The following is a 123,946-nucleotide window of genomic DNA, read 5'->3' as shown; positions in this document are numbered from 1 at the left end:
TACACCTTATCACTGCCTGCACCCCTCCCCCCCTCACCTTATCACTGCCTGCACCCCTCCCCCCCTCACCTTATCACTGCCTGCATCGCCCCATACACCTTAACACTGCCTGCATCCCCCACACCTTATCACTGCCTGCATCCACCAATACACCTTATCACTGCCTGCACCCCTCCCCCCCTCACCTTATCACTGCCTGCACCCCCCCTCACCTTATCACTGCCTGCACCCCCCCCCCTCACCTTATCACTGCCTGCATCCCCCCATACACCTTATCATTGCCTGCACCCCCCCTCACCTTATCACTGCCTGCACCCCTCCCCCCCCTCACCTTATCACTGCCTGCACCCCCCCTCACCTTATCACTGCCTGCACCCCCCCATACACCTTATCACTGCCTGCACCCCCCCTCACCTTAACACTGCCTGCATCCCCTATACCTTATCACTGCCTGCATCCCCCCATACACCTTATCACTGCCTGCACCCCCCCTCACCTTATCACTGCCTGCACCCCTCCCCCCCTCACCTTATCACTGCCTGCACCCCCCCCTCACCTTATCACTGCCTGCATCCCCCATACACCTTATCACTGCCTGCACCCCCCCCTCACCTTATCACTGCCTGCACCCCCCCTCACCTTATCACTGCCTGCACCCCCCCCTCACCTTATCACTGATAAGGTGGCTCCCGATCTAGCACCCACTCCTTCACTTCCTGGGTACACCTGTGGTAGAACTGCTCCCTGCAGCTCAGGTCAATCAGTGTGTCCCATGTCGTGGCCTTTGATTCCTTCACCCACCAAGTACTGCCTCAACTGGGTGGCAAACTGCTCGTGGGTGCTGCCAGGATTCTTAGGCAAGTCCCGGAACTTTTTTCCTGTAGGACTCAGGAGTGATAAAAAACCGTTGGAGGAGGGCCTTGGCGACAACATCATAGTCCCCACAGTCCTCATTGGCCACTCCTCGATAGGCTCTCCAAGGCCTCTCCATGCAGGGTGGGCACAAGGTGTCTTACCCACTCCTGTTTGGGAAAATCATGGAGTTTACAAGTCCTCTCAAAAACTTGCAAATGTCCATCAATGTCCCCATCGCTGTCGCCAAACTTGTCAAATGAAATCCATCCCGCTCGGGGGGTAGCAGCATACAATGGCCCTTAGGGTACCACGGCCTGTGGTGCCCACTCCGCATGCCACATCCGAATGATGAGCATGCGTTCTTGTTCCGTTGCCTTTTCCCCTAGTTCCGCTAGCCGATCCGCTAGGCTATCCGCGCCGTCCACCCTGGGTCACTGGGATCCTGGCCCTGCTAGGGACTGCTGGGAAATGTGGCTGCTGCTAGAGGGGGCGGGGCTTGTGCATCTCACCGGGTCCAGATGAAGGTCCTCTGTGTGGTTGTCCTCTTGGACACGGTCACCATCAGCGAGCTGCACCTCCTCCTGACTCGACTCCTCCAAGCTCATGAGCGCCGTCCTTAATACGATTACAGTTGCTTTGGAAGGGATCTCCACACCCTTTTCCCGACACACGATCTCCAGGTCATCCTTCTACATTCCGCTGAAGTCCGCCATCTTACGCGTTCTCCTTGCAGCAGTTATTCCTCCCTGAGTAACTCGGCTTCTCCAATTGGGTGACCGAAAAGCCGACTGGTATATCTCACCGCTTGTCACCAATTCCTGTGACCGGACTCTGGCTACGCCCTTCGGGTCCACAGTTGGCGGTTCCTGGACGGGACCTGGCCAATAGGGGATTCCCTGTTACTATCAGTAACCGCCTGTTACTGACTCCGCCCACTACACAGTGGGCGGGGATATTGCTGCCACCACCAGGCTCTTACTAGGTGGTGCCCGGAAAAAACGTTACCTCCTCAGGCTCAAACTGGCACCTGAGTACTACCTGCTGGAGTGTGTGCGTCGACACGCTGCTGACACACCCCCATGAGTTGGTTCCCCACTGGTCACAGACCAGCCCTCTGCTTCGGTAGCTGGCAGAGTGGAAATCGGAGACGCTGGATGCTATACCCAGAACAGGCGGAGAACGGAATTAGTGCAGTAATTCTGTTGATCTCAAGAGGAAAGCGTCGTCTTGGGCAATAGATGTTTTATTTGTTCATAGATCTTAAAAAAATCTCTTCTCCTATCGCTAGGAGGCACAGCATACAGATGTCACAGCATTCAGATACAGGCAGATGTACAAACGCCAGGGCTCACATGCCCTCTTTATATAGACAGAAAACACACTGGCATGGTCAGATCCTTCCTTATACCTTTACAATTTGCATATCGATCAGACCATCTTACTTCCAGTGCATAACGAATCAAGATTACGTACCAAAAGGATGAATCCAATTTCCTTAGAATATATAACTGCTGGGGAAAGGTGGAGATCATTTGATTATCTCCTGGACATGTTTACATAAAGCAACACAAATGTCTGTGCATTACCAACACCTCGCACACAGGATGGCATGGATTTAGTGACACATCATATACACAAGTGATGTACTACTAACACCTTTACACAGGAACTACAGACACAAAGCCTGCTGCCTGCTGTGCAGTGGCCACTCACAGACTTTCTGTAAAAGGACTATTTAGCATCTCATTTCCTTGTCACAAAGATTGCTAAATTCCTCTCTCCAGAAATGTACAAAGTGCATTGTAAGTCCAGAATGCATTCCTCAATACAATATACAATATATAAAATATATGGTACAGTCCTAGCTCAGTGCTGCTCATACAGTTTAAAACAGGTCAAGTGCCCTTGTCTAAAATGGCGCCGCAGCACAGAGGGTTAACCCCTTCAGTGCTGTGGCTGCCATTAAGTGCCGGGCTCTCCGGCCACACATGTGCTGTGTAGCACAACGTATGGAACGCATGTGTGTTACACTCCTGTGTATGTTGTCCTGTAGGTGCTGGGAACGTTGGGTAATACATGGGCTGCTTAGCACAGCGTATGGTGAGTGTCCTGCATATATATTACACTCCTGGGTATGTTGTCCTGTAGGTGCTGGGAACGTTGTGTAATACATGGGCTGCATAGCACAGCGTATGGCGAGTGTCCTGCGTGTATGTTACACTCCTGCGTATGTTGTCCTGTCAGTGCTGGGAATGTTGGATAATACATGGGCTGCGTAGCACAGCGAATGGCCAGTGTCCTGCATGTATCTTACACTCCTGCGTATGTTGTCCTGTAGGTGCTGGGAATGTTGGGTAATACATGGGCTGCTTAGCACAGCGTATGGCGAGTGTCCTGCATATATTTTACACTCCTGCGTATGTTGTCCTGTAGGTGCTGGGAATGTTGGGTAATACATGGGCTGCTTAGCACAGCGTATGGTGAGTGTCCTGCATGTATCTTACACTCTTGTGTATGTTGTCCTGTAGGTGCTCCGAACGTTGTGTAATACATGGGCTGCATAGCACAACGTATGGCGAGTGTCCTGCGTGTATGTTACACTCCTGCGTATGTTGTCCTGTCAGTGCTGGGAATGTTGGATAATACATGGGCTGCGTAGCACAGCGTATGGCCAGTGTCCTGCATGTATCTTACACTCTTGTGTATGTTGTCCTGTAAGTGATCGGAACGTTGGGTAATACATGTGCTGCTAAGCACAACGTATGGCGAGTGTCCTGAGTGTATGTTACACTCCTGCATATGCTGTCCTGTAGGTGCTGGGAACGTTGGGTAATACATGGGCTGCGTAGCACAATGTATGGCGAGTGTCCTGCATGTACAGTATGTTACACTCCTGTGTATGTTGTCCTGTAGGCGAGTGTTCTGCATGTATTTTACACTCTTGTGTATGTTGTCCTGTAGGTGCTGTGGACGTTGTGTAATACATGGGCTGCGTAGCACAACGAATGGCGAGTGTCCTGCGTGTATGTTACACTCCTGTGTATGTTGTACTGTAGGCGAGTGTTCTGCATGTATTTTACACTCTTGTGTATGTTGTCCTGTAGGTGCTGTGGACATTGTGAAACGCATCGGCTTGAAGCTGAATTCGATGTCGGAACGCGCCAGGAGGTTTTTCAAGTCCTTGATCGACGGAGTGAAACACATAGGTGAGGAATCTGGATGGACTGGGAGCTCTGCTCTCACACAGGTAAGAGGGCCACAGTCATCCGTACTTGGAGATGTGGCCCCTGTGTAGTTCCAGAGACAGAATGGTCACACATGTCTCCATTCCTTGTCATAGTTACATACATAGTAGTTAAGGTTGAATAAAGACTCACATCCATCCAGTTCAACCTTGTGTAGCTTTCACATCACACTTTTAAAACGGTATATTGCCGTTTTTTTGCCTTTTAAAACGTTTAAGGCTGCAGTGTGAAAGTGTCATAGTTGAAATACCATTTAAAGTTAACTGGTATTTCAACACGTTTAAAAAGCAGAGTCCTACCCGTTTTAAAGCCAATTCAGAGACGTTTTTTGTGCTGTCTGAATGGCACTGAAATGGTATTTAGTAAAAAATAAAGGTTAGAGCACTGTGATAGGCTGTCCCTTGTCTTGTGTCCCTTCCCTGAACCAGGAAATAAGCTGTGGGTAGAAACGTGTTCAGAGGTTAAACGGCTTGACTGGTGATGTGAATGGTACTTAAACGGTATTTTTAAATGGTAATCTGCTGCAATATGAACACTAGACCCATTTAAAATACCATTTCCTTGTCAGGGTCCATGGGTCCCACAGGGGACATCGGGGTTGTAGGCGGATCCAGGGGGTCCGAGGCACCAATCAGCGAAGCTCTTAAAGGTTTTACCCAGCATGCCCGGGCCCTCTCCCCTACAACCCCGCCTCCAGGCTACTGCCGCCAGTTTTTAGTTGGTGCCTGCAGGAAGCAGACGCACCTGTAATCAGCAGGAATCACCTCTTTGAGGTGATTCCAGTAGAAGCTTTTCCATTTTTATTTTTATTTTTAAAACAGCTGCTACGGCGGCAGAAGCCGCCTTGCGGCAGAGTCGCTCCCTGCCGTCAGTGATTGACAGCGGAGTGAGCGTCTCCTTCACTCCTCCCGGCGCCGACCTCCTCAGAACAGCTTGAGGCAGACGGCGGAGGCGACGTCAGCGCCTAGCACCGCCGGACGTCGCCCTCCTGACAGCGTGGCCGGACCAGGAGCAGGTAAGGCTTCCTAAGGAAGCACTAATCGCTGTCCTGCCGCGGCGCGCTGGGAGACGCCCGCGGTGGCTGGCGTGGGCACTCGCTTCGGCCAGGGATCCCACTAGACCACCGGGGACAGAGCAGCAGGCTGGGCCTGGGGGGGGACCCATTTTTAAGTAGCTCTTATGCTCCGGTGGGGGAAGTCCAGCAAGGGGAGGTGGCGTTTGGCCTGCAGCCCCTCCCCCAGCTTTGGCGCCAATCTCCTCGAGGTCTGCCGTCCATTAGCTGTAACTGTTTGTGCCCGCCCCCCCTCTCTTGGACCAGCGCCATTACAGCAGCACGCAGGTCTCCAGAGGTCGGGCACATCTCTCTCCCCTGTGAAACCGGCTACAGGCTAAGTAGTGCTTTTCACAGCCACCCTCATTCCCCCTTTGCTCTATAGAGTACTGTGGTTGATCTAGGGTGTGTTAGCTCATCTATATTGCCTAATATAGTGTGTATGTGACTTTGTGCTAGTACTTTCTTTTCCTCTGTCAGTTTTTTTCTCAAACTGTCCACTTTATTCTAAGTGAGGTTTTTACCTCAGAGGTCACATACTGTCAGTGGATCACTCTAGGTTCTCTTTCACTGAATTACCTACTGTGCACTGTATCCCCCCTATTGGGAGTGTGTTCACTATGTCCAAACGGGGGCGCAGCCAGACAGAATCTCCCTTGCTCTTGTCCTGCAAGAGCTGCGCTGCAGGTCTGTCTGACATGGATGTCATCCAGGATGGGCTATGTGTCAATTGCTTTACCCCTCCTGACCATCCCCAGCCCTCAGGGGCACCTCAGCCACCATGGGCAGCCTTTCAACAGCTGTTGGGCACCCTGGTGGATCGTCTCCCTAATGCTATAGCACCCCCTGTAGTACAGCCCCCCCCTCCATGGGTGGATGCTTTGTCGACCACGGTGCAGACCTTGCAGCAGACTACGGCAACTATGCAGAAGCTACTGCCTCTCGCTGCACAACCCAGTAGATCATTGATAAATCCGTTGCTACCGGCAACCAGGGATGGGTCTGATGACACAGACGATGGCGGGGATGACCCCGATAATGCAGATCCTGATAATGGGGAGGACATCATACCTGATGACGATCAGGATGACCCTATGCCTACGGACCCTTCCGCTGCTCAGGCTGAAACCCCTGACATAGCAGGCCTTATTTATGCCATCCGGGAGGTTCTTCTGTCAGATGCAGACGAACCTGAACCCACTGCTAAGACCAGGGACGTCTTCAAAAAGCAGAAGGTAGTCAAAGCCCAGTTCCCTCATTCTGATCATTTATCAGAAATCAGGAGAGATCAATGGGAGGCCTTAGGAAAGAGAGCAAACATATCTAAAAAGATGTTGGCTAGATACCCGCTTCCTCCAGAGGATTGTACCCCTTGGGAAATCCCTCCCACAGTGGACGCGCACGTGTCCAGGCTGGTTAAACCATCCGTGCTCCCGGTAGCCTCAGGGTCAGCCCTGAAGGACCAGACAGACAGGCGTCTGGAAAACGCTCTCAAGGCAGCATTTTCATATGCAGGGGCAGTACAGAGGCCTACAATTGCAGCTACGTGGGCGGCAAAGGCCATTTCTCCTTGGTTGCAAGTGATAGAGGATGAGTTGGCCCCAGTCGCATCTGAGGATGCAAGGCTGTGTATGCAACACATCAAACATGCAGCAACATATATTATGGATGCTATGTCGGACGCCGGCACTCTAGCTGCCAGAGCCTCCGCCAGTTCAGTGCTGGCACGCCGGATTATCTGGCTTCGGTCATGGAAAGCGGACCTAGAATCCAAAAGGACTCTGGAACTCTTACCCTTTAAAGGGGAAAACCTGTTTGGGGAGGAGTTAAATAAAATTGTGGCCTCCTTGGCGTCAGCCAAGACAGCCTGCCTCCCTACGGCTCTACCTCAAAGGCCTAGAACCCAGTCCTTTCGGCCCTTTCGCCCTCAAGGCAAGGCCAGAGGCCAGTCCTATACCAGACCATCGCCCGCTCATAAAACTGGCAAACCCAAACCCAAGCAGCCTTGGGCCGCCAGACAGGCTCCCCCCAAGACCGACAAGCCTTCAGCATGACGGGGCCAGCCTCCCACAGACGGACCCCCAAGTGGGAGGCAGACTCCTGTACTTCGCTCACCAGTGGCTGTCCACCACAAAGGATGCCTGGGTGAGGGAGGTAGTGTCGCAGGGGTACGCCATATCTTTCTCAAAGCCTCCCCCAAGAAGGTTCTTTTGCACAGGTCTCCCCAGAGACCCATGCAAGGCAGAACACCTAAGGATCATCCTACAGACCTTACTTCGGTCGCGGGTCATTGTTCCAGTGCCAGGGCACCAGAGAGGCCTCGGCTTCTACTCAACCCTGTTTCTGGTGCCAAAACCAAATGGAACATTCCGTCCCATTTTAAACCTCAAAGCTCTGAACAAGGTGGTAAAAGTCACAAAGTTCAGGATGGAGACCTTGAGGACCATTATCCTGGCCCTAGAGGAGGGGGACTTCATGGTCTCTCTAGATATCAGAGACGCATACCTCCACATCCCCATCCTTCCGGCCCACCAGAAGTATTTGCGCTTCGCTATTCTGAAGAGTCACTACCAGTTTCAGGCCCTCCCATTCGGCCTTGCAACAGCGCCAAGGATCTTTAGTGATGGCTATAATGGCAGAAATCCTGCACAAGCAGGGGATCAGGGTCTTCCCCTACTTGGACGACCTGTTGATTGCAGCCAAGTCACCAGAGGTCCTGACATCCCACTTGCAGATAACAGTCTCCACATTACAGGATCACGGGTGGCTCCTCAACTGGGAGAAATCTTCCACGATCCCCTCCCAGAGAATGTTGCATCTGGGAGCTTTACTGGACACCAGAGCCCTGCGTCTGTTTCTTCCAAACGACAAGGCCAGGGACTTAATACAGAGAATCCAGATCTTTACTCAGAAACCAAGAGTCTCGGTTCACTGGGCCATGAAAATATTGGGGAGGATGGTGTCCACATTCGACATGGTCGAGTGGGCCCAGTTCCACTCCCGTCCGCTCCAGGGCCTGGTCCTGGCGAAATGGGATGGCCTACCACAACACGTCAAGTCGACGTTTCTCACTCTAACACAGGAGGTCAAAGACTCGCTCCTGTGGTGGGAACAGATGGACCACCTAAACCAGGGGAGACTATTCTGGTTCAGAGAATGGATAGTACTGACCTCAGACGCCAGCCTGCGAGGCTGGGGGGCAGTAGTAGGATCCCGGTCCTTGCAAGGCGTCTGGACCGAACCAGAATCTCGACTATCCATCAATGTCTTAGAGATTCGAGCAGCCTACAATGCCCTTCTTCAGTCTCAGGATCTGTTGCAGGGAAAACCTGTTCAGATCAGGTCAGACAACGCCACGGCGGTGGCATACATAAACCGCCAGGGAGGAACCCGAAGTGTTGCCGCCCTCCGGGAGGTCTCCAGGATTCTCACCTGGGGGGAAGAACATCTCCTAGCCCTGTCGGCAGTCTTCATCCCAGGAGTCCTGAACTGGGAGGCGGACTTTCTGAGCCGACAGGATATCCACCCGGGGGAGTGGTCTCTACACCCGGAAGTGTTTGTCAGTCTGACGCAAGTCTGGGGCACCCCAGATGTAGACCTCATGGCGTCCAGACACAATTTCAAAGTCTCATGCTTCGGAGCAAGGACCAGGGATCCGCAGGCCTACTTCACGGATGCCCTGTCCGTACCGTGGAAGTTTCATCTCCCATACGCGTTCCCTCCAATAAACATGATCCCCAGGGTGATCAGAAAATTCAGGCAGGAAGGAGGAACCCTTCTTCTCATCGCGCCAGACTGGCCACGCCGACACTGGTACGTAGACCTACAACAATTGTCACACCAGTCCCCCTGGCCATTGCCTCTTCGTCAAGATCTGTTGAGCCAGGGACCTTGTCTTCATCCAGACCCTCAGCGCCTGTCTTTGACGGCGTGGCTCTTGAAATTGCCTTATTAAAGGGCAAGGGTTTTTCTGACAAGGTGGCTATGACGATGATCCAGGCTCGCAAGCCAGCATCCTCAAAGATATACTACCGGACTTGGCATTCCTATTTTTCTTGGTGCAATTCTAATAAATATGATCCCAAGATTTTCAAAACAGCCAGGATATTGGCCTTCCTTCAAAATGGATTGGACTTAGGACTAAGATTGGCTTCTCTGAAGGTCCAAATCTCAGCCCTTTCAGTATGGTTTCAGAGAAAGATTGCATTCTTACCTGACATTCGCACATTTCTACAGGGAGTAGTACACATACAGCCTCCCTTTGTCCCTCCCACGAATCCTTGGGACTTATCTTTAGTGCTTCAAGCTTTAACCAAACCACCGTTTGAACCACTATCATCAGTGGAACTTAAATGGCTGACAGTCAAAACTGTCTTCCTCCTGGCCATTGCCTCCGCACGCAGGGTGTCGGATCTTTCCGCACTGTCGTGTAGATCACCCTTCCTGGTGTTCCACAGTGACAGGGCAGTGTTACGGACAAGATCTTCCCATCTGCCCAAGGTGGTGACAAAATTCCATGTCAACCAGGAAATCGTGGTACCTGCATTCACCTCAGATGACCTTTCCTCTGATGAAAAATTGCTCGATGTGGTCAGAGCTTTGACCGTCTATATCGACCGCACTAAATCGGTCAGGAAATCAGATTCCCTCTTTGTGTTATATGGCTTTCACAAGAAGGGCTGGCCAGCGGGTAAACAAACTATTGCCCGCTGGATCCGCATGGCTATACAACAGGCATATCTTCTGTCTAACAGGCCCATTCCGGTTGCTATCAGAGCACACTCTACTAGAGCGGTTGGGCCTTCATGGGCAGCGAGCAGGGGTGCTTCTGCCGAACAGCTGTGCAAGGCTGCAACGTGGTCATCCGTCCAGACATTCATTAAGTTCTACGCCTTTGACACGTTCGCCTCCCAGGATGCCTCCTTCGGTCGTCGGGTTCTGCTGACACCTCAGACAAATTCCCTCCCTTAATTACGGCTTGTGACATCCCCGATGTCCCCTGTGGGACCCATGGACCCTGACAAGGAAAAGGAGAGTTATGGTAGACTTACCTTTGTTAACTCCCTTTCCTTGAAGTCCATGGGAACCACAGGGCGCCCACCCTTTTAAATTTGCCACTGAGGTTCACCTTTACGTGATGTTCTGATACTGTGACCCGTTCTGACCATTCCATATTCATGCTATGTATGTATGAGTTCTGGGCATATGTGTTCTCTGTCCTCTTCTCTTCTCCGCTTCCTGCTCTCGGCTTGTTACCAAAAACTGGCGGCAGTAGCCTGGAGGCGGGGTTGTAGGGGAGAGGGCCCGGGCATGCTGGGTAAAACCTTTAAGAGCTTCGCTGATTGGTGCCTCGGACCCCCTGGATCCGCCTACAACCCCGATGTCCCCTGTGGTTCCCATGGACTTCAAGGAAAGGGAGTTAACAAAGGTAAGTCTACCATAACTCTCCTTTTAAAATTACAGTTTTTCAAAACGTTTCAAAATGTTTTATGTGATGTGAAAGCTACATTGGTGTATTAGCTTCATCCCTTGTTGTACGTAGTGTATTCTGATATCTTTAACACAGATTATGATTATTGCTTGTACCCCTGGATGTTTTTGACCAATAGATGTTTGTCCTTATTTTAAATGTATTTATTATCTCTGCCGACACACCTCTCCAGGAAGAGAGTTCCATAGTTTGGCTGCCCTGACCGTAAAAAAATGTTTTCTTCTAAGGGAACGAAATCTTCTTTCCTCTCATCTAAGCTCATGCCCACATGTCCTAGAGTCCTTCCTTACAGTAAAAAGGGTGCTTGACAGTTCCTTATATTAGCCCCTAATTTGTTCAATCTGTCCTCATAGGTTAAATGCTCCATTCCCTTTATTAGCTTTATTGCTCTTCTTTGGACTCTTTGGACTCTTTCCAGTTCTATGATGTCCTTTGTACTCCATAACCTAGATGTCGTCTAACCAATTGTCCCGATCCGATCACGTGATGGATCTAATAAAGCAGGCATGTCCAATGTTGGCCCTCCAGATGTTGTTAAACTACACATCCCAGCATGCTTTGCAATAGTTTTAGCATTCTCTAATAGCAAAACTGTGGCAAAGCATGCTGGGATGTGTAGTTTAACAACATCTGAAGGGCCAACGTTGGACATGCCTGTAATAAAGCATGCCTCCTGTTATTATTATGTGTGAGATGAATGTAGTTCTGGCATTGTTTGTAAAATCATGTTGTCTGCTATTGTTATGTGTGAGATCAGGGCATGTATTGTATTATGTGTGTAAAATTAATGTGACCTAAAGGGCTGCCTGCCATTTCCCCCTGCAGAGTGTAAGCACTGTGGACATCCTCAGAGTAACCATCTGTATATTTCTCTGAAGTTAGTATCAGAGACCCCTCATATATCAGACTGTGGGTTAGATCAGCATGGTCCAGAGCAGGCCAAAGGTGCTCCGCCCCCCTCCACTACAGATCTCTTATCAGACTTGGCTGTTGCATTCCACGCGTAAGGGATTTGTACAAATCACTTCAAAGCAGTGGACCAATCCTTCATGTAAGAGGATCAATTATTTAGGGACATTCATTAGTGTCCAGCAGGGAACTGGTCAAAATCACAAAGATGGGGGGAGGAATCTGCAGGTATAACTAAACGCTTCTCCCTATAGCTGATGGTACTTCTTAGGAGATCAGCAAGCTGGCGGGAAGCGACCCGGATGTTTCATGTGAAGTCCACTCAATACAGAATCAGTACTTGTGTGTAAGATACAGTTCTGTCATTTTTAAATTCCCTTTTATTTTTGAGTTGTATTTCTTCTGTGTGCACTTTTAAAATCTTTGTAACCATTTTTATCACTAAAGCTCTGAAGTATTTCCTGGAATAAATCATACATAATTCCAGTTCTAATTTTGTGTTCTGAGGACTTAAGCTATAGGAGAGCAGTTAACGTTACAACCTTTTTTATATATTGTATTGTGTGGTCAGGTGCGAGCAAGGCGTACCTTGCACAATTTCGAAGCGCTAAGTCAGGCTTTGCTGGTGGCGGCGTACCTCATAGAGGGGACTCGTGTGTGCAAAGTGAACCCCAGTCACGGCCGGAGCTGCTCAGATTGACGTATCTGGAGAAGCGACCGGTGGGTCCGTGACACCAATGCTTTGTACAGTGGCATAATTACATTTGAGTCCCTAGTCTCCATGCCCCTTTTTATGCATGCTAGTATCCTGTTGGCCTTACTTGTTGCTATATGACTTTAGGCACTATACCCCAATTTGTTATCTATTTGGACTCCTAGATCCTTTTCAAGTTCTGAATTACCCAGTGCCATCCCGCTTAGGTTATAGCTAGCACATTGGTTATGTCTCCCCAGGTGCATAATCTTGCATTTATCCACATTGAACCTCATCTTCCACTTTTTTGCCCTCTTATCTAATTTATTAAGATCGCTCTGAAGCGTGGAGACATCCTCAGTGGATCTAATTACTCTGCTCAGTTTTGTGTCATCAGTAAAGATGGGAACTTTGCTGAGTATTCCCATCCCAGTATCATTAATACATTTATTAAATAAAAGGGGCCCTAGCACCGACCCCTGTGGCACTCCACTTAGTTCTGGTATCATATCTGACACTGCTGCGTTCACAACCACTCTCTGTTACACAGCCAGTTCCCTACCCATCTACAAATTGGGTACTTGTGTATTATCACGGCACCCGGCTACACTACGCTGTCAGCATAGCCCAATGGCTGCCTAGCGTATTCAGCGTAGTGACTCCGTGGCAGCCCTGCGTAGTGTCCCTCAGACAGCTATTTACTGTACTGTCCCCGGGAGCTGCAGCTCTGTCCCTCGCAAGCCTAGTGAGTGCCTCAGACAGCGCTGGCGCCCGCATGATCCCCTCTCCGCTGGTGGACGCCGGCAGAGAGGGTATCATGCGGGGGCCGGCGGAGAGGCGCTCCATCTGTCTGAGACGCAGGAGCGTCTCAGTAAGTATTGCGGCAGTGTACGGCAACCCTGCCGACAGGGTTAGGGGTTCGGTAGGGCGTGCGTCTCCTGCACAAAGGGGGGCTGCATTTGCAAGTGCGTCTCATGCACAATAAAGGAGGCATTTGCCAGTGCTCCTTGTTACATACTGGCAAATGCCTCCATTTGAAACCTCCACTATCCAAGCCAGACCAAAGCGTGGCGAGCATAGCGAGCCCCACGAGGGGTCGCGTTGCGTGTCCTCCCAACCTTTTCATACCCCCACTATCCACCTCGGCTTCGTGTTAAAATGGCCAATGGTTCCCACACAATGTAGTAAGCGCTGACTGTCTACGCTAGCTGCGTAACGCTGTCTAACTACGTAAGCTCCGGCTGGCCGCGAATGGGCGGGAACACGATGCTGATACTAACAGGGACGCCTGACTGACTACGCTAACTATGTGCGCTCCGGCTATCCGCGAACGGGTGGGAACACTACACTACGCTGGCCGCGGGAACACTACGCCTATTCTGACAGGGACGCTACACTAGCTGCGTAACGGGCGCCGTGATAATACACAAGTACCACAAATTCTTACCCCTAGTCCCAGATCCTCCATTTTATTTATCAACCTCTTATGTGGCACTGTATCAAAAGCCTTAGCAAAATCTAGGAAGATCACATCTACTACATTTCCATTATCAAGGAAGAGGCTTCTGAATGTGCCATGCCGGGGGGAAAGGAAGAGGCTTCTGTATGTGCCATGCCGGGGGAAAGGAAGAGGCTTCTGAATGTGCCATGCCGGGGGGAAAGGAAGAGGCTTCTGAATGTACCATACCGGGGGGAAGGAGGAGGCTTCTGTATGTCCCCTGCTGGGGGTAGGAGGAGGCTTCTGTATGTGCCATGCCGGGGGGAAAGGAAGAGGCTTCTGTATGTGCCATGCCGGGGGGAAAGGAAGAGGCTTCTGTATGTGCCATGCCGGGGGAAAGGAAGAGGCTTCTGAATGTGCCATGCCGGGGGAAAGGAGGAGGCTTCTGTATGTCCCCTGCTGGGGGAAGGAGGAGGCTTCTGTATGTGCCATGCCGGGGGGAAAGGAAGAGGCTTCTGTATGTGCCATGCCGGGGGGAAGGAGGAGGCTTCTGTATGTGCCATGCCGGGGGGAAGGAGGAGGCTTCTGTATGTGCCATGCTGGGAGGATGGAGGAGGCTTCTGTATGTGCCATGCTGGGGGGAAGTAGGAGGCTTCTGTATGTGCCATGCCGGGGGGAAAGGAAGAGGCTTCTGTATGTGCCATGCCGGGGGGAAGGAGGAGGCTTCTGTATGTGCCATGCTGGGAGGATGGAGGAGGCTTCTGTATGTGCCATGCTGGGGGGAAGGAAGAGGCTTCTGTATGTGCCATGCCGGGGGGAAAGGAAGAGGCTTCTGAATGTGCCATGCCGGGGGGAAAGGAAGAGGCTTCTGAATGTGCCATGCCGGGGGGAAGGAGGAGGCTTCTGTATGTGCCATGCCGGGGGGAAAGGAAGAAGCTTCTGTATGTGCCATGTGGGGAGGAAAGGAAGAGGCTTCTGTATGTGCCATGCCGGGGGGAAAGGAAGAGGCTTCTGTATGTGCCATGCTGGGAGGAAAGGAAGAGGCTTCTGTATGTGCCATGCCAGGGGGAAAGGAAGAGGCTTCTGTATGTGCCATGCCGGGAGGAAAGGAAGAGGCTTCTGAATGTGCCATGCCGGGGGGGAAAGGAAGAGGCTTCGGCATGTGCCATGCCGGGGGGAAAGGAAGAGGCTTCTGAATGTGCCATGCCGGGGGGAAGGAGGAGGCTTCTGTATGTGCCATGCTGGGGGGGGGGGGGGGGGGGGGAGGGGAGAGGAGGCTTCTGTATGTGCCATGCTGGGGGAAAGGAAGAGGCTTCTCTATGTGCCATGCTGGGGGAAAGGAAGATGCTTCTGTATGTGCCCTGCTGGGGGGAAGGAGGAGGATTCTGTATGTGCCATGCTGGGGGGAAGGAGGAGGATTCTGTATGTGCCATGCTGGGGGGAAGGAGGAGGATTCTGTATGTGCCATACTGGGGGGGGGGGGGGGGGAGGATTCTGTATGTGCCATGCCGGGGGGAAGGAGGAGGCTTCTGTATGTGCCATGCTGGGATGGAGGGAAGGGGAGAGGAGGCTTCTGTATGTGCCATGCTGGGGGAAAGGAGAAGGCTTCTGTATGTGCCATGCCGGGGGGAAAGGAAGAGGCTTCTGTATGTGCCATGCTGGGAGGAAAGGAAGAGGCTTCTGTATGTGCCATGCCAGGGGGAAAGGAAGAGGCTTCTGTATGTGCCATGCCGGGAGGAAAGGAAGAGGCTTCTGAATGTGCCATGCCGGGGGGGAAAGGAAGAGGCTTCGGCATGTGCCATGCCGGGGGGAAAGGAAGAGGCTTCTGAATGTGCCATGCCGGGGGGAAGGAGGAGGCTTCTGTATGTGCCATGCTGGGGGGGGGGGGGGGGGGGGAGGGGAGAGGAGGCTTCTGTATGTGCCATGCTGGGGGAAAGGAAGAGGCTTCTCTATGTGCCATGCTGGGGGAAAGGAAGATGCTTCTGTATGTGCCCTGCTGGGGGGAAGGAGGAGGATTCTGTATGTGCCATGCTGGGGGGAAGGAGGAGGATTCTGTATGTGCCATGCTGGGGGGAAGGAGGAGGATTCTGTATGTGCCATACTGGGGGGGGGGGGGGGGGGGGGAGGATTCTGTATGTGCCATGCCGGGGGGAAGGAGGAGGCTTCTGTATGTGCCATGCTGGGATGGAGGGAAGGGGAGAGGAGGCTTCTGTATGTGCCATGCTGGGGGAAAGGAGAAGGCTTCTGTATGTGCCATGCTGGGGGAAAGGAAGAGGCTTCTGTATGTGCCGTGCTGGGGGGAAGGGGAGAGGAGGCTTTATTACATTGGGACCCAGAAAAGGTCAGGAAGGACCCCAATTTTTGTAAGTGCGGGGTCCCAGGGACACATTTTTTTTGTTGTTGAGTTTTCGTGATCATTGCCCCGGTGCCCAAATGAGCAAGAAGACAAGTACATCAGAGTTTCTAGTTTGAGAAATAGATGCCACGCAGGTCCTCAACTGGCAGCTTCATTTAACAATACCCACAAAATGGCAGTGTCAACGTCTACAGTGAAGAGGTGACTCTGGGATCCTGGTCTTCTAAGGCAGAGTGCAAAATGCCCTATCTGAGACTGGCCAATGAAAGGAAAAGGTTAATATGGGCACGAGAATACAGACATTGGACAGAGAAGATTGGAATAAAGTGTTACGGACGAATGGAGGTTTTGGGGAGATTGGATCACACAGAAGAACATTTGCGAGACACAAGGATGCTGGAAGAGTGCATGGTGGAGGTAAGGTGATGGTCTGGAGCTGCTTTGGTGCTGGTAAAGTTGGAGATTTGAACAAGGTAAATGAGATTATGAATAAGGAAGGCTATCACTCCATTTTGCGAGACCATGCCATACCCTGTGGACAGCGCTTGATTGGAGCCAATTTCCTCCTGCAACAGGACAGTGACACAAAGCACAATCACCAGATCTCACCCCCATTGACCTGTTGTGGGAGGAGCTTGACCGTATGGTATGCAAGGAATGCCGATCAAGCCAATCCAACTTGTGGGAGGAGCTTCAGGCAGCGTGGGGGGAAATTTCTTCCGATTACCTCAACAAATTACCAGCTAGAATGCCAAAGGCCGGCAGTGCTGTAATGGCTGCAAATGGAGCATTCTGTGACGAAAGCAAAGATTAAAGAAAAAAACCATGTGCACTACAGGTGGGGCAGATGTAACACGGGCAGAGAGAATTAGAGTTGGGTGGGGTTTTACTTCAAAGTGAGATCTATATTGCAGTGTAAAAATAAAGCAGCCAGTATTTACCCTGCACAGAAACAAAATAACTCAAAATAACCCAAATCTAAATATCTCTGCACATGTTACATCTGCCTCCTGCAGTGCACATGATTTTGTCCATCTAAGAAGGATTTTTGTCATTTAATAAATATAAGTCAGTTTTCAAGTAAAACACAAAATTGTCTGGGTGACCCCAAGCTTTTGAACGGTTGTTCTGGGCTTCTGTTCTCCATTGCTGGCTGACACGCGGACCATCCTGGTTACATGTGGTGTCACAGGACTGTACATTCCCCCTTACTGACTGACACGCGGACCATCCTGGTTACATGTGGTGTCACAGGACCGTACGTTCCCCCTTGCTGGCTGACACGCGGACCATCCTGGTTACATGTGGTGTCACAGGACTGTACATTCCCCCTTGCTGGCTGACACGCAGACCATCCTGGTTACATGTGGTGTCACAGGACCATGCATTCCCCCTTACTGACTGACACGCGGACCATCCTGGTTACATGTGGTGTCACAGGACCATGCATTCCCCCTTACTGACTGACACGCGGACCATCCTGGTTACATATGGTGTCACAGTACTGTACATTCCCCCTTGCTTGCTGACACACTGACCATCCTGGTTACATGTGGTGTCACAGGACCGTATGTTCCCCCTTACTGACTAACACGCGGACCGTCCTGGTTACATGTGGTGTCACAGGACCGTATGTTCCCCCTTACTGACTGACACGCGGACCGTCCTGGTTACATGTGGTGTCACAGGACCATGCATTCCCCCTTACTGACTGACACGCGGACCGTCCTGGTTACATGTAGTGTCACAGGACCGTATGTTCCCCCTTACTGACTGACACGCGGACCGTCCTGGTTACATGTGGTGTCACAGGACCGTATGTTCCCCCTTACTGACTGACACGCGGACCGTCCTGGTTACATGTGGTGTCCCAGGACCGTACGTTCCCCCTTACTGACTGACTCGCGGACAGTCCTGGTTACATGTAGTGTCACAGTACTGTACGTTCCCCCTTACTGACTGACAAGCGGACCGTCCTGGTTACATGTGGTGTCACAGGACCGTACGTTCCCCCTTACTGACTGACACGCAGACCATCCTGGTTACATGTGGTGTCACAGGACCGTACGTTCCCCCTTACTGGCTGACACACTGACCATCCTGGTTACATGTGGTGTCACAGGACTGTACGTTCCCCCTTACTGGCTGACACGCGGACCATCCTGGTTACATGTGGTGTCACAGGACCGTACGTTCCCCCTTGCTGGCTGACACGCGGACCATCCTGGTTACATGTGGTGTCACAGGACTGTACATTCCCCCTTGCTGGCTGACACGCAGACCATCCTGGTTACATGTGGTGTCACAGGACCATGCATTCCCCCTTACTGACTGACACGCGGACCATCCTGGTTACATGTGGTGTCACAGGACCATGCATTCCCCCTTACTGACTGACACGCGGACCATCCTGGTTACATATGGTGTCACAGTACTGTACATTCCCCCTTGCTTGCTGACACACTGACCATCCTGGTTACATGTGGTGTCACAGGACCGTATGTTCCCCCTTACTGACTAACACGCGGACCGTCCTGGTTACATGTGGTGTCACAGGACCGTATGTTCCCCCTTACTGACTGACACGCGGACCGTCCTGGTTACATGTGGTGTCACAGGACCATGCATTCCCCCTTACTGACTGACACGCGGACCGTCCTGGTTACATGTAGTGTCACAGGACCGTATGTTCCCCCTTACTGACTGACACGCGGACCGTCCTGGTTACATGTGGTGTCACAGGACCGTATGTTCCCCCTTACTGACTGACACGCGGACCGTCCTGGTTACATGTGGTGTCCCAGGACCGTACGTTCCCCCTTACTGACTGACTCGCGGACAGTCCTGGTTACATGTAGTGTCACAGTACTGTACGTTCCCCCTTACTGACTGACAAGCGGACCGTCCTGGTTACATGTGGTGTCACAGGACCGTACGTTCCCCCTTACTGACTGACACGCAGACCATCCTGGTTACATGTGGTGTCACAGGACCGTACGTTCCCCCTTACTGGCTGACACACTGACCATCCTGGTTACATGTGGTGTCACAGGACTGTACGTTCCCCCTTACTGGCTGACACGCGGACCATCCTGGTTACATGTAGTGTCACAGGACCGTACATTCCCCCTTACTGACTGACACGCGGACCGTCCTGGTTACATGTGGTGTCACAGGACCGTACGTTCCCCCTTGCTGGCTGACACGCGGACCATCCTGGTTACATGTGGTGTCACAGTACCGTACATTCCCCCTTGCTGGCTGACACGCGGACCATCCTGGTTACATGTGGTGTCACAGTACTGTACATTCCCCCTTACTGACTGACACGCAGACCATCCTGGTTACATGTGGTGTCACAGGACCATGCATTCCCCCTTGCTGGCTGACACGCAGACCATCCTGGTTACATGTGGTGTCACAGGACCGTACATTCCCCCTTACTGACTGACACGCAGACCATCCTGGTTACATGTGGTGTCACAGGACCGTACGTTCCCCCTTACTGACTGACACGCGGACCGTCCTTGTTACATGTGGTGTCACAGGACCGTACGTTCCCCCTTACTGACTGACACGCGGACCATCCTGGTTACATGTGGTGTCACAGGACCGTACGTTCCCCCTTACTGACTGACACGCGGACCATCCTGGTTACATGTGGTGTCACAGGACTGTACATTCCCCCTTACTGACTGACACGCAGACCATCCTGGTTACATGTGGTGTCACAGAACTGTACGTTCCCCCTTGCTTGCTGACACACTGACCATCCTGGTTACATGTGGTGTCACAGGACCGTACATTCCCCCTTACTGACTGACACGCAGACCATCCTGGTTACATGTGGTGTCACAGGACCGTACATTCCCCCTTGCTGTCTGACACGCGGACCGTCCTGGTTACATGTGGTGTCACAGGACTGTACATTCCCCCTTACTGACTGACACGCGGACCGTCCTGGTTACATGTGGTGTCACAGCACCGTACATTCCCCCTTGCTGGCTGACACGCGGACCATCCTGGTTACATGTGGTGTCACAGGACCGTACGTTCCCCCTTACTGACTGACACCCGGACCATCCTGGTTACATGTGGTGTTACAGGACCGTACGTTCCCCCTTACTGACTGACACACGGACCGTCCTGGTTACATGTGGTGTCACAGTACCGTACATTCCCCCTTGCTGGCTGACACGCGGACCGTCCTGGTTACATGTAGTGTCACAGTACTGTACATTCCCCCTTGCTTGCTGACACACTGACCATCCTAGTTACATGTGGTGTCACAGGACTGTACATTCCCCCTTGCTGGCTGACACGCGGACCATCCTGGTTACATGTGGTGTCACAGGACCGTACATTCCCCCTTGCTTGCTGACACACTGACCATCCTGGTTACATGTGGTGTCACAGGACCGTACGTTCCCCCTTACTGACTGACACGCGGACCGTCCTGGTTACATGTAGTGTCACAGTACTGTACGTTCCCCCTTACTGACTGACACGCGGATCGTCCTGGTTACATGTAGCGTCACAGTACTGTACATTCCCCCTTGCTTGCTGACACACTGACCATCCTAGTTACATGTAGTGTCACAGGACTGTACATTCCCCCTTACTGACTGACACGTGGACCATCCTGGTTACATGTGGTGTCACAGGACCGTACATTCCCCCTTGCTTGCTGACACACTGACCATCCTGGTTACATGTGGTGTCACAGGACCGTACGTTCCCCCTTACTGACTGACACGCGGACCGTCCTGGTTACATGTAGTGTCACAGTACTGTACGTTCCCCCTTACTGACTGACACGCGGACCGTCCTGGTTACATGTAGCGTCACAGTACTGTACATTCCCCCTTGCTTGCTGACACACTGACCATCCTAGTTACATGTAGTGTCACAGGACTGTACATTCCCCCTTACTGACTGACACGTGGACCATCCTGGTTACATGTAGTGTCACAGGACCGTACGTTCCCCCTTACTGACTGACACGCGGACCGTCCTGGTTACATGTGGTGTCACAGGACTGTACGATCCCCCTTACTGACTGACACGCGGACCATCCTGGTTACATGTGGTGTCACAGGACCGTACGTTCCCCCTTAATGACTGACACACGGACCGTCCTGGTTACATGTGGTGTCACAGGACTGTACATTCCCCCTTACTGGCTGACACGCGGACCATCCTGGTTACATGTAGTGTCACAGGACCGTACGTTCCCCCTTACTGACTGACACGCGGACCATCCTGGTTACATGTGGTGTCACAGGACTGTACGTTCCCCCTTACTGACTGACACGCGGACCATCCTGGTTACATGTGGTGTCACAGGACCATACTTTCCCCTTACTGACTGACACGCGGACCATCCTGGTTACATGTGGTGTCACAGTACTGTACATTCCCCCTTACTGACTAACACGCGAACCGTCCTGGTTACATGTGGTGTCACAGGACCGTACGTTCCCCCTTACTGACTGACACGCGGACCATCCTGGTTACATGTGGTGTCACAGGACTGTACGTTCCCCCTTACTGACTGACACGCGGACCGTCCTGGTTACATGTAGTGTCACAGGACTGTACGTTCCCCCTTACTGACTGACACGCGGACCATCCTGGTTACATGTGGTGTCACAGGACTGTACGTTCCCCCTTACTGACTGACACACGGACCATCCTGGTTACATGTGGTGTCACAGGACTGTACATTCCCCCTTACTGACTGACACACGGACCGTCCTGGTTACATGTGGTGTCACAGTACTGTACGTTCCCCCTTACTGACTGACACACTGACCATCCTGGTTACATGTGGTGTCACAGGACCGTATGTTCCCCCTTACTGACTGACACGCGGACCGTCCTGGTTACATGTGGTGTCACAGTACCGTACATTCCCCCTTGCTGGCTGACACGCGGACCATCCTGGTTACATGTGGTGTCACAGTACTGTACATTCCCCCTTGCTGGCTGACACACGGACCATCCTGGTTACATGTGGTGTCACAGGACCGTACATTCCCCCTTACTGACTGACACGCAGACCATCCTGGTTACATGTGGTGTCACAGGACTGTACATTCCCCCTTGCTGGCTGACATGCGGACCATCCTGGTTACATGTGGTGTCACAGGACCGTACATTCCCCCTTGCTGTCTGACACACGGACCATCCTTGTTACATGTGGTGTCACAGTACCGTACATTCCCCCTTGCTGGCTGACACGCGGACCATCCTGGTTAGATGTGGTGTCACAGGACCATGCATTCCCCCTTACTGACTGACACGCAGACCATCCTGGTTACATGTGGTGTCACAGGACCATGCATTCCCCCTTGCTGGCTGACACGCGGACCATCCTGGTTACATGTGGTGTCACAGGACTGTACATTCCCCCTTACTGACTGACACCCGGACCATCCTGGTTACATGTGGTGTCACAGGACCGTACGTTCCCCCTTACTGGCTGACACGTGGACCATCCTAGTTACATGTGGTGTCACAGTACTGTACATTCCCCCTTACTGACTGACACGCGGACCATCCGGGTTACATGTGGTGTCACAGGACTGTACATTCCCCCTTGCTGTCTGACACGCTGACCGTCCTGGTTGCATGTGGTGTCACAGGACTGTACGTTCCCCCTTACTGGCTGACACGCAGACCATCCTGGTTACATGTGGTGTCACAGGACTGTACGTTCCCCCTTACTGGCTGACACGCAGACCATCCTGGTTACATGTGGTGTCACAGGACTGTACATTCCCCCTTGCTGGCTGACACGCGGACCATCCTGGTTACATGTGGTGTCACAGGACCGTACGTTCCCCCTTGCTGGCTGACACACTGACCATCCTGGTTACATGTGGTGTCACAGGACTGTACGTTCCCCCTTACTGACTGACACGCGGACCGTCCTGGTTACATGTGGTGTCACAGGACTGTACGTTCCCCCTTACTGGCTGACATGCGGACCATCCTGGTTACATGTGGTGTCACAGGACCGTACGTTCCCCCTTGCTGGCTGGCACACTGACCATCCTGGTTACATGTGGTGTCACAGGACTGTACGTTCCCCCTTACTGACTGACACGCGGACCGTCCTGGTTACATGTGGTGTCACAGGACTGTACGTTCCCCCTTACTGGCTGACACGCAGACCATCCTGGTTACATGTGGTGTCACAGGACTGTACGTTCCCCCTTACTGGCTGACACGCGGACCATCCTGGTTACATGTGGTGTCACAGAACTGTACATTCCCCCTTACTGGCTGACACACGGACCGTCCTGGTTACATGTGGTGTCACAGGACTGTACGTTCCCCCTTACTGACTGACACACGGACCATCCTGGTTACATGTGGTGTCACAGGACTGTACATTCCCCCTTACTGGCTGACACGCGGACCTTCCTGGTTAGATGTGGTGTCACAGTACTGTACATTCCCCCTTACTGGCTGACACACGGACCGTCCTGGTTACATGTGGTGTCACAGGACTGTACGTTCCCCCTTACTGACTGACACACGGACCATCCTGGTTACATGTGGTGTCACAGGACCGTACGTTCCCCCTTACTGACTGACACGCGGACCGTCCTGGTTACATGTGGTGTCACAGGACTGTACGTTCCCCCTTACTGACTGACACACGGACCATCCTGGTTACATGTGGTGTCACAGGACTGTACATTCCCCCTTACTGGCTGACACGCGGACCTTCCTGGTTACATGTGGTGTCACAGGACTGTACGTTCCCCCTTACTGACTGACACACGGACCATCCTGGTTACATGTGGTGTCACAGGACCGTACGTTCCCCCTTACTGACTGACACGCGGACCGTCCTGGTTACATGTGGTGTCACAGGACTGTACGTTCCCCCTTACTGACTGACACACGGACCATCCTGGTTACATGTGGTGTCACAGGACTGTACATTCCCCCTTACTGGCTGACACGCGGACCTTCCTGGTTAGATGTGGTGTCACAGTACTGTACATTCCCTCTTGCTGGCTGACACACTGACCATCCTGGTTACATGTGGTGTCACAGGACTGTACATTCCCCCTTACTGGCTGACACGCGGACCTTCCTGGTTACATGTGGTGTCACAGGACTGTACATTCCCCCTTACTGGCTGGCACGCTGACCATCCTGGTTACATGTGGTGTCACAGGACCGTACGTTCCCCCTTGCTGGCTGACACGCGGACCGTCCTGGTTACATGTGGTGTCACAGTACTGTACGTTCCCCCTTACTGGCTGACACGCGGACCGTCCTGGTTACATGTGGTGTCACAGTACTGTACATTCCCCCTTACTGACTGACACCCGGACCATCCTGGTTACATGTGGTGTCACAGGACCGTACGTTCCCCCTTGCTGGCTGACACTCGGACCGTCCTGGTTACATGTGGTGTCACAGTACTGTACGTTCCCCCTTGCTGACTGACACGCGGACCATCCTGGTTAGATGTGGTGTCACAGGACTGTACATTCCCCCTTGCTGGCTGACACACTGACCATCCTGGTTACATGTGGTGTCACAGAACTGTACATTCCCCCTTACTGGCTGACACGCGGACCGTCCTGGTTACATGTGGTGTCACAGTACTGTACATTCCCCCTTGCTGGCTGACACACTGACCGTCCTGGTTAGATGTGGTGTCACAGGACTGTACGTTCCCCCTTGCTGGCTGACACACTGACCATCCTGGTTACATGTGGTGTCACAGTACTGTACATTCCCCCTTGCTGGCTGACACACGGACCATCCTGGTTACATGTGGTGTCACAGGACCGTGCACTTGGTTATTTGCAGCAGTACAGTGATGGGTGGAGAGGATTTAATATTAGGGGGCTCTTTGTATGGACATTTATGATTCTTGCATGTAGGGCATATGCAAACCTCCAACCTAGTGCCGTCTTCACATTAGTCATTATAGTATCTTCTGCTTCTGTATCCCTTACAGATAGGCTGCTGCGCAATGTCTGGGTATTTCTCAGCAACATGGGGGAGATCTGTAATGAAGAGCTGGAGGCCCCATATATAAAATGCATTGGGATCTTCAACAGAGGAAAAGAACAATGCTTCAAAGTACTGTCCGTGCTGGGATTCCTGTGCTACATTGTGGACGCCTTCCGGCCCCTGTGTGGCCTTGCCAAATGTAAGTCTAATAGTCAGTTGCCCACACCTGTCACACATACCTGCACACCTGTCACACCCACCTCCACACCTGTCACACCCACCTGCACACCTGTCACACCCACCTCCACACCTGTCATACCCACCGGCATACCTATTATAACCGCCTGCACACCTGCCACACCCGCCTGCACACCTATCATACCCGCAAGCACACCTATCATACCCACTTGCACAGCTATCATACCCACCTGCCCACCTATCATACCCAAATGGGAGAGAAAAGAGTACTCTTTTTTGGGGGGCAATCTTGGAATATGATACAAATAAAACTTAACTTTTATTAGTAGTGTTTAAAAAGGGAAATTGGACGATGTAGCCTGTAACCCAAAATCTAAGACCAGTCTCACAGTGAGCTTTTGAAAAAATGTGCTATGCGCTGGGGATTTTGGTTTTAGATATCTACTACCAGTTTTATGACAAGCTTAAGGTAGTGAGCTAGGCGGCTGGAAGGTTGGTTCCACCGTGGAACCAATTGGTACAGTATGTGATGTGTGCCTAGTGAGCCCTAAGGCTCTATTTTAACTAGGACTTGCTAGAGGCAAATTTTGGAAAATTATTTCTTATTTGACATGGTGTCATAAAGGGTTGAATTCCCTTGTTGTGTGAAGACTGCTAGATTGTATTTTTACTCCACTTAGTGCGTGCTAACTGCTCCAAGTCTCTGTTCAAATACAATCAAAAGAAGGAGTACATATCAGATTTACGGTCCTGACACAGCAAAGCAAGTTTTCCCGCTGTTGTTGACCAATCAATCACTCTGTATTTGTTGTAATCAAATGGCAATTTTTTCTTTTTACACAGTTGAAAATCTTTAACGTCACCAGGATATCACATTTATGATCCTTTGTGCCTAAAGTACCCTGGCACGATGAAGCAAGTATAAACCTCTGAGCGTCTGATGCTCCCGCCATACTTTTACCCTTAAAGAGACTAAGAAACCCAACCCCTTAAACATCCCCCTCCCCTTCCCTTTCCACCTGCTCCCCTTTTTCCTGAAATAACCAAACAGAGTCATTTATTTATGGCGAATTAAAGGTCACATTTATTAATCAGATTACAAATATAATCTTACTCGCTTAGGAGGCAAAGAAAGCACTGCGGTCCACCAGCCCTCGAACATAACTGACTCAAGCCGACCGTGGGGGGCCCCATGGACCCCTTCTCGCAACTGAAACTGGTAAACGACCTGGGTCCCCAACTTGCCGCCCCCCCCCAACGCCAGGCCTCTGGAGATCTGCACCCCCTTTATTGGGTGCCTCCGCTTCCTGGCACCACACTTTGGCTGGCCCGCAGGTAATTCCGCCAATGCAAGGTTCTCAGAACCGTAGCCCGCCACCTCACTGTGACCTTCCCTCACCCTTATGACTCAAACCTTCAACCTGCTTCGAATGCTGCGGTGGCTGCGCTAATTATAAACAAGTGCGTACCATACTCCTTTTCCTGCCAACCGTTAGCCTTCACACATCGCTTAAGCAGGATTTTAAATTGGTATAACGTGAGTGGGGACTCATCCGCGTGCACCAAAAAAGCCTTCCTTCCCGCAATGCCACCCATTTTCCTTTGCCTTGCTGGTCTGTCTTAGACCTGTGTGTGTTACCGTATAGGGGCCTCTTCTAGGCCAAAGATCACACGTAGATTGGGGGTCACACACTTATTAATCCAAACTTGTCAGTTCCTTCCACTTCCCTCAGAGATAAAAAAAATATAGAGGGGGAGAACTCATTGCGTAAAAAGTAAAATTGAATCAATAACACATACATAAACAAACGTCACTCTTAAAATAAAGCCTGGTACCGTTGAGACCGGGGTAGACCTCCTCACATAGTATCCACAAAGTAGTCCCAATGTCAGGTCCAGATAAGGATCCCAGGTACCTCCAAACTACCAACGCGTTTTGACTTTAAAAGTCTTCCACAGGGTGTATGGAGGTAGCCTGCTGGTGTCCATATTTATACTGTCCTTAGGTCAGCCCCCTAATTTCCTGTTCCTGTATGGGTGTGACCTAAATGTTCTATTTATACAGGTATAATACTTAATTCTTAATTATATCCTCATGCTTCCCAGAATCCAAATACATCCAATAATTTAAATCTGCAACAATATTCACATATAAAACAACAAAGACTTATAAATCCGTAAAGATTCCAAAAACCGGAAGTCATCATGTGTTCCATGCCTTTGGAATGCATGATACATCCGCCCACTTCAATAATATCTCCTCCTGTGCCCTGCTGCGGGGTTAGTATATTTCCCATTAACAGCCCGAGGCAGGGAGGGGGACATCGCCGTCATTGCCCTGTTACAAGCGATGTGTGCGCTGCACATACTTTTATGCATGGGCCGCCGTATCCCCCTGGACCGGAGATCACCCATGGAGTGGTATGAAATGAGCCATTTTTTAAAATCGGTCTACGACCACCCAAATAGTATTGTGGCTGTCTGATGGTGGGAGGTCGGTGATGAAGTCCATGGATATATGGGTCCAAAGACCCTGAGGAATGGAGAGTGGCATCAATGGACCTACCGGAGCTGAATGGGAGGCAATATACTCTTTGATATCTTTTTTCAAAGAAGGCCACCAGTACCTTCTGGAAAGGAATTCATAGGTCTTCTGGATCCCCGGATGGCCGGAGAATTTGGAGTCATGGGCCCATCGTAATATCGTAATATCCCTTTCCTCAAACCTGGTTTGACAAAGGTTTTACCTGGAGGAATTGAGGCTTGCAGAGTTGTTGTAGCAAAAGCGAGAGGATTAATAATAGGACTTCCTTCGTAGGATTTAGATTCCTCCTCTGTCTCCCATGATCTGGACAGGGCATCCGCTTTGCGGTTCTTTGCTCCTGGGCAGAAAGACAATTTGAAATTGAACCTGTAGAAGAACAAGGCTCATCTGGCATGTCGAGGATTGAGGCACTGGGCGTTCTTTAAATATAGCAAATTTTTATGATCAGTGATGACGTTTATGACGTGGACTGCCCCCTCGAGTAGATAACGCCACTCTTCTAGAGCCATCTTGATCGCTAATAGCTCCTGATCCCCGATGGCATAATTTTGTTCAGCTGGGGAAAACCTTTTAGAAAAGAACCCACGTGGATGCGGGTGTCCGTCAGGGCTCGTCTGGGAGAGAACTGCCCCCACGCCAATAGTGGAGGCGTCAACTTCCAAAGTGAAGGGTAGATTGACGTCAGGTTGGGCTAAGACTGGCGCTGAGATGAATTTCTTCTTGAGAAGATAAAAGGCTTAGAGGGCCGCTGGAGGCCAATTGGAGGGTTTGGCACCCTTGCAAGTGAGAACAGTTATGGGCGCTACTATAGCAGAGAATCCCTTGATGAATTTTCTATAGTAGTTAGCGAATCCGAGGAATCTCTGGACCCCTCGGAGAGTGTGTGGAAGAGGCCATGTCTGGTTTGCTTCGACTTTGGCTGGATCCATCTCCAGACCGGAGCCTGAAACAATATACCCCAGAAAGGGTATAGATGTGACTTCAAAGATGCACTTTTCCAATTTACAGAAGAGAAGATTTTCCCTGAGACGATAGAGTACTTCTTTGATGATCTCTCGATGTTTCTGTAGACTATTGGCATAGATCAGGATATCATCGAGGTATACCACGACATGTTGATAAAGAAGATCACGGAAGAGTTTGTTCATGTACGACTGGAACACTGCTGGCGCATTACTTAGGCCGAACGGCATGACAAGATATTCGTAATGTCCATCTCTGGTATTAAAAAGCGGTCTTCCACTCATCTCCTTTACGAATACGAATGAGGTTGTAAGCGCCCCAAAGGTCTAATTTGGAAATGATGGTCGCACCTTTGATTCTGTCAAACAGTTCTGTGATGAGAGGCAGCGGGTAACTATTTTTGACAGTGATCTCATTCAGTCCTCGATAATCGATGCAGGGCCGTAACCCCCCATCTTTCTTCTTAACCAAAAAGAAGCCGGCTCCAGCAGGAGAAGAAGAGGGGCGAATGAATCCCTTGGCTAAGTTTTCTTGTATGTATTCAGACATGGCCTGTGTTTCAGATAGAGACAATTGATAGGTACGTCCCCGAGGAGGGTTTTTCCCTGGAATCAAATCAATCAAACAATCCCAAGGACGATGGGGATAGTTTTTCTGTAGCTTTTTTACAGAAGACATCGGAGAATTCTTCATATTGAGGGGGTAGCCCCTCAAGGACTTGAGAGGAGAGCTGACGTGTCGGTGCCACTGACTTGAGGCATGACTTGGTGCAAGTTGCACCCCAGGCTTGGATCTGGGACGTTACCCAATCGTTTCTGGGATTATGGGCACGTAACCAGGGGAGACCCAATACGATTGGGTAGGAGGATTTAGGAATAACGAAGAACTGAATTTTTTTCAGAATGCAAAAGTCCAATCTGTAGGGTCAGTGGCTGAGTCTGAAGAGTAACCGTCTCTCCTAGAATACGGCTACCATCCACAGCGGTGAGGTAGACAGGGTGATGAAGAGGTACAGTGGGAAGGTGCCAATGCTTGACAACATCAGTAGTGATGAAGCTTTCTGCCGCCCCTGAATCTAGGAGAGCCGGCAGTTGTCTGAACTGATGTTTGACTTGCAGAGACACCTGGAGGATACAGTCTTTATTGTTTGGAGAGGTGACTACAACCCCTAACCTGCCCTCTCTCTTACAGGTATGGAAGTCGAGTTACACACACGCCATTTTAGGATAGTATGGCCGCCATTTTGGTTCGCAGAGTTGCGCAAATAAAGTTTACATACCCGAGTATGTGTGACAAAGTGGACCAGAAGAGTAGCCATACTATCACACATAAATTCATAATAACATACTGACACTAAATAAAATATAGTTAAAGGTTTAGAACGCCACACATAGCTTAGTTAGCCCTGCATACATCTGTCTGTATCGTGTTTAGTACCGTTCCGTTCAGTTTATTATGCGAAGTATTCCGGTCATTGCGAATATTCCGCAATATACACTGCCTGATAGTTATGGACATAATCCATATTCCAGAGACAGTTTCTGTTGAAAGTAGGTAACTAGATGAAACCAGTTCTTATCCCTGCTGACGCCGAAACCATCAAACAAAGGACTCTTAAAGTTCACTCCCCTGCACCTATTCAGACCAGGTGCAGCGTCTAACCCCCCAATCACAGCTGAACTGACATACGACCTCCGACCAATGAAAACGGCCTTTGACCTCCCCTTTCTGACCCTATAAGATAGGCGACCCAGAGCAGCCAGGGTCTCTTCGGCACATCCACCTTCCCATGACTTTTCTACCGGACTATAGTTCAGCCCTGAACGATAGTGAGCTCTGACCGGACTGCACTTCGCATATATGATGAGACGGGTAACGGTTGCATTAACGGTATTTATACTTATTGTATAGTTGGCTGGTTGTGTCTTGTATCTGTATTCTTTCTCCTTAGCAGAGCCTGTTTAGTATTCATTGTTAGCATATTGTATCACTTGTTAAACCTGTATCTTCTATTCCTGTAACCCCCTGTTGTCCATTAGGGACTTAAATACAACCTTTTTATGGAGTTCTTATCTCCTTACTTCTATACTGTGGTTTGTGTCTGTTATTCGCATTTTGCGATAAAGGTATATTACGGACACTGTCCATAAAGGTATATTCGCAGATTAGAGACAAATTACTGCGAAGGAATCTCTTATTAAGGTATTGGTTCTTGGTGTACAATATACAATACAAGGTACGCTACGCTGCGCTACGTTTTGTTCGCACGTAGTTAGGTATAAAGGGTACGCAGGTTGCGGACTTATTACGTAACCTGCGCTTTTCACTTATTGTCTCTCTGGTCATATTTAATCGCCATTAACAATTGGGGGCGCGTCCGTCCGCTCCACATTCCAGAACTCAGTACCAGGCGTGCGAACCGACCTATACCAGCAAAAGGGTGGAAGTATTATCCATTGCTGGATAGGCCGGGTCCGCGGCGGTGCGGGGTTCGGGAAGTGCTAGCGTTGAACCCGGAGCACAATAAGTGAAAGCCACGTGTTTAAAGCATATATTAAGTGTTTAGTAAACTGTACTTCTGCCTGCCACAAGTAGTTTAACGGGGTATAGTGTCTTGGGCTGCTTGTTTATTATAGTATATGTACCACGTGCGATAAGGTTCGCACACGTGGAGTTTGTGTTTATTATAGTACATAGAGGATCCCCTCTGTGCAAAACTATAACTGTTTATTGTTAGTTACTGCAAAACCAGAGACTCCGCCACGTGGCGACAAGCCCTGGGCCTTTTGTAGTAACGTAAAGCGTCTATTGTATATTACGCAAGGTGCGCGCGCACGTGCCCATATCGGGAAATTTTCGCATCTTTGTACGTGATTTACGGATTAAGTGCGGGATTTATTTCGCATCTTGATACGTAACTTTCGGACGGAGTTAAGGGATTTATTCCACATTTAGGCGCAATTACTGCGTATAGCGAAACCCGAGTGCAACCTTGCAAATATACTATAGAACACGTGGGTGGCCGATTCATCGGCGGCCTGTGAACAGCGCATGTACACACGTGGCTGTTCATTGGTACTGCACATGCAGCACACATAGGAACTCAAAGGTGAACAGTATTGAACCACTAGCTTTATTTAAACAGTATAGCAATATACTGTGGATAAGGTGGTGATTAAATAAAGAGAAAATAAGTTTTTTTTTTCTTTTTGTTCATTTTTCTCATAAGCAAGCAACTCAAGCATTATTTTAATAGATTCCTATAGTTTATTATAAGGGATTTATACCTGCATAAGTATCTAGTGACAAGCTACCAGCCTGGGAAGATTTTCTGTACAGAAATATTTAAAAAATAAGCATAAGACCAAGGTGTAACTAGCGCCCAGTGTGAAAAATAACTGAGGCGAACGGGTGTGTGACGACACGACTCAAGCGCAGTGTAGCCAGTGTAGGACAGTACAGTTAGGTCCGGGTTCACGTGACGACGTGCCCATAGGAACTGCCCCTTCCGTGGAACTACCTATTTTGATCCACTGGGAGGGTACAAGAGGCTAAATCGGAACCCAGTGATCCGATTAGCTACTTTAGAAATACCAGTTTTTGGGGGTACAGGAAAAACAAGTTTTGCTGTGCCCTGGAAAAACTGCCGCACCTTGCAAGTTGGCTAGCAGTTCGCTACTAGTTGAAAGACTTGGTGATTGAGTACATTACCTCGCATAGTGGGCTTCACGCTTGATTGCGGAATAGTGCCATTTTGTGGAGAAGGAGTGATTTGGGAGTGACTCACTGATAAACGGCCCTCCGGTTTCTGCTAGCTGTGAACGTTTATTCCTGTAATTATGGGTAATAACGGTTCACACAGGGATACCGAGTCAGTTAGGGAGGAATCTAGTCGACCCAAAGTGTCGGCGGCTTTCATTATGTGCAGGAAGCACGGTGAACTCGCAGTTGTTTACCAAAATAAATGGAGAAAAATGACACAAGGCAGCAAGTTAGAATTTCCCAGTGTTGGTAGCTTCGATCCAGAAATCTTATCGGCAGTAAAAGATGAAATATGCCTACTCTCCAGTCGTAAGGAGAGAGTGAAGCATATAGATATTCTTAAATTGTGGCAGAAGGAAGGACAGGAACAATGGGGAACCAGAGATCTGGCAATACTGGACACAATCAGCCACAAAAAAAATGCAACCGTTGCCAAAATAGAATCAGCTCCCCCACCCCCATATGTGCCGAAGGGGTTAATGACTTATAAGAAAGACATAAGTAAGAACGTATCAGTTGCTAACTTGTACCCTGTTTTATCCCCTTATAAGGAAACCCGAGAGGAAAACGAGCAGCTGTTGGCACTGGCCGTCTCCCATGCAATTAATATGATTAAGGGAAAAGCTCAACCCGCTGTTGAGGCTCTAGCACAGGAAGAGGAGACGGCTGATGCCAACAGCATAGTCTTGGACCCAGGTAAGAAGGCACTACACAGCACGGACACAGACGACTCCCAAGCAGGTCCCAGTAATGCGGATGTGGTACAAACATATCCTATGCGCACACTGGAAGTTCCCTATGGTAAGGCAGACAGAGAGGGTGTGATACCTACCAGAAAGATGACCATGCTAAACCCATGGACACGGTTAGAGCTGCGGTCCATCATTTCAGATTTCCCTGATCCTAGGAAAGATCTGACATTATGTCAGAAATTTGTAAGGGATCTGGGAAACTCTGATGAGCCCACCAACAAGGATTGGAGAATCATGTTGAGGGCCTGTCTCCCCACTCACATCGATATCCCGAAATTCATTCAGGATAGTGGATTGAAGGTGGACAAGGAGATAAATGATGAGATCAACCAGGAAAATATACGCCTAATCAACTTGCAGTTGGGAGTGTATTTTCCCGCAGCAGTGGAATATAGCAAGATATTCACTATCAAACAAAAAGATAGTGAATCAGCTAGCGAATATTTCAACCGGGGTTTGATGACGGTATCAAAACACACTGGTGTCGCCGATCTTAAGGGTAACCCACACCTGAGGGAGATGGTTGTCTCTGTGTTAGTGGAGGGGCTGAGAGAGAAATTGAAGAACAGGGTCCAAACATCGTTCCCAAATTGGCGAGGAATGACAGTAGATGCCCTACGGGAATCTGCCGTAGTCCATGACAAAAACATATCAAAGCACAGGGAACTGCAAACTGACAAACTGATGATGGTTAGCATCCAAGCCCTTACTAATGCCCCAAACAAAACTGCATACCAACGAAACACCAGGGACACAGGTAGAAAACCAATTATCTGTTACAACTGCAATGGGGAAGGTCACTACTCAGCTCATTGTAGGTTAGGAAACCCCAGGAATTATCAGACACATAAGCGAGAATGGGAATCTCACAAAGGTGAGACACGGAGATACCCAGCCCCTAGACAATGAGAGGAGACAGACAGGTCACGCAACATGCCTCCTCCCCATCTGATGGCTGACACTGCTAAGGGCAACCCAGGTCAGACAATAGGAAACAGGTCATACCTGTATCCTACAGCCAGTTAGATTAACTCAACACCTTAGAGAGGAACCTCAGGTGAAGGTTGATATAGCTGGAGTAAGGCAAACCTTTTTGGTTGATACAGGGGCGGCCAGATCTGTTCTCAACACTCCTCTTCATTTGGGTTTCACTAACCAATCAGTAGCAGCAATTGGGGTAACAGGAAAAATACAACATTACCCACTGACGAAACCAGCGGAGGTTACAATCGGGCCTCTGCATACCAAACACTCTTTCCTGTTGGCTGCAGCGGCCCCGACTAACCTCCTGGGTAGAGATTTACTATGTAAAATGGGATGTGTCATCTATTGCACCCCTGAAGGGGTATTTCTGGACACTCCTAGAAATCTTACACAAGAAGTGCAAGATATGCTGGACAGTCCTCAGAGGCTAATGTTGTATTCCACTGTCATAGAGTCAAATCCATCTAAGGTAGCTAAAAACTACAGCACAAATACCGAGTTCCCTTTGAACTAAAGATGGGAAGGACACAGGATCAATGGCAACCATAGCTTCAATAGAAACCCTGTTAAAAACCGAAAGTATAGCGCCCCAAAGTACAGCCTCACCATTCGAAATCTGAGGTTGAGCTGGAAAAATACCCAGTGAAATAACAAGGTTCCCAAAAGAGAACTTTTAGCTAAATACCCCTAGACACAGCCCATAGTCACAACCACACTGGGAAACAGAAAGAAAGGGAGGGCTTACAAATCAGAACAGGAGTTGAAAAGGGTAAGAACCAAATAGTTGAGAGCCAATTCCCCCATAGTGCTAAATCCTGGTGTCATCAAAATAAAAGAAAAATTTTCGGTTGAAAATAAATGTACACATTACTGTCATTAATATTTTCTACCCTTTTTGAGTTTTTCTCTCTCTTTTTCCAATTTTTTTTCCTTTCCCTACTTTTCTGTTCCAGAAACCTCAGAAAGCCACCAAGCCCCTCCCCCGGGTCTTGCAAGATCGCACACTGTCCTTACGGCCCACAAATGGGTAAATACCAATACAATGGGTTAATGATCTATTGTTATGTCCTTTCCTCATCCACAGCACCAGCAGTTGGCGATAGACAACTTCTGGTGTATCCTCCTGAGGCAGGACATAAGGTATCTCAGGACGGATTGCGGTTGCGCCTGAACAAGGGGGGGAGGGGGAGGGAAATCTGGGACACATTAGTAACCATAAACCCACAAATCATAGAAAAATAGTTCGAAAAATCTGTCGCACTCCCAGCAGAGAAAAATACCCATTGTGAATACGCGATACCCCATAAAGCGAGTAGTCACAATATATTTTTCAGTAAATCTTGAACAAAGTCCCAGTAACTTTAAGCATTACTCCTAATGTTACCAAGGGCAACCACAGCCACCATCTTGTGAAAAGCAGTCCAAGTAATGCACAAAGCATTCCCCTTCTACAAAGAATGAAAAGGGTTGTAAAATGCATTTACATATAAATAGGTGCAATCACAATACCCATGTCTTCACAGACAGATGTGGATAAAGAAGGAGAAACAGGCCTGATTATAGCTTTTGCCATGGGTAAAACTGACACAAGAGACCATGTGATTTAGAATATTAGACCTGCTGAGGGGGCGACAGATATAGTGACGTAAGAAACCTGGTGATGCCAGCCTGACCAATGTCGTACTGCAGTGTGCAATTAAACCCTATTATTTGAGCACTTCCTACTTGTCTACACAGTGTAGTTGCCATAGCACTACTGGTAAACAAAACTGAGAATGTGGTGTTGGGGTGTGTTTTAACTGTTTATGCTCCTCATATAGTCTGGACACTCCTAAAATTCTGCCTAAACATGTGAAAAATATTCATCAGCCAAGTTCACTAAATGGGAACTTGCATTGATGTTACCATGTAAAATGGGTAATATTGTAAACCCAGCAACACTCTTACCAGGTGTGCCCGCCAAAGGCACAAAGGGTGGATTGGTGCTGAGGTTGCTGGAATGGTGGAATTTAGTGGGAGCCGAGACGAATATGATTGCATGACATGTTTGAGTCAGACCTTTTGCAGCATGCCCCCAAAGGGTGGTAACAACCCATTGGAAGAGGTAATTCATTTTTTTTTCGTTCTTTCCACAACACCGAGAGGGAAAATTGTACACTGGCTATACCGTAATAGATGGAAAAGGCATAGTAGAGGCTGAACCCATTGGACGTCTCACTTAGCAACAGCAGTCTCATTAATAGTACTGCGAACTGAGAGAAAAACAGCCAATATTCATGCCGACTCCAAGTATGTTTGTTGGGGTAATACAGAAGATCTTAGGCCCTATGGCGCCTCAGATGTTTTGTTTCAGTAGCTGGCACTCCAGTGGCGCAAGCGTTGTAAGTTTAAAAGATTTCTGACAGTCACACAGCTGCCGGACAGAGTGGCTGTTATCAAGTGTAAAGGCCACATCTTCGATGAGGATTCAGTGTCACTTGATAATGAACATGCTGGCAAGGCAGCTGGGTGAGCCATGCGCTCTGCGGATAATGTTTGTGTCCCCCCTGTAAATGTCAGTACATTCACATAGAAATACAAGATTTGTGTCCCCTGCAGGAGAAGCAGTCTGGAAGCCGAAGGGATGTGGACAGGAATAGAAAGATGGACAAGGAAAACCAGTGACTCTGAGAACATGCCAAACTGTCAGGACAGAGATAGCCCATGGCCTGACTTGTCTTGACAGGGAAGGTATGTGGAAAAAAATTAGTCCGAAATTTCTGGCGTGCCCACAGACAGGTAAGACGACAGGATCATGCCTTACTTGTCTGGGGGGAAAGAAACTGCAACGGTTGTTCCCACAGAGCCATCTCCACATCCCTCCTCCAGCAGGATCCTCTGCAGGTAATACAAAATTGGCTTCGTACAGTCCACTCTAGAAGCATTTATTTATTTATTTATTTTTATATATATATATATATATATGTGTTGACGTTTGTGTGTATAGATATAGCAGCCCAGAAGCACCCTTGAGTATGCAAGTATATTTATATATATGAAAGGTTTAAGTCATGTATGAACCTTCAGGGACTGATGGTACACCCCATAATCTCTTTTGTAGTAGTAGAATCACTCTCAGAACTCCACCTCATTGGTCCCCATCGAAACATTGCTTGGCGGGCAGCCACAGGTTATGGTAATCCCACAAGGAGATCCTAGACCACAAATGCAAGTGATGTATCCACACCTGGAAAACTGCAGCAAAAGGACTTTGTTGACACCTGTTGTGAACTGTCATAACCATGAACCAGGAGATGTTGTTGTTGTTTCCCTTGCTTTGCCATATACAGGTTGCTTGATAGACCTTTGGAAAGGACCACCCCAGATCTTGTTGACCAGCACTACCTCAATAACAAAGTCGCAGAGAGAGAGATTCGGGTACGTTCGTCCTACTGCCAAAGGAACAGAAAACCAAAAGGTCCTTACACTCGAGGGCGAAAGAAAGAAATCGCTAAGAGGCACCATTTCGGGAGGACTGGAGAGCAGCTAAGGTCAAGCAACCTGTACAAGCTACAAAAGGGACTGTGACACACCCCACTGGTAACAGGTTGGAAGGATCACTAACCAAATTTTTCCTTTCTCAGTTTTCTCTATTGTTGTGGGTCCTATTCTTGTCTCCCCCCCACTATCCGTTATCTTCAAAATCAAGGATACCGCCGCCGCACTGCTGCCAGGCATTGGACGGACAATACAGAGTTCTGAGAGTGTGTTACCCATCCCAGTTTAGGTCAAGGTAGAATCTATAAACTTGATACATTACCCAGGACCGGATGTTTGATAGTGATAATACCATCATACTTAAAAGCATACCAAAAAAGAGAGACAACAAAGAGTTCAAGGGTCTGTTGTCACAAACAATACCTACCAAAGGATGCCATATCTGAAAAACGTGTATATGTTGTAACCACCCCTGTTTTTATTTTGATCCCAAAACTGTACATTATCCTTCGTGACCCTGAGTAGATTGTTCGATAAATGCGGCCCATCGTTTATCCGTGATCCCGGATCGGCCAAGAGCAGATGGTTTACTCCCCTTATATGTTTAATTCATGGATCCCAATTTCTTTGTTAGGATTATGAATTTCTGTATTATCGTGTGAAATGTTTTGTATTGTAACAGTTTTATATTTACTGTTAAAGGGTGGACTATGGAAGTCGAGTTACACACACGCCATTTTAGGATAGTATGGCCGCCATTTTGGTTCGCAGAGTTGCGCAAATAAAGTTTACATACCCGAGTATGTGTGACAAAGTGGACCAGAAGAGTAGCCATACTATCACACATAAATTCATAATAACATACTGACACTAAATAAAATATAGTTAAAGGTTTAGAACGCCACACATAGCTTAGTTAGCCCTGCATACATCTGTCTGTATCGTGTTTAGTACCGTTCCGTTCAGTTCATTATGCGAAGTATTCCGGTCATTGCGAATATTCCGCAATATACACTGCCTGATAGTTATGGACATAATCCATATTCCAGAGACAGTTTCTGTTGAAAGTAGGTAACAAAGGAAACTAGATGAAACCAGTTCTTATCCCTGCTGACGCCGAAACCATCAAACAAAGGACTCTTAAAGTTCACTCCCCTGCACCTATTCAGACCAGGTGCAGCGTCTAACCCCCCAATCACAGCTGAACTGACATACGACCTCCGACCAATGAAAACGGCCTTTGACCTCCCCTTTCTGACCCTATAAGATAGGCGACCCAGAGCAGCCAGGGTCTCTTCGGCACATCCACCTTCCCATGACTTTTCTACCGGACTATAGTTCAGCCCTGAACGATAGTGAGCTCTGACCGGACTGCACTTCGCATATATGATGAGACGGGTAACGGTTGCATTAACGGTATTTATACTTATTGTATAGTTGGCTGGTTGTGTCTTGTATCTGTATTCTTTCTCCTTAGCAGAGCCTGTTTAGTATTCATTGTTAGCATATTGTATCACTTGTTAAACCTGTATCTTCTATTCCTGTAACCCCCTGTTGTCCATTAGGGACTTAAATACAACCTTTTTATGGAGTTCTTATCTCCTTACTTCTATACTGTGGTTTGTGTCTGTTATTCGCATTTTGCGATAAAGGTATATTACGGACACTGTCCATAAAGGTATATTCGCAGATTAGAGACAAATTACTGCGAAGGAATCTCTTATTAAGGTATTGGTTCTTGGTGTACAATATACAATACAAGGTACGCTACGCTGCGCTACGTTTTGTTCGCACGTAGTTAGGTATAAAGGGTACGCAGGTTGCGGACTTATTACGTAACCTGCGCTTTTCACTTATTGTCTCTCTGGTCATATTTAATCGCCATTAACACAGGTTAGGTTCTGGCGTTTCCCGGTTGTTCGGTGCGACGACGCTTGTGTTCCTCGGGAGTCAACTTGAAGAGGTTAACTTGCATGGGTTCCTCCACTGGCGGAGGTGGTGGTTTGGGAGTACTCAAAGATGGTATGGTAGTAGCTCGACCCTTCTCCTCGACCCTTCTCCAGGCTGTAGCAGTAAGCTGCAGGAATTGCCAGAGATGCACAGCGAGATGCTATCTGATGGACAACATTGTACTGACTGCCGGTCTGGCCCGGCTAGTCAGTATTTATGGGCTGAGCTGCAAGGTGATTGGCCGCGGGAATGACATCACGACTGAAGCTGCGAAGTATAGGCTCTGGGAACCAACAAGATGGCCGCCGCCCGTATGGCGACACAATCCAGCCGGCGAGGAATACTACGCGGAGGCGATGCAGCCGGCGCTTCCCAACCTGAGGCCTAGTAGGACGCGGAGGCCATTATGGCGGATCTCGCCTCACGCTGCCCGGAGCCAGAACGCCAGGACACTGCGCACCAGAACTGACACCCAGAGAAGGAACACATGCCATGGCGGGTGACAGAGCGACAGAGCACTGCAGGTCGGCACCGGAACCAGGAGCGGAGGTGAGCGCCAAGGTGGAGGGTATAGCGCCAGGGCACTGTAGGTCAGAGACAGCACTGGGAGCGAAGGTAACTGCCATGGTGGTCGTGACACCGTTTTTTACAATAAAAACTTATCTAACTTTTATTTTAGTTTTATGCATTAGTATGTATGTTTAGTTTTAAATGATGGTCTGCCTCCTGCCCTATGATACTATTATTCAATATGTCGACATAATTGGATGATCTATGATGATTGATTGTTTGGTCATGTGACCTTTTCCTTAAGGTGTATATACCCACACATGCCCACAAGCACTATACCTTTGATAAAGCTGTCAGGAGCGGCAAAACGCGTCAGTAAGTCCCTGCCCACCATCCACCTACCGACTTGGGATTGTAGTCTGGACCAGCCCTAGAGGATTGAACTGCCTTGACCACCCTCTTCCATCTGGAAGGCCATTTCACCCTCTGGTGCACCAGGCATCTCTCCTCCTGCTGTATAAAGACCCACCATTTCTTCAAACTGCCAGTGGATACCGGTTATTTGTGCCAATCTTGGGCCGGCCACTTGGACTTATGGACGGTGTCTGCAGAAGTATTCCAGCATTTAACCAGGAGTGGTAACTATCCTATCCACAAAGGTTTGGGCCTAATAGGAACGGACTCTCCCTCTACTTCGCTGTTCAATTGTGGGTATGGGCATTGTTTGCTATTAACTGATTTTACCTTATACGATTTTAGAATATGTATTAACCTTGATGTGGTATTAATAAATATTTATAAAGATCATCCAATTTAATTTACTTGATCAAATCTCTGGGATAAAATCCCTAGAGCGCTGCTATCCTACCTCTTTTTGCATTTTCACCTATCACACCTGCCTGCACACCTATCACACCCACCTACACACCTGTCACACCCGCCTGCACACCTTTCACGCCCACCTGCACACCTGTAACACCTGCTTGCACACCTATCATGCACACCTATGACACCCGCCTGCATGCCTGTCACACCCGCCTGCATGCCTGTCACACCCGCTTGCACACCTGTCACACCCGCCTGGACACCTATGATACCCACCTGCACACCTGTCACACACGCTTGCACACCTTTCACACCCACCTACACACCTTTTACACCCACCTGCACAGCTCTCACACCTGCCTGCACACCTATCACACACACACCTGTACACCTGTCTCACCCGCCTGCACACCTGTCACACCCACCTACAGATGTCATACCCGCCTGCACAGCTATCAAATCCCACCTGCACACCTATCATACCCACCTACACACGTTTCACACCCGCCTGCACACCTGTCACACCCGCCTGCACACCTTTTATACCCACCTTCACACCTGTCCCACCCACCTGCACACCTATGATACGCACCTGCACACTTGTCACACCCGCTTGCAAAACTATCATACCCAACTGCACGTATTTCACACCCACCTGCATACGTATCATACTCGCCTGTACACCTGTCACACCCGCTTGCACACCTGTCACAACCACTCGTACACTTATCACACCCGCCTGCACATCTGTCACACCCACCTGCACACCTATCACACCCGCTTGCACACCTGTCACACCCGCCTGCACACCTATGTTCTTCGCTCCATATGGGACACAGGTCGGACAGTAGAACCGGGCACCAAATGGTTAAAACTTTTGCCTCTGGACAGCCCAGGCTCCTACTCCCCCTATGCCCCGACTTCAACCCAGGCAGCCAGTTGTTATTTGGTGCCAGTAGGAGCTGCAGCACCTTTTATAGCAGGGGCTTCCTTACGCGCTGGACACTGGTGACCACAGCCGGATGCCGTGGAGAAGGTAAGCGGCTCCCTTTCGTCCGCAGGGAAATTTCTTGGGCAGGTCTTTGCCAGATTTAAGCTTTAGGGCATCAGTCCAGGTCTTCCAGACCCTAAACCAGGGGCAGCCAACTCCAGTCCTCAAGAGCTACCAACAGTTAACATTTTCCAGGTCTCCTCACAGAATCACCAGTGAAGCATTGAGCTCCACCTGTGGATCTTTTAAAATGTGTGAGTGAGTAATGAGTGCACCTGTGTACCCACGAGGTGAGTTGGAAAATATGAACTGTTGGTAGCTCTCGAGGACTGGAGCTGGCTACCCCTGCCCTAAACCAACTGAAAAACCTACTGCTTGACAGGGAGGACGTCCACCCGGGGATCCCAGCGTAGGAGGTCGGCTGTTTCGTTTCTCGGCCATCTGGCAGAAAACCACAATGGATGCTTTGGTTTGTGACATGGTCTCCTGGGTCTATGCTCTCACCTTTCCCTGGCATCCCCCTGTCAGTTCTATTCCACCAGTTTGCCATTGGATCCAGAAAAAGCAGGGACTCTGCAGGATGATAAATGGTCTCTCCTGGTTTCTAGGGTTATTGTTCCAATTTCCACTGCTCAAACGGGTGCAGGTTTCAATACTAGCCCCTTCTTGGTTCAGAAACCCAACGGCGTATCGTCCCGTCCTCCGCATAAAGTGCCAGAACAGGTTCCTCTGGATCCTGAAGTTCTGCATGGAATCACTGTGTTTCATCGTTTTGTAGCTGGATATCTATGTGCCCATTCTCCCGGAAAACCCGCGTTTTCATTTTGCTGCGCACTTCCGTTTGGACTATACACAGTGGTCCATTGGACACGACCAGATCACCTCCCCAAAGTGGTCTCTAGATTCCAAATGAACCAGGAGATTATTGTTCTGGCCCTCTGGGATTCTCACTCCTCTCCTGGGGAGGCCTTTTTGGATGTAGTATGAGCCCTCTGGATTTATGTCACACGAAATTCTGCAAGTCAAATGCTCCATTTGTGCTCCATTGTTTTCACAAGCGACGTTTGCCGGCGTCCAAACAGAGGCTGGCCTGCTGGCTCCATTCTACTCTTCAACAGACTCATGTGGACTCTGCTGTTCCACTGACGGCCAAGTCTGTGAGTTCTTAGTGGGCTGTTTGCGGAGGTTCTTCGGCAGAACAGCTCTGCAGGGCGGTTACGTGGTCGTCTCAGCCTTCCAGCATTGCTCGGGATGTCCCAGTGTCAGCCCTGTGTCTCCTATGGAGCGAAGAATGAATGGAGATTTATGTTCTTACTTGTTAAATCTCTTTCTGTGAGATCCATAGGAGACACAGGGATCCCTCCCTAACACACCTGAATGTATGTTGTGTTCCTCTGGTGTCACTGTACCTTTTATGACTTGTGTGTCTAACATTCTTCCTTCCTCTTCTCACTCCTGCCTTGGGCTTGCTAACCTAACTGGCTCCCTGGGTTGGAGGCAGGGCATACCGGGAAGAGGAGCCGGGGCTGCCAAGTTTTAACTGTTTGGTGCCTGGTCCTACATCCAACCTAGGATAAGAACATCAATCTCATGTTATACGCCCACTGTAAAGTATCTATATAGCTGTCCCAGATCCAGCCAGTGTGATATTTGCCTGATAGCAGTATGTTTGTGTTGCAGCGGTCACCCTGTTCTGCATCATCCCATCCTACATTCAGACAGCGGTCAGAAAGCACCTGAGAAACCGTAAGTTATAGAATGTTTGTCAGTTTTTTATGTTCTGCTTTTGCTGTGGGCATTGTGGCTGTGCTGTCCTTTGCTGTGCTCTTATTCCCACTCTCCCCTGTGTGCAGATGCTGTGGGCATTGTGGCACTGCTGTCCTTTGCTGTGGGCTTATTCCCACTCTCCCCAGTGTGCAGATGCCGTGGTCATTGTGGCTCTTCTGTCCCTTGCTGCGGACTTATTCCCACTCTCCCCTCTGTGCAGATGCTGTGGTTATTGTGGCTCTGCTGTCCTTTGCTGTGGGCTTATTCCCACTCTCCCTTGTGTACAGATGCCGTGGTCATTGTGGCTCTGCTGTCCTTTGCTGTGGTATTATTCCCACTCTCCCCAGTGTGCAGATGCTGTGGTCATTGGGGCTCTTCTGTCCCTTGCTGCAGACTTATTCCCACTCTCCCCTGTGTGCAGATGCTGTGGTTATTGTGGCTGTGCTGTCCTTTGCTGTGGTCTTATTCCCACTCTCCCCAGTGTGCAGATGCTGTGGTCATTGTGGCTGTGCTGTCCTTTGCTGTGGTATTATTCCCACTCTCCCCTGTGTGCAGATGCTGTGGGCATTGTGGCACTGCTGTCCTTTGCTGTGGTATTATTCCCACTCTCCCCTGTGTGCAGATGCTGTGGTTATTGTGGCTGTGCTGTCCTTTGCTGTGGTCTTATTCCCACTCTCCCCTGTGTGCAGATGCTGTGGTCATTGTGGCTCTGCTGTCCTTTGCTGTGGTATTATTCCCACTCTCCCCTGTGTGCAGATGCTGTGGTTATTGTGGCTGTGCTGTTCTTTGCTGTGCCCTTATTCCCACTCTCCCCTCTGTGCAGATACTGTGGTCATTGTGGCACTGCTGTCCTTTGCTGTGGTCTTTTCCCCACTCTCCCCTGTGTGCAGATGCTGTGGTCATTGTGGCTGTGCTGTCCTTTGCTGTGCTCTTATTCCCACTCTCCCCTCTGTGCAGATACTGTGGTCATTGTGGCTCTGCTGTCCTTTGCTGTGCTCTTATTCCCACTCTCCCCTCTGTGCAGATACTGTGGTCATTGTGGCTCTGCTGTCCTTTGCTGTGGTCTTATTCCCACTCTCCCCTCTGTGCATATGCTGTGGGCATTGTGGCACTGCTGTCCTTTGCTGTGGTCTTTTCCCCACTCTCCCCTGTGTGCAGATGCTGTGGTCATTGTGGCTCTGCTGTCCCTTGCTGTGCTCTTATTCACACTCTCCCCTCTGTGCAGATACTGTGGTCATTGTGGCTCTGCTGTCCTTTGCTGTGGTCTTATTCCCACTCTCCCCTCTGTGCAGATGCTGTGGTCATTGTGGCTCTGCTGTCCCTTGCTGTGGTATTATTCCCACTCTCCCCTGTGTGCAGATGCTGTGGTCATTGTGGCTGTGCTGTCCTTTGCTGTGGTCTTATTCCCACTCTCCCCTCTGTGCAGATGCTGTGGTCATTGTGGCTCTGCTGTCCTTTGCTGTGGTCTTATTCCCACTCTCCCCTCTGTGCAGATGCTGTGGTCATTGTGGCTCTGCTGTCCCTTGCTGTGGTCTTATTCCCACTCTCCCCTCTGTGCAGATGCTGTGGTCATTGTGGCTCTGCTGTCCTTTGCTGTGGTCTTATTCCCACTCTCCCCTCTGTGCAGATGCTGTGGTCATTGTGGCTCTGCTGTCCCTTGCTGTGGTCTTATTCCCACTCTCCCCTGTGTGCAGATGTTGTGGTCATTGTGGCTCTGCTGTCCCTTGCTGTGGTCTTATTCCAACTCTCCCCTCTGTGCAGATGCTGTGGTCATTGTGGCTGTGCTGTCCTTTGCTGTGGTCTTTTCCCCACTCTCCCCTGTGTGCAGATGCTGTGGTCATTGTGGCTCTGCTGTCCCTTGCTGTGGTCTTTTCCCCACTCTCCCCTGTGTGCAGATGCTGTGGTCATTGTGGCTCTGCTGACCCTTGCTGTGCTCTTATTCCCACTCTCCCCTGTGTGCAGATGCTGTGGTCATTATGGCTCTGCTGTCCTTTGCTGTGGTCTTATTCCCACTCTCCCCTCTGTGCAGATGCTGTGGTCATTGTGGCTCTGCTGTCCTTTGCTGTGGTCTTATTCCCACTCTCCCCTCTGTGCAGATGCTGTGGTCATTGTGGCTCTGCTGTCCCTTGCTGTGGTCTTTTCCCCACTCTCCCCTGTGTGCAGAGGGATATGTGTACATGGGGACGGTTCTGTAGAATTACAGGTTGACTGATTCACAGTTGGACGCCATGACGCTATGTTGAGTGATTATCGGCAGGCTGTAACGAGTCCGATCGCACTGAGGATATAGGAAGGGACCTTGTGTGGGAGATGATGGGGAGTACATGTACAAGTATGGCCATTTATGGGATGTGTATATGCTGTGTAGGTGCAATCTTATATGACCTGCCGTCTGACCTATGGCTGTGTCTGTGCATCTGTATATGCACCCCACAGCCCCAGGGCAGGTGACCACGGAATCTCTCACCCTTTCCCCCCTCTCCTCCGCCAGCCTTGGGTCACAGTGTTATGTCCTCTCTCACCCTTTCCCCCTCTCCTCCGCCAGCCTTGGGTCACAGTGTTATGTCCTCTCTCACCCTTTCCCCCTCTCCTCCGCCAGCCTTGGGTCACAGTGTTATGTCCTCTCTCACCCTTTCCCCCCTCTCCTCTACCAGCCTTGGGTCACAGTGTTATGTCCTCTCTCACCCTTTCCCCCTCTCCTCCACCAGCCTTGGGTCACAGTGTTATGTCCTCTCTCACCCTTTCCCCCTCTCCTCCACCAGCCTTGGGTCACAGTGTTATGTCCTCTCTCACCCTTTCCTCCTCTCCTTCACCAGCCTTGGGTCACAGTGTTATGTCCTCTCTCACCCTTTCCCCCTCTCCTCCACCATCCTTGGGTCACAGTGTTATGTCCTCTCTCACCCTTTCCCCCCTCTCCTCTACCAGCCTTGGGTCACAGTGTTATGTCCTCTCTCACCCTTTCCCCCTCTCCTCCACCAGCCTTGGGTCACAGTGTTATGTCCTCTCTCACCCTTTCCCCCTCTCCTCCGCCAGCCTTGGGTCACAGTGTTATGTCCTCTCTCACCCTTTCCCCCCTCTCCTCCACCAGCCTTGGGTCACAGTGTTATGTCCTCTCTCACCCTTTCCCCCCTCTCCTCCACCAGCCTTGGGTCACAGAGTTATGTCATCTCTCACCCTTTCCCCCCTCTCCTCTACCAGCCTTGGGTCACAGTGTTATGTCCTCTCTCACCCTTTCCCCCCTCTCCTCTACCAGCCTTGGGTCACAGTGGTATGTCCTCTCTCACCCTTTCCCCCTCTCCTCCGCCAGCCTTGGGTCACAGTGTTATGTCCTCTCTTACCCTTTCCCCCTCTCCTCCACCAGCCTTGGGTCACAGTGTTATGTCCTCTCTTACCCTTTCCCCCTCTCCTCCACCAGCCTTGGGTCACAGTGTTATGTCCTCTCTCACCCTTTCCCCCTCTCCTTCACCAGCCTTGGGTCACAGTGTTATGTCCTCTCTCACCCTTTCTCCCCTCTCCTCCACCAGCCTTGGGTCACAGTGTTATGTCCTCTCTCACCCTTTCCCCCTCTCCTCTGCCAGCCTTGGGTCACAGTGTTATGTCCTCTCTCACCCTTTCCCCCTCTCCTCCACCAGCCTTGGGTCACAGTGTTATGTCCTCTCTCACCCTTTCCCCCTCTCCTCTGCCAGCCTTGGTTTCCGTGCTCAGATACACCAAAGACCAGTTCCAGTTTAATTTAACGGTGATCCACGCGTTTGAAGTTCAGGTGAATTCCAACAAGAGTATCCTGCAGGTGGCTGGCGCCATCATAGAGGAGATCCAGGAGAACATGAAGCCCTACATGGTGGTTCTCGGCTTCTTCACCTACTCCATGATCTTTGTCATTGGCTACATCTTCATAATGTAAGACACATGTATCCATGCACTTGTATGTAGCATGCCATCACATACATACCTCTTACTATCTATGTGTGGTCCTCTCCTCAGGGCCATGCGTTACCACCAGAAGTACCTGTACGATGACCACTTTGACAATGTCTACATTACACGGGAATTCATCCAGGTCGATGTTATGATGATAAGAAGCAATTTGCCGTCGTTACTCCCTCTCTCCTCCACAGAAGCCTATGACTACATCCGCCCCGGTATGGGGCAGGCGGGCATCATGGGTACATGTCTGGGCATGGCTGTGTCATACTATCAATAAACACAATTAACTCTTTATTCCCCTAACCCCAGGCTCCATCGTCCTGACCAGAAGTGAGAGGAAAGGCTACACATTCGCAATTATCAATGTCTTCCGGAATCTGCTCATCGTCTTCTTGTTTGTGTTATTCGATTATATCGTCTTCTGGCTCCTGGATATGGCGGCATACCATCTGAAGGCCGACGTGGTGGCCCAAGGTGGGTGAATCCCAGTGCTGCACCCCATGGCTCCTCCGCAAACTGAGACTAATACTTGTCTGTTCCTGCCACTGACCAATCACGCGCACACAGACCGTAGATGAACGGTGACCCCAGAAGTCAGGCACGCATGCGCACACACACACACACACATATATATATATATATATATATATATATATATATATATATATATATATATATGCAGGTGCGGTGCTTGGCACTCCAGGACTTAGTACAGCAAAACAAATGACACGGAGGTCTAGGCTTTTAGCAACGTTTCGAGCTTTATTCGCTCTTCTTCAGGCTCAACACAGAAATGTAAGAAAGAACTAACCTTTATAAGATGACCCTCCACCATGCTGGGGCTGCTGCGCTCCCGTCCCGTGGTCCGGTATCAGTGACGTCACACCTGCTGCGACGCGCGCCTTCCGGCGCCCTGGGACTGTTGGGTGGTTGCCAAGCAACCCCTACAAACAAAAAGTGCAACATACATGTTAAAAACTGACAAGAATAATAATCACATAAGTCACACATCGTATTCAATGTGGTGAGAGCAATACTATGCAAAATGGAAATATACAGGGCAAAAAACATTTGATCTACGCAAAAAGTCAAAGGGCTCTGACGACATGCCTGCACAAGTAGAAATGAATATGCGTATTGAACTTAAAGGCAGAGAAGTGGTACTTGAAACAAATTTATAAAAAGCAAGTCAGGCTACAGTATTCATTGAGGCCAGAAGGATGCACCGTATTTAACCGGTGTATCCATCTAGCCTCCCGTTGCAGCAATAATTTGCCGCGGTCACCACCTCTGATGCTGGCTGGTACTTGATCGATTATTTTGTAACGTAAAGTTGCCAGACTGTGGCCTTGTTCTCTGAAATGCCGGGGTACGGGCTGCTCTGTACCTGTCACTTTCATATCCCTCGAGGTTTTCGGATTAAGAACGCACCCACTATAGGTAAGAACAACCCTGAATTTTGCCGCAAGTGGGTTGCGATTCTTAATAAATGTAGTTTAGATCTCATTTTGTTGGTTATCTCCGAGGCCACGGTGGAATTAACTGCTGTCAAGGAGAAAATAGATATTCTAGAAAAAAGCAGCCTGCAACACTTGCAGGAAGATACTGCCAATAAGTGGATTGAAAAATTGTCTACACAACTCGACGAATATCGCCGAGAACTTATCAAGTTTAAGCGCAACAAGCTTGAAACGGTCCATAGAGACTATACTGAAAACAACGTCTATTTGTGGACACAAAATTCTGCATCAGGCTCTAAACAGAGAGAGCGCAGAAAACATTGGAGAACCAGGAAACCCTGGGGTGAAACCGATACCTCCAGTGGAGGCCATACCACCCAAAGTGAGTCAGACGAGAATCAGAAGTCTAAGAGACCCCCTTTAGGGGTAAGTACCCGGGCTCGGATAGCCGGGAAAAGCGCAAAACAATCCGACGGGGCGGCCAGTGCCTCAGGATCAGCAAAAAACAAGAAAAAAACAAAGACGTAAATAACCTGATTTTCAACTTATCGGACAAACAATTGACATCTACAGAAATGACCGTTTTAAGTAAAGGCCTCAATTTCGTGCCATCAGTGGGCCACGATGACTTCCAGTGGCAGGTGGAGTCCTTTAAATTTAACAGAAAACTTCGCCTTAAAGAATATTTCGATAAAAAACCAGCTGAGGCATTGATCCAACCCTCCATCAACAAGACACCTACCCTAAATATTAAGGGCACCCCTAAATTTGACCCTGTGACCAACAATCAGACTTTAAAATGCTTTAATAAAGTCTTGGACTTTAAAGCCAAAGAGATCGGTAAAAAAAAAACCTTTTCGGGCTAATCTGAGTAAGAACGAACTGACAGCACTTAAAAATCTCAGTACAGATGATACCATAGTAATCCGCCCTGCGGATAAAGGGGGAGGTATTGTTGTGCAAAATATCGATCAATACCGCACAGAACTCTTAAGACAATTGGAGGATGTTGATGTATACAGACTTCTACAACAGGACCCTACTGCACAGTTTAATGCTGAACTTTTCCGCATTCTGGAACGAGCCTATTTGGCAAACATCATCACAGCAGCCACGGCAAAACTACTGTATGAGGAACACCCGACTGCACCGGTACTCTACTCGATACCGAAGTTGCATAAAAATGCGGTTAACCCCCCAGGTCGGCCCATCATAGCCGCCAGGAACTCCATATACTACAAAATTTCGAAATATCTTGACTCTTATCTCCAACCGACCATTCAAGCCCAAACTACATACCTCAAGGACACTACTTCCCTACTGGTGAAATTACAAAATCTTCCTGAAATACCCAAGGACAGTTTCTTATGCACCCTGGACATTGTGTCTTTATATACTAATATCCCGCAAGAGGCGGGGGAAGAGGCAACCAGAAGATTACTTGCTGCTAGCCCGTTATACAATGGTCCTGATTTAACATTCTTCATTGAGTTGTTATCATTAACTTTGTCCAAAAATTATTTTTTATTTGATGGGAACTGGTATTTGCAGCGCCGGGGCTGCGCAATGGGTTCTTGCGTAGCTCCGGCGTTCGCAAATGCCTACATGTTTGATGTAGAACGTGATTTCTTTTTTAGCAATTCTGCTATTTGTGACAAGTGGTTCTTTTTTACCAGATATATAGATGATCTGCTCGTCATCTGGACTGGTGGCGAGCAGGAATTCATAGATTTGGTGGAATATGTGAACTCACTGGATAGTACCATTAAGTTTACATATGAAATCAGTGCTAGTACAGTGCATTATTTGGATGTGGTTCTTCATCTACAGAATGGTCATATAAAAACTTCGTTATATAAGAAACCGACGGATCGCAACACCATGCTGCATAGTTCCAGTTTACATCCTATTGCCACTGTGAGGGGTTTGCCCTACTCACAGTTCTTACGCGTAAGACGCATCTGTGATAACATCATAGAAGCAGAAACAGAAATTGATGTAATGATAAAAAAATTTTTGGTCCGCGGTTACAACCCAGTAGAGTTACAGAAGGCCAAATTAAAAGCCATGTCCATTCCGCGTGAAAAAACGCTTGAACCTAAGAACACTGAACCTAACTCTGCACTGGTCAAAATTCCTTTTGTACAAAAATACCATAATGCCAGCACTAATATAGTCAAAACAGCCAGGGATCTTTGGCCAATGGTCCAGAGAGATCCTGCCCTTAAATCTTTCAACAAAAGTTCTATATTACCCAGTTTCCAGAGACAGCGTAATCTAACCGATTGGTTAGTACGCAATGATATCACGGGGTTTAATAAACCTACTTCTACTCATTTCATGACGAAGAAACCGGGATGTTATCGGTGTATCAACTGCATCACATGCAGTTATCTAGAAACAGGCAGCTTCTTTTGTCACCCCCATACAGGAGTCAAAATCCCAATAAAACAGGTCCTCACATGCACGAGTATGTACATTGTATACATTATCAAATGCCCGTGTGGGCTTTGGTACGTGGGTAAGACCACTAGGACCCTAAAAGAGAGAATGGCGACACACAGGTCAACCATCAGGCACTCACTGGAGGGGAAAGTGACAGGTACAGAGCAGCCCGTACCCCAGCATTTCAGAGAACAAGGCCACAGTCTGGCAACTTTACGTTACAAAATAATCGATCAAGTACCAGCCAGCATCAGAGGTGGTGACCGCGGCAAATTATTGCTGCAACGGGAGGCTAGATGGATACACCGGTTAAATACGGTGCATCCTTCTGGCCTCAATGAATACTGTAGCCTGACTTGCTTTTTATAAATTTGTTTCAAGTACCACTTCTCTGCCTTTAAGTTCAATACGCATATTCATTTCTACTTGTGCAGGCATGTCGTCAGAGCCCTTTGACTTTTTGCGTAGATCAAATGTTTTTTGCCCTGTATATTTCCATTTTGCATAGTATTGCTCTCACCACATTGAATACGATGTGTGACTTATGTGATTATTATTCTTGTCAGTTTTTAACATGTATGTTGCACTTTTTGTTTGTAGGGGTTGCTTGGCAACCACCCAACAGTCCCAGGGCGCCGGAAGGCGCGCGTCGCAGCAGGTGTGACGTCACTGATACCGGACCACGGGACGGGAGCGCAGCAGCCCCAGCATGGTGGAGGGTCATCTTATAAAGGTTAGTTCTTTCTTACATTTCTGTGTTGAGCCTGAAGAAGAGCGAATAAAGCTCGAAACGTTGCTAAAAGCCTAGACCTCCGTGTCATTTGTTTTGCTGTACTAAGTCCTGGAGTGCCAAGCACCGCACCTCCATCCCTTTCTGCAAGCGCACCTGGGCATTTGTCTGCTGTTTATCATCCAAGGGAGTGCCTTTCTTCCACATCTTGCTATATATATATATATATATATATATATATATATATATATATATATATATATATACACACACACACCATATATCCTGTATGGCAGATGAACGGTGACCCCAGAAGTCAGGCACACACACACACAGACCGTATATCCTGTATGGCAGATGAACGATGACCCCAGAAGTCAGGCACATACACACACACCGTATATCCTGTATGGCAGATGAATGGTGACCCCAGAAGTCAGGCACACACACACACACACACACACACACCGTATATCCTGTATGGCAGATGAATGGTGACCCCAGAAGTCAGACACACACACACACACACACACAGACTGTATATCCGGTATGGCAGATGAATGGTGACCCCAGAAGTCAGACACACACACACACACACACAGACCGTATATCCTGTATGGCAGATGAACGGTGACCCCAGAAGTCAGACACACACACACACACAGACCGTATATCCTGTATGGCAGATGAACGGTGACCCCAGAAGTCAGACACACACACACACACAGACCGTATATCCTGTATGGCAGATGAACGGTGACCCCAGAATCCAGGCACGCACACACACACACACAGACAGTATATCCTGTATGGCAGATGAACGATGACCCCAGAATCCAGACACACACACACACAGACTGTATATCCTGTATGGCAAAAGAATGGTGACCCCAGAAGTCAGACACACACACACACACACACACACACACACACACACACACACAGACAGACCGTATATCCTGTATGGCAGATGAATGGTGACCCCAGAAGTCAGACACACACACACACAGACCGTATATCCTGTATGGCAGATGAACGGTGACCCCAGAATCCAGGCACACACACACACACACACACACACACAGACTGTATTCGTCCAATGTTGCTGCATGTAATGACGAGATCTCCGCCCACAGCTCCGGTGCTAGTGAAGCTGGCTACGACCGGGACCGGATTCTTCCATGAGATCTTCTCAGGGGTGGTCGAGGCATTTAATATCCTCCAGAATGCGAACATCACCATCTTTTCTAAGAAGTGCCTCATCCGTCCCTCACCACCAGAGGTCAGCGTGTACCTCCTGATCGGTACGTGGCCACAGCCTGGGCTACTACATTCATGATTCAGGGGTCTGCAGATTCTGGGGAGTATATGTGGTAAGCCCCCGCCCGCCGCAGTGGTGTCAAACTCATGGCCCTCCAGCTGTTGTGGAACTACATGTCCCAGCATGCCCTGCCACAGATTTTATATAATGAATTGCTAAAACTGTGGCAGGGCATGCTGGGACATGTAGTTCCACAACAGCTGGAGGGCCATGAGTTTGACACCAGTATGGTAAGGTATCAATAAGGATCTATTCTGGCGTTAATATGAGTATTGGCAGTGTCACCACTGGATGGCGCTCTTACTCCTTGCCCGGAACTTGGCATCCTGTCTCTGCAGTTATTGGGTGTGGTATGAGGGTCCGACAGTCGGGATCCCGACAGTCATTATCCCGACGTCGGGATCCCGAGTGGCTGGACCCAGACAGCATGGCGAGCGCAACAAAGCCCCTTGCGGGATCGCTGCGCTCGCCACTCTGCGGGCACGGGGGCTCGCTACGGGAGCCACCTATTTTATTCACCCTCTATGGGGGTCATGGACCCCCACGAGGGAAAATAGCAGGTGGCCGTCGGGTACCCGGCTATCGGTGTTTTGACAGTCGGATACCGACGTCGGGTAAATGCCTGTCGGGACCCCGTCCGGCACCCGTAGTTATTGTACAGTATTCCCTACCCTTGTACATCCCTAACTCTATGGGCCCAATTCAGACCTCATCGCTGGGGTGTGAGTTACGTGAATGCATCACAGCTTTTTAATGCAGGCTGGGAGGCTGCCAGGTGGTCGGGTTTGGGGGTGGCACCCGCCCATTTCCTGGGAGGACCTCTGACAGTGCTATTCGCAGCCTTGCACATGGGCGGTATTTCACTCTGGCGGGGCGGTGGCTAAATAATCTCAGGGCTCCGAAGGTCAGATCTGAATTGTCCCTGTGTGTCTGTCCATAATAGTGACTGTCCAGTGTCCTCTGCCCATACAGGAGCGCTGCACGGAGTGGCCTTCCTCATCAGCTTGTTTGGTATTTACATCCAGAGACTGCAGTGCGTCATCTGCGCATCCTACTATCCGACCCGTGAGCGGGTAAGATGGGCATATCGCTAATGGGGGTACTGAGCACTTACACCACTGCACAGCATCGCTCTGTCCCACCTAACCCCTGACAGGTACATAATGACATATCCTGCAGACTATTACATTACTGACCTCTCTAGTGACCTGCAGAACATCGCTCTGTCCCATCTACCCCCTGACAGGGACATAGTGATATATCCTGCAGATTATTACATTACTGACCTCTCTAGTGATCTGCAGAACATCGCTCTGTCCCATCTACCCCCTGACAGGGACATAGTGATATATCCTGCAGATTATTACATCACTGACTAGTGATCTGCAGAACATCGCTCTGTCCCCCTACCCCCTGACAGGTACATAGTGATATATCCTGCAGATTATGACATCACTGACCTCCCTAGTGACCTGCAGAACATCGCTCTGTCCCCCTACCCCCTGACAGGTACATAGTGATATATCCTGCAGATTATGACATCACTGACCTCCCTAGTGACCTGCAGAACATCGCTCTGTCCCCCTACCCCCTGACAGGTACATAGTGATATATCCTGCAGATTATGACATCACTGACCTCCCTAGTGACCTGCAGAACATCGCTCTGTCCCATCTACCCCCTGACAGGTACATAGTGATATATCCTGCAGATTATGACATCACTGACCTCCCTAGTGACCTGCAGAACATCGCTCTGTCCCATCTACCCCCTGACAGGTACATAGGGATATATCCTGCAGATTATTACATTACTGACCTCTCTAGTGATCTGCAGAACATCGCTCTGTCCCATCTACCCCCTGACAGGTACACCGTGATATATCCTGCAGATTATTACATTACTGACCTACCTAGTGATCTGCAGAACATCGCTCTGTCCCATCTACCCCCTGACAGGTACATAGTGATATATCCTGCAGATTATTACATTACTGACTAGTGATCTGCAGAACATCGCTCTGTCCCATCTACCCCCTGACAGGTAGATAGTGATATATCCTGCAAATTATTACATTACTGACCTCTCTAGTGACCTGCAGAACATCGCTCTGTCCCATCTACCCCCTGACAGGTGCATAGTGATATATCCTGCAGATTATTACATTACTGACCTGCAGAACATCACTCTGTCCCACCTACCCCCTGACAGGTACACAGTGATATATCCTGCAGATTATTACATTACTGACTAGTAACCTGCAGAACATCGCTCTGTCCCATCTACCCCCTGACAGGTCCATAGTGATATATCCTGCAGAACATCGCTCTGTCTCATCTACTCCTTGACAGGTACAAAGTGATATATCCTGCAGATTATTACATTACTTACCTCCCTAGTGACCTGCAGAACATCACTCTGTCCCATCTACCCCCTGATAGGTACATAGTGATATATCCTGCAGAGTATTACATTACTGACCTCTCTAGTGACCTGCAGAACCTCGCTCTGTCCAATCTACCCCCTGACAGAGACATAGTGATATATCCTGCAGATTATTACATTACTGACCTCCCTAGTGACCTGCAGAACATCGCTCTGTCCCATCTACCCGCTGACTGGTGCATAGTGATATATCCTGCAGATTATTACATTACTGTTATTACATTACAATGCAGAACATTTCATTTGTCAGATTTCGCCCTAAAAGCACAGATGACTTTAACCCCTTTAATTCTGAGATTTGCTAGTATATAATGTATCTGCATTGTTTTCCCCAGCACCTGCCCTGTTAGAACCTTTGTAGTAAATGTAGTGATGTAGTGAATGCAGCGATAATAGTAAATGTAGTGATGTAGTGAAGGCAGCGAATGTAGTGCGTCACGCCTGTGGTTAGATCTTGGCTGGAAATAACTACAGGCGTAGGGGCTGAATTTATTGACTATAGCAGATAAACAATTGGTAAGTTTGAGGAATGGTATCACAGAGGATCACAGGCTGTAATGAATAAGCATAAATGACAATAGTGAGATTGGTATTAGCTGCAGTGTGTGCACTGATGGAGTCCAATAACCTACAGCATAGATGGGAGGAAGCTGGTGCAGTGCTGAACACACTGATGGAGTCCAATAACATACAGCATAGATGGGAGGAAGCTGGCGCAGTGCTGAACGCACTGATGGAGTCCAATAACATACAGCATAGATGGGAGGAAGCTGGCGCAGTGCTGAACGCACTGATGGAGTCCAATAACATACAGCATAGATGGGAGGAAGCTGGCGCAGTGCTGAACGCACTGATGGAGTCCAATAACATACAGCATAGATGGGAGGAAGCTGGTGCAGTGCTGAACACACTGATGGAGTCCAATAACATACAGCATAGATGGGAGGAAGATGGCGCAGTGCTGAACGCACTGATGGAGTCCAATAACCTATAGCATAGATGGGAGGAAGCTGGTGCAGTGCTGAACGCACTGATGGAGTCCTATAACATATAGCATAGATGGGAGGAAGCTGGTGCAGTGCTGAACGCACTGATGGAGTCCAATAACATACAGCATAGATGGGAGGAAGATGGCGCAGTGCTGAACGCACTGATGGAGTCCAATAACATACAGCATAGATGGGAGGAAGCTGGTGCAGTGCTGAACACACTGATGGAGTCCAATATTATACAGCATAGATGGGGGGAAGCTGGCGCAGTGCTGAACGCACTGATGGAGTCCAATAACCTATAGCATAGATGGGAGGAAGCTGGTGCAGTGCTGAACGCACTGATGGAGTCCTATAACATATAGCATAGATGGGAGGAAGCTGGTGCAGTGCTGAACGCACTGATGGAGTCCAATAACCTATAGCATAGATGGGAGGAAGCTGGCGCAGTGCTGAACGCACTGATGGAGTCCAATAACATACAGCATAGATGGGGGGAAGCTGGCGCAGTGCTGAACGCACTGATGGAGTCCTATAACCTATAGCATAGATGGGGGGAAGCTGGCGCAGTGCTGAATGCACTGATGGAGTCCAATAACCTATAGCATAGATGGGAGGAAGCTGGTGCAGTGCTGAACGCACTGATGGAGTCCAATAACATACAGCATAGATGGGAGGAAGCTGGCGCAGTGCTGAACGCACTGATGGAGTCCAATAAGCTATAGCATAGATGGGAGGAAGCTGGTGCAGTGCTGAACGCACTAATGGAGTCCAATAACATACAGCATTGATGGGAGGAAGCTGGTGCAGTGCTGAACGCACTGATGGAGTCCTATAACATAGATGGGAGGAAGCTGGTGCAGTGCTGAACGCACTGATGGAGTCCAATAACATATAGCATAGATGGGAGGAAGCTGGTGCAGTGCTGAACACACTGATGGAGTCCAATAACCTATAGCATAGATGGGAGGAAGCTGGCGCAGTGCTGAACGCACTGATGGAGTCCAATAACATATAGCATAGATGGGAGGAAGCTGGTGCAGTGCTGAACACACTGATGGAGTCCAATAACCTATAGCATAGATGGGAGGAAGCTGGTGCAGTGCTGAACGCACTGATGGAGTCCTATAACATACAGCATAGATGGGAGGAAGCTGGCGCAGTGCTGAACGCACTGATGGAGTCCAATAACCTATAACATAGATGGGAGGAAGCTGGTGCAGTGCTGAACGCACTGATGGAGTCCTATAACATACAGCATAGATGGGAGGAAGCTGGTGCAGTGCTGAACGCACTGATGGAGTCCAATAACATACAGCATAGATGGGAGGAAGCTGGTGCAGTGCTGAACGCACTGATGGAGTCCAATAACATACAGCATAGATGGGGGGAAGCTGGTGCAGTGCTGAACACACTGATGGAGTCCTATAACCTATAGCATAGATGGGAGGAAGCTGGTGCAGTGCTGAACGCACTGATGGAGTCCAATAACATATAGCATAGATGGGAGGAAGCTGGTGCAGTGCTGAACGCACTGATGGAGTCCAATAACCTACAGCATAGATGGGAGGAAGCTGGTGCAGTGCTGAACGCACTGATGGAGTCCAATAACCTACAGCATAGATGGGAGGAAGCTGGCGCAGTGCTGAACGCACTGGAGTCCAATAACATATAGCATAGATGGGAGGAAGCTGGCGCAGTGCTGAACGCACTGATGGAGTCCAATAACCTATAGCATAGATGGGAGGAAGCTGGTGCAGTGCTGAACGCACTGATGGAGTCCAATAACATATAACATATAACATAGATGGGAGGAAGCTGGCGCAGTGCTGAACGCACTGATGGAGTCCAATAACATACAGCATAGATGGGAGAAAGCTGGCGCAGTGCTGAACGCACTGATGGAGTCCTATAGCATAGATGGGAGGAAGCTGGCGCAGTGCTGAACGCACTGATGGAGTCCAATAACATACAGAATAGATGGGAGAAAGCTGGCGCAGTGCTGAACGCACTGATGGAGTCCAATAACCTATAGCATAGATGGGAGGAAGCTGGTGCAGTGCTGAACGCACTGATGGAGTCCAATAACATACAGCATAGATGGGAGGAAGCTGGTGCAGTGCTGAACGCACTGATGGAGTCCTATAACATACAGCATAGATGGGAGGAAGCTGGTGCAGTGCTGAACACACTGATGGAGTCCAATAACATACAGCATAGATGGGAGGAAGCTGGTGCAGTGCTGAACACACTGATGGAGCCCTATAACATATAACATAGATGGGAGGAAGCTGGTGCAGTGCTGAACGCACTGATGGAGTCCAATAACATATAGCATAGATGGGAGGAAGCTGGTGCAGTGCTGAACGCACTGATGGAGTCCAATAACATACAGAATAGATGGGAGAAAGCTGGCGCAGTGCTGAACGCACTGATGGAGTCCAATAACCTATAGCATAGATGGGAGGAAGCTGGTGCAGTGCTGAACGCACTGATGGAGTCCAATAACCTATAGCATAGATGGGAGGAAGCTGGCACAGTGCTGAACGCACTGATGGAGTCCAATAACATATAACATAGATGGGAGGAAGCTGGCGCAGTGCTGAACGCACTGATGGAGTCCAATAACATATAGCATAGATGGGAGGAAGCTGGTGCAGTGCTGAACGCACTGATGGAGTCCAATAACATATAACATAGATGGGAGGAAGCTGGTGCAGTGCTGAACACACTGATGGAGTCCTATAACATATAACATAGATGGGAGGAAGCTGGTGCAGTGCTGAACGCACTGATGGAGTCCAATAACATATAACATAGATGGGAGGAAGCTGGCGCAGTGCTGAACGCACTGATGGAGTCCTATAGCATAGATGGGAGGAAGCTGGCGCAGTGCTGAACGCACTGATGGAGTCCTATAACCTATAGCATAGATGGGAGGAAGCTGGCGCAGTGCTGAACGCACTGATGGAGTCCAATAACATATAACATAGATGGGAGGAAGCTGGCGCAGTGCTGAACGCACTGATGGAGTCCAATAACATACAGCATAGATGGGAGGAAGCTGGCGCAGTGCTGAACGCACTGATGGAGTCCAATAACATACAGAATAGATGGGAGAAAGCTGGCGCAGTGCTGAACGCACTGATGGAGTCCAATAACATACAGAATAGATGGGAGAAAGCTGGCGCAGTGCTGAACGCACTGATGGAGTCCAATAACCTATAGCATAGATGGGAGGAAGCTGGCGCAGTGCTGAACGCACTGATGGAGTCCAATAACCTATAGCATAGATGGGAGGAAGCTGGTGCAGTGCTGAACGCACTGATGGAGTCCAATAACATATAGCATAGATGGGAGGAAGCTGGTGCAGTGCTGAACGCACTGATGGAGTCCAATAACATATAGCATAGATGGGAGGAAGCTGGCGCAGTGCTGAACGCACTGATGGAGTCCAATAACCTATAGCATAGATGGGAGAAAGCTGGCGCAGTGCTGAACGCACTGATGGAGTCCTATAGCATAGATGGGAGGAAGCTGGCACAGTGCTGAACGCACTGATGGAGTCCAATAACATACAGAATAGATGGGAGAAAGCTGGCGCAGTGCTGAACGCACTGATGGAGTCCAATAACATACAGCATAGATGGGAGGAAGCTGGTGCAGTGCTGAACGCACTGATGGAGTCCTATAACATACAGCATAGATGGGAGGAAGCTGGTGCAGTGCTGAACACACTGATGGAGCCCTATAACATATAGCATAGATGGGAGGAAGCTGGCGCAGTGCTGAACGCACTGATGGAGTCCAATAACATATAGCATAGATGGGAGGAAGCTGGTGCAGTGCTGAACGCACTGATGGAGTCCAATAACATATAACATAGATGGGAGGAAGCTGGTGCAGTGCTGAACACACTGATGGAGTCCTATAACATATAACATAGATGGGAGGAAGCTGGTGCAGTGCTGAACGCACTGATGGAGTCCAATAACATATAACATAGATGGGAGGAAGCTGGCGCAGTGCTGAACGCACTGATGGAGTCCTATAGCATAGATGGGAGGAAGCTGGCGCAGTGCTGAACGCACTGATGGAGTCCTATAACCTATAGCATAGATGGGAGGAAGCTGGCGCAGTGCTGAACGCACTGATGGAGTCCAATAACATACAGAATAGATGGGAGAAAGCTGGCGCAGTGCTGAACGCACTGATGGAGTCCAATAACCTATAGCATAGATGGGAGGAAGCTGGCGCAGTGCTGAACGCACTGATGGAGTCCAATAACATATAACATAGATGGGAGGAAGCTGGTGCAGTGCTGAACGCACTGATGGAGTCCAATAACATACAGAATAGATGGGAGAAAGCTGGCGCAGTGCTGAACGCACTGATGGAGTCCAATAACCTATAGCATAGATGGGAGGAAGCTGGTGCAGTGCTGAACGCACTGATGGAGTCCAATAACCTATAGCATAGATGGGAGGAAGCTGGCACAGTGCTGAACGCACTGATGGAGTCCAATAACATATAACATAGATGGGAGGAAGCTGGCACAGTGCTGAACGCACTGATGGAGTCCAATAACATATAGCATAGATGGGAGGAAGCTGGTGCAGTGCTGAACGCACTGATGGAGTCCAATAACATATAACATAGATGGGAGGAAGCTGGTGCAGTGCTGAACACACTGATGGAGTCCTATAACATATAACATAGATGGGAGGAAGCTGGTGCAGTGCTGAACGCACTGATGGAGTCCAATAACATATAACATAGATGGGAGGAAGCTGGTGCAGTGCTGAACACACTGATGGAGTCCTATAACATATAACATAGATGGGAGGAAGCTGGTGCAGTGCTGAACGCACTGATGGAGTCCAATAACATATAGCATAGATGGGAGGAAGCTGGTGCAGTGCTGAACACACTGATGGGGTCCTATAACATATAACATAGATGGGAGGAAGCTGGTGCAGTGCTGAACGCACTGATGGAGTCCAATAACATATAACATAGATGGGAGGAAGCTGGCACAGTGCTGAACGCACTGATGGAGTCCAATAACATATAGCATAGATGGGAGGAAGCTGGTGCAGTGCTGAACGCACTGATGGAGTCCAATAACATATAACATAGATGGGAGGAAGCTGGTGCAGTGCTGAACACACTGATGGAGTCCTATAACATATAACATAGATGGGAGGAAGCTGGTGCAGTGCTGAACGCACTGATGGAGTCCAATAACATACAGCATAGATGGGAGGAAGCTGGCGCAGTGCTGAACGCACTGATGGAGTCCAATAACATACAGAATAGATGGGAGAAAGCTGGCGCAGTGCTGAACGCACTGATGGAGTCCAATAACATACAGAATAGATGGGAGAAAGCTGGCGCAGTGCTGAACGCACTGATGGAGTCCAATAACCTATAGCATAGATGGGAGGAAGCTGGCGCAGTGCTGAACGCACTGATGGAGTCCAATAACCTATAGCATAGATGGGAGGAAGCTGGTGCAGTGCTGAACGCACTGATGGAGTCCAATAACATATAGCATAGATGGGAGGAAGCTGGCGCAGTGCTGAACGCACTGATGGAGTCCAATAACCTATAGCATAGATGGGAGGAAGCTGGTGCAGTGCTGAACGCACTGATGGAGTCCAATAACCTATAGCATAGATGGGAGGAAGCTGGTGCAGTGCTGAACGCACTGATGGAGTCCAATAACCTATAGCATAGATGGGAGGAAGCTGGCGCAGTACTGAACGCACTGATGGAGTCCAATAACATACAGCATAGATGGGAGGAAGCTGGTGCAGTGCTGAACGCACTGATGGAGTCCAATAACCTATAGCATAGATGGGGGGAAGCTGGCGCAGTGCTGAACGCACTGATGGAGTCCTATAACCTATAGCATAGATGGGAGGAAGCTGGTGCAGTGCTGAACGCACTGATGGAGTCCAATAACCTATAGCATAGATGGGAGGAAGCTGGTGCAGTGCTGAACGCACTGATGGAGTCCTATAACCTATAGCATAGATGGGAGGAAGCTGGTGCAGTGCTGAACGCACTGATGGAGTCCAATAACCTATAGCATAGATGGGAGGAAGCTGGTGCAGTGCTGAACACACTGATGGAGTCCTATAACATATAACATAGATGGGGGGGAAGCTGGTGCAGTGCTGAACGCACTGATGGAGTGCTATAACATATAGCATAGATGGGGGGAAGCTGGTGCAGTGCTGAACGCACTGATGGAGTCCTATAACATATAGCATAGATGGGAGGAAGCTGGTGCAGTGCTGAACGCACTGATGGAGTCCTATAACATATAGCATAGATGGGAGGAAGCTGGTGCAGTGCTGAACGCACTGATGGAGTCCTATAACATATAGCATAGATGGGAGGAAGCTGGCGCAGTGCTGAACGCACTGATGGAGTCCAATAACATATAGCATAGATGGGAGGAAGCTGGCGCAGTGCTGAACGCACTGATGGAGTATATATGAGGAGCTGTGTAAGAACACAGTATAATATGCCATGCAGATGGTAATGAATACGGACCACTGAGCAGCTGGATACAAAGGAGAATGGTCGCGGGATGAAGGTAGTGGGCACTTCTCAGACAGTCACTGGGAAGAACAGAGAGTCACTGATGCGACATAGACGATGGCAGTAATCAATGTGGTGGATATCGATGTAGAGGGCACCTGTGTGATCAGCTGTGATGGGAGAACAGCGATGGTGACGTGGAAGGATGAAGAGCCCACTGATGAAGTTGGTGTTGCGATGACTGTGCACCGATGATGACAGGGAACGATGACGGGGCACCGATGTCGCAGAGGAACGATGACGGGGCACCGATGTCGCAGAGGAACGATGACGGGGCACCGATGTCGCAGAGGAACGATGACGGGGCACCGATGTCGCAGAGGAACGATGACGGGGCACCGATGTCGCAGAGGAACGATGACGGGGCACCGATGTCGCAGAGGAACGATGACGGGGCACCGATGTCGCAGAGGAACGATGACGGGGCACCGATGTCGCAGAGGAACGATGACAGGCACCGAAGTCGCAGAGCAACGATGACGGAGCACCGATGTTGAAGCCAGGTGCCTGCTTGCAGGAGATGACCCAACCTGGAAGGAGTGGAATCCTCAGGGACTGGAACCTGTAACACAGCTTGGCGACAGAACACACCAACAGGTATAACCTCAGGATGAGATCAGTAGCTCTGAGTTCACCCAGCCTATTTATAGGGAGCAGTGGACCTGGAAAGGCGGGGCACTGAGCCTGACTGAGGGATTGCCAGGATTGGCTGAGACTGGAACGTGTGACAGGAAAGACATGGCTCCTCCCATGTCTGGGTAAGGCGGGAAGCCTTGTTTGGCACATGGTCTGAGCTACTGTAATGGCGACGGCATGGAAGCCGCAGGACGCTGAAGCTGAACCTCGGGAGTGATCGGCAGGGAGTGAAGCGCAAGCTAAAAAAAATAATTGCAGATGCTGTACAGTGCAGGCAGCGTGGACACAGCGCAAGTGGAAACCATGTCTGGAGCGCAGCGCATGTCTTCTCAGGCATCTGGATGGTAAATAGGTTTGTTGTGATACCCGGATCGTGACACAGTGATTGCAGTGATTGTAGTAATTGTTCTGAATGCAGTGATTGTGGTGAATGCAGTGATTGTGGTGAATGCATTGATTGTAGTGAATGCAGTGATTGTGATGAATGCAGTTATTGTAGTGAATGCAGTGATTGTAGTAATTGTTCTGAATGCAGTGATTGTAGTGAATGCAGTGATTGTAGTGAATGCTGTGATTGTAGTGAATGCAGTGATTGTAGTAATTGTTCTGAATGCAGTGATTGTAGTGAATGCTGTGATTGTAGTGAATGCAGTGATTGTAGTAATTGTTCTGAATGCAGTGATTGTAGTAAATGCCGTGATTGTAATGAATGCAGTGATTGTAGTGATTGTAGTGAATGCAGTGATTGTAATGAATGCAGTGATTGTAGTGAATGCAGTGATTGTAGTGAATGCAGTGATTAGTATACAGAGGAAGTCACTTTATTCTCACTAGGAACGGATCATTTTCCTGTACAAACATCTCCTGATGAAGCGCAAGAACGCCATAAGCACCATGTTGGGAAACATAAGGCGGAATGCAGCGGACATGGAACACGCCAGCCTATTCCTCAACTTTATTGATAGGTATGTTCCCCCCCCCCCCCATACATATATACCTGTATGTAGATGTATACACACCTACTACCACTCTGTTAGCGGTGTGGATGACATTTCTTCACTTAAGTTTGGGTGTCCTGACCAGCATACAGTGCACAAGGGGTAGATGTATGAAGCAGTGATAACGGAGGACAAGTGATAAAGTGTCTAATACTTTGGTGCGATCTTGGCAGAATATTACCGCCCAGGATCGCATTGTAAAATGCGATCATATCGGGGGGATGTATCAATTTTAAGGACGCAGGGACAGGGCTCCGATAGGAGCCCATCCCTGCGAAGCCCTAACCCGGAAGCCGGGGAGTCAGCACATGCACGGTTATGCGCTGACCCCCGCCGTCCCCTCTTACCGCACTGCCCGAGCAGTAGGTTACAATGGGCTATTGCCATCCCAGAATGGCAATAGCCCAGGGCTGCGATGCCAGGCTGCCCGATGTTGATACATCGGCCAGCTTCGCGCTGCAGGGAGGATCGCAGCAGGGATCGGAGATTCTTGCTGCGGTCCCCCTATCATACATTTAGGAAATAGTTAATATTTGCGGCTATTTAGCCTCAAATATGGTTTGATAAATGGGCCCCTTTATCACCAGCCAATCAGCTGGTGATAAACTGTAACTTATACCCCTTTTACACCAACGAATAACCCAGGTTGGACCCAGGTCTAGTAACACTGGTCTCCTACCCAGGTCCTGACCAGGGTTGAACACTGGTTGGACCTGGGTCGTGGGCGGTGTAAATGGTCCTAACCCAGGTTGGGACATCCGTGTAGTGCTGAAAGGATACCAGAAGTGCTGGACGCCTTTCCACAGTGCGCTGCAGTGGCAAAAGACAGCAGCCAGGAAGGATACGGGCAGTGCACATAGAAATCATAATTGGATGCAGTATAATTTATATATATATTTTTTTTTTGGGGGGGGGGGGGACTGGGGGAGCACATGGGAGATTCGGTCTGCTGCTGCAGGGAAAGGGGCTGGGGAGAGCACATGGGTGATGATGCACTCTTATACCGCTATGTAGGCTTGAGCACTGAATAAAACGGTACTTTTGTAGTTTCACGGCGCCGCCGTGCGCACAGTCTGTCTCAGAAACTTGGCAGCTTGCCAGACGCTCTGTTAACTGTGCGCGTGCCGCTCTAGCTGTTCTCAGCGAAGCGCGTGGCTGCTTCCCATATGTAAAGCTACGTTATCAGCGTAGTGCCTGGCAGCAGCTGCCCAGCGCTGACAGGTCACTGTGGTACTTGTAGTTCCACAGTGAAATAGGCAGTCCTGCGCACCGCTGACAAAGGGGGTGTCCGAAATGTACACGCTACAATTTAGACGCTTAAGCGTCTGAATCCCGAGTCCTTGCAAGCCGCTGAGAAGGGGGGTATCTGGATTCAGACGCTAATGCCTCTGAATTTGGTAGGGTGTAGGGGTACATAGGAGTGCACTGTGAAAAACACTCCTAAACCTGTTCACAATGACACTAGTTGACGTAACAGCTGTCGACCTTGTTAATTCCACTATCCACGCCAACCCGAAGTGTGGCGAGCCCCGTGTGCGGGGCGGCGGTACGCTTCCTACGACCTTTTCATACCCCCATTATCCATGTCGGCGTGGAGTTGAGAATAGAAAGTGTGGCGAGCGCAGCGAGCCACTGAGCCCGAAGCGTGGCGAGCGGACGCGGATACCTTCACAGGTATCCGCGTCCCCTCGCGGGCTTCACAGGTATCCGCGTCCCCTCGCGGGCTTCACAGGTATCCGCGTCCCCTCGCGGGCTTCACAGGTATCCGCGTCCTCCCGCGGGGCTCGCTGCGCTCGCCACACTTTCTATTCTCAACTCCACGCCGACGTGGATAGTGGGGGTATGAAAAGGTCGTAGGACGCGTACCGCCGCCCCTCTCGGGGCTCGCTGCGCTCACCACGCTTCTTAGTGGCTTGCAAGGACTCGGGATTCAGATGCTAAAGCGTCTCAATTGTAGCGTGTACATTACGCTACGCTGATAACGTAGCGCTGCGCTGAGAACAGCTAGAGCGGCACGCGCACAGAGTCTGGCAAGCTGACAAGTTTCTAACAGACTGTGCGCGCGGTGGCGCCGTGAAACTACACAAGTACCAATAAAACCTTTTGAAAAATATTTTACAAAAGAAACAAACCAACATTCTTCAATGCTAACTTGTCATGTCTTTTAATTTTTATTTTAAATCATTGAGGGAAGGTTGGCTGGCAGTTTATCAGTCCTAAAATGGACATTTTTAATGTCATCCATAGTGAAAAGCAGTGCTGACCCAGGTTCAGTGTAAACGGTGCAGACCTGGGTCCGACCTGGGTCACAGTGCTGTGTAAATGGGGTATGAAGCTGGGTCCAACCCTGGAAACTCCTGTGTTCAAAGACCAGGGATTTTGGTGTAAAAGGGGTATTAACAGTCAGGAGCTGATTGGCCGGTGATAAAGTACCAGGCACTTTAGCACTTCTCCTTCCTTTATCACTGCTTCATACATCCTACATCAACAGGTGTCCAGGATTTCGCCAGATTGCAGAGTTTCTGGGTCTCAACAAAAAGTACTGTGCAGCTTGTGCCAGGGTGTCCACCAGTGCCGAGGGCCAGGATTTCCTGCCCTGCATAACCAGCAACTGCAAAGGTATACCCTATGTTCACTTGTCACCTCTATACACCTACCTGTATCACCCCTCCCCCAATATATGTCACTGCCCCCTCACCTCTCCCCACTATACACCTACCTGTATCACACCTCCCCCCAATATATGTCACTGCCCCCTCACCTATCCCCACTATACACCTACCTGTATCACTCCTCCCCCCAATATATGTCACTGCCCCCTCACCTGTCACCAATATACACCTACCTGCATCACCCCTTCCCCAATATATGTCACTGCCCCCTCACCTGTCCCCACTATACACCTACCTGTATCACTCCTCCCCCCCATATATGTCACTGCCCCCTCACCTGTCCCTACTATACACCTACCTGTATCACACCTCCCCCCCAATATATGTCACTGCCCCCTCACCTGTCCCTACTATACACCTACCTGCATCACCCTTCCCCCATATATGTCACTGCCCCCTCACCTGTCCCTACTATACACCTACCTGTATCACACCTCCCCCCCAATATATGTCACTGCCCCCTCACCTGTCCCTACTATACACCTACCTGCATCACCCTTCCCCCATATATGTCACTGCCCCCTCACCTGTCCCTACGATACACCTACATGCATCACCCCTCCCCCAATATATGTCACTGCCCCCTCACCTGTCCCCACTATACACCTACCTGTATCACTCCTCCCCCCAATATATGTCACTGCCCCCTCACCTGTCCCCACTATACACCTACCTGCATCACCCCTTCCCCAATATATGTCACTGCCCCCTCACCTGTCCCCACTATACACCTACCTGTATCACCCCTCCCCCAATATATGTCACTGCCCCCTCACCTGTCCCCACTATACACCTACCTGCATCACCCCTTCCCCAATATATATCACTGCCCCATCACCTGTCCCCACTATACACCTACCTGTATCACTCCTCCCCAATATGTCACTTCCCCCTCACCTGTCACCAATATACACCTACCTGTATCACTCCTCCCCAATATATGTCACTGCCCCCTCACCTGTCACCAATATACACCTACCTGTATCACTCCTCCCCCCAATATATGTCACTGCCCCCTCACCTGTCCCCACTATACACCTACCTGCATCACCCCTTCCCCAATATATGTCACTGCCCCCTCACCTGTCCCCACTATACACCTACCTGTATCACCCCTCCCCCAATATATGTCACTGCCCCCTCACCTGTCCCCACTATACACCTACCTGCATCACCCCTTCCCCAATATATATCACTGCCCCATCACCTGTCCCCACTATACACCTACCTGTATCACTCCTCCCCAATATGTCACTTCCCCCTCACCTGTCACCAATATACACCTACCTGTATCACTCCTCCCAGATATATGTCACTGCCCCCTCACCTGTCACCAATATACACCTACCTGTATCACTCCTCCCCCAATATATGTCACTGCCCCCTCACCTGTCCCCACTATACACCTACCTGTATCACCCTTCCCCCAATATATGTCACTGCCCCCTCACTTGTCCCTACTATACACCTACCTGCATCACCCCTCCCCCAATATATGTCACTGCCCCCTCACCTGTCCCCACTATACACCTACCTGTATCACTCCTCCCCCAATATATGTCACTTCCCCCTCACCTGTCACCAATATACACCTACCTGTATCACCCCTCCCCCAATATATGTCACTGCCCCCTCACCTGTCCCTACTATACACCTACCTGTATCACTCCTCCCCCAATATATGTCACTGCACCCTCACCTGTCCCCACTATACACCTACCTGTATCACTCCTCCCCCAATATATGTCACTTCCCCCTCACCTGTACCCATTATACACCTACCTGTTACACCCCTCCCCCATATATGTCACTGCCCCCTCACCTGTCCCCACTATACACCTACATGTATCACACCTCCCCCCAATATATGTCACTGCCCCCTCACCTGTCCCCACTATACACCTACCTGTATCACTCCTCCCCCAATATATGTCACTGCCCCTCACCTGTCCCCACTATACACCTACCTGTATCACCCCTCCCCCAATATATGTCACTGCCCCCTCACCTGTCACCAATATACACCTACCTATATCACCCCTCCGCCAATATATGTCACTTCCCCCTCACCTCTCCCCACTATACACCTACCTGTATCACTCCCCCCCCCAATATATGTCACTGCCCCCATACCTGTCACCAATATACACCTACCTGCATCACCCCTTCCCCAATATATGTCACTGCCCCCTCACCTGTCCCTACTATACACCTACCTGCATCACCCTCCCCCCAATATATGTCACTGTTACCACTATACACCTACCTGTACCTATCTGTCCTGGCACTGTCATTCTTCTCTGTATGACACTTACTGACCACTGGCTGCTGTGATTGTGTCCTCCCTGTTACAGGTTTCTACTGCCATGACTGCTTCCGGTTACTGGATGAAATCTGTCCATTCTGCATGGCACCTCTGATGGATGAGGAGGATGAGGAGGTGTATGTATCATTATAGTGTAATTCCCAGTTGTAACGTGTGTATCACATGTACCCAGGAAGACCCTCCTGTTCCATTCAGTCGAAATCCGTGTACACAGAGAGGGAGTAATGCCACTGTACCGCACACACTGAGTGGGAGTGATGTCACTGTTATGTGTACACTGATAGGGAGTGATGTCACTACCGTGTACACAGAGAGGGAGCAATGTCATTGTTATATGTACACTGTGTATGCGGTACAGTGACATCGCTCCCTCTCAGTGTACATATAACAATGACATTGCTCCCTCTCTGTGTACGTAGTACAGTGACATCGCTCCCTCTCAGTGTACACATAACAGTGACATTGCTCCCTCTCTGTGTATGCGGTACAGTGACATCGCTCCCTCTCAGAGAGGGAGCAATGTCACTGTACCGTGTACACAGAGAGTAAGTGATGTCACTGTACTGTGTACACAGAGAGGGAGTAATGTCACTGTACCGCATACACATAGAGGGAGTGATGTCACTGTACCGTGTACACTGAGAGGGAGTGATGTCACTGTTATGTGTACAGTGAGAGGAAGTGATGTCACTGTACTGCATACACTGAGAGGGAGCGATGTCACTGTTATGTGTACACTGAGAGGGAGCGATGTCACTGTTATGTGTACACTGAGAGGGAGCGATGTCACTGTTATGTGTACACTGAGAGGGAGCGATGTCACTGTTATGTGTACACTGAGAGGGAGCGATGTCACTGTTATGTGTACAGTGAGAGGAAGTGATGTCACTGTACTGCGTACACTGAGAGGGAGCGATGTCACTGTTATGTGTACACTGAGAGGGAGCGATGTCACTGTTATGTGTACACTGAGAGGGAGCGATGTCACTGTTTTGTGTACACTGAGAGGGAGCGATATCACTGTTATGTGTACACTGAGAGGGAGCGATATCACTGTTATGTGTACACTGAGAGGGAGCGATGTCACTGTTATGTGTACACTGAGAGGGAGCGATGTCACTGTTATGTGTACACTGAGAGGGAGCGATGTCACTGTTATGTGTACACAGAGAGGGAGCGATGTCACTGTTATGTGTACACCGAGAGGGAGTGATGTCACTGTACTGCGTACACCGAGAGGGAGAGATGTCACTGTTATGTGTACACTGAGAGGGAGTGATGTCACTGTTATGTGTACAGTGAGAGGAAGTGATGTCACTGTACTGCGTACACTGAGAGGGAGTGAGGTCATTGTAATGTGTACACTGAGAGGGAGCGATGTCACTGTACTGTGTACACCGAGAGGGAGCGATGTCACTGTACTGTGTACACCGAGAGGGAGCGATGTCACTGTACTGTGTACACCGAGAGGGAGCGATGTCACTGTTATGTGTACACTGAGAGGGAGTGATGTCACTGTACTGCGTACACCGAGAGGGAGTGATGTCACTGTACTGCGTACACCGAGAGGGAGCGATGTCACTGTTATGTGTACACTGAGAGGGAGTGATGTCACTGTACTGCGTACACCGAGAGTAAGTGATGTCACTGTACTGCGTACACCGAGAGGGAGAGATGTCACTGTTATGTGTACACTGAGAGGGAGCGATGTCACTGTTATGTGTACACTGAGAGGGAGCGATGTCACTGTTATGTGTACACTGAGAGGGAGCGATGTCACTGTTATGTGTACAGTGAGAGGAAGTGATGTCACTGTACTGCGTACACTGAGAGGGAGTGATGTCACTGTTATGTGTACACTGAGAGGGAGCGATGTCACTGTTATGTGTACACTGAGAGGGAGCGATGTCACTGTTATGTGTACACTGAGAGGGAGCGATGTCACTGTTATGTGTACACTGAGAGGGAGCAATGTCACTGTTATGTGTACACTGAGAGGGAGCAATGTCACTGTTATGTGTACAATGAGAGGGAGCGATGTCACTGTTATGTGTACAATGAGAGGGAGCGATGTCACTGTTATGTGTACACTGAGAGGGAGCGATGTCACTGTACCATCTACACAGAGAGGGAGTGATGTCACTGTTATGTGTACACCGAGATTAAGTGATGTCACTGTTATGTGTACACTGAGAGGGAGCGATGTCACTGTACCATCTACACAGAGAGGGAGTGATGTCAATGTACCGCATACACAGGGAATGGTGTCAATGTACCGTGTACATGAATGGTAAGGTATCTAGCATTACAGTATGGACCTATTGGGTGAACTCTCTTACTCTCCCCAGGGACTCCAGTGATGAGGATAGAGTTTTTCTTCTTGGAGAAGCTCTTAAAAGAATGCAGGACCATGAAGAGGAAAGGAGGGAGAGGATCAAAAAGGTGATAAAGGCGCGAGTAAAGGCAATTGCCAGGAGGAGGAAGGCGGGTGACCTGCTGCGTTATATGGACTCTGGAGAGGAGAGCCGCGGATCTAGTGATGAGGATTCTGGGTAAGTGGTACAGTACACTCAATCTATCTGTGTGTATGAGATGCAGATGTTACCCTGGTGTGTGTCATATTGTCTCTGTCATTGCCTTACAGACCTACAGACTATGACTACATAGATCACTCTGATCCCAGTGATCTCTCTGACTAGGACCGTCCCAAGCCAACGCAGCGCCCATAAGATGCCCTCTTCCTCCGCACGTGTTACTGTTATGGGGGAAGGGTGGGATATTTATTCTGTTACAGAGACGTTATAATAAACAGTTTGGACAAAAACAAAGATTTCTCTTTTCTGTCCAACTGCGGCGTCACAGAAGTAGCGCATGTCGGCGTACAGGACACCGGCCGTCTGAATACAGACACCAGAAGTAGCGCATGTCGGCGTACAGGACACCGGCCGTCTGAATACAAACACCAGAAGTAGCGCATGTCGGCGTACAGGACACCGGCCGTCTGAATACAGACACCAGAAGTAGCGCATGTCGGCGTACAGGACACCGGCCGTCTGAATACAGACACCAGAAGTAGCGCATGTCGGCGTACAGGACACCGGCCGTCAGAATACAGACACCAGAAGTAGCGCATGTCGGCATACAGGATGCCGGCCGTCAGAATACAGACACCAGAAGTAGCGCATGTCGGCGTACAGGATGCCGGCCGTCAGAATACAGACACCAGAAGTAGCGCATGTCGGCGTACAGGATGCAGGCCGTCAGAATACAGACACCAGAAGTAGCGCATGTCGGCGTACAGGACACCGGCCGTCAGAATACAGACACCAGAAGTAGCGCATGTCGGCATACAGGATGCCGGCCGTCAGAATACAGACACCAGAAGTAGCGCATGTCGGCGTACAGGATGCCGGCCGTCAGAATACAGACACCAGAAGTAGCGCATGTCGGCGTACAGGATGCAGGCCGTCAGAATACAGACACCAGAAGTAGCGCATGTCGGCGTACAGGACACCGGCCGTCAGAATACAGACACCAGAAGTAGCGCATGTCGGCGTACAGGACACCGGCCGTCAGAATACAGACACCAGAAGTAGCGCATGTCGGCGTACAGGACACCGGCCATCGGAATACAGACACCAGAAGTAGCGCATGTCGGCGTACAGGACACCGGCCGTCTGAATACAGACACCAGAAGTAGCGCATGTCGGCATACAGGACGCCGGCCGTCAGAATACAGACACCAGAAGTAGCGCATGTCGGCGTACAGGATGCCGGCCGTCAGAATACAGACACCAGAAGTAGCGCATGTCGGCGTACAGGATGCAGGCCGTCAGAATACAGACACCAGAAGTAGCGCATGTCGGCGTACAGGACACCGGCCGTCAGAATACAGACACCAGAAGTAGCGCATGTCGGCGTACAGGACACCGGCCGTCAGAATACAGACACCAGAAGTAGCGCATGTCGGCGTACAGGATGCCGGCCGTCAGAATACAGACACCAGAAGTAGCGCATGTCGGTGCACAGGACACCGGCCGTCTGAATACAGACACCAGAAGTATTGCATGTCGGCGTACAGGATGCCGGCCATCTGAATACAGTAACCAGAAGTAGCGCATGTCGGCGTACAGGACACCGGCCGTCTGAATACAGACACCAGAAGTAGCGCATGTCGGCGTACAGGACACCGGCCATCGGAATACAGACACCAGAAGTAGCGCATGTCGGCGTACAGGACACCGGCCGTCTGAATACAGACACCAGAAGTAGCGCATGTCGGTGTACAGGACACCGGCCATCGAAATACAGACACCAGAAGTAGCGCATGTCGGCGTACAGGACACCGGCCGTCTGAATACAGACACCAGAAGTAGCGCATGTCGGCGCACAGGACACCGGCCGTCAGAATACTGACACCAGAAGTAGCGCATGTCGGCGTACAGGACACCGGCCGTCAGAATACTGACACCAGAAGTAGCGCATGTCGGCGCACAGGATGCCGGCCGTCAGAATACAGACACCAGAAGTAGCGCATGTCGGCGTACAGGACACCGGCCGTCAGAATACTGACACCAGAAGTAGCGCATGTCGGCGTACAGGACACCGGCCGTCAGAATACAGACACCAGAAGTAGCGCATGTCGGCGTACAGGACGCCGGCCGTCAGAATACAGACACCAGAAGTAGCGCATGTCGGCGTACAGGACACCGGCCGTCAGAATACTGACACCAGAAGTAGCGCATGTCGGCGTACAGGACACCGGCCGTCAGCATACTGACACCAGAAGTAGCACATGTCGGCGTACAGGACACCGGCCGTCAGAATACTGACACCAGAAGTAGCGCATGTCGGCGTACAGGACACCGGCCGTCTGAATACTGACACCAGAAGTAGCGCATGTCGGCGTACAGGACACCGGCTGTCAGAATACTGACACCAGAAGTAGCGCATGTCGGCGTACAGGACACCGGCCGTCAGAATACTGACACCAGAAGTAGCGCATGTCGTGCTATCACCGTCCTCAGGAGCATAAGTGACCTTCCTGCTAGACCGGATATATATAGTGTATGAAAAGATTGCAAATACCTTACACCTGTGTGACATCACATTAACACCTGAGCCCACAGAGATTGTCAGCGTGTGTGACATCTAATCAGTGCAACACAAGAGTGTATCAGCGCTATTTCCGGCAAAGGCCGTACGCAGCGCCGTCTCCTGGGGGGTGATTTCCCCCATCTACAAGAAACGTGGAAATTATACAGTTCGGTACGTCACTATTGTGGTAATAACAGCGTATGTTAAATACCGTTGAAACCTGTTCTTCCTCATTCACCTGTTCTTTCTTATCCGTGTAAACTCTCTTTTCATCAGGTGATGCACTTTGTCGACTTAGCCAGTCATATTATAACAATGATTGTTCAAAAGTGAAAGTCCATTGATTTGTTATTATAATTGTAAAATCATATGAATTGTCACTACTTCTTTTTAAAGTACATATGTTTATGTTTGTAGCAAACCCCTGATGAAGTCCCTTACGGGGACGAAACGCGTTGGGAACGTCTGTTTGCTTATCTGAAATGAACTTTTATATGGTCTGGAAAATATATCACTACTGTGTGGTCTCAGAGACTTTTTAAATAAATATTGAGAAATTTTGGACTTTTCTTTTGGACTTTACTATCATTTGATTTGAAGGTTATTAAAGGCTAATAGAGACCTAATCACTAAAGGTCTGTGAAAGGGCGCCAACTCACAACTGCTATCCATCTATATATATATATATATATATATATATATATATATTTAGTGTCGCACTGGGCTTCCCAGCTTATGATGGTTTTTGGGTGCCGCACCCTGCACCTAGATATAGCGCTAGGGACCCCCAATATACAGAGAAGTCTTGACGCGGCATGGGGGCATAGCATACACCTGCGCAGGTATATGTAACCAATATCTCTAAATTCTATTATCATGCAGTGTTCTAGATTGGTTACTAACATTACTCAGTGTGCTGAGGGAAAAAATGTCTTGTTTTACTTACCAAGCAGTAATTTCCCCTGTCCTGTTTCAGTATGAACGGGTGTTAGTGAAATTCCCGGGTGTAATGCCCCGGGAATTACACACAGGTTTTTTTGCAGGGATTTTTCTGGGTAATACACGGGTGTGTGGCAGTGTGAAGCGGCTAGAGCCGGGTTTTTCTCACAAGATGCTGAAAGATTCCGGAATGTGACCTTTCTCTAGAGCACGCAGTTATCTCAGAGCCTTGGAAATGACTGTCCGACAGGGTCTCTTTCAAACAGGTTTATTCACACCAACTCCTTAGCTCGTTGGACACATACTTATACCATGAAACACAAATGATTCCTCCCCCTTATGGGAGGGGATATTACCAAATACATATATGTTTACATGCGACACTCCCCTAGTGTGGAGTTACAAAGTCTATAACTGGTTTGAGTAATTTTACTATGCCATCTCCGATGACATGGAAGAGTGTATTTCCCCATATGGGTATCATTAGCAACTTTGACTTATTTACAGAACCTGAAACTCAGAAGGAATAGATTTTAACCCATTCAGCTTCCTGTACACAAGATAATTATAATGCTAGTACATATGGGTCTTTATAATACTTTGTACTGACAAGAATTATGCTATGGTATAAGTAACATAATGTTGATTAAGATAAACTCTATCATTAACTCCCTCCTTTTTATAATAATTAAACATTACAATTGAGATTACATTGTTTACATACAGTAGTAAACAAAGTCAAAAATACAAAAAAATTATTATAAATATAAGAAAACTCATAGTGGTCGGACATCTTACAATTCAAACTGCCTAACCATGCTAAGGATTAGTCACATCAGATGGTTCTAGTGGGTTATGGCCCTGAGGACAAGGTAGCTTCTCCCTGCCGTCAGAGAGCAATTGGCTGTTCGCTCACATCCATCGGAATAGACTGATTCTCTGCTTTCTGTGTCCTTCCAGATATGAGTTTTTTGAACTTGGTTGTAGTTGCAGCGGATTGACACTGTTTCAGACAAATAGAGAAAACACACATCAATACCTTGAAAGCAATATAAGCAAGTATACATAGTCCTATAATTTTTAGGCCAAACATGAGAATTCCCATAACCCATCCACCGATTCCTGAAAACCATGTAGATGGATTTAGAAAAGACAGCCAGCCCCAATCACCTCCTAGAGTGTCAGGTGTATTATGCTTAGTGGCATAGATCTTTTTTTCTTCTTCTATCTCTTGTACATGTTTTTCTATTGTCTCTTGTGCATTGTCAGTCTCATTAGTAATGAATGTACAACACAATATTCCTGTCTGGGTATATAATGTCATACAATAACCTCCTGTCTGTGCCGTTAAGTGATCCAGAACTAATCTGTGTTGTAACTGTTCTTTTTTTACCTCTTGAATTTCTCTACCTACATATCTAAAGGTGTTATCATATATCTCAGTAATGTTATCTAATAACATTGCAAGTGATTCAACTCTATAATATGATTTTGAGCCAAATAAATCTAAAAATCCCATTCTCTCATGCCAGGGTGTGTAAATTAGCTTTCTTGCCTTTTTTCCTGCTTCCTTTATTTCCCTTCTGTCCCTGTGTATGGGATTATACTTCCTTACTTGGCCTTTTATTATATTTTTTAGATCTTCATGATTTATCACTTGTGCTGCAGGTACTATGCGTCCTAGGGTGCAATTCCCATAGTCGCCATAAACAAGCCACTTGTAGGCGTATTTCCCACATAAATAATATAGATTCTTTGGGAGAATTGGAGGAATGTTGTCCCACATTCTCCTTAAGGTTTCCAATCCTCTTTCTGTTGTTAGACTATCAATTACAAACTCGTTGGAATTGCTTCCTGTATCATTCAAAAAATCAGGGAATCCTGGCCCTGGCCATACTCCAACATTTATCATTTTCCATGGCACAGGGTCCCTCTGAGTTGGTGCTGAAAATACTTGAAATGGAGGTACTCCTGGTGTGGGATTATAAGGGATAGAACCAACTCGGAAAGGAGCCTTTGTGCAAGGGTAAAATGTTCCCAGGTAGGTGTTTGATGGGAGATATGTTTCACCATGATCAGTTATGGTTTAACTTTTTCTTTTCTTAAACTCAATGCAAAAAGATACATTTGGGGTAACTAGGTGTGCTAGCAACTTAGGTGGTGTTTTGCGTAAGTATTGGTTTACTGATGCCTTGAATGGGACATCATCTGTACGGTTATCATAAAATTCTGTCCATTCATCAAATGTGATGGGGACGAATGTCCACTCTCCTCCCCCTCCTGAAGTAGGACCATGTGAACAGATCCAACAATTCGTAGTATTAAGGGCATTCCCTACCAAATTATGCAATTGCAACAACATGTTTTGGTTTTCTCCAGTAGGGGCCTTACACCATTCTATGCATGTTTCCTCAGGTGGCTGTCCACAATACTCACAAATACACCTTGTGATGAGTGGTGAATTCCTACATTCATGGTTAGGGTTTACTACTTCCCTTTTTCTCACATAATGTGGTTTGGGATAGACTATAGAGGTAACTTGTACTGTACTGTTGTTATTAATATAATCTGGTGCCTCTAGTATTGTACATAACCATATTATTGCCACTATTGTGGTTGCCAAACATAGAATGCATCCCCATAAACTTTTATCGGGTTTGGGCCCCAATAACATCTCAGCAAACTGCATCTTCAAACTTAACTTGTAATCGTTTACAATGGGAGGCATGAATCCATGTGTCCCTCCCCTGTAGCTTTACTGATGTTGGTGTAGTCAGTAGGACCTGAAATGGACCATCATATCTGGGCTCAAGCGATTTCCGTACGTGTCTTTTGAGATACACCCAATCTCCTGGCTGGAGATGATGCGGATTGTTTTCTGCTGTAGAATCTGGAAGTGAAGCATAAGCTGCGACATGAAGTTCAGTTAGTCTTTTAGTAAGTTCTTTTACATAACAGGTTAGATCTGCATGTTTATGCACAAGTTCTTGTGGGTAGTAACATCCTATCCTAGGTATGCTACCAAATAGGACCTCATATGGAGAGTATCCTGACTTTTTATGAGGAATGGTCCTCATACTAAAAAGTGCTAGAGGTAAACATTCTACCCATGTTCTACCTGTGTCCTTCATTGCCTTCATAATCTTGGACTTCAAAGTATAATTCGTTCTCTCCACCAAACCAGAGGCCTCAGGCCTGTGAGCCGAGTGGAAAGCCTGTTGTATACCCAAATCCTGCATTATGTGTCTCATTACTTCACCTGTAAAGTGTGTCCCCCTATCTGACTCAATGACATCTGGGACACCATATCTACAGACAATTTCTGAGAGGATTTTCTTAGCTGTATTCCTTGCTGTGGCCTTTGCTACAGCGAAAGCCTCAACCCATTTTGATAGAATGTCCACTATTACAAGTGCATATTCATACACTCCACACTTGGGCATCTGAATGTAGTCAATCTGCAGTCTCTGAAAAGGAGCTGTTGCTTTTGGTATTGCCCCTTGTGGAGTTTTTACTCTTATCCCTGGATTGCTTGTTCCACAGATCCAGCATGCTTGTGTATGAAGTGTTGCTGCTGATTGGAATCCTGGAGCAATCCATCTCTCTTTAGTAATGGCAGTCATTTGATCTTTCCCAAGGTGGGTCTGTCCATGAGTGACTTGGCACATGGCTGGGTATAGTACTCTGGGTAGACATAACAGTTCATCTTTTTTCCAGAGCTCTGTTTCTTCATCTTTTGCTGCACCTTTCCTTTGCCATTCTGCTTTTTCCACTGGACCTGCTTGGTCTTGGAACTTCTTTAATTGCTGCATCTCTGCCATGTGTTGTGGTTCTTCCGTTTCCGTCACAACCATGTAGTGTCTTCCTTCTACTGGCTGGGCTTTTGCTGCTCTCTTAGCTTCTGCATCTGCAAGATTGTTTCCTCTTGTTTCTTTTGTTTGATTCTTTGTGTGTGCTTGAATCTTGATGATGGCAACTTTGTGTGGCTTCATTAATGCTTGAAAAAGTTTTTTAATGAGGTCAGCGTGCTGTATCTGTTTACCTGTAACTGTTTTAAAGTCTCTGCTTTTCCAGATCAAACCATAGTCCATTGTCACTCCCCAGCTGTATCTGGAATCTGTATAAATGTTCGCTGTTGTATGCTCTGTGTGCTCCAATGCTTTAGTAAGGGCGACAAGTTCAGCTGCTTGTGCTGATAAGTGTGCTGGTAGGGCTCCAGAAGTTACTACTTCAGTGTCAGTAGTGACGGCATATCCAGTGTAGGGCTTGCCATCTTCATAGTATCTGGACCCATCAACATATAGTTCGTAATGAGCATTGGGTATGGGCATATCTTGGACGTGTGGCAATGTCTGGGTTTCTTGTTCCATCAAAGCAAGACAGTCATGGGAAAAATTTTGAGTATTAGTATTTTCCTTTTCTTCCTCACTTTCAGCTTCTGTATCGACTTCCATTCTCTGGGCTGTTGTAGATGATACTGTGCTGACAGAAGGCGATTGTCCCCTTATTCTCCCTCCTTTTGAACATTGATGTTCATAATCCTTTTGTTCCGGCAACAGAGCTGGTAAGAGTGTGGCAGGATTGAGGGTAGTGCACCTCTTGATTGTCACGTTGGTTGCACTCAATAGGGACACTTCGTACTTGGTGAGTCTTGCTGATGAAAGGTGTTTGGTTCTTGCTTGTTGTAGGATTTCTGTAACGGCATGTGGTACTTGTATAGTTAGTTCATGATTAAGAACAATGTCTGTGCACTTGTCCTTCAATACAGCAGCCGCTGCAACAGCTTTAATACAAGTAGGTGATCCTTGGATGATATTGTCAAGCCTGCTGGAATAGTAAGCAAGAGGTCTTTGTTTTGCTCCGTGGATCTGTGTTAACACTCCCAAAGCATGTCCTCTTTCCTCATGACAATATAAGGTGAAAAGTTTAGAATAGTCTGGTAGGCCTAAAGCAGGTGAAGAAGCAATGGCCAACTTTAGTTGCTGAATTGCTTGAGCCATGTCTTCATCTGTTGGATGTGGACCCTCTGTTTTGATGGCATTGTATAATGTCTGCATGTAAACTGATGCATGAGGTATCCAGTCTCTGCAATAGCCCACCAGGCCCAGGAATGACCTGACTTGTTTCACAGTCTTTGGTACTTTGGTTTGCAGTATTAGCTGCTTTCTGTCTTCTGTCAGGTGTTTGATGCCTTGAGAGATACAATGTCCAAGAAAGATGACTTTTTGCTTACAGAGCTGTAGTTTTTCTTTTGAAGCTCTGCAGTCTTGTTCTTCCAAGAACTTGAGCAGGGACACTGTTTCTTGTTGGCATTTGTCTTGAGTTGTAGTAGTTAACAAGAGGTCATCGACATACTGGATAAGCTGAGTCTCTTCTGAGAAAAAGGGTCTCCAAGCCTGGAGAACCAGTGACATGGCTTCAGAGTAGTCACTGGGACTATTAGCAGCCCCCTGGGGTAATCGTGTCCAGCAGTATTGTTTGCCATCATGTGTAAAAGCTAACAGTTCTTGAGAGTCTTTAGTGATAGGCACCGAAAAATAAGCATTCGCCAGATCGATCACCGTAAACCAGGCCCCTGATGGTGGGATCTGATTCAGCAAGGTGTGTGGATTAGGCACAATGGGACAATTGATTAACAGTCTCTTGTTGACCTCCCTAAGGTCATGAACCATTCTGTATTGGGTCTCTTCGGAACCGGTGACATTCCTTTTTTTCACAGGAAACAACGGCGTTGACCATGGGGATCTACATTGAACAAGGATGCCGGACTGTAGATAAGCTTGCAGTTGCTTGGTGATGGCGGCTCTTTGATCAGGATTCAGTGGATATTGCTTTACGGATACTGGTACTGTTCCTGGCTTTAGTTGCAGTTGGACAGGTTGCACGTTCAGCTTGCCAGTGTCCATCTTCCCCTTAGACCACAGCTTGTCCGGTACTTGGGATGTGATCCAATCTGGGAGGATAACTTCAGCAGAATCTGTAATAGATGATTGGGAGAGAAAAACATACACAGCGGCCTCTATTTGAGGTAGTGAGTCTTTGGGTATATTGGATTTGTATTTGATGCCAGTCTCTGTATATTCAATTGATGCTTGCATTAGTTGCAGAATGTCAGCTCCCAGCAAGTTTACTGGACATGTAGATGAAGTAAGAAATTCAATAGGTATTGGTGTGCATTCATCATTGACAAGTAAAGAGGTTGGCTTACTTTTCCTAAGTGGGAGCGGCTGTCCACCCAACCCTGTACCTTGTATGGTGTTTCTGGACAGTAGCTCACTTGGAACCTCTTCTTCTCTCAGTACAGTGAGAGTGGCACCTGTATCAATTAGACATTCAAGTTTGTGTCCTGTGGGAAGAGTGAGAGAGACAGTACCTTTTGGAGAGTTCATTTTTTCTTCAAAGTAGAATGCTGCTACACCTTTTGGAGACGGAAATTGTCATGCCTGTTTTTTGTAAGGCAAGCCATCTGTCAGATTCTTGTTTTGCAGCCATTTTTGATATTTGTGACAACTTTGTTTAAAATGTCCCAAAGATTTACAAAAATAACATCTCCTTGCCATATCATTCCCTTCAGAATCACGTTGTACTGGTCTTACCATTGATGGTTTGGTACCTGCCATCTTTGGACCGTTAGTAGGGTCTTTTTTGTTCCAGGGTTGAACGACATTAACCTGAACAATTGGTGTTTTATTGCTCTTCTTCTCCTTTCTCTCTCTCTCCGTATCTTCCAGAATCTGTAAGATTGCACTTATATCCATAAAGTTAACTTCAGGTCGTATAATAAGCAATTGGGCTCTCAATTCAGGACGAAGCCCATACAAAAACTTAGTTTTAAACAGTCTTTCATTGGCTGGATTGTCAAGTGGGTAACCTTCATTCTCTTGTCTAGTAACGACTTTATCATGATACTCTTTTACTGACATTTGCTTTTGTTGTATGTCCGGCTGTGCTGGCGCCTGAGCTGCCAATCTATGACATCTGTGAGTTACTCTGTCTCCCAACTGCACCCCACTCTCTGTTGTGTATTTATTTTGTGGTATATCCACTATGGCTGGTAACCCAGGGTGGAGGGGATCAATGGCAACATTTGGCAAGGTTTGTATTATATTCCATTCCCCTGTACCTGCGGTTGCTCTTACAACCTGTTCTAAATCTACCCAACATGGTCTGTGTATGATAATAGCTTGTCTGACTTTTTTATCATACTCTAATGAGTTCTTTCTTATATCAGGTAAATCATTTACAACTTTCATTTGATCAGATGCAAACCATGGGATATAGTTCTGTCTCTCAACTAATTGCTGTACCTGGTGGCCTGCTGCATCTGTGATCATTTGAGGGTGATAGGTAACTCTAACGGGGTACATAGAAGGATCTGATTGTGATGCTGACACACTACTGCGTGGAAGACTATATATTTGGACTGGGTACTGTCCAGGCCTGTCACTAGGAACTGGATTGCCATAGAATTCTGTTTGCTTGCGTGTCCTAGCCTCAGATAACCCTTCTCTGGGTGGACTTTGATTGTAATCTTTTAGTCTTATTACAGATCTTACTTCTGGGTCACATGGTAAAACCTCTGACCCCACCCAATTTCCACAATTTGGACATTTTGCGTCTCCCTCTGGTATACAAAACACACATATTGGACACTTCCTTTTTGGGTAATAATTTCCAATTTTAAGGGATTGTAATTCTGAGGTTGGGTACAGTTCTTCAGTTCCCATGCCTGACCTGGGTATACCAGTAGTACTTCTCCCCACTGTTGTGATTGTAGTTGTGGTGCCCCCTGCTGTGAGCACATCTAATTGTTCTATGTTCTGTCCCCCAACTGCCTCGGGTTGTTCAATTACCTGTGGCAGTTGGTGTACAAGTGGTGCATTATCTACCTGATTATCTGCTTGTGGTGGTGCATTAGGTCTTGGTAAGTGGTATGGTGGTGGACTTTCAAATGACAACTCCTGTTTCTGTTTCTTTTCATCTTCTATTTCTTGTGAAACTGTAAGCCATATATTAACTGTATCAATAAGATTATGTTTCTGTAACCAATGTGCGTTTGTCGCTTGGAATCGCCTCCAAGCGTCAGGATCTAATGTCCCTGTTTTTGGAAAATTAGCCCTTTGTAAGATTAAACCGATTGACTTGATCGATTTTCTTCCTTCTCGTAATGCCACAACCTGCAGTGGAGATTGCTCCATACCCTTAGTACTGTTCCCTCCCATAGGTCAATTACCTCCTATGGGTGTGGCCTTTATCCACTTGCGGGAAGCAGTGTATAATGTTGCGCAAATGAGAAAAACCTGTGCACTTATTGGTTGAGGTTTAATATATATATGCGGCCTTCAGTTCCCTGTTTTTAAATTTAAGCCAAAAGAAATCATAACCACTTATCAGGACAATAATATGATACCACTTTTTTAACCTGGGCAGACACCCTATTCTGAATACTTTAAAAAAAAATGTAAAACAGTGCGTGTTGTATCCTTAATGCCAAAATACTTATGTGTTTTCTTTCTGTTTAAGTACTTCCTTTACACTGCTTATAACTATTGCTGAAGTGTGGGTTTGTATGCCCACAAAATGCCACTTGTGTGTGTGTGTCAGTTCAGAGAAAACAATTTGGGTAATGATCTTCAATTAAATGCTGAAGGATTCTTACTTCAAATATAACACCCAACTCTTAAAGTCTAATCTGAGCTTATCAGGCTAAATTCTTCCACTTATCAATTTAAAATGTATTACTGCAAGCTATTCTGTTATATGCACCTTACGCTTGCTGCTATTTAAATGACAATTAGACAGATGATCAATCACTCACACCCCAACATATACGTAAACACTTCTAGTTTTATAAGGGCTGTATCCTAATTGGTTCAAAATGGCTTCCAGGGGCCTTCTTTGTAATAAGGCAGGTCCAGCCTATAACAGCATATTCCAAATGAAAGTCTTTGAAGCTTTTTGAACTTTATTCACACCTTATAACTTATTTGTGTTTACAAGACAAACAACAAAATACGCTTTTAGAGCACTTTGTCCGGCGTTAACCAGAAGTAATACCGGACTCAGATCGCTCCACTTACAAGCCTCGTTAAGATGGCCAATTCATACAACATGAAACATGTGCATACAAAATTCTGACAAAACAATCAAAAACTCCAAAAAAAAAATAATAAAATAAATAAATAAAAAATAAAAAATGAATAAAAAATAATAAATAAAAAAAAAAAAAAAAAAAAAAACAACACAACTTATGCAGTCATATCCAAAGCTGTGCGATATCCAAATGCTCTATATATGGGTTTTTTATATGAGGTTTGCAAGAAAAATGCAAGTGTATATTTATGCTCTGCCTTTTAAAACAGGGATTCTGAGAGAGTAAAATATATACATATATTTATATATATATATTTTTTAAAAAGAGATTCCACTCACCTCAGATCCCTCTGTAAATAGCAGACACAAATGTACGCATTCTTTCTTGCTTCTGTCATCGAGGACGAGCCCGCACTGAAAGATTCCGGAATGTGACCTTTCTCTAGAGCACGCAGTTATCTCAGAGCCTTGGAAATGACTGTCCGACAGGGTCTCTTTCAAACAGGTTTATTCACACCAACTCCTTAGCTCGTTGGACACATACTTATACCATGAAACACAAATGATTCCTCCCCCTTATGGGAGGGGATATTACCAAATACATATATGTTTACATGCGACACTCCCCTAGTGTGGAGTTACAAAGTCTATAACTGGTTTGAGTAATTTTACTATGCCATCTCCGATGACATGGAAGAGTGTATTTCCCCATATGGGTATCATTAGCAACTTTGACTTATTTACAGAACCTGAAACTCAGAAGGAATAGATTTTAACCCATTCAGCTTCCTGTACACAAGATAATTATAATGCTAGTACATATGGGTCTTTATAATACTTTGTACTGACAAGAATTATGCTTTGGTATAAGTAACATAATGTTGATTAAGATAAACTCTATCAATGCAAAAAAGCAAGTTCATTGCATTGCTCAAAGCGGCTTTTTAAACAGCCAATCTAAGATACTTTTTCAACAGCCAATAAAAGCTGCTCTTGTTGGCAGATAGACCAGGGGAAGCAATGTAAACGGAGTAAACACAGGAATTTCCCGGGTCTAAGGTACAGTATGAATGGGGTATGTACTACAGACACCAGAAGTAGCGCATGTCGGTGTACAGGACACCGGCCGTCTGCCTATGAGGCATGATAGGGGTATGTGGGCAACACAGCATCATTGACTCCCCAGTGGTGGAAGTTACGGTTCAGGAGAGCAGGAAGCTGGGTAGTGATAGGGGTGTGTGGACATACAGGGGACTAAAGTGGAGGGTGGGGGACACTGTGCAGATTCTGCCAGTGGGTGAGGGTCCAGCATGGGAGTACAGGACGGTGCCCCTGAGTCAGTGTCTCCTCCTACTGTGTGGGAGTTAGGGTGCATGAGAGCAGGAGGCTGGGTAGTAAGGCATGATAGGGGAATGTGGGCAACACAGGGTGAGCGGGTCCCCACTGGCGGAAGTTACGGGGCAGGAGAACAGGAGGCAGGGCAGTGATAGAGGTGTGTGGGCATGAGGGGTAGTAAAGGTTTTTGGCTGTTGCAGAGTAGGGATGGGCATTGGTGCAGACACCATCAATGGTTGGCATTGATGGCGATTTTGCACCCTGCCATCGATAGTAGTAACATATTACTTGGATAACCATCGATTGTTGTAGCTATCGATGGTCATCCATTATATCTGACTGAATAGGCCATGGGTCAATCAGAACTCGGTGGCGGGACTTCCGGATGTGGTGGGGGGGGGGGGAGCTATGCTCCGTGTCCCAGGGGTGCCGTGAATCGCGGGAGGGGGTTAGGGTTCGCAAATCGCGGGAGGGGTGCGCGGCGAATTACGGGAGGGGGGCCGCGGGGGTGCCGTGAATCGTGGGACCCCCTCCCGCGATTCGCGGGCCCCCCGCACGCCCTCCCTGTTGTGGGGGGTCGCAAATCGCGGGAGGGGGGCCGCAAATCGCAGGAGGGGGGTGCCGTAAATCGCGGGAGGGGGTTGGGGTTCGCAAATCGCGGGAGGGGTGCGTGGCAAATCGCCGGAGGGGGGCGCAGCGAATCACGGGAGGGGGGCCGCGGGGGTGCCGTGAATCGCGTGAGGGAGCTTGGGTCCGCAAATCGCAGGGGGGAGCGAGAATCGCGGGAGGGGGGGTCGCTGGGGGTGCAGCTAAACGCAGGAGGGGGGGGTTGCGGGGGGGCCTGCGAATCGCGGGAGGGGGGGTCGTGGGTGTCTGGTGGGGGGGGGGTAGTAATGGTGGATGGTGGGCGTGTACTGTAGCCCTGGCTGAGCGGGGGGAGGTGATGTCAAGGGGGTGGGGTGTGAAGAACACTGGTCTTTTCCTTAGGGGGGGGCGGGTTTGTGTATAACGCTGGGCGGGAACGTTATATACACATAGAACACTGGTCTTTTCCCTAGGGGGGTGGGAACGTTATATGCACAGGGGATGAGTGACAGATCTGGCTAAATATATAAGAGATATATATATTTACTCCATTGGACGGCAGCACCTGGGTTTCTGCCACCCTGATAATTGCATCACTTTCCTCTGATATCCGTACTCACCATGTACCAGTCCTACATTGCCTTGTGCTGTAAGTCGTTCTTTTCTTATTTTTCTCATAATGTATTGCAAGGCGCTGCGGAACCCTAGTGGCGCCATATAAATAAGATTCACGTATATTTAATCCTAATGTTTGTGGAATATAAATAAAGGAACCGGTGTTACCCATTGAAAATGTATCTACATATATAGATTGTAAGCTTGCGAGCAGGGCCCTCCTACATTTTGACTGTCTGTAAATACCCTGTTTTGTTGTATCACTGTCTGCTATTGTAAAGCGCAACTGAATATGCTGCGCTATATAAGAAACTGTTAATAAATAATAAATAAATATATAAAAGGCCAACTACTCCTCACCTCTATGAGGTGAAGTACCACCAGTGACCATTAGATGCCACTCGACTCACCGAAATACTCTTTGAACACTGATCTGTTTCAAACTTGCTGGATTTGGAGAGAGGGCGCTGTGCAGACAGATTGGAGGTAGGAACAGATACGGGGTGGGGTGAGGAGGTTGTTGGCTAAAAACTGTCACAGCTCAAATTGAAAGTACATTGCAGAAGCCGTCATTTCAACAGGAATAAACTAGTTATGTAATAAGATCTAATCTTCCACGTATGGCTTTGTCTCCATTTATTATACAGAGAGACGCAGCTTTGTCTGTATTAGCACGTGCCACATGGGGTTGGGATCATTTGGTCTATTGCATTATGGTAGAAAGTCATTAGGTCGAATCCATTAGGTCGACATGCTAAAAGGTCGACATGATTCTAGGTCGACATGGGAAAAGGTCGACATGATTCTAGGTCGAAAGGTCATTAGTTCGACAGGTCATTAGTTCGACAAGGTCATTAGTTCGACATTGTCCATGTCGACATTCACAAGGTCGACATGGGGTTTTTCACTGTTTTTTTACCTGAATGTCAACACAGTCGACATGGACACAGTTTAAAGTGCACTGCATCCCCTCGCATCGCTCGCTGCGCTCGCATTGCGTCGGGCACGGTGCCTCGCTACGCTCGGCACACTATTTTATTCTCCCACCACGCCCTAGTGGATGGTAGGGCATGAAATACCGCCTGTCGGCACATGTTGGCTCAAAAAACAGTGAAAAACTCCATGTCGACCTTGTGAATGTCGACATAGACAATGTCGAACTAATGACCTTGTCGAACTAATGACCTTTCGATCTAGAATCATGTCAACCTTTTCCCATGTCGACCTAGAGTCATGTCGGCCTTTTAGCATGTCGACCTAATGGATTCGACCTAATGACTTTCTACCATAATGCAGTAGACCAAATGACCGCATCCCGCCACATGTGACCGTTATTGTCAGGTATATATATATCATAAAAATGCACTTAAATCAGCAATTAAGGACAGTGGAAACAATGTATGCACATTTATACTTATGGCCGATCCCGCTTGTTCCTATTACTGCTCTCCACAGTTTTAGTTAGATACAGTGAGTCACAAGAGTGCTGGGTGTCCATAAGCCTTGTTGTATGCCTGGTGGTGGTGTCCCAGAATATACAGTCCAAATGGTGCCTGGAGAGCTGGTCCAAGTGAGTCCAATACAAAGTGCAGCTTGTTCTGACTCTTTTCGTCGTCCACAGACAACTTTCTCAAAGGTATCATTAAATAATTATCTCAGGGTTGCCGACCCTCCCGGAATTTCCGGGAGTCTCCCAAAAATCGGGACCCCCTCCCGGCCCCCCGGAAGGGTGGGCAACCCTCCCGGATTCAGGGGGGACCCCCGCTGTCCCCCCGGATCGCGGCATTAAAATGCCGCAATCCTCGGGTCTCAGAGGAGGGGGCGGAGCTAAAACGGCACAATCGCGTCATTTTAGCCCCGCCCCCTCCACTGAGATCCGTGAATTCTGTGTTCTACCATCATGGGGCGGGGCTTCATGATGTCACTCTTAAGCCCCGCCCCCTGAGCGGCTGCTGAAACTCTCCTCTCCGGGCTTCTCCCGGAGAGGAGAATAATAAAGTCGGCAACCCTGAATTATCTCCACCTGTGAATTTTTTAAAATGTGTCAGTCAGTAACGAGTGCACCTGTGCACCTGCTGGGTGACCTGGAAACTGTGAAGCGAATTTGAGAACCACTGCCTTATAATATATGTGCATGATAATGTATATCGGCTAAGAGAACCACTGTTATATATCAGAGCAATATTGAAGAGTGTGACAGGATACTAGCCCTAGTAATTACTGCCACCAGCCTGAACGTATCTGGACAATTGTCCACCTATTACATGTGTGCATATATTGATGATGATTGGATCATTAATCTTCCATATTTTGCATGTAGGGAACATAACTCTCTGGCAGTGATTCTCAAACTCGGTCCTCAGGACCCCACACAGGTCACTGGGCAGGTGCACTCATTAGCAACTGACACATTTTTAAAGATCCACAGGTGTTGCTAATCTTTTCAATTGATTCTGTGAGGAGACCTGCAAATCATGCACTGTGTGGGGTCCTGAAGACCGCAATTGAGAACCTGTGCTCTTAATGCAGACACGATTCATATTTCTGTAATCCTGGCATTCCTTACCTATATGTAACAATGGATCATTCACAGTGGACTGCCGCCAGAACGTTGCAATGCCCCTTACACGACTGCGCACGCATCACACAGAGAGCCCGATCTATTTGCCAACACAGAACCATTGCAGTTTTTCTCATCTGTGCCATTCTGGGGCTTTTACTGATCTCAGGAACCAGGCTGGAAGCGGTTGTCGCAGACTTCAGAGACCTACCCAAAAACCGCCTGGGCACACCTGTGTCATCACACACACACAGAAAATGCTATGCGTACGGATATTTATTTACTAATGGCGTGCGGGCATGCGCATGGTCACCTCTGCGCTGTTGTTTGATGATTTATACTGCACATTTTCCGTGTATTTAAATGACATATGTGGACCATATAAGATAGGGTCAGTACTTCTACTAATGTATTACTACTATTATACTTTATTATACTACTATATATAGATAGATCAGCCCAATACATACACAGTGACACACAATATTGAATCAATTTTCTATTTTATTTCATGTTTCAACAATACTTTATAGATATATATATATATACTAGGTGATTCATCGCGCCCTACGGGCGTTCTTCACACCATCGTAAGGGGCTGGGCACCCTTAACATGTGACCACCTTTAGTGTGTGAAATCTGGTTTGTATTATATGGAGGATTACCTGTATTGGTACTATACAGATGAATCAGCCTGGTGGCCACCGCACAGGGCCACCGGGGACAGCACCAGGCTTCAGCCTGGTCAGGTTAGTCCTGGAGGGGGGACCCCTTTATGGGGGGGGGGGTCCCCCAGGGCCCCTGCTGGCTGGTTTGGCCTGGGGCTGGTTCTTGAAAAACGGGGGACCCCCTACTCATTTTGTCCCCCGTATTTTGGGAACCAGCCCTGGGGCTGGTTTTAAAAATTCGGGGAACCCCTATTTGTCGGGTCCCCTGATTTGTAATTACCGGCCCCGGCTCTTTCAGCCTGGTGCTGGTTACAGCTGTGGGGGGGACCCCACGCTGTTTTTTATTTATTTTTTTCTCTATTTTTTAACACTGAAGCCTGCACGGATCTGACTGATCCGTGCAGGCTTCTGCCAAATACGACAGGAAAATAAAGTTATTTTGCTGCTGTATATTCGTGGCAGTTTTACACTAATTAGCGGCCATATTATCAATACGGCTGCTTAGTAAATCAGGAACCACCATTCTTTTGAATGGTGATTTCTGCCGTATTCTTTTGAATGGTGTATTCATTTGTATTTGTAAATACGGCAAGCGGTCATCTATTAGAATGAACTTAGGTCTACAGTCATTAGGTCGACTGGCAGGAAGGTCGACCTGACTTAAGGTCGACATGGGCCAAGGTCGACATGACTTAAGGTCGAATTTGCATAAAGGTCGACATGAGGAAGGTCGACTGGTCATAAGGTCGACATGGGTTTTTCACTGTTTTTTGAGCCGACATGTGCCGACAGGCGGTATTTCATGCCCTACCATCCACTAGGGCGTGGTGGGAGAATCAAATAGTGTGCCGAGCGCAGCGAGGCACCGTGCCCGAAGCATTGCGAGCGTCCGATTCTCATTGCCAACTGTGTCCATGTCGACTGTGTCGACATTCGGATCAAAAAACAGTGAAAAACCCATGTCGACCTTATGACCAGTCGACCTTCCTCATGTCGACCTTTATGCAAATTCGACCTTAAGTCAGGTAGACCTTCCTGCCAGTCGACCTAGTGGGGTCGACCTAATGACTGTAGACCTAAGTTCATTCTGACAGATGTACCGCTTCCGTAAATACAAATACGAATGTCCCATCATTAAGAATACAAAAATACGTTTTTTTGGCATAGTAAATGCAAAAAATACGTATACACCAAAAAAAATTGTATTTTCGTATGAAAATACGATTTTTTTTCCACAAATTTTTTTTAGTAAATTTCCCCCATAGTGTTTGCGAGGCCTGGAGTCTGTGACTGTGTGTATAACTCTGCCCAGCATGATACACACAGTCACAGACTGACAGTTCTGGCTAAATATATAAGATAATGCCCAGGTGCCTCCGGGATGATGATTAGAAACTGTACTCAATCCTTTGAAATATACGTACTTAAAAAGACCCTTTGAGCGCCGCAGTCTATCTGTACTCTGTGTATATATATAATAAAAGATATATTTTAATTGTATCATTTAAAGTGCACCAACAAAGAGACTGTTCTCACCTCTGTGTTGGCCAGGCAGCCACTAGAGGGCGCCTGATGAAGCTCCGTTTGGGTGGGGACACATACCCTGAGGCAGATGATCCGCTCCCTGCATTTTGTTCGTGTTCCTTATTTATCACTCAGTATGTGTGGCCGTTGTGAGTGGAAGCTGTAGGCCTGCTTACTGTGTGTACAAGGACTTACTGTAAAGGGGTGCACACACGGAGCGATCCTACAAAGCGATTTTGACTATATAGTCAAAATTGCTTAGAAGGTTAGTAAAGATCTCTGTGAAGTTTCCACAAATCGCCCTCTAATATCGCCTAGTAAATAAGAGTTGCCAGGCTGGAATATTTTCACTAGATCGCTGGCTGTTTAGTCAGGATCGCTGGTATTCACTGCTGAGGGAGATAGTCACTGACTAGGCGATCTGCAATGAGTACCAAGTATGTTAATTCTAGTATAGTCAAAATCGCCCATAGACAAAATCACTTTGTCAAAGTCGCTCATTAGCAAAAATCGCTCGGTGTGTACATCCCTTAAGGCTCCACAGTCTGATCAAAGCCTGCGGTGCTATACCGGCCTTCTCTGTGTGCCGTGCCTGACTGAGCATTGCCAGATTTTTCCCAGCCGATGTTTTACCAAATTGTCATAGAAGTGTCTAGTCCTATGGGGCAGATTTATTAAGTTCGGTGAAGTGATAAAGTGTCTGGTTTTTATCACCGGCCAATCAGCTCCTACCTGTGAAGTTACAGGCTTGGTGTGAAAATTGACAGGTAGCAGCTGATTGGCCGGTGATAAAAACCAGACCCACTTCACCAAGCTTAATAAATCTACCCCTCAATGTGGTGTGGGAGATAAGTGATAATAGCAACATTAAGGTATCCAGTGTTTGAGGCAATGTTCTTATTAATTTCTCTTTAGTTCTGTGAAACACACATAAACTACCATCGGCTGCGTAGCTCAGTGGTTAGTCTCTGTACTGGGAATGATGGTCAGTCCCCCGGTTCAAACCACATGTGGATTGCTATTTAGTTCTGTGGATTTTGGCTCCATGATATCAATAAGAAAGGAACACGCTAGTCTAATGCTGGCCACACATCAGACCAACTTTCCTCCAACCATAAAACTAGTTGCTTGGATGGAATAAAAATATGGTACTGGATGGGAGCAAATGTAATATTTACTTCAGAAATCTGGTAAAGGCCAAAAACCTTCACTCAGACACATTACTGCTGTTGAACCTGTTTGATTTAAACAATATGACTGAATGTTTTTGTCCATTTTCCTGTGTTTGTGAGCACATTTCTGTTTGTCCTTTGCTCCCATACAGTAAAGCAACTTGTTGGAGGAAAGTAGGTCTGATGTCCGTCCAGTATCAGTCGGCTGCGTAGCCCAGTGGTAAGGTACCTGCTCTCGGTATTGGCAATGATAGTGAGGCCCCTGGTTTGATTCCCATTTAGGTCACTATTTAGTTCTGTGGATTTTACACCGACCTAGACAATAACATTTAAAAACCAAGTCGTTAGTGTCAGTCGGCTGCGTAGCCCAGTGGTTAAGTACCTGCTCTCGTTACTGGCAATGATGGTGAGTCCCCCGGTTTGAATCCCATTTAGGTTACTATTTAGTTCTGTGGATTTTACATCGGCCTAGACAATAACATTTAGAAACCAAGTCAGTAGTATCAGTCGGCTGCGTAGCCCAGTGGTTAAGTACCTGCTCTCGTTACTGGCAATGATGGTGGGTCCCCCGGTTCGAATCCCGTGTATGTTACTATTTAGTTCTGTGGATTTTACACCGGCCTAGACAATTACATTTAGAAACGAAGACTTGAGTATCAGTCGGCTGAGTAGCCCAGTGGTAAGGTACCTGCTCTCGGTACTGGCAATGCTGGTGAGTCCCCCGGTTCGAATCCCTTGTATGTTACTATTTAGTTCTGTGGATTTTACTCTGGCCTAGACAATAACATTTAGAAACGAAGACTTGAGTATCAGTCGGCTGCGTAGCCCAGTGGTAAAGTATCTGCTCTCGTTACTGGCAATGATGGTGAGTCCCCCGGTTCGAATCCCTCTAGTACAGGCCTGGCCTGCCTGTGGCTCTCCAGCTGCTGTGTAACCACAAGTCTCAGCATGCTGGGACTTGTGGTTTCGCAGCGGCTGGAGAGTCACAGGTGGGCCAGACCTGCTTTAGCACCCGGATAATGATCCCGCTGGATGATGGACAATCGCTGTGCTTCTGGGAGGATGACGTAAGATGTCGGACCACAAGCACAGCCCCTTCCCTGACAGCTCTATGGTGAATCCCAATAGTTAGGTGTGTAGCTAGAGATGTGTGCCAGGGCACCGCCATCATTGCCAGTAGAGAGGGGTAGGTACAGGGCAAGATACGCAGCCGAATTTTGATGAACCTTACAAAATCATTTAAATAAAAATCCTTTATAACCTACCATGGGATTCGAACCGTGGTCTCCATATCATCACAGCACAGGTTACCTGCCGATATAACCACTGAGCTATGGAAGAGCTTATAGTAACATGGTGCTAGGTCTCATTGATATCAATTCACCTCAGTGCAATGGCCGACATGGGATTCAAATCCCACAGTACCAGTAACTAGTCATTAAGAACACGAATGCTATGGCAGGACTTGCATATTCTCATTGCTATAAATTATAACTATGTACAGTAAAACTAGCCACCACAGTCTCCAATTCTATACCATACCTACCAACATATAGACTAAGCCAGGGGCAGCCAACTCCAGTCCCCGAGAGCTACTCCTCTAAATCTACCCAACATGGTCTGTGTATGATAATAGCTTGTCTGACTTTTTTATCATACTCTAATGAGTTCTTTCTTATATCAGGTAAATCATTTACAACTTTCATTTGATCAGATGCAAACCATGGGATATAGTTCTGTCTCTCAACTAATTGCTGTACCTGGTGGCCTGCTGCATCTGTGATCATTTGAGGGTGATAGGTAACTCTAACGGGGTACATAGAAGGATCTGATTGTGATGCTGACACACTACTGCGTGGAAGACTATATATTTGGACTGGGTACTGTCCAGGCCTGTCACTAGGAACTGGATTGCCATAGAATTCTGTTTGCTTGCGTGTCCTAGCCTCAGATAACCCTTCTCTGGGTGGACTTTGATTGTAATCTTTTAGTCTTATTACAGATCTTACTTCTGGGTCACATGGTAAAACCTCTGACCCCACCCAATTTCCACAATTTGGACATTTTGCGTCTCCCTCTGGTATACAAAACACACATATTGGACACTTCCTTTTTGGGTAATAATTTCCAATTTTAAGGGATTGTAATTCTGAGGTTGGGTACAGTTCTTCAGTTCCCATGCCTGACCTGGGTATACCAGTAGTACTTCTCCCCACTGTTGTGATTGTAGTTGTGGTGCCCCCTGCTGTGAGCACATCTAATTGTTCTATGTTCTGTCCCCCAACTGCCTCGGGTTGTTCAATTACCTGTGGCAGTTGGTGTACAAGTGGTGCATTATCTACCTGATTATCTGCTTGTGGTGGTGCATTAGGTCTTGGTAAGTGGTATGGTGGTGGACTTTCAAATGACAACTCCTGTTTCTGTTTCTTTTCATCTTCTATTTCTTGTGAAACTGTAAGCCATATATTAACTGTATCAATAAGATTATGTTTCTGTAACCAATGTGCGTTTGTCGCTTGGAATCGCCTCCAAGCGTCAGGATCTAATGTCCCTGTTTTTGGAAAATTAGCCCTTTGTAAGATTAAACCGATTGACTTGATCGATTTTCTTCCTTCTCGTAATGCCACAACCTGCAGTGGAGATTGCTCCATACCCTTAGTACTGTTCCCTCCCATAGGTCAATTACCTCCTATGGGTGTGGCCTTTATCCACTTGCGGGAAGCAGTGTATAATGTTGCGCAAATGAGAAAAACCTGTGCACTTATTGGTTGAGGTTTAATATATATATGCGGCCTTCAGTTCCCTGTTTTTAAATTTAAGCCAAAAGAAATCATAACCACTTATCAGGACAATAATATGATACCACTTTTTTAACCTGGGCAGACACCCTATTCTGAATACTTTAAAAAAAAATGTAAAACAGTGCGTGTTGTATCCTTAATGCCAAAATACTTATGTGTTTTCTTTCTGTTTAAGTACTTCCTTTACACTGCTTATAACTATTGCTGAAGTGTGGGTTTGTATGCCCACAAAATGCCACTTGTGTGTGTGTGTCAGTTCAGAGAAAACAATTTGGGTAATGATCTTCAATTAAATGCTGAAGGATTCTTACTTCAAATATAACACCCAACTCTTAAAGTCTAATCTGAGCTTATCAGGCTAAATTCTTCCACTTATCAATTTAAAATGTATTACTGCAAGCTATTCTGTTATATGCACCTTACGCTTGCTGCTATTTAAATGACAATTAGACAGATGATCAATCACTCACACCCCAACATATACGTAAACACTTCTAGTTTTATAAGGGCTGTATCCTAATTGGTTCAAAATGGCTTCCAGGGGCCTTCTTTGTAATAAGGCAGGTCCAGCCTATAACAGCATATTCCAAATGAAAGTCTTTGAAGCTTTTTGAACTTTATTCACACCTTATAACTTATTTGTGTTTACAAGACAAACAACAAAATACGCTTTTAGAGCACTTTGTCCGGCGTTAACCAGAAGTAATACCGGACTCAGATCGCTCCACTTACAAGCCTCGTTAAGATGGCCAATTCATACAACATGAAACATGTGCATACAAAATTCTGACAAAACAATCAAAAACTCCAAAAAAAAAATAATAAAATAAATAAATAAAAAATAAAAAATGAATAAAAAATAATAAATAAAAAAAAAAAAAAAAAAAAAAAACAACACAACTTATGCAGTCATATCCAAAGCTGTGCGATATCCAAATGCTCTATATATGGGTTTTTTATATGAGGTTTGCAAGAAAAATGCAAGTGTATATTTATGCTCTGCCTTTTAAAACAGGGATTCTGAGAGAGTAAAATATATACATATATTTATATATATATATTTTTTAAAAAGAGATTCCACTCACCTCAGATCCCTCTGTAAATAGCAGACACAAATGTACGCATTCTTTCTTGCTTCTGTCATCGAGGACGAGCCCGCACTGAAAGATTCCGGAATGTGACCTTTCTCTAGAGCACGCAGTTATCTCAGAGCCTTGGAAATGACTGTCCGACAGGGTCTCTTTCAAACAGGTTTATTCACACCAACTCCTTAGCTCGTTGGACACATACTTATACCATGAAACACAAATGATTCCTCCCCCTTATGGGAGGGGATATTACCAAATACATATATGTTTACATGCGACACTCCCCTAGTGTGGAGTTACAAAGTCTATAACTGGTTTGAGTAATTTTACTATGCCATCTCCGATGACATGGAAGAGTGTATTTCCCCATATGGGTATCATTAGCAACTTTGACTTATTTACAGAACCTGAAACTCAGAAGGAATAGATTTTAACCCATTCAGCTTCCTGTACACAAGATAATTATAATGCTAGTACATATGGGTCTTTATAATACTTTGTACTGACAAGAATTATGCTTTGGTATAAGTAACATAATGTTGATTAAGATAAACTCTATCAATGCAAAAAAGCAAGTTCATTGCATTGCTCAAAGCGGCTTTTTAAACAGCCAATCTAAGATACTTTTTCAACAGCCAATAAAAGCTGCTCTTGTTGGCAGATAGACCAGGGGAAGCAATGTAAACGGAGTAAACACAGGAATTTCCCGGGTCTAAGGTACAGTATGAATGGGGTATGTACTACAGACACCAGAAGTAGCGCATGTCGGTGTACAGGACACCGGCCGTCTGCCTATGAGGCATGATAGGGGTATGTGGGCAACACAGCATCATTGACTCCCCAGTGGTGGAAGTTACGGTTCAGGAGAGCAGGAAGCTGGGTAGTGATAGGGGTGTGTGGACATACAGGGGACTAAAGTGGAGGGTGGGGGACACTGTGCAGATTCTGCCAGTGGGTGAGGGTCCAGCATGGGAGTACAGGACGGTGCCCCTGAGTCAGTGTCTCCTCCTACTGTGTGGGAGTTAGGGTGCATGAGAGCAGGAGGCTGGGTAGTAAGGCATGATAGGGGAATGTGGGCAACACAGGGTGAGCGGGTCCCCACTGGCGGAAGTTACGGGGCAGGAGAACAGGAGGCAGGGCAGTGATAGAGGTGTGTGGGCATGAGGGGTAGTAAAGGTTTTTGGCTGTTGCAGAGTAGGGATGGGCATTGGTGCAGACACCATCAATGGTTGGCATTGATGGCGATTTTGCACCCTGCCATCGATAGTAGTAACATATTACTTGGATAACCATCGATTGTTGTAGCTATCGATGGTCATCCATTATATCTGACTGAATAGGCCATGGGTCAATCAGAACTCGGTGGCGGGACTTCCGGATGTGGTGGGGGGGGGGGGGAGCTATGCTCCGTGTCCCAGGGGTGCCGTGAATCGCGGGAGGGGGTTAGGGTTCGCAAATCGCGGGAGGGGTGCGCGGCGAATTACGGGAGGGGGGCCGCGGGGGTGCCGTGAATCGTGGGACCCCCTCCCGCGATTCGCGGGCCCCCCGCACGCCCTCCCTGTTGTGGGGGGTCGCAAATCGCGGGAGGGGGGCCGCAAATCGCAGGAGGGGGGTGCCGTAAATCGCGGGAGGGGGTTGGGGTTCGCAAATCGCGGGAGGGGTGCGTGGCAAATCGCCGGAGGGGGGCGCAGCGAATCACGGGAGGGGGGCCGCGGGGGTGCCGTGAATCGCGTGAGGGAGCTTGGGTCCGCAAATCGCAGGGGGGAGCGAGAATCGCGGGAGGGGGGGTCGCTGGGGGTGCAGCTAAACGCAGGGAGGGGGGGTTGCGGGGGGGCCTGCGAATCGCGGGAGGGGGGGTCGTGGGTGTCTGGTGGGGGGGGGGTAGTAATGGTGGATGGTGGGCGTGTACTGTAGCCCTGGCTGAGCGGGGGGAGGTGATGTCAAGGGGGTGGGGTGTGAAGAACACTGGTCTTTTCCTTAGGGGGGGGCGGGTTTGTGTATAACGCTGGGCGGGAACGTTATATACACATAGAACACTGGTCTTTTCCCTAGGGGGGTGGGAACGTTATATGCACAGGGGATGAGTGACAGATCTGGCTAAATATATAAGAGATATATATATTTACTCCATTGGACGGCAGCACCTGGGTTTCTGCCACCCTGATAATTGCATCACTTTCCTCTGATATCCGTACTCACCATGTACCAGTCCTACATTGCCTTGTGCTGTAAGTCGTTCTTTTCTTATTTTTCTCATAATGTATTGCAAGGCGCTGCGGAACCCTAGTGGCGCCATATAAATAAGATTCACGTATATTTAATCCTAATGTTTGTGGAATATAAATAAAGGAACCGGTGTTACCCATTGAAAATGTATCTACATATATAGATTGTAAGCTTGCGAGCAGGGCCCTCCTACATTTTGACTGTCTGTAAATACCCTGTTTTGTTGTATCACTGTCTGCTATTGTAAAGCGCAACTGAATATGCTGCGCTATATAAGAAACTGTTAATAAATAATAAATAAATATATAAAAGGCCAACTACTCCTCACCTCTATGAGGTGAAGTACCACCAGTGACCATTAGATGCCACTCGACTCACCGAAATACTCTTTGAACACTGATCTGTTTCAAACTTGCTGGATTTGGAGAGAGGGCGCTGTGCAGACAGATTGGAGGTAGGAACAGATACGGGGTGGGGTGAGGAGGTTGTTGGCTAAAAACTGTCACAGCTCAAATTGAAAGTACATTGCAGAAGCCGTCATTTCAACAGGAATAAACTAGTTATGTAATAAGATCTAATCTTCCACGTATGGCTTTGTCTCCATTTATTATACAGAGAGACGCAGCTTTGTCTGTATTAGCACGTGCCACATGGGGTTGGGATCATTTGGTCTATTGCATTATGGTAGAAAGTCATTAGGTCGAATCCATTAGGTCGACATGCTAAAAGGTCGACATGATTCTAGGTCGACATGGGAAAAGGTCGACATGATTCTAGGTCGAAAGGTCATTAGTTCGACAGGTCATTAGTTCGACAAGGTCATTAGTTCGACATTGTCCATGTCGACATTCACAAGGTCGACATGGGGTTTTTCACTGTTTTTTTACCTGAATGTCAACACAGTCGACATGGACACAGTTTAAAGTGCACTGCATCCCCTCGCATCGCTCGCTGCGCTCGCATTGCGTCGGGCACGGTGCCTCGCTACGCTCGGCACACTATTTTATTCTCCCACCACGCCCTAGTGGATGGTAGGGCATGAAATACCGCCTGTCGGCACATGTTGGCTCAAAAAACAGTGAAAAACTCCATGTCGACCTTGTGAATGTCGACATAGACAATGTCGAACTAATGACCTTGTCGAACTAATGACCTTTCGATCTAGAATCATGTCAACCTTTTCCCATGTCGACCTAGAGTCATGTCGGCCTTTTAGCATGTCGACCTAATGGATTCGACCTAATGACTTTCTACCATAATGCAGTAGACCAAATGACCGCATCCCGCCACATGTGACCGTTATTGTCAGGTATATATATATCATAAAAATGCACTTAAATCAGCAATTAAGGACAGTGGAAACAATGTATGCACATTTATACTTATGGCCGATCCCGCTTGTTCCTATTACTGCTCTCCACAGTTTTAGTTAGATACAGTGAGTCACAAGAGTGCTGGGTGTCCATAAGCCTTGTTGTATGCCTGGTGGTGGTGTCCCAGAATATACAGTCCAAATGGTGCCAGGAGAGCTGGTCCAAGTGAGTCCAATACAAAGTGCAGCTTGTTCTGACTCTTTTCGTCGTCCACAGACAACTTTCTCAAAGGTATCATTAAATAATTATCTCAGGGTTGCCGACCCTCCCGGAATTTCCGGGAGTCTCCCAAAAATCGGGACCCCCTCCCGGCCCCCCGGAAGGGTGGGCAACCCTCCCGGATTCAGGGGGGACCCCCGCTGTCCCCCCGGATCGCGGCATTAAAATGCCGCAATCCTCGGGTCTCAGAGGAGGGGGCGGAGCTAAAACGGCACAATCGCGTCATTTTAGCCCCGCCCCCTCCACTGAGATCCGTGAATTCTGTGTTCTACCATCATGGGGCGGGGCTTCATGATGTCACTCTTAAGCCCCGCCCCCTGAGCGGCTGCTGAAACTCTCCTCTCCGGGCTTCTCCCGGAGAGGAGAATAATAAAGTCGGCAACCCTGAATTATCTCCACCTGTGAATTTTTTAAAATGTGTCAGTCAGTAACGAGTGCACCTGTGCACCTGCTGGGTGACCTGGAAACTGTGAAGCGAATTTGAGAACCACTGCCTTATAATATATGTGCATGATAATGTATATCGGCTAAGAGAACCACTGTTATATATCAGAGCAATATTGAAGAGTGTGACAGGATACTAGCCCTAGTAATTACTGCCACCAGCCTGAACGTATCTGGACAATTGTCCACCTATTACATGTGTGCATATATTGATGATGATTGGATCATTAATCTTCCATATTTTGCATGTAGGGAACATAACTCTCTGGCAGTGATTCTCAAACTCGGTCCTCAGGACCCCACACAGGTCACTGGGCAGGTGCACTCATTAGCAACTGACACATTTTTAAAGATCCACAGGTGTTGCTAATCTTTTCAATTGATTCTGTGAGGAGACCTGCAAATCATGCACTGTGTGGGGTCCTGAAGACCGCAATTGAGAACCTGTGCTCTTAATGCAGACACGATTCATATTTCTGTAATCCTGGCATTCCTTACCTATATGTAACAATGGATCATTCACAGTGGACTGCCGCCAGAACGTTGCAATGCCCCTTACACGACTGCGCACGCATCACACAGAGAGCCCGATCTATTTGCCAACACAGAACCATTGCAGTTTTTCTCATCTGTGCCATTCTGGGGCTTTTACTGATCTCAGGAACCAGGCTGGAAGCGGTTGTCGCAGACTTCAGAGACCTACCCAAAAACCGCCTGGGCACACCTGTGTCATCACACACACACAGAAAATGCTATGCGTACGGATATTTATTTACTAATGGCGTGCGGGCATGCGCATGGTCACCTCTGCGCTGTTGTTTGATGATTTATACTGCACATTTTCCGTGTATTTAAATGACATATGTGGACCATATAAGATAGGGTCAGTACTTCTACTAATGTATTACTACTATTATACTTTATTATACTACTATATATAGATAGATCAGCCCAATACATACACAGTGACACACAATATTGAATCAATTTTCTATTTTATTTCATGTTTCAACAATACTTTATAGATATATATATATATACTAGGTGATTCATCGCGCCCTACGGGCGTTCTTCACACCATCGTAAGGGGCTGGGCACCCTTAACATGTGACCACCTTTAGTGTGTGAAATCTGGTTTGTATTATATGGAGGATTACCTGTATTGGTACTATACAGATGAATCAGCCTGGTGGCCACCGCACAGGGCCACCGGGGACAGCACCAGGCTTCAGCCTGGTCAGGTTAGTCCTGGAGGGGGGACCCCTTTATGGGGGGGGGGGTCCCCCAGGGCCCCTGCTGGCTGGTTTGGCCTGGGGCTGGTTCTTGAAAAACGGGGGACCCCCTACTCATTTTGTCCCCCGTATTTTGGGAACCAGCCCTGGGGCTGGTTTTAAAAATTCGGGGAACCCCTATTTGTCGGGTCCCCTGATTTGTAATTACCGGCCCCGGCTCTTTCAGCCTGGTGCTGGTTACAGCTGTGGGGGGGACCCCACGCTGTTTTTTATTTATTTTTTTCTCTATTTTTTAACACTGAAGCCTGCACGGATCTGACTGATCCGTGCAGGCTTCTGCCAAATACGACAGGAAAATAAAGTTATTTTGCTGCTGTATATTCGTGGCAGTTTTACACTAATTAGCGGCCATATTATCAATACGGCTGCTTAGTAAATCAGGAACCACCATTCTTTTGAATGGTGATTTCTGCCGTATTCTTTTGAATGGTGTATTCATTTGTATTTGTAAATACGGCAAGCGGTCATCTATTAGAATGAACTTAGGTCTACAGTCATTAGGTCGACTGGCAGGAAGGTCGACCTGACTTAAGGTCGACATGGGCCAAGGTCGACATGACTTAAGGTCGAATTTGCATAAAGGTCGACATGAGGAAGGTCGACTGGTCATAAGGTCGACATGGGTTTTTCACTGTTTTTTGAGCCGACATGTGCCGACAGGCGGTATTTCATGCCCTACCATCCACTAGGGCGTGGTGGGAGAATCAAATAGTGTGCCGAGCGCAGCGAGGCACCGTGCCCGAAGCATTGCGAGCGTCCGATTCTCATTGCCAACTGTGTCCATGTCGACTGTGTCGACATTCGGATCAAAAAACAGTGAAAAACCCATGTCGACCTTATGACCAGTCGACCTTCCTCATGTCGACCTTTATGCAAATTCGACCTTAAGTCAGGTAGACCTTCCTGCCAGTCGACCTAGTGGGGTCGACCTAATGACTGTAGACCTAAGTTCATTCTGACAGATGTACCGCTTCCGTAAATACAAATACGAATGTCCCATCATTAAGAATACAAAAATACGTTTTTTTGGCATAGTAAATGCAAAAAATACGTATACACCAAAAAAAATTGTATTTTCGTATGAAAATACGATTTTTTTTCCACAAATTTTTTTTAGTAAATTTCCCCCATAGTGTTTGCGAGGCCTGGAGTCTGTGACTGTGTGTATAACTCTGCCCAGCATGATACACACAGTCACAGACTGACAGTTCTGGCTAAATATATAAGATAATGCCCAGGTGCCTCCGGGATGATGATTAGAAACTGTACTCAATCCTTTGAAATATACGTACTTAAAAAGACCCTTTGAGCGCCGCAGTCTATCTGTACTCTGTGTATATATATAATAAAAGATATATTTTAATTGTATCATTTAAAGTGCACCAACAAAGAGACTGTTCTCACCTCTGTGTTGGCCAGGCAGCCACTAGAGGGCGCCTGATGAAGCTCCGTTTGGGTGGGGACACATACCCTGAGGCAGATGATCCGCTCCCTGCATTTTGTTCGTGTTCCTTATTTATCACTCAGTATGTGTGGCCGTTGTGAGTGGAAGCTGTAGGCCTGCTTACTGTGTGTACAAGGACTTACTGTAAAGGGGTGCACACACGGAGCGATCCTACAAAGCGATTTTGACTATATAGTCAAAATTGCTTAGAAGGTTAGTAAAGATCTCTGTGAAGTTTCCACAAATCGCCCTCTAATATCGCCTAGTAAATAAGAGTTGCCAGGCTGGAATATTTTCACTAGATCGCTGGCTGTTTAGTCAGGATCGCTGGTATTCACTGCTGAGGGAGATAGTCACTGACTAGGCGATCTGCAATGAGTACCAAGTATGTTAATTCTAGTATAGTCAAAATCGCCCATAGACAAAATCACTTTGTCAAAGTCGCTCATTAGCAAAAATCGCTCGGTGTGTACATCCCTTAAGGCTCCACAGTCTGATCAAAGCCTGCGGTGCTATACCGGCCTTCTCTGTGTGCCGTGCCTGACTGAGCATTGCCAGATTTTTCCCAGCCGATGTTTTACCAAATTGTCATAGAAGTGTCTAGTCCTATGGGGCAGATTTATTAAGTTCGGTGAAGTGATAAAGTGTCTGGTTTTTATCACCGGCCAATCAGCTCCTACCTGTGAAGTTACAGGCTTGGTGTGAAAATTGACAGGTAGCAGCTGATTGGCCGGTGATAAAAACCAGACCCACTTCACCAAGCTTAATAAATCTACCCCTCAATGTGGTGTGGGAGATAAGTGATAATAGCAACATTAAGGTATCCAGTGTTTGAGGCAATGTTCTTATTAATTTCTCTTTAGTTCTGTGAAACACACATAAACTACCATCGGCTGCGTAGCTCAGTGGTTAGTCTCTGTACTGGGAATGATGGTCAGTCCCCCGGTTCAAACCACATGTGGATTGCTATTTAGTTCTGTGGATTTTGGCTCCATGATATCAATAAGAAAGGAACACGCTAGTCTAATGCTGGCCACACATCAGACCAACTTTCCTCCAACCATAAAACTAGTTGCTTGGATGGAATAAAAATATGGTACTGGATGGGAGCAAATGTAATATTTACTTCAGAAATCTGGTAAAGGCCAAAAACCTTCACTCAGACACATTACTGCTGTTGAACCTGTTTGATTTAAACAATATGACTGAATGTTTTTGTCCATTTTCCTGTGTTTGTGAGCACATTTCTGTTTGTCCTTTGCTCCCATACAGTAAAGCAACTTGTTGGAGGAAAGTAGGTCTGATGTCCGTCCAGTATCAGTCGGCTGCGTAGCCCAGTGGTAAGGTACCTGCTCTCGGTATTGGCAATGATAGTGAGGCCCCTGGTTTGATTCCCATTTAGGTCACTATTTAGTTCTGTGGATTTTACACCGACCTAGACAATAACATTTAAAAACCAAGTCGTTAGTGTCAGTCGGCTGCGTAGCCCAGTGGTTAAGTACCTGCTCTCGTTACTGGCAATGATGGTGAGTCCCCCGGTTTGAATCCCATTTAGGTTACTATTTAGTTCTGTGGATTTTACATCGGCCTAGACAATAACATTTAGAAACCAAGTCAGTAGTATCAGTCGGCTGCGTAGCCCAGTGGTTAAGTACCTGCTCTCGTTACTGGCAATGATGGTGGGTCCCCCGGTTCGAATCCCGTGTATGTTACTATTTAGTTCTGTGGATTTTACACCGGCCTAGACAATTACATTTAGAAACGAAGACTTGAGTATCAGTCGGCTGAGTAGCCCAGTGGTAAGGTACCTGCTCTCGGTACTGGCAATGCTGGTGAGTCCCCCGGTTCGAATCCCTTGTATGTTACTATTTAGTTCTGTGGATTTTACTCTGGCCTAGACAATAACATTTAGAAACGAAGACTTGAGTATCAGTCGGCTGCGTAGCCCAGTGGTAAAGTATCTGCTCTCGTTACTGGCAATGATGGTGAGTCCCCCGGTTCGAATCCCTCTAGTACAGGCCTGGCCTGCCTGTGGCTCTCCAGCTGCTGTGTAACCACAAGTCTCAGCATGCTGGGACTTGTGGTTTCGCAGCGGCTGGAGAGTCACAGGTGGGCCAGACCTGCTTTAGCACCCGGATAATGATCCCGCTGGATGATGGACAATCGCTGTGCTTCTGGGAGGATGACGTAAGATGTCGGACCACAAGCACAGCCCCTTCCCTGACAGCTCTATGGTGAATCCCAATAGTTAGGTGTGTAGCTAGAGATGTGTGCCAGGGCACCGCCATCATTGCCAGTAGAGAGGGGTAGGTACAGGGCAAGATACGCAGCCGAATTTTGATGAACCTTACAAAATCATTTAAATAAAAATCCTTTATAACCTACCATGGGATTCGAACCGTGGTCTCCATATCATCACAGCACAGGTTACCTGCCGATATAACCACTGAGCTATGGAAGAGCTTATAGTAACATGGTGCTAGGTCTCATTGATATCAATTCACCTCAGTGCAATGGCCGACATGGGATTCAAATCCCACAGTACCAGTAACTAGTCATTAAGAACACGAATGCTATGGCAGGACTTGCATATTCTCATTGCTATAAATTATAACTATGTACAGTAAAACTAGCCACCACAGTCTCCAATTCTATACCATACCTACCAACATATAGACTAAGCCAGGGGCAGCCAACTCCAGTCCCCGAGAGCTACCAACAGTCAATGTTTTCCAGATCTCATCACAAATTCATCGATAGCTCTGGAGGTGGTTACACCTGGACTAAGCTATGGCAGGGTATGTACTAACGAGATTGTTACCAATTAGTAATATATAAACAAGGTCACCGTGTGACTAATGGTGGTGAGATGTGTGCTAGGTGCCTATACAGTGTGGTTTGAACTACATTAGATTTTGACCACTACAATGGCGAGCGATTTAGTACAGACATACCGGCAGGCACATACTAGTCTGCCATGCGATATGGACTACGTTGGAGTGCGGTGTGCGCATCACAAGACAATCTTAGCCGTGAGATATGAGATAAAAAGATCAAATTGCACCATCACAGCTCATTGTGCCATATAACGGCTGAGGCAGAGGGGGCAATCAGGCCTGGAGCAGAGCGGGCACTCAGGCCCCAGAGCAGTGTCAGGCCTGGAGCAGAGCGGGCACTCAGGCCCCAGAGCAGTGTCAGGCCTGGAGCAGAGAGCACTCATGACGGCATGCAGCATACACGTGTGACCAGATGGGCCCTCACTGCCAAGGCCAAGTGAGTATAGGCTGGATTTGGGTCTCATAGTTAGTAACTGCCTGTTATTCACTCCACCCTTTATACAGTGTGCGGTTATGGTGCCAATGTACCAGTGAGACTTACATAATACCCCCATAGAAAGTTGCTGCCATCTGTTATATGATGGGCACAATGTGTCCCTGTCCATATCAGTGCTGCTATCTACAGGATAACAAACCACCACAAAGGGGGGGGGGGGGATTTTTATTTTTTATTGATTTTCGTTTAGAAAAAAATTAAACAAAAATAAAGAAAAAACCCAACATAAGCATTAATATAACGACAAATAACATGAAGAGTGGACCAATAACAGTCAGCGAGGTGCATGGTCAGTAAGGATATGCAGCAGTTATGGAAAGGACAATAATGTTCTCACAGAATAATAGTAACTCCTCCTCCCCTCCCCCCCCCCGTATAGCCTACCCCCCGACCCAAGTATACCTGGATCCCACAAACTGTACCCAAAGCAACCCTCCACTCATGTAACACACCGGGGTCATAGACGTGGGGAGGGTGTAAACGTGGGGTGCCCCAACTATGATAAATACACTCCCAGTGTACCTGATGCCGCCGTGGGACTGAAGACGCACGACGCACAGTACAATGCACGACGTACTCCTGCAGCGCCGGGAAACCGGTTGTGCTGCGTGCTGACGCCTCCCTCTGATGACGACAGCAGTCACATGGAAGTGACGTCATCAAACCTCCTTTCCACGAAGGGAATCTAGCCGCTACCATTGGGTGACGAGTTCCCCGGAGAAGCAGGAAGTGGAGCTCCGAGTCTGGAGAACAGCTGTGGGGTGTAACGGCACACCAGGAAAAAACGAGCCACACCGGTGGCGGAAGCCCGTTGCCACACCGGGCCCGGAGGTTAGTGGGGGAGGGTCCAGCTCTTTCCGCGCCAGACACAGAAAATGTAAACAAATGATAGGTGTGAGGGACGGTCATGAGAGGAGGGGCGTTCACAGAGACGGTTAGTACAGGAGTCCCTCATGGGAGGGGCCTGGCACAGAGACGGTTGTTATAGAGGTCCCTCATGGGGGGGGCCTGGCACAGAGACGGTTGTTATAGCGGTCCCTCATGGGAGGGGCCTGGCACAGAGACGGTTATTACAGGAGTCCCTCATGGGAGGGGCCTGGCACAGAGACGGTTGTTATAGCGGTCCCTCATGGGAGGGGCCTGGCACAGAGACGGTTGTTATAGCGGTCCCTCATGGGAGGGGCCTGGCACAGAGACAATTACAGAGGTCCCTAAGTGACCCAATTCAATGCTACATTATAGTAAGGGGTAGATAGGCTGTCTATTGGTGAGTGTCCAGCAGCTGTAATACATCCTATGCCATGTTGCTGTATTTATTATCATAGAACATTTTCCCCTGTGCAGCTGTGAAAATGAAGATCATGGACATTACCCCCCCCCCCCCACACACACACACACAAATTGGGGTGTCTCTGTCCCTGATATTCCTCAGACCCCCATGTAAAGCCTAGGCAACAATCGATATATGTGTGTGTGTATACATATATATATATGTGCATGTATATGTGTGTGTGTGTATATATATATATATATATATATATATATATATATATATATATAACACACACATGCACACATGCACCCACACTACAAGGGCAGAAGATGACAACTGAGTCAACCAATCACATCAATCTTTCCCTATAAATAATAAGTATTGCTATAGAAGTCACTGTCTGAGAGCACACTGGAGACAGGTATAGTGTAGGGGTGGATGCCCTGCTTGTCACCTTATACACCAGGGATGGGGAAACTTTGGCCCTCCAGCTGTTGTTGAACTACAAATCCCAGCATGCCTGTACAGTTTTGCTATTTGCCCATGCTAAAACTGTTTCAGGGCATGCTGGGATGTGTAGTTCAACAACAGCTGGAGGGCCTAAGGTTCCCCATCCCTGCTATACACTAAAAGACAATGCACATTACTTTTAAGCAACAAGGCAATATAATAGGGCCTTCATGAATCCCGATAGGCCAGTGTCGGGGTCTCCGTGCAGTCTGGTAGGCCAGTGTCGGGGTCACCGCGCAGTCTGGTAGGCCAGTGTCGGGGTCACCGCGCAGTCTGGTAGGCCAGTGTCGGGGTCACCGCGCAGTCTGGTAGGCCAGTGTCGGGGTCACCGCGCAGTCTGGTAGGCCAGTGTCTGGGTCAACGCGCAGTCTGGTAGGCCAGTGTTGGGGTCACCGCACTGTCTGGTAGGCCAGTGTCGGGGTCACCGTACTATCTGGTAGGCCGGTGTTGGGATCACCATGCAGTCTGGTAGGCCAGTGTCGGGGTCTCCGTGCAGTCTCGCAGGGCAGTGTTGAGGTCTTCATGTCCCTGTGCAGTCTGGGGAGCCACTGTAGGTGGTCTCTGTGTGGCCTGATGGGCCACTATAGGTGGTCTCTGTGCAGCCTGATGGGCCACTGTAGGGGGTCTCTGGGCGGCCTGATGGGCCACTGTAGGGGGGTCTCTGTGCGGCCTGATGGGCCACTGTAGGGGGCTCTGGGCGGCCTGATGGGCCACTGTAGGGGGTCTCTGGGCGGCCTGATGGGCCACTGTAGGGGGTCTCTGTGAAGCCTGATGGGCCACTGTAGGGGGGCTCTGGGCGGCCTGATGGGCCACTGTAGGGGGTCTCTGTGAAGCCTGATGGGCCACTGTAGGGGGGCTCTGGGCTGCCTGATGGGCCACTGTAGGGGGTCTCTGGTCGGTCTGATGGGCCACTGTAGGGGGGCTCTGATCGGCCTGATGGGCCACTGTAGGGGTCTCTGTGAAGCCTGATGGGCCACTGTAGGGGGTCTCTGGGCGGCCTGATGGGCCACTGTAGGGGTCTCTGTGAGGCCTGATGGGCCACTGTAGGGGGTCTCTGTGCAGTCTCTCTGTGTGTGTGTACATGGAATGATGTGAGATATTGTGTGCACATCTGGCCTGTTTAGCACTGGTATCCCCCATTCTTGTACATAAGCAGAGGCCTGTCACTATGGTGCCGCCGTGCGCTTATGACGTTACAATGCAGCTGCCTGGGATTGCTGGATATTATTTATGGCTAGTGTAACTGAGCACAATACTGTATAACATGAGAGGCAATACAATTACCCGATCCCATGGAACGGAAGCAGCAAGTGATTGGAATCAGTGAAAGTGGGACAGTATACCTGGTTGTGGCTGCTGTGCCTGCGGGGGGAGATCAGCACCTACCTGTCTCACTTATTGTCCCCACAGGGACGCTACAGTCTGCAGATGGACATGCCGTACTTGGATTCCTCTTCCTTTTTGCTTACGGCATGTTTGCCTGGTGCGTCTATGATCGTGGTGTTGGCAAAATGTTGCAGTGATTGTGTCTACATGTATGATGCAGGCGTGTACTCTAATGTCCATGGTAGTGTTGACACTCGGCCTCCTGCAGGGGTTTGAGCTGACTATGGTGTAAGCCAGGCATGTCCAAACTGTGGCCCTCCAGCTGTTGTGAAACTACACATCCCAGCATGCTTTGCCATAGTTTTAGCATTCCCTATTAGCAAAACAGTGGCAAGACATGATGGGACTTGTAGTTTCACAACAGCTGGGGGCATAGTTTGGACATGCCTGGTGGAAGTAGTTAGTGATGACGGTGATTGGTCGCACCTGCGAGACATGCGCATTTACTGCAATGAATGAAAAGGCAGGAGATGTGCCGAAGATCCTGTACACTAATTTTGTACTGTTCCTTCTCGTACCAACCATCTTTGGAAACCCATGCAGTTCCTTTTCCCTGCGTGGGGTGTCGCTGTCTGCTGTGGTGTTTCTAGCACATGTCTGGTGTGCATAACAGTACTGATATACAGACCACACTGTGCTAGAAGCACTGCAGCAGAGAGCGACTCCTCAGGCAGAGAACAGTAACTGCATGGGTTTCCAACGATGGCGGGTGCTAGAATGAACACTACATTACAGAGATGTTATATGCATTCACAATGTAACAAATCTATCTCTTATTATTGGGGCCTGATGGGATGTTTAACATTTCCTGTTACATCCTTGAAGCCACGCCTCCAGTCATACCCCAGTCAGGTAGGACGCGAAAATGAGTCACTCAGTTGGGGTATACAATCATGAGTTTGACACCCCTCTGTCAGTTAGAGTAGCTCTGACTTTCCCTATAGTGTGTACGCCTGCGAGCAGGGCCCTCTCACCTCACTGTCTGCATCGCTGTGTGACCGGGCTTCCCATACGTAACCCTCACCCTCACGTGTCCGAGTCCCCTATAGTGTGTACGCCTGCGAGCAGGGCCCTCCCACCTCACTGTCTGCATCGCTGTGTGACCGGACTTCCCATACGTAGCCCTCACGTGTCCCTAGTCCCCTATAGTGTGTACGCCTGCGAGCAGGGCCCTCTCACCTCACTGTCTGCATCGCTGTGTGACCGGACTTCCCATACGGAGCCCTCACCCTCACGTGTCCGAGTCCCCTATAGTGTGTACGCCTGCGAGCAGGGCCCTCCCACCTCACTGTCTGCATCGCTGTGTGACCAGACTTCCCATACGTAGCCCTTACCCTCACATGTCCCTAGTCCCCTATAGTGTGTACGCCTGCGAGCAGGGCCCTCCCACCTCGCTGCCTGCATCGCTGTGTGACCGGACTTCCCATACGTAGCCCTTACCCTCACATGTCCCTAGTCCCCTATAGTGTGTACGCCTGCGAGCAGGGCCCTCTCACCTCGCTGTCTGCATCGCTGTGTGACCGGACTTCCCATACGTAGCCCTCACGTGTCCCTAGTCCCCTATAGTGTGTACGCCTGCGAGCAGGGCCCTCTCACCTCGCTGTCTGCATCGCTGTGTGACCGGACTTCCCATACGTAGCCCTCACCCTCACGTGTCCCTAGTCCTCTATAGTGTGTACACCTGCGAGCAGGGCCCTCCCACCTCGCTGCCTGCATCGGTGTGTGACCGGACTTCCCATACGTAGCCCTCACGTGTCCCTAGTCCCCTATAGTGTGTACGCCTGCGAGCAGGGCCCTCTCACCTCGCTGTCTGCATCGCTGTGTGACTGGACTTCCCATACGTAGCCCTCACCCTCACATGTCCCTAGTTCCCTATAGTGTGTACTCCTGCGAGCAGGGCCCTCTCACCTCGCTGTCTGCATCGCTGTGTGACCGGACTTCCCATACGTAGCCCTCACCCTCACATGTCCCTAGTTCCCTATAGTGTGTACGCCTGCGAGCAGGGCCCTCTCACCTCGCTGTCTGCATCGCTGTGTGACTGGACTTCCCATACGTAGCCCTCACATGTCCCTAGTCCCCTATAGTGTGTACGCCTGCGAGCAGGGCCTCTCACCTCGCTGTCTGCATTGCTGTGTGACCGGACTTCCCATACGTAGCCCTCACCCTCACGTGTCCCTAGTCCCCTATAGTGTGTACGCCTGCGAGCAGGGCCCTCTCACCTCGCTGTCTGCATCGCTGTGTGACCGAACTTCCCATACGTAACCCTCACCCTCACATGTCCCTAGTCCCCTATAGTATGTACGCCTGCGAGCAGGGCCCTCTCACCTCACTGTCTGCATCGCTGTGTGACCGGACTTCCCATACGTAGCCCTCACCCTCACGTGTCCCTAGTCCCCTATAGTGTGTACACCTGCGAGCAGGGCCCTCCCACCTCGCTGTCTGCATCACTGTGTGATCGGACTTCCCATACGTAGCCCTCACCCTCACGTGTCCCTAGTCCCCTATAGTGTGTACACCTGCGAGCAGGGCCCTCTCACCTCACTGTCTGCATCGCTGTGTGACCGGACTTCCCATACGTAGCCCTCACGTGTCCCTAGTCCCCTATAGTGTGTACGCCTGCGAGCAGGGCCCTCTCACCTCGCTGTCTGCATTGCTGTGTGACCGGACTTCCCATACGTAGCCCTCACCCTCACGTTTTCCTAGTCCCCTATAGTGTGTACGCCTGCGAGCAGGGACCTCTCACCTCACTGTCTGCATCGCTGTGTGACCGGACTTCCCATACGTAGCCCTCACGTGTCCCTAGTCCCCTATAGTGTGTACGCCTGCGAGCAGGGCCCTCTCACCTCACTGCCTGCATCGCTGTGTGACCGGACTTCCCATACGTAGCCCTCACGTGTCCCTAGTTCCCTATAGTGTGTACTCCTGCGAGCAGGGCCCTCTCACCTCGCTGTCTGCATCGCTGTGTGACCGGACTTCCCATACGTACCCCTCACCCTCACGTGTCCCTAGTCCCCTATAGTGTGTATGCCTGCGAGCAGGGCCCTCTCACCACGCTGTCTGCATCGCTGTGTGACCGGACTTCCCATACGTAGCCCTCACGTGTCCCTAGTCCCCTATAGTGTGTACGCCTGCGAGCAGGGCCCTCTCACCTCACTGTCTGCATCGCTGTGTGACCGAACTTCCCATACGTAGCCCTCACGTGTCCCTAGTTCCCTATAGTGTGTACGCCTGCGAGCAGGGCCCTCCCACCTCGCTGTCTGCATCACTGTGTGATCGGACTTCCCATACGTAGCCCTCACCCTCACGTGTCCCTAGTCCCCTATAGTGTGTACACCTGCGAGCAGGGCCCTCTCACCTCACTGTCTGCATCGCTGTGTGACCGGACTTCCCATACGTAGCCCTCACGTGTCCCTAGTCCCCTATAGTGTGTACGCCTGCGAGCAGGGCCCTCTCACCTCGCTGTCTGCATTGCTGTGTGACCGGACTTCCCATACGTAGCCCTCACCCTCACGTTTTCCTAGTCCCCTATAGTGTGTACGCCTGCGAGCAGGGACCTCTCACCTCACTGTCTGCATCGCTGTGTGACCGGACTTCCCATACGTAGCCCTCACGTGTCCCTAGTCCCCTATAGTGTGTACGCCTGCGAGCAGGGCCCTCTCACCTCACTGCCTGCATCGCTGTGTGACCGGACTTCCCATACGTAGCCCTCACGTGTCCCTAGTTCCCTATAGTGTGTACTCCTGCGAGCAGGGCCCTCTCACCTCGCTGTCTGCATCGCTGTGTGACCGGACTTCCCATACGTAGCCCTCACCCTCACGTGTCCCTAGTCCCCTATAGTGTGTATGCCTGCGAGCAGGGCCCTCTCACCACGCTGTCTGCATCGCTGTGTGACCGGACTTCCCATACGTAGCCCTCACGTGTCCCTAGTCCCCTATAGTGTGTACGCCTGCGAGCAGGGCCCTCTCACCTCGCTGCCTGCTTCGCTGTGTGACCGGACTTTCCATATGTAGCCCTCACCCTCATGTGTCCCTAGTCCCCTATAGTGTGTACTCCTGCGAGCAGGGCCATCTCACCTCGCTGTCTGCATCGCTGTGTGACCGGACTTCCCATACGTAGCCCTCACCCTCACATGTCCCTAGTCCCCTATAGTGTGTACGCCTGCGAGCAGGGCCCTCTCACCTCGCTGTCTGCATCGCTGTGTGACCGGACTTCCCATACGTAGCCCTCACGTGTCCCTAGTCCCCTATAGTGTGTACGCCTGCGAGCAGGGCCCTCTCACCTCGCTGTCTGCATCGCTGTGACCGGACTTCCCATACGTAGCCCTCACGTGTCCCTAGTCCCCTATAGTGTGTACACCTGCGAGCAGGGCCCTCCCACCTCGCTGCCTGCATCGGTGTGTGACCGGACTTCCCATACGTAGCCCTCACTTGTCCCTAGTCCCCTATAGTGTGTACACCTGCGAGCAGGGCCCTCCCACCTCGCTGCCTGCATCGCTGTGTGACCGGACTTCCCATACGTAGCCCTCACGTGTCCCTAGTCCCCTATAGTGTGTACGCCTGCGAGCAGGGCCCTCTCACCTCGCTGTCTGCATCGCTGTGACCGGACTTCCCATACGTAGCCCTCACGTGTCCCTAGTCCCCTATAGTGTGTACACCTGCGAGCAGGGCCCTCCCACCTCGCTGCCTGCATCGGTGTGTGACCGGACTTCCCATACGTAGCCCTCACGTGTCCCTAGTCCCCTATAGTGTGTACACCTGCGAGCAGGGCCCTCTCGCCTCGCTGTCTGCATCGCTGTGTGACCGGACTTCCCATACGGAGCCCTCACGTGTCCCTAGTCCCCTATAGTGTGTACGCCTGCGAGCAGGGCCCTCTCACCTCGCTGTGTGCATCGCTGTGTGACCGGACTTCCCATACGTAGCCCTCACATGTCCCTAGTCCCCTATAGTGTGTACGCCTGCGAGCAGGGCCCTCCCACCTCGCTGCCTGCATCGCTGGGTGACCGGACTTCCCATACGTAGCCCTCACCCTCACGTGTCCCTAGTTCCCTATAGTGTGTACACCTGCGAGCAGGGCCCTCTCACCTCACTGTCTGCATCGCTGTGTGACCGGACTTCCCATACGTAGCCCTCACCCTCACATGTCCCTAGTTTCTTATAGTGTGTACGCCTGCGAGCAGGGCCCTCTCACCTCACTGACTGCATCGCTGTGTGACCGGACTTCCCATACGTAGCCCTCACCCTCATGTGTCCCTAGTTCCCTATAGTGTGTACTCCTGCGAGCAGGGCCCTCTCACCTCGCTGTCTGCATCGCTGTGTGACCGGACTTCCCATACGTAGCCCTCACCCTCACGTGTCCCTGGTTCCCTATAGTGTGTATGCCTGCGAGCAGGGCCCTCTCACCTCGCTGTGTGACCGGACTTCCCATATGTAGCCCTTACCCTCACGTGTCCCTAGTCCCCTATAGTGTGTACGCCTGCGAGCAGGGCCCTCTCACCTCGCTGCCTGCATCGCTGTGTGACCGGACATCCCATATGTAGCCCTCACCCTCACGTGTCCCTAGTCCCCTATAGTGTGTACGCCTGCGAGCAGGGCCCTCTCACCTCGCTGTCTGCATCGCTGTGTGACCGAACTTCCCATACGTAACCCTCACCCTCATGTGTCCCTAGTCCCCTATAGTGTGTACGCCTGCGAGCAGGGCCCTCTCACCTCGCTGTCTGCATCGCTGTGTGACCGGACTTCCCATACGTAGCCCTCACGTGTCCCTAGTCCCCTATAGTGTGTACGCCTGCGAGCAGGGCCCTCTCACCTCGCTGTCTGCATCGCTGTGTGACCGGACTTCCCATACGTAGCCCTCACCCTCACATGTCCCTAGTCCCCTATAGTGTGTACGCATGCGAGCAGGGCCCTCCCACCTCGCTGTCTGCATTGCTGTGTGACCGGACTTCCCATACGTAGCCCTCACCCTCACATGTCCCTAGTCCCCTATAGTGTGTACGCCTGCGAGCAGGGCCCTCTCACCTCGCTGTCTGCATCGCTGTGTGACCGGACTTCCCATACGTAACCCTCACAGGTCCCTAGTCCCCTATAGTGTGTACACCTGCGAGCAGGGCCCTCTCACCTCGCTGTCTGCATCGCTGTGTGACCGGACTTCCCATACGGAGCCCTCACGTGTCCCTAGTCCCCTATAGTGTGTATGCCTGCGAGCAGGGCCCTCTCACCTCGCTGTCTGCATCGCTGTGTGACCGGACTTCCCATACGGAGCCCTCACGTGTCCCTAGTCCCCTATAGTGTGTACGCCTGCGAGCAGGGCCCTCTCACCTCGCTGTCTGCATCGCTGTGTGACCGGACTTCCCATACGGAGCCCTCACGTGTCCCTAGTCCCCTATAGTGTGTACGCCTGCGAGCAGGGCCCTCTCACCTCGCTGACTGCATCGCTGTGTGACCGGACTTCCCATACGTAGCCCTCACGTGTCCCTAGTCCCCTATAGTGTGTACACCTGCGAGCAGGGCCCTCTCACCTCGCTGTCTACATCACTGTGTGACCGGACTTCCCATATGTAGCCCTTACCCTCACGTATCCCTAGTCCCCTATAGTGTGTACACCTGCGAGCAGGGCCCTCCCACCTCGCTGTCTGCATCGCTGTGTGACCGGACTTCCCATACGTAGCCCTCACGTGTTCCTAGTCCCCTATAGTGTGTACGCCTGCGAGCAGGGCCCTCTCACCTCGCTGACTGCATCGCTGTGTGACCGGACTTCCCATACGTAACCCTCACGTGTCCCTAGTCCCCTATAGTGTGTATGCCTGCGAGCAGGGCCCTCTCACCTCGCTGCCTGCATCGCTGTGTGACCGAACTTCCCATATGTAGCCCTCACCCTCACGTGTCCCTAGTCCCCTATAGTGTGTACGGCTGCGAGCAGGGCCCTCTCACCTCGCTGTCTGCATCGCTGTGTGACCGGACTTTCCATATGTAGCCCTCACGTGTCCCTAGTCCCCTATAGTGTGTACGCCTGCGAGCAGGGCCCTCTCACCTCACTGTCTGCATCGCTGTGTGACCGGACTTCCCATACGTAGCCCTCACGTGTCCCTAGTCCCCTATAGTGTGTACGCCTGCGAGCAGGGCCCTCCCACCTCGCTGTCTGCATTGCTGTGTGACCGGACTTCCCATACGTAGCCCTCACCCTCAAATGTCCCTATGTCCCCTATAGTGTGTACGCCTGCGAGCAGGGCCCTCTCACCTCGCTGTCTGCATCGCTGTGTGACCGGACTTCCCATACGTAGCCCTCACCCTCACATGTCCCTAGTCCCCTATAGTGTGTACGCCTGCGAGCAGGGCCCTCTCACCTCGCTGTCTGCATCGCTGTGTGACCGGACTTCCCATACGTAGCCCTCACGTGTCCCTAGTCCCCTATAGTGTGTACACCTGCGAGCAGGGCCCTCTCACCTCGCTGTCTGCATCGCTGTGTGGCCGGACTTCCCATACGTAGCCCTCCCCCTCACGTGTCCCTAGTCCCCTATAGTGTGTACTCCTGCGAGCAGGGCCCTCTCACCTCGCTGCCTGCATCGCTGTGTGACCGGACTTCCCATACGTAGCCCTCAACCTCACATGTCCCTAGTCCCCTATAGTGTGTACTCCTGCGAGCAGGGCCCTCTCACCTCGCTGCCTGCATCGCTGTGTGACCGGACTTCCCATACGTAGCCCTCACCCTCACATGTCCCTAGTCCCCTATAGTGTGTACTCCTGCGAGCAGGGCCCTCTCACCTCGCTGCCTGCATCGCTGTGTGACCGGACTTCCCATACGTAGCCCTCACCCTCACATGTCCCTAGTCCCCTATAGTGTGTACGCCTGCGAGCAGGGCCCTCTCACCTCGCTGTCTGCATCGCTGTGTGACCGGACTTCCCATACGTAACCCTCACGTGTCCCTAGTCCCCTATAGTGTGTACGCCTGCGAGCAGGGCCCTCTCACCTCGCTGACTGCATCGCTGTGACCGGACTTCCCATATGTAGCCCTCACCCTCATGTGTCCCTAGTCCCCTATAGTGTGTACACCTGCGAGCAGGGCCCTCTCACCTCGCTGTCTGCATCGCTGTGTGACCGGACTTCCCATACGTAACCCTCACCCTCACGTGTCCCTAGTCCCCTATAGTGTGTATGCATGCGAGCAGGGCCCTCCCACCTCGCTGTCTGCATCGCTGTGTGACCGGACTTCCCATACGTAGCCCTCACGTGTCCCTAGTCCCCTATAGTGTGTACACCTGCGAGCAGGGCCCTCTCACCTCGCTGTGTGACCGGACTTCCCATACGTAGCCCTCACGTGTCCCTAGTCCCCTATAGTGTGTACACCTGCGAGCAGGGCCCTCTCACCTCGCTGTCTGCATCGCTGTGTGACCGGACTTCCCATACGGAGCCCTCACGTGTCCCTAGTCCCCTATAGTGTGTACGCCTGCGAGCAGGGCCCTCTCACCTCGCTGTGTGACCGGACTTCCCATACGTAGCCCTCACGTGTCCCTAGTCCCCTATAGTGTGTACGCCTGCGAGCAGGACCCTCTCACCTCACTGTCTGCATCGCTGTGTGACCGGACTTCCCATACGTAGCCCTCACCCTCACATGTCCCTAGTCCCCTATAGTGTGTACGCCTGCGAGCAGGGCCCTCTCACCTCGCTGTGTGCATCGCTGTGTGACCGGACTTTCCATACGTAGCCCTCACGTGTCCCTAGTCCCCTATAGTGTGTACGCCTGCGAGCAGGGCCCTCTCACCTCGCTGTCTGCATCGATGTGTGACCGGACTTCCCATACGTAGCCCTCACCCTCACGTGTCCGAGTCCCCTATAGTGTGTACACCTGCGAGCAGGGCCCTCTCACCTCGCTGTCTGCATCGCTGTGTGACCGGACTTCCCATACGTAGCCCTCACCCTCACGTGTCCCTAGTTCCCTATAGTGTGTACACCTGCGAGCAGGGCCCTCTCACCTCGCTGTCTGCATCGCTGTGTGATCGGACTTCCCATACGTAGCCCTCACCCTCACGTGTCCCTAGTCCCCTATAGTGTGTACACCTGCGAGCAGGGCCCTCTCACCTCACTGTCTGCATCGCTGTGTGACCGGACTTCCCATACGTAGCCCTCACGTGTCCCTAGTCCCCTATAGTGTGTACGCCTGCGAGCAGGGCCCTCTCACCTCGCTGTCTGCATCGCTGTGACCGGACTTCCCATACGTAACCCTCACATGTCCCTAGTCCCCTATAGTGTGTACGCCTGCGAGCAGGGCCCTCTCACCTCGCTGTCTGCATCACTGTGTGACCGGACTTCCCATACGTAGCCCTCACGTGTCCCTAGTCCCCTATAGTGTGTACGCCTGCGAGCAGGGCCCTCTCACCTCGCTGTCTGCATCGCTGTGTGACCGGACTTCCCATACGTAGCCCTCACCCTCACGTGTCCCTAGTTCCCTATAGTGTGTACACCTGCGAGCAGGGCCATCTCACCTCGCTGTCTGCATCGCTGTGTGGCCGGACTTCCCATACGTAGCCCTCCCCCTCACGTGTCCCTAGTCCCCTATAGTGTGTACTCCTGCGAGCAGGGCCCTCTCACCTCGCTGCCTGCATCGCTGTGTGACCGGACTTCCCATACGTAGCCCTCAACCTCACATGTCCCTAGTCCCCTATAGTGTGTACTCCTGCGAGCAGGGCCCTCTCACCTCGCTGCCTGCATCGCTGTGTGACCGGACTTCCCATACGTAGCCCTCACCCTCACATGTCCCTAGTCCCCTATAGTGTGTACGCCTGCGAGCAGGGCCCTCTCACCTCGCTGCCTGCATCGCTGTGTGACCGAACTTCCCATACGTAGCCCTCACCCTCACGTGTCCCTAGTCCCCTATAGTGTGTACGCCTGCGAGCAGGGCCCTCTCACCTCGCTGTCTGCAACACTGTGTGACCGGACTTCCCATACGTAACCCTCACGTGTCCCTAGTCCCCTATAGTGTGTACTCCTGCGAGCAGGGCCCTCTCACCTCGCTGTCTGCATCGCTGTGTGACCGGACTTCCCATACGTAGCCCTCACCCTCACGTGTCCCTAGTCCCCTATAGTGTGTATGCCTGCGAGCAGGGCCCTCTCACCACGCTGTCTGCATCGCTGTGTGACCGGACTTCCCATACGTAGCCCTCACCCTCACATGTCCCTAGTCCCCTATAGTGTGTACGCCTGCGAGCAGGGCCCTCTCACCTCGCTGCCTGCATCGCTGTGTGACCGAACTTCCCATACGTAGCCCTCACCCTCACGTGTCCCTAGTCCCCTATAGTGTGTACGCCTGCGAGCAGGGCCCTCTCACCTCGCTGTCTGCATCGCTGTGTGACCGGACTTCCCATACGTAACCCTCACATGTCCCTAGTCCCCTATAGTGTGTACTCCTGCGAGCAGGGCCCTCTCACCTCGCTGTCTGCATCGCTGTGTGACCGGACTTCCCATACGTAGCCCTCACCCTCACGTGTCCCTAGTCCCCTATAGTGTGTATGCCTGCGAGCAGGGCCCTCTCACCACGCTGTCTGCATCGCTGTGTGACCGGACTTCCCATACGTAGCCCTCACGTGTCCCTAGTCCCCTATAGTGTGTACGCCTGCGAGCAGGGCCCTCTCACCTCACAGTCTGCATCGCTGTGTGACCGAACTTCCCATACGTAGCCCTCACCCTCACGTGTCCCTAGTCCCCTATAGTGTGTACACCTGCGAGCAGGGCCCTCTCACCTCACTGTCTGCATCGCTGTGTGACCGGACTTCCCATACGTAGCCCTCACGTGTCCCTAGTCCCCTATAGTGTGTACGCCTGCGAGCAGGGCCCTCTCACCTCGCTGTCTGCATTGCTGTGTGACCGGACTTCCCATACGTAGCCCTCACCCTCACGTTTTCCTAGTCCCCTATAGTGTGTACGCCTGCGAGCAGGGACCTCTCACCTCACTGTCTGCATCGCTGTGTGACCGGACTTCCCATACGTAGCCCTCACGTGTCCCTAGTCCCCTATAGTGTGTACGCCTGCGAGCAGGGCCCTCTCACCTCACTGCCTGCATCGCTGTGTGACCGGACTTCCCATACGTAGCCCTCACGTGTCCCTAGTTCCCTATAGTGTGTACTCCTGCGAGCAGGGCCCTCTCACCTCGCTGTCTGCATCGCTGTGTGACCGGACTTCCCATACGTAGCCCTCACCCTCACGTGTCCCTAGTCCCCTATAGTGTGTATGCCTGCGAGCAGGGCCCTCTCACCACGCTGTCTGCATCGCTGTGTGACCGGACTTCCCATACGTAGCCCTCACGTGTCCCTAGTCCCCTATAGTGTGTACGCCTGCGAGCAGGGCCCTCTCACCTCGCTGCCTGCTTCGCTGTGTGACCGGACTTTCCATATGTAGCCCTCACCCTCATGTGTCCCTAGTCCCCTATAGTGTGTACGCCTGCGAGCAGGGCCATCTCACCTCGCTGTCTGCATCGCTGTGTGACCGGACTTCCCATACGTAGCCCTCACCCTCACATGTCCCTAGTCCCCTATAGTGTGTACGCCTGCGAGCAGGGCCCTCTCACCTCGCTGTCTGCATCGCTGTGTGACCGGACTTCCCATACGTAGCCCTCACGTGTCCCTAGTCCCCTATAGTGTGTACGCCTGCGAGCAGGGCCCTCTCACCTCGCTGTCTGCATCGCTGTGACCGGACTTCCCATACGTAGCCCTCACGTGTCCCTAGTCCCCTATAGTGTGTACACCTGCGAGCAGGGCCCTCCCACCTCGCTGCCTGCATCGGTGTGTGACCGGACTTCCCATACGTAGCCCTCACGTGTCCCTAGTCCCCTATAGTGTGTACACCTGCGAGCAGGGCCCTCCCACCTCGCTGCCTGCATCGCTGTGTGACCGGACTTCCCATACGTAGCCCTCACGTGTCCCTAGTCCCCTATAGTGTGTACGCCTGCGAGCAGGGCCCTCTCACCTCGCTGTCTGCATCGCTGTGACCGGACTTCCCATACGTAGCCCTCACGTGTCCCTAGTCCCCTATAGTGTGTACACCTGCGAGCAGGGCCCTCCCACCTCGCTGCCTGCATCGGTGTGTGACCGGACTTCCCATACGTAGCCCTCACGTGTCCCTAGTCCCCTATAGTGTGTACACCTGCGAGCAGGGCCCTCTCGCCTCGCTGTCTGCATCGCTGTGTGACCGGACTTCCCATACGGAGCCCTCACGTGTCCCTAGTCCCCTATAGTGTGTACGCCTGCGAGCAGGGCCCTCTCACCTCGCTGTGTGCATCGCTGTGTGACCGGACTTCCCATACGTAGCCCTCACATGTCCCTAGTCCCCTATAGTGTGTACGCCTGCGAGCAGGGCCCTCCCACCTCGCTGCCTGCATCGCTGGGTGACCGGACTTCCCATACGTAGCCCTCACCCTCACGTGTCCCTAGTTCCCTATAGTGTGTACACCTGCGAGCAGGGCCCTCTCACCTCACTGTCTGCATCGCTGTGTGACCGGACTTCCCATACGTAGCCCTCACCCTCACATGTCCCTAGTTCCTTATAGTGTGTACGCCTGCGAGCAGGGCCCTCTCACCTCACTGACTGCATCGCTGTGTGACCGGACTTCCCATACGTAGCCCTCACCCTCATGTGTCCCTAGTTCCCTATAGTGTGTACTCCTGCGAG

The 123,946-nt window shown here is 49.3% G+C and overlaps 2 protein-coding genes across 5 annotated transcripts in view; both read left to right on the top strand.

Annotated features, from left to right (window-relative positions):
- The first annotated feature begins 2,849 nt into the window (after positions 1-2,849).
- DCST2 (DC-STAMP domain containing 2) lies at positions 2,850-75,978 on the top strand. Of its 4 annotated transcripts, none has more exons than XM_083166694.1 (14): positions 2,850-2,955; positions 3,960-4,061; positions 25,032-25,226; positions 43,665-43,730; positions 47,438-47,651; positions 47,736-47,893; positions 47,988-48,152; positions 53,450-53,617; positions 54,607-54,707; positions 65,151-65,281; positions 67,806-67,933; positions 70,341-70,428; positions 72,661-72,864; positions 72,957-75,978. In XM_083166694.1, the coding sequence occupies exons 1-14, from the start codon at positions 2,865-2,867 to the stop codon at positions 73,009-73,011; spliced, it is 1,866 nt and encodes a 621-aa protein (XP_083022820.1). In that variant the 5' UTR covers positions 2,850-2,864; the 3' UTR covers positions 73,012-75,978. The 4 variants fall into 4 exon arrangements, with proteins under 4 accessions (XP_083022820.1, XP_083022821.1, XP_083022823.1 ...); XM_083166695.1 differs by lacking the exon at positions 2,850-2,955 and adding an exon at positions 3,259-3,335; XM_083166697.1 differs by lacking the exon at positions 2,850-2,955 and having other exon boundaries at positions 3,989-4,102.
- A 32,742-nt stretch (positions 75,979-108,720) lies between these two features.
- The window catches only part of ZNF687 (zinc finger protein 687), a 44,824-nt gene continuing 29,598 nt past the window's right edge, over positions 108,721-123,946 (top strand). The window contains 1 exon segment of the mRNA XM_083167650.1: positions 108,721-108,951. The gene's annotated coding sequence lies outside the window, so the exon portion shown is untranslated.

This window comes from Crinia signifera, chromosome 12 (genome assembly GCF_055691185.1).
Source record: "Crinia signifera chromosome 12, ASM5569118v1, whole genome shotgun sequence".
Lineage (NCBI taxonomy): Eukaryota > Metazoa > Chordata > Amphibia > Anura > Myobatrachidae > Crinia > Crinia signifera.
The sequence above is the reverse complement of the archived record's forward strand: the minus strand, read 5'-3'. Positions and strand labels throughout refer to the sequence as shown.

Bases quoted from the DNA above. Each gene is read 5' to 3' on its own strand.
- DCST2 (XM_083166694.1), top strand. From the start codon at position 2,865: ATGGAACGCATGTGTGTTACACTCCTGTGTATGTTGTCCTGTAGGTGC. The intron at 70,429-72,660 runs GTATGTATCATT...TACTCTCCCCAG, and splicing joins GATGAGGAGGATGAGGAGGT to GGACTCCAGTGATGAGGATA. The intron at 72,865-72,956 runs GTAAGTGGTACA...ATTGCCTTACAG, and splicing joins TCTAGTGATGAGGATTCTGG to ACCTACAGACTATGACTACA.